This window comes from Schistocerca nitens, chromosome 5 (genome assembly GCF_023898315.1).
Source record: "Schistocerca nitens isolate TAMUIC-IGC-003100 chromosome 5, iqSchNite1.1, whole genome shotgun sequence".
Classification (NCBI taxonomy): domain Eukaryota; kingdom Metazoa; phylum Arthropoda; class Insecta; order Orthoptera; family Acrididae; genus Schistocerca; species Schistocerca nitens.
In genome coordinates, this window is record NC_064618.1 from 500,557,319 (window position 1) to 500,701,497 (window position 144,179).

General features: G+C 44.0%; 1 protein-coding gene across 1 annotated transcript; it reads left to right on the forward strand.

Annotated features, from left to right (window-relative positions):
* Positions 1 to 14,505: 14,505 nt before the first annotated feature.
* Positions 14,506 to 90,290, forward strand: LOC126259973 (facilitated trehalose transporter Tret1-like). The gene is made up of 5 exons (XM_049957099.1): positions 14,506 to 14,626; positions 36,762 to 37,141; positions 54,246 to 54,464; positions 65,216 to 65,653; positions 89,749 to 90,290. Exons 1-5 carry the CDS (start codon positions 14,581 to 14,583, stop codon positions 90,085 to 90,087), a joined length of 1,422 nt encoding a protein of 473 aa, XP_049813056.1. The 5' UTR covers positions 14,506 to 14,580; the 3' UTR covers positions 90,088 to 90,290.
* The last annotated feature ends 53,889 nt before the right edge of the window (positions 90,291 to 144,179 follow it).

The window sequence follows — 144,179 nt, forward strand, 5'->3', positions numbered from 1 at the left end:
GAAGCAAGGCTAAAGAAAAATCAAGACACGTTCATAGGATTTATCGACCTGGAAAAAGCGTTCGACAATATAAAATGGTGCAAGCTGTTCGAGATTCTGCAAAAAGTAGGGGTAAGCTATCGGGAGAGACGGGTCATATACAACATGTACAACAACCAAGAGGGAATAATAAGAGTGGACGATCAAGAACGAAGTACTCGTATTAAGAAGGGTGTAAGACAAGGCTGTAGCCTTTCGCCCCTACTCTTCAATCTGTACATCGAGGAAGCAATGATGGAAATAAAAGAAAGGTTCAGGAGTGGAATTAAAGTACAAGGTGAAAGGATATCAATGATACGATTCGCTGATGATATTGATATCCTGAGTGAAAGTGAAGAAGAATTAAATGATCTGCTGAACGGAATGAACAGTCTAATGAGTACACAGTATGGTTTGAGAGTAAATCGGAGAAAGACGAAGGTAATGAGAAGTAGTAGAAATGAGAACAGCGAGAAACTTAACATCAGGATTGATGGTCACGAAGTCAATGAAGTTAATTCTGCTACCTAGGCAGTAAAATAACCAATGACGGACGGAGCAAGGAGGACATCAAAAGCAGACTCGCTATGGCAAAAAAGGTATTTCTGGCCAAGAGAAGTCTACTAATATCAAATACCGGTCTTAATTTGAGGAAGAAATTTCTGAGGATGTACGTCTGGAGTACAGCATTGTATGGTAGTGAAACATGGACTGTGGGAAAACCGGAACAGAAGAGAATCGAAGCATTTGAGATGTGGTGCTATAGACGAATGTTGAAAATTAGGTGGACTGCTAAGGTAAGGAATGAGGAGGTTCTACGCAGAATCGGAGAGGAAAGGAATATGTGGAAAACACTGATAAGGAGAAGGGACAGGATGATAGGACATCTGCTAAGACATGAGGGAATGACTTCCATGGTACTAGAGGGAGCTGTAGAGGGCAAAATCTGTAGAGGAAGACAGATATTGGAATACGTCAAGCAAATAATTGAGGACGTAGGTTGCAGGTGCTACTCTGAGATGAAGAGGTTAGCACAGGAAAGGAATTCGTGGCGGGCCGCATCAAACCAGTCAGTAGACTGATGACCAAAAAAAAAAAAAAAAAATAGGGAGCGACAGCCAGAGTATCCTGCTGCTGCCCGAGTGGTTTCCAGCCACGTCTTCCCTTTTCATCGGGGGTCAGTTCGAACCGAGACTCATCACTGAAAGTTCTACTCCAGTAAGTGAGATTCCAGGCCGAAGACATGTCTGGAGACTCGCCAGACAACGGTGGGATACCAACTAGACTGTCGCCTGCCATACGGTAGATATGATCTCCTAGGGATATCGTGCCATTTCTACCGCCAAAATGCCGAGGTGGTTGGAGGGCCATATCCTTAATGCTCAAAACGTTCCCAATTGTGAGAGATCCGGTGACCCTGCTGGTCAATGTTGGAAAGCACGAAGACAAGCAGCGTAGAAACTCGCTGTGTGCGAGTGGGCAGTATCTTGCTAAACTGTAAGCCCAGGATGGTTTGTTATGAAGGGCAAAAAAGGGGTTCTAGAATTTCGTTAGCATACGGCTATGCTGTGAATGGTGCAGCGGATGACAACCAAGAGGGTCCTGCTATGATAAGCAATGCCACCCTAGACCATTACTCCTGGTTGTCAGGCCGTTTGGCGGGCGACAATCTGATTGATATCTCACGGTTGTCTGGAGAGCCTCCAGACATGTTTTTTATGGCCATCGGGTTCACTTCGAAGCTGGACTCATCACTAAAGACTGTTCTACTCCAGTAAATGGGACGCCAGGACAAGACGTGTCTGGAGGTGCGCCTCTTTGGCAGTGGGATTCCAACCTGACTGTCGCCACCATATGGCCTGACAAACACGAGTCGTGGTAGGAGGTGTATTTTCTTTTCGTAGCAGGACCCCTTTGGTTGCCATCCGCGGCATCCTTGCAGCAGAGCGGTCGTCGACCACATTCTACTCCCCGTGGGGCTGCCAAAGACATTGCTAGCTAGGTCATAACCACCTATGGGGAGCTAACATACACTTACAAGCGATAACACTGGCAAGCCCTTGCAATCAACAATACTGACTGGGTATGACAGCTGCTGTCACAGCCGACCAACAGGCTGCGGCAGGCAAGCAGACAAACCCGTACACTAACGCACAAACAAACAGCTAACACTACCCTACACTGTGAATCCGATATACGAGCTATCGCTCACTAACTGCTGAAGCCAACTGTTACAGGTATGCAGTGCTGTTCAAGAAGCCATGCCGGTATCCAGCTGTAGCCGGTGAGTAACAATAGTTCACAACGTCAAAGATATCGGCCTGCGTGATACCCACTACTAACAAAAGCTGCCCTTCCATGACATGTTGCAGGCAGCAAGAAATCCGCTACTGCTCTTACAACCCGACCGAACTATTGCAGAGGCTTTTCCCCCTTGGCTCTTGCATTTTCACTTTTTTCCTTCTGCCCCTCAAACAATGTATCTGGCAGTGTATATAGTGCAAACAGTAAAATTCGGAGGCTGTGGTGTTATGGTCCGATCGTGTTTTTCACGGAGGGGGCTTTCACCCCTTGCTGTTTTGCGTGGCACTATCACAGCATAGGCCTACATTGATGTTTTAAGCACCTTTTTGCTTCCCACTGTTGAAGAGCAACTCGGGGATGGCGATTACATCTTTCAACACGATCGAGCACCTGTTCATAATGCACTGCCTGTGGCGGACTGGTTATACGACAATAACTCCCCTGTAACGGATTGGCCTGCACAGAGTCCCCACCTGAAACCTATAGAACACCTATGGGATGTTTTGGAGCGCCGACTTCGTGCCAGGCCTCATCGACCGACTTCGATACCTCTCCTCAGTGCAGTACTTCGTGAAGAATGGGCTGCCATTCCCCAAGGAGCCTGATTGAGACTGGAAGCTGTCATTAAGGCTAAGGGTGGACCGACACCATGCTGAATTCCAGCATTACCGATGGAGGGCGCCACGAACTTGTAAGTTTCAGCCAGGTTTCCGGGTGCTTCTGATCACATAGCGTATATTGACAATGCGGTAACAAATCCAGAAAAATTTTACTGAATGTGACAATGGCCGCGGAAGCCTATGTTTATACTTTTATTTGTTACGTTTTAAACCAACATGTCCATCGGTTCTTCCACCACATTCTCCGTATATAGACCAAGGAAGCTTCAACAGACGCCCCCCAACAACCACAGGTGGAAACACAAGCGGCCAAAGACACTGCTTGCTAGGGCATAACCACCTATGGTAAACTAACATACGCAAACAGCGACAAACGTCGGTAAGCCCCTGCATATCAGCAACACTGACTGGCAACTACCAGCTGCTATTAGAGCCGACCAACAGGCAACAGCAGGGACACCGACGAGCTCGCCCACAGACGCACGAACAATCTGCCAACACTCCCTCACACTGTGCCTCCGGTATATGACCATCGGACACAAGACCGATAACAAAACTAACTGTTGCAGGTTGCAGGACGCTGAACGAGGACTCTGTACCAGCACCCAGCGCCAGCCGCCGAGCAGCACAAACGCACGACATCAAGGTATCGACATGCATGATACCCACTACTAACAAAGCCTATCCTTGTACAACCTATCGCAGGCAGCAAGACAACCGCTACTGCTCTTGCCGCCCGACCTAACTTTCGCAGAGGTTTTTTTCCCTTGGCTCTTGCCTTGGCACTTTTTTTCCTCTGCCCTTCAAACCGCTACCCTTCGTCAGATTTCGACCAATCTATCTCCAGATGAGCGCGTATTAATGGTTAATCCTAACCAGACGTACGCAAACATCGCAGTACCCACATCCTGCGACACCTCACTTTAGTGAATACTAACCCTTATGCAGAGATGGCAGTAGACCTTTTGTGTTGGCCATCATGCCGGTGTGGGCGTGGAGGGGCTCCACCTCTATTTAAAAAAAAAAAAAAAAAAAAAAAAACCAGACGCCCTCTTCCTGATCCAGAAACGTGTGATGGTATCAAGTCATCGTATCTACTACAATCCTCGCCCCCAAATCAATTCTTGGCTCAAGACTCGAATACCTCTCTCAGCTCCCTAACACTTTCTCATTCCCTCCTCTTCCAGTCTGCACTTATCCATCACATGTACTCCCTTCCCCACCATCTCTCTCCGACGTAGAGATTCAATTCATGTCTTTTGTCCTACTGCCCTTCAACGCTCTATGCTCCATCCCGTCATAATATCACCGCAGCACTAATTGGGGCCTGCGAGAAGCAGCATCGACTGCTTCGTCAAAGCACCTGCCTCACCACTGCCAGCTCTGTTTTTATAGTAAATCATCGCATTTAATTTTTCATTGCATTTTAATGATTTTATTTTAACCCCTGTAAGTCTAAAAACTTTGCTTTTGTATTAACGTAACTTCGTCGGAGAACAGCAATGTGGATGCAGCCCCCCCCTGCCCCCCCCTCCCCCCGTGCTAGTGTACGTTTTCTTTTGCCAGTAACAGAACAGTCGCACCTAGTATTCTACATTGCGCGGTTTCTGACGTGCCGTGCTAATGTATACAAAATTTTTTAACGTCGAACTAAGAGCTGATTTCTATTTTGTGATTTTGATGCATTTCAAAATCGTAGGTCGTGTAAAACTAGGTAATCTTCTGAATGTGTTTGTGCGTCGTATTATTGCCCACACCCTCACTTATTTAGCTGCTGTTTCAAAGTCGTGTCGCTGAACACCATGCTATCAAATGGATGGTTGCGATTACGAAATGTTACTCATTACAGTTGATGATATCAGGAAGGTAGCACTAAGCACGGCTTCATGTCTGTTTGTTGTGCGTAGCTAGCACTTCCTTAAATGCCGTCAACATATCAGGCGGCAAGACCAAATACAGTTACAAGTAACTGAAACAATCAAGATAGTTTTCAGTGCACTCGGGTATTCAATTAACATGAACAGAACCCACCACGGAACAACTGGACGACTCTAGTTCATTCACTTTGAGTAACATGTAACAGACGCGAAGGAAATCTGTTCTTCAAATCTCAAGGAAATCCCAGTCACCGTCGGCAGCGGATCTGCATTCCAACGGCTAAACACGCCGCAGCAGCTGCCCACGCTCCTCCGCCGTACCGACTCGGCCACTCGCCACGCTGCATACATCCACAGCGCCACACGTAAATGTCGCTCACACAGCTGATACCCCCCACCAGAGCTCCCGCGCCGCAGTTAAGCAGCCATCCGCCAAAGATGCGAAGAAGACAAGCAGGCATCGAAAATCGACTCACAACCATCTGGATGACAATCGATGGAGACTGGCGCCAGCACCGCACCAGCTCAACATCGAACCGCATTCGGGTAATTTCTTGGTTGTGCGCCTTCTTTTTATCTTATAGTGTATATCTCATGAAACTACCATGACGGAAAAGTTGGCGAAATTCGAGCGAATACGAAACAGTAAAACCATCTTTTTTGTCGTGCGTCATCCGAGAATGAAACAGAAAAAAGGGATGAAGGCGGAATGACTCAGGTACACCTTATACGCTCCGCCTAAAGGTGTTGGTGTAGCGCAGGACACTGACTCACTAGATACACAGTTGAGCCACACGCGAAAGCAATCAGGGTGCCTTATCGAAGGCTGTCAGAACTAGAAGTCGCCACATCTCCTCTCCGTAAAGACCCAGTTCCGGCAACGAAGAAAAATTTTTATAAAAATGTTCTCTTTCAAAAACACTCACATACAATTTCAACAAGAGATATCCAGTTTTTTTTAAAACTATGCGTGATTGTGTGTACCAGGCGTGAGTCGTGCTTCGGTAGCTCAGATGGTAGAGCACTTGCCCGCGAAAGGCAAAGGTCCCGAGTTCGAGGCTCGGTCGGGCACACAGTTTTAATCTGCCAGGAAGTTTCAAAAAAAAAGTTGTTAGAAAGTATTTGAACAATCCATGACGTCTCCAATAAGATCTTAATATCGTTGTTCAAAAACAGAATGATATCTTCGTGGACCAGATTCGTATCAGCCATCGCCAGGGATAGAGTTGCCTTACTAGTTTAGCAGACAGGATCACAAAAGAAAGCGAATGACAGTATTATCAGGTTTATCAGTTTTAATACTTCTAAAGGCTTGTTTATCGGAAGCACAAAGTAGGGTACAAAGAGCTGCTGCAAAATATGCTATATACGGGGGTTGGAACTTAATTAGTGGCAACTATTTATTCACAACCAATACAAAAGAGTTACATGTTTGCACCTGTTACTGTCCTTCAGAGTATTCACCAGCGTTGTCTAGAACCCGTTTCCAGCGATGTGGAAGGCGTAGTATACCGTCAGCAGAGCAGGTTCTGTTGATGGTGCGAATGGAGTGGTCTACTGCCTGTCGAATCTCTGGAACAGTTCTGAAGCGAATGCCACGATGTGGTTCCTTCGTCTTCTGAATCAAATCGAAGTCACAAGGACTTAAGTCCGGGGGTATGGTGGATGGTACAGCACTTCCCAGTCCCATCGACCGAACAGAGCAGCCACAGCTTGCGTTGTATGCGCCCGTGCATTGTCGTGCAAAATGATGGGGGGGGGGGGGGGGGGGTTGCGCAGAAAGTGTCGCCGCTTCTTTCGAAAAGCTGGTCGCAGGTGATGCTCCAAACACGAACAGTAATACTGTGCATTGACTGTCTGCCGTGGAGGAACGTAATGCGTTAGGATAAAACCGTCACAGTCGTACACGAGAATCACCGTAACTTTCACCATACTGGGGCACTTTCAACTTTCGCGGTGACCCGTAATGACAGTAACTGGTGCAAACACTAACTCTTTTGTATCGGTTATAATAAATAGATGCCACTATTTAAGTTCCAACCCTCGTACATGTGAACAGTTTATAAGGATCCTGCCGGGTTTGAAAAACGTATTACCTATAAAGATAAGTCCGAATATGCTCTGAATTAAGAAAAATGCCCACTCTTATACCATGACACAAACTAGTAAATGGATCTGGTTGTATAAATGTTACAGGATAGTACCTAGACAGAGAAAGCTTACTTCGCGCTACAATTTTCAGTGGTCATAGCTAAAGGAAATTGAATTGACATGAATGTGAGTAATCGAAGCAAATATCTCACCAAGCAGGAAAGTGTGTAATGTAATTTGGCTTATTGTATCGTGAACATGTGGACCCTATCTGCTACAATAGATCACAAATACAAAGCGTCAAATAAACACACTTTCTGCCGACTAAACAGCTTCGGATCTGCCTGCTGCGTCAACACCGACACTTACTTTTCACGGTGAAAAATTATGCACAGATCGTCAAGTATACTATTCACAATAGCTGTCGCAAGTTTTCTTGTTAGTGGCAGTAAGACGTCGACTGTATTCGTGGTAATACTGCAAAATACATAAAGACGAATAAAAGTGTCTGAAGCTGTAATTGTTTCCACTTTCTGAATCCCGGATGTTTTTCTTGCGTAAGATAATTACTAATCTGTAAGGTCTAGTTTACATTATTTTATGAGTTTGGAAAGTATTTCATTCTCCCACTATTGTGTTTGTAGACATCACTATTGGAAAATAACTGAAATGAAGCTGAAGAACAGTGGCTCCAATGTCGTGGAAGAAGAAAATACCATAGATCATGCTTTAGCGAATTAAATCTTTTATGAACTCCCATCTCTTTTAAGCACTAGTTGCTCACAAAGTAGAAAAATATTCGTCCAACGGAGACGTCATTGTAGCGTCACAAGCCTCTTTTTCTAATTTATTTAGAGCATTTACCTCGAAATTTACTGAATTGCAATATAACTGCGTCTTCGCTTTTTCGGAAACAGTGAGAGTGTTTACCTGGAATTGTAATTTCACTTACACCTGCAATCAAAGCTAAAACCGTGTGTTGTCTTTTATGCCCCCACGTTACATGTTTCTTCAGACTGCAGTGATCTCATAAAGCGGAAGACCGGAAGGAAATGATGACTGTATGAAGGAATCTTCTTGAGAGCAGGACATTGATAACACACGTGGATATTGACGACATGTATCTAAAAAACTAAAGTCATTCAGAATCTTGGTAATATAGCGACCCAACTAGCTCATATATCGCGTATATTATTTTTTTGCAACTTTCTAATAGAACTAAACTACCGAAAAATAATAGTACACCGTTTTTGAGGTTTCCATATCACCCAAGAATTTGTTGTTGCAACAGTGCATATGGAGAACATGAAAGATTACATTTACTGATCAGTAGCACAATGTTGTTGTTGTTGTTGTTGTTGTTGTGGTCTCCAGTCCTGAGACTGGTTTGATACAGCTCTCCATGCTACTATATCCTGTGCAAGCTTCTTCATCTCCCTGTACTTACTGCAACCTACGTCCTTCTGAATCTGATTAGTGTATTCATCTCTTGGTCTCCCTCTACGATTTTTACCCTCCACACTGTCCTCCAATGCTAAATTTGTGATCCCTTGATGCCTCAGAACATGTCCTACCAACCGGTCCCTTCTTCTTGTCAAGTTGTGCCACAAACTCCTCTTCTCCCCAATTCTATTCAATACCTCCTGATTAGTTATGTGATCTACCCATCTAATCTTCAGCATTCTTCTGTAGCACCACATTTCGAAAGCTTCTATTCTCTTCTTGTCCAAACTATTTATCGTCCATATTTCACTTCCACACATGGCTACACTACATACAAATACTTTCAGAAACGACTTCCCGACACTTAAATCTACACTCGATGTTAACAAATTTCTCTTCTTCAGAAACGCTTTTCTTGCCATTGCCAGTCTACATTTTATATCCTCTCTACTTCGACCATCATCAGTTATTTTGCTCCCCAAATAGCAAAATTCCTTTACTACTTTAAGTGTCTCATTTCCTAATCTAATTCCCTCAGCATCACCCGACTCGATTCGACTACATTCCATTATCCTCGTTTTGCTTTTGTTGATGTTCGTCTTATATCCTTTCAAGACACTGTCCATTTACAATGCGATTTATAGTGTAAATGATGAAAGTATGTGAATGCAGCTTGCCGCTAACTTGGTATAATGTCGCTCACACACGAACCTGTACAGCAAAGTAAGGGCCTCCTGTTTCTATCTTTAGGCTGATCCGTGATAAGACAGGCAAACACTTATACTAATGGAGGATTCTGCGTATTTTCTCTAATTTCATTCGCTCTCTCTCTCTCTCTCTCTGTCCTTTATCTATATACAGTTTAAATATACTATTTAATTACGTGAACTCAGCCCAATAGAATCTCTGGTGGAGCCCTTCGTCTTAATATTCAGCGGCTGGCTTGCTGTAAAAGATCTTTATATCTATTATTATTGTTAAGCGCTGCATTCAGTTGGGAAAATCGATCGTTTGAACAATTCGTTCATTTTACGACAGATTTAGAATTTCAGATGTGTCCGAAGCCTTTTTGGACGATTTTATAAAATAACGGTGATTGCAGGCTCTCTTCGTCACAACTGAAACTTCCCCACTAATTACAGGGCCAAGACAATCATCAATGATTCAAACAGAGAACTCATTCGTCATTCACTCTAGAATAAAAGGGTCACAAACCTTATTTCTGAGGAAAAATTGTATATTCAATCCATCTCCAGTACATGTTCCGTTTTCTGTTGATTCCAAGTCTTACTTAATTTGCGTTTACAGTTTTTCTCTCTCTCCAAATAACCCGCTAGTGGCACAAACGTTAATAGCTCGCTTTAGCGAGAAGAAGAGCAAATATGTCTCTTTTAGCAGCCCGACAATCTTCCAACCGATACTTCCGAAGCTGTCCTCGTTATTCCTCCCTAACAACCATGGAGAATACATATATGTATCTCTATTCTTCCAAAGAATAAACGTACTAGAAAAATACCTTGGCGTCGACGTGCTGTCGGCGCATATACTACTAGAAAATCCGATCAGATACTTTCCAAAAGTGAATAAATGTTGATGATTTGATTGATAATTATTAATCATTGCTTGGTAGAGGGTAATTTTCCGTGGGGAGATTACACATTCCATTCAACTGCTCTTCCAAGTCCTTTGCTGTCTCTGACAGAATTACAATGTCATCGGCGAACCTCAAAGTTTTTATTTCTTCTCCATGGATTTTAATACCTACTCCGAATTTTTCTTTTGTTTCGTTTACTGCTTGCTCAATATACAGATTGAATAACATCGGGGAGAGGCTACAACCCTGTCTCACTCCCTTCCCAACCACTGCTTCCCTTTCATGTCCCTCGACTCTTATAACTGCCAACTGGTTTCTGTACGAATTGTAAATAGCCTTTCGCTCCCTGTATTTTACCCCTGCCACCTTTAGAATTTGAAAGAGAGTATTCCAGTCAACATTGTCAAAAGCTTTCTCTAAGTCTACAAATGCTAGAAACGTAGGTTTGCCTTTCCTTAATCTTTCTTCTAAGATAAGTCGTAAGGTCATTATTGCCTCACGTGTTCCAATATTTCTCAGTAGCACACGCGGTTCTGATTTACACAAGCGGTTCTGATTTAGAAGGTATCGATTCATGCTGAAACCCTCACCAGTAATATGCGGTGTAGCCTCCACGGGCGGCAATGGAGGCGCTGATTCTGATACCTAGTCGATCGTACAGGTAGCGAATACTATCCTGGGATACGTAATGCAACGCTTACTCGACCCTTTCTCATAGCTCTGAAAGAGTAGTTGGTTGACGAGTCGCGCGAGTCGTTCTCGTCCTACCACATGCCACACGTGCTCGACTGGAGACAAGTCCAGTGTTTGTGCTGGCCAGAGAGTTGCTGCACGTCTTGCAGAGCATGTTGAGTTTCACGACAGTGTGTGGGCGAGCATTATCCTGTTGGAAAAACACACCACCTTTCTGTTGCAAGAACGGCAAAAGAGCCGGCCGTTGTGGCCGAGCGGTTCTAAGCGCTTCAGTCTGGAACTGCACGATCGCTACGGTCGCAGGTTCGAATCCTGCCTCGGGCATGGATGTGTGTGATGTCCTTAGGTTAGTTAGGTTTAAGTAGTTCTAAGTTCTAGGGGACTGATGACCTCAGATGTTAAGTCCCATAGTGCTCAGAGCCATTTAAACTGCAAAAGAACGGATCTAACAACATTATGCACCTACTGAGCTCTGGTTAGCGTTCCTTCCAGAAACACCAAAGGTGAACGAGAGTCGTAGCTTATCGCACCCCAGACCAGAAGTCCTGGGGTGAAGCCAGTCTGTCTTGGACGAATGCACTCTATAAGACAGCAGCCACCAGGTCTACGTCGTACGCACAAATGACCATCATTTGCAAGCAGACAGAATGTGCTTTCATCGCTGAACATCACGGCCCACCGTTCCATCTTCCAAGTGATCCTCTAACAACACCAGTCGAGCCGTGCACGTCGATGCTGTGACGAGTGGAAGACGGGGTAGAAGTGTGCGTGTCCGTAGTCCCACTGCTAATATCCGGTTGACAACAGAACGTGTTGATATATCGCGGATCACAAGGTCTCTTATCGGTGCAGTTGCAACCGTACAGTCTCTCTCACTGCTGCCCTTACAATACGACGCTCCTGGCACGCGTCTGTGCTGCGTGTACCTAGTCTACAGGTGAGAGAACGTTCACGTGACCAGCGTCGTTCCACAACTGAGGCAGCACGTCCAACCTGTGTGGCAATTGTTGTGAGGTAACGCGCGAGTCGTGGCGCCTTGAAAATATCCTAAGTTCAGAGTTGGCGGCCACCGCTCGGGCCGCTCGGCAGGGAGCGGCTCGTTAGCAAGCGCGTGATGCCGCACAGCGGCCAGCGCGTGGCCAGTCGAGCACGTGGCTGGCAATTCCTTCGTGACGCTGTGCGCCGGGAGGGCCAAAGATGACGGACTTTGTGAAACCTTAATGGCAGACATTTCACAGTTCGTATAGAAATTAATAGTAGCCAGATGAATCATGATACCTCAAAAATAAACGTTATTTTCACGACGATTCTGATGGTGTAAGCAGATTTTCAATATCTTTATTAGTTTACAGTATCTGACGGTAAATTACACAAGTAACACCCAGCAACAAATTTCCAAAATATAAACGCTTCATTCGATTTTGTCGATCGACGTGTCTTTAGAAAGATATTAGTGTAAACCTAATTGGCATGAATTACAGGCATGTAACTTGAATAGTACATGAGTTATTGCAGGTAAAAGTGGAAGATTACTATCGATCGCGTCAGGCCATAAGTACTCCACAATTACACGAAAAAACGGTAGCAGCATGCTTATAAATATATTTATTCATCTATGTCTTTGTTTATATCCGATATACAGGGTGTTACAAAAAGGTACGGCCAAACATTCAGGAAACATTCCTCACACACAAAGAAAGAAAATATGTTATGTGGACATGTGTCCGGAAACGCTTACTTTCCATGTTAGAGCTCATTTTATTACTTCTCTTGAAATTACATTAATCTTGGAATGGAAACACACAGCAACAGAACGTACTAGCGTGACTTCAAACACTTTGTTACAGGAAATGTTCAAAATGTCCTCCGTTAGCGAGGATACATGCATCCACCCTCCGTCGCATGGAATCCCTGATGCGCTGATGCAGCCCTGGAGAATGGCGTATTGTATCACAGCCGTCCACAATACGAGCACGAAGAGTCTCTACATTTGCTACCGGGGTTGCGTAGACAAGAGCTTTCAAATGGCCCCCACAAATGAAAGTCAAGAGGGTTGAGGTCAGGAGAGCGTGGAGGCCATGGAATTGGTCCTCCTCTACCAATCCATCGGTCACCGAATCTGTTGTTGAGAAGCGTACGAACACTTCGACTGAAATGTGCAGGAGCTCCATCGTGCATGAGCCACATGTTATGTCGTACTTGTAAAGGCACATGTTCTAGCAGCACAGGTAGAGTATCCCGCATGAAATCATGGCGGTGAATCGAGGAAGTACAGTACATACTGACGAAACTAAAATGAACTCTAACATGGAAACTAAGCGTTTCCGGAAACATGTCCACATAACATCTTTTCTTTATTTGTGTGTGAGGAACGTTTTCCTGAAAGTTTGGCCGTACCTTTTTGTAACACCCTGTATACTGTTCTTGAAGAATTTGGTTATTTAAAGTCATTAAGATAGTACCTGCAGATTTTGTTTAATTGAAATTTTTCGTTTATAAATTTATGTTACTTTCATAATTCGCAATTTCCGAGTGATAGAAACCTTCCAGCATCCGATTCATGTGCGTATTCTTACCGTATACTGTAGACTCAGCAGTATTTGGCCTGTAATGCATTTTCTATCTGAAAGCCCGCATTCTCCTAAAGTACCATTCTGCCACTCGGGAGGCCACAATTTGACAAATGCCTCAAATGGCTCTGAGCACTATGGGACTCAACATCTGAGGTCATAAGTCCCCTAGAACTTAGAACTACTTAAAACTAACTAACATAAGGACATCACACACATCCATGCCCGAGGCAGGATTCGAACCTGCGACTGTAGCGGTCTCGCGGTTCCAGACTGAAGCGCCTAGAACCGCTCGCCCACCCCGGCCGCCCACAATTTGACGCCTTTTAAACTCGCTCAGATGGCTACAGGAAGCACGAGCGCCTCTCCATGGCATGGTTGCCTGATAGCTTCACGAGTTTACACCACACTGAGGCTTTTGGCTGTGAGCATTCCCTATTAAAGGATAAAAACAGATGGCACTCTGTAAGCTATGCGACTACGCCATCTCTTGTCGAACCACGTTGAAACCATTATCAATACATCTACTATCCCCAGGTGGCATATGCCGTCATCGGATCGAAAGCGACATTGTTTTTCCAGGTTCACTATTCTTTTCCGCTAGTCCGCAGCTCGTGGTCGTGCGGTAGCGTTCCCGCTTCTCACGCCCGGGCTCCCGGGTTCGATTCCCGGCGGGGTCAGGGATTTTCTCTGCCTCGTGATGACTGGGTGTTGTGTGCTGTCCTTAGGTTAGTTAGGTTTAAGTAGTTCTAAGTTCTAGGGGACTGATGACCATAGATGTTAAGTCCCATAGTGCTCAGAGCCATTTGAATCATTTTTTTTCCGCTAGTGTGTTTTTCTTCATACTGGATTTTGTGGAGTTTTCATATATTTTATTTTCAGAGTGGAAATTATTGTGGCTGAGGACAGTAGATAATAACTACTAGCAATGGTATAAAATGAATGTAAGTTTGTGCTTCAGTATCTGAGCCGCAATCAGTGTGTCGTCTGAAGGTTGTTACTGAACGTCAAGTTGCGAACGCTACGCCAAATTCTTCTTGATAACGGTAACAGAGGCATCCATTCTGCTCGCAGTACTTTCCGCACTTTGTAGGAATTATACTAATTTGGATTTGTAGTTACCATCGCAACAATAAAAGCGTCGAGGTCGCATACCTGAATCTGATAATCACGGGCAGGTGATCCAGCTGCCATTGGAAACGATAGCAGTAGCAATCACCTTGTCTCGCAATCAGTACATTCAGAGGCCAATACAGATTACTGCTGATCGGCCGATTAGCGTCAGTGCCACAAGTGGGAATCGCGGGAGCACACCTCAGTTGTTAGCGTAGCGTTCCGCAGTCTTCGTCAAGTGAGGCTACACCGCAGCCATGGAGAAGGGCAGCAGGCGGATGCAGTACTTGGCCACCTTGTCGGGTAAGTAGCCTGCCGGCTACTTTTGCACTTGGCTTCAGACTGATAAAAGTTCAAACTTGTCTCCTCTAATTTGGAGAGTGTTATGGAGACCGTGTTGATATTCGTGGAAATCCGCTCCCATTTCACTTACAGCACTCACGTAATGTTCGTGCACCAGAAGAAATTCACATTTTGTATCCACTTCTGCCTTTCTGGGAGAGAAACAGGATGTCAAAAATGCTTTGCTATCATTCTCCATTGACTCAGCTATGAGAGTTATCGTTTAACCGTGGGTTCCATAAATCACTTTAGGCGATGGTTCATACGTGATGTCTCATGCCAGAAGTTTCAGCTCCGCACTGATTGCTGTGGAGCCAGTATTTACAGTACATTGTTGACATCTGGTAAATTTTCTAAATTAAAACTAGGTAGTTTATTCGTCAACGAATCAGTCATGAAAGAATGATTGACATGCCTTTTTAATGCAAAGAGATAAACAATTAAAAATTTTATTAATTGACACACATAATCGTATTACCAGACATGAAACTCCTTGGCAGATTAAAACTGTATGCCGGACCGAGACTCGCGGCAAGTGCTTTACCAATTTTTTTTTCTTGAACAGATCTCTTACAGTCTTTGATGATTAGGAACTCCTCTATGTTGTACAACCCACAGTACAACCATAGAGAAGAAATATCTCTGGAGTGAGGTTCAAATGGTTCAAATGGCTCTGAGCACTATGGGACTCAACTGCTGAGGTCATTAGTCCCCTAGAACTTAGAACTAGTTAAACCTAACTAACCTAAGGACATCACAAACATCCATGCCCGAGGCAGGATTCGAACCTGCGACCGTAGCGGTCTTGCGGTTCCAGACTGCAGCGCCTTTAACCGCACGGCCACTTCGGCCGGCTTCTGGAGTGAGGGACGAATGTAAAATGGAATCTTTTGAAAGAATGTGGAACCTACAAAAGCCTAGAACTGCACAATTTGTAGCGAATTAAGTTTCAAAATATTACCTAAATAAAAAAATGACAGTTGACTCCAGCTAGATTCGAACGCCTGTTCTTTATCTTCGTAAACCGTCAGCGTATCCACATTTTAACCACTTTTTTGCACACAGGAATCACACCGAAATATACACTCAAATGGCAGTGTATTCCTTCAAAAAACGAAAATATTCACTATTTTTTTCCAAAGCACTTATTGAAGGCAATCAATTAAAATAAAACAAGAGAAGTCGTTTAGACAAAACAAAAGGGTAAAATCAGAATAAAGTATATGAAGGAATGGGGCGTTAATTTTAACGTGCCCACACATTCTTTCCTCCGTCACTTCTACATCGTGGAACACCTAAATCCATAGAAGTGCCCACAAAAATAAAAAGGGGGGAATGGCAATTCATCCAACACCTTGTCGATGAAAAACAAGATACAACATATTAGAAAAAAATTCACGATAACGCGGCATCCTCAGCCACGTCCAATGGGCGGTGGCCATATAGTGGGAAAAGGCACACGGATTTGCGTCATATCTACTCACCATCACGTAGTGGACATAATGTCCAACAAGCCACATGACGATATTGTTCTTAGATCGTGAGAACAAGGTTGAATCGAGAAGCACGCGAATCGGCCCCGAGATAGCCGCTTCCGACGTCCTGAGGAGAAAAGCCAGTTGTCGGCAAAGCCACCTCGAATGGTCATGACTGCAGGAAATAAACCGATGAGATAATGTATCAGTTTCATGGCAATGATTGCAGCGATCCGTTACACTGAGGCCACACGAAAAAGTCGCACGTTGGTAGGTACAATATCATGAACAACTTGGTACCACGAGGACGCCACTTCCATCGGGAAAATAGGGAGGCTGATGTTAGACCAAACAATCTTCCAATTCGTTTCTGGCGACAGGGCTTCCAAAGAGGAAATACTGTGTGGAATTGTCCAGCGGCTTAACAGCACTTTTAGGGAGAGATTCGCTTGGGAAAGGATATTTACTCCTAAATAACTGACCTCAAGAAAAAAATTCCTTAACGTGCCGTAGTTTATAACAAATCCTACCAATATCTATTGGAGGTGTTAAACTCGCCGGTCGGATACAGTTACAAAAGCGAGCTGTAAGTGACTCGGGAGCGCGTTGACATGTTAAAACGGTGCGACGGATGAATAAGGCAGAAGCTTTAACCCGAATGTCATGGAGTCCCAAACCTCCCAGCAGATGAGGATGCGCCATGACCCCACAACGCAAGCGAAATACAGAGTGGCGCCAGGTAAACCTGCCACTTAAACTTTGCAACTTGCGTATCATCATCGCAGGAAGTGGTAAGATATGTGCAATAAAATATGCCTTACTTAACACATACGTTTCCATGGCCCGAACCTTATGAAGAAGTGAGAGGGTGCTACGCTCGTGTTCAATGATTGCACCCTGAATCTTGTCCGTGACAGACTTCCAGTTTATCGTAGCCATCTTTAGCGGACAACTGTTAATTATAACACTCAACGATCGATATCGGGTGACCTTCAAAGCCCATGGAATTTCAACAGCGTCAAATCCACGCAAAATGAGTAAACGACATTTCTGGTCATTGACCCGCGCTCCCGTAAGACGACAAAAGGCATCCAAAACTTCCTTCAGCAGTGGTATATCATCATGGGTACGGAGAAGAACCACAACGTCATCAGCATATGCACGAACGGTAAACCTTTCTCCCAGCAGCGACCAGCCACCCAAACGAGCAGCCATAGTTCGCAATAAGGGTTCCAGAAACAGCACGTAGAACGACATGGATAATGGACTCCCTTGAAGTACGCCCTGGAACACCGCGATGGGGGAAGTAAGACGGCCATTTACGTCAATGGACGCCAGAGTAGCAGTGAGTAGAGAGCTTAACAGCCGTCGTGCAGCATCGTTAAAACCAAGTCGTCAGTACTCGCATAAGGAATCCATGATTAACGCGGTCAAACGCTTGGTGAAAATCAATGAAAAGTAAAGCGCTTGGCAAGGAAATGGTGAAAGCAATCGAAATTAAGTCACGACATTCAGCAACGGGAATCAGGAGACAACATCCCGGAAGACAACTTTGATGGCTCGTGATGATGGTAGTCAACAATACCTATAGTCGGCTATTGACTGCTGGCGGCACTATTTTATAACCATAGTTGAAGAAGGTTATCGGGCGGACCTGATCCACACGCAAACGTCCCTCCTTTTTGGGGACCAGGACAATTTTAGTAACCTTTAAGCTGGGCGGGAGAAGGTCTCCATGGAACACTTCATTCACCATGGAACTTATCGTATCTCCTAGTAGGGGCCAAAATCGAATATAAAATTCTTTGGGAAGGCCATCGGGGACAGGCGATTTGTGGGAGGGAGAACGTGCACAATATCAAGTATATCATCGCGATGGAATACAGAGAAAAACTCTTCCTGGAGAGCTGGCGTAACAACACTATCAAGGAGGGAGGTGAAAGCAGAAGGTGGACCGTCTGAACCCACTTCAGTATAAAGCTCTGAATAGTATCAGATTGGGAGAACCACTCACACCCATCTAGAGAACGAATGGTAGAAAGACACGTCCTTTGAGATCGCTTATGAAGCCGGAGAAGATGATAGAGGTCAACTCATCCTGTACGATTGAACGAGGCTGGGAACGCAGTCGGACCCCATCCATTTGCCTACGTTTGAGTTGGAGAAGTTTTGCCTTCACACGGTGGACGCCGACTACCCTCAAGGGGGCATCACGAGCATTATCGTAAAGATCGCGAAGGACTGCATAATAAAATTCCCTAGTGCGCCTTATTTCAGTCGCTTTTTCGGTTCTAAAATTCTTGAGTTTATTTCGAATCCGTGGTTTAGCAAAGGTAACCCACCATTCTAGAAGTGAGGAATAACGCTCCTGGGATTGGGCTGTCCGTCGCCATACGTCTGCGATGATACCTTCCAGAGTGTTTAGCTTCCATAAAGGGCGCGAAAGATGGACCCGCTGCGGGACGTGATTAAAAGTCATTGAAACAGCACAGTAATCAGTGAAACTGATAGGAATTACATCAATCGATAAAAGCTGACTACATATGCGGGCAAATAAATAAAAGCGATCCAATCGGCTACTTGAAGTGGCTGTAAAAAACGTAAACCGCACCAATGTAGGATATCTGCAAACCCAAGCATCCTGGAGATGCAAGGACGTCACCATACCATTAAGTTCACGACAAAATGTATAATTGGGGGTCTGATCTATACGGCGTAAGACGCAGTTAAAATCGCCCACTAACAAAACCTTGCGCGGGTTCCGTCGGAGTAAACAAAAAACTTCTTTCTTATAAAACCGCGCGCGATCGAATGAACAACCGGATCCAGACGGAGCGTAAAGAAAAATTAAGTGAGGTCATAAAAACTGCAGCCTATTCCGCGACCGTAATCTAGTCCGTCAGCGGGATTCCATCTCGATGAAGCAAAGCCATACCGGTAGAATTTTCAGACGTGACACTGAAAAACGTCTAATATCCAGGAAGACAAAAAACATCAAATAATACGTCTTGTGAACACACGATATCAGCATCGAAATCATAAATAAACTGGCGTAACGCAGCAAGCCGTAATTGGAAACGTATCCTATTAACATTGAAGGTTAGAAATGTGTACGCCTGCATCCGTTAACACATGTAAGGTCAATAAAACAACTCTAAGGAAAAAGCACTATCACGTCCGTCTCAACGTCCGGAGGCGGGGCAAAGAAGGTATAATTCTAGTCCTCCCCACCGGACGCCGAAGAATCCTCGTTTTTCTTTTTACGACGCGCCGCGGCACGTGCAGGTTGAAAACGCTGTATCGCACCACTCCGTGAAAACATACACTCTTGATGTGGAGGGGTTGGGGGCACGTCAAGTTCCGATTCGATAGAGGAGCCATCGCCACTGCACTCATCGGAAATCTGGGAGCACAGCTCAGAACGACCAACAGCAACATCAGGTACAGAAGAGACAGGTAATGCAGTGCTCGTGTCGGGTGGCATCTCCTGAACATCAGGAAGAGAACCCGTAGAATCCTGTTGCTCTACCGACTCAGCGCGGAGGAGGGGTGGTATTGCACTAGAACACTGTAAAGACTCGTCAGCAGGCGAGGTCTCTGCGGGAACAACGGAACTCACAGGAAACGCCACGTCGACGGGTGAAGATTCAACGCACATTTCATCATCAACAGAAGCAGCTACATCCTCTCTGGTAATACTGGAATCACAATTAACATCAGTAGACAACTCATTACGGCCAGAAGGTGCACCCTCTGTCAACGCCGTGTCAGGAGAACGAGACTGGAGTGGGGCGTCCTCGAAATCTGTACCGTCCTCAGTCCGCCGGCGTTTGACTTGCGCTGCAGGAGCCGTCGTCTCCTCATGGACAGAGGCCGCACTGGTACGCGCCGGTAACGGTGGAAATTCGAGAGGAGTAGGGTGTAATGTTGCCCCTACATCGTTTAAGGTTGGAGACTGACTGACAGCTGACTGCGAAGATAATATGTTTGCTAACGTTAAAGGAAGACGTTTATGATAAGACGTCAGAACAGTAGTACGGCGCGGACAAATAGATCTGAGATGACCCCTTTCGTTACAGAGAAAACATGTTCCTTCTTACCCCACATACGTAACATGGATTCGGTGCCGGCCAGAGTGGTCGAGCGGTTCTAGGCGCTACAGTCTGGAACCGCGCGGCCGCTACGGTCGCAGGTTCGAGTCCTGCCTCGGCATGGATGTGTGTGATGTCCTTAGGTTATTTAGGTTTCAGTAGTTCTAAGTTCTAGGGGAATGATGACCTCAGAAGTTAAGTCCCATAGTGCTCAGAGCCATTTGAACCATGGATTCGGTACAACAAACAGTTAAGTGGGAAGGAATATTCTTTTTAACGCACATGTCCACAGTCCGGATACCATTATAACACTGTAAGCGATGTTGTGCTGACCAGCGTTCCCATCGGATATGCCGTATTACTCCTAACGGAAGCAACGCTGTTTTAAGAAATGAATCGTCTACTTCAGGAGGAAAGTTATAAATTCTAATCGGAGTATACACGATTGCCGCATTTTCAAGGAGGACTTGACTAACGGAACCATCGCGATGTATAAACAACACTTGAGAACCAACCCGGGACAGAAGTCGTCCTACTTGAACGGCATCATAAAACTTCGCAAAGAATGTATACAAATCAGAATCAAAGTAAACAGTATCTACCTGATCAGGTGCAACACGGATAACATCAGCCAACCAATGGTGAATTTCTAAGGTGCCAGGTTGAACACGACGCGTACTCTTGTCAAAACTGAAACGAACAGTAGCTCGACGAGGAACAGATTTAGGAGACTCGACAGACACCATGGCGCGGGAAGAAAGCACCGCCGCCAAGAGGAAAACGACAACAAACTCCGTTACGCAACTACGATGTGACTCCGTCCGATACACCAACAAGACTGACAAGGGAACCTCCCCATCGCACCCCCTTCAGATTTAGTTATAAGTTGGCACAGGGATAGGCCTTGAAAATCTGAACACAGATCAATCGAGAAAACAGGAAGAAGTTGTGTGGAACCATGAAAAAAATAAGCAAAATATACAAACTGAGTAGTCCATGGGCAAGGTAGTGTCAGCTTACGAGCGCCGTGGTTAGCGTGAGCAGCTGCGGAACGAGGGGTCCTTGGTTCAAATCTTCTCTCGAGTGAAAAGTTTAATTTTTTATTTTCAGATACTTATCAAAGTTCAGTCACTCACACATAATCAACTTCGCTCTCCAAAATTCCAGGACATGTTCATATTTGCTTGGACATATACAGGATTTGACGGTCTACGCACGGAAACATTTGAAAACGTAAAAAACATATGTTTTGACAGAGCACAGGGAAAACTGTGCGACTGTGAAACTGTTGCATTCATTTGTTGCAGTTTATGTGACAAAATCTTATGTTTTCAACACTTTTTTGGGAGTGATTATCACATCCACAAGAAAACCTAAATCGGGCAAGGTAGAAGAATCTTTTTACCCATTCGCCAAGTGTGCAAGTTAGGTGGGTCGACAACGTATTCCTGTCAGGTGACGCACATGCCGTCACCAGTGTCGTAAAGAATATATCAGACGTGTTTTCCTGTGGAGGAATCGGTTGACCTATGACCTTGTGATCAAATGTTTTCGGTTCCTATTGGAGAGGCACGTCCTTTCGTCTACTAATCTCACGGTTTTGCGGCGCGGTCGCAAAACACAGACACTAAACTTATTACAGTGAATAGAGACGTCAATGAATGAACAGACAGATCGTAACTTTGCGAAAATAAAGAAAGTAAAATTTTCACTCGAGGGAGGACTCGAACCAAGGACCTATCGTTTCGCAGTTGCTCACTCTAACCACGAGACCACGGCGCTCATTAGCCAACATTGTCCTTGATGTTGCCTATCTTGCACGTGGACTACTCAGTTTGTATAATTTGCTTATTTTTTCATAGTTCCACACAACTTCTTCCTGTTTTCTCGATTGATCTGTGTTCAGTTTTTCAAGGCCTATCCATTGTGTCAATTTGTAACTAAATTTGAGGGGGGTGCGATAGGGAGGTTCCCTTGTGAGTAGCTTCGACAGAAGCGGCGCTGCGGCACAGGCGGAAGTTAACGACAACCTGCTCACTCGACGCGCAAGGCGACGCTACCTCTGAGCTACCCAGGCACGACTCACGACCCGTTAAAGACACTGTCCATTCCGTTCAACTGCTCTTCCAGGTCTTTTGCTGTCTCTGGCAGAATCACAATGTGGTCGACAAACCTCAAAGTTTTTATTTCTTCTCCGTGGATTTTAATTCCTACTCCAAATTTTTCTCTTATTTTCTTTACTTCTTGCTCAGTCTCCAGATTAATAACATCGGGGATTGGCTACAACCCTGACTCATTCCTTTCTCAATCACTGCTTCCCTTTCGTGCCCCTCGACTCTTATAACTGCCATCTGGTTTTTGTAAAAGTTGTAAATAGCCTTTCGCTCTCTGTATTTGACCCCTGCCACCTTCAGAATTTGAAAAAAGAGTATTCCAGTCAACATTTTCAAAAGCTTCATTCCCCTCCTATAAGTCATAAACCTTGCGGGTCCACTCATGAATATGTATAGCAAGTAATATCAGGGTTGCTGTTCCCTGCGATCTACTGCGTTGTATAGTAATGAAACGTACAACTTTACTTCAGAGTCCCCCGGAAGGTTTACATTCCTCTCTTATAGATTATAAACCTTGCGGGCGACTCAAATAACGTAAGATTCACTATTATTCAATGTAGTAGATCGCAGGGAGCAGCAACCGCGAATTACTTACTATACGTACTCATGCGCCGAGTTAAATGTACCGAATCAAATAATTTGTGTTTACGCTCCCAATGCTAAAATTCCACTCCATGCTTCATCCATGTCTGATCTAGGGTGCAAGCTACAGCATTCCTTTCTCACATCATTTATATTAATGCAATAGTTTATCATTCATAATTAATTGTAAAGATACCCCTTATATAGTTTGCCCTTCGTATTCAAGACTGCGTACAAGGACACCTTTCAGTACATCGCGAATAGCTTTGTACTGATAACAGTTGATAACAGTTGTTATTGTTACGTAGCAAGTGACAGGTTTTTCTGAAATGACGGCAGTTTGTACGAATATTCCCTTTACTGAAGTGACTGTTCAGGAAAAAAAAGTCGTATGATATTGTTGGCTGAGAGACTACACTGAATAGATTGAGCCGCGTAACTGGAAAAGTTTTCTAACTCCTCCCAGAAAAATGAAAAAAATTAAGAATTTACATCAATGCGTCAAAGTATGAAAAATGTACGTCATTTAACAAGTAAAAAAAATAGGTGATGAGTTTATGACGAGATGATGGAGACGTGATTTAATTATCTTTATTATAAGCATGATATCATGGGGACAAATGGTAACTGAGGATAAGGACTGGGATGTGGGAATTATTGGAAGGTATACTATGGAAAAGGCTTTGGGGTGTGTTTATGGGAAGGAACGGATAGGTGGGATCCAGATGCGTAGGATGCCTGCATGGTAAGTAAAAGTTGCTTTCTAGCCTTGATTTGGGATGGGATGGGTAGGAAAGTAAGGGTAATTTTCAATGGATGAATTCATAAGTTCATAGTCTGAGAGAGGATAAGCGTTTCAAGTTGCGCTCCGGGGATTGGCTACAACCCTGACTCATTCCTTTCTCAATCACTGCTTCCCTTTCGTGCCCCTCGACTCTTATAACTGCCATCTGCTTTTTGTACAAGTTGTAAATAGCCTTTCGCTCTCTGTATTTGACCTCTGCCACCTTCAGAATTTGAAAAAGAGTATTCCAGAGTATTCTCAGGCTGATACTGATCTTCGGCCTGACATGGCTGCTTGTCCTGTTCCAGAGGTTGCCCCTCAGTCTGCAAGATCCGGGCGGTCGCAGAGGGTGGGCTTACTGGTAGTTGGGAGCTCCAACGTCAGGCGCGTAATGGGGCCCCTTAGGGAAATGGCAGCAAGAGAGGGGAAGAAAACCAATGTGCACTCCGTGTGCATACCGGGGGGAGTCATTCCAGATGTGGAATGGGTCCTTCCGGATGCCATGAAGGGTACAGGGTGCACCCATCTGCAGGTGGTCGCTCATGTCGGCACCAATGATGTGTGTCGCTATGGATAGGAGGAAATCCTCTCTGGCTTCCGGCGGCTATCTGATTTGGTGAAGACTGCCAGTCTCGCTAGCGGGATGAAAGCAGAGCTCACCATCTGCAGCATCGTCGACAGGACTGACTGCGGACCTTTGGTAAAGAGCCGAGTGGAGGGTCTGAATCAGAGGCTGAGACGGTTCTGTGACCATGTGGGCTGCAGATTCCTCGACTTGCGCCATAGGGTGGTGGGGTTTCGGGTTCCGCTGGATAGGTCAGGAGTCCACTACACGCAACAAGCGGCTACACGGGTAGCAGGGGTTGTGTGGCGTGGGCTGGGCGGTTTTTTAGGTTAGATGGCCTTGGGCAAGTACAAAAAGGGCAACAGCCTCAACGGGTGCGGGGCAAAGTCAGGACATGCGGGGACCAAGCAGCAATCGGTATTGTAATTGTCAACTGTCGAAGCTGCGTTGGTAAAGTACCGGAACTTCAAGCGCTGATAGAAAGCACCGAAGCTGAAATCGCTATAGGTACAGAAAGCTGGCTGAAGCCAGAGATAAATTCTGTCGAAATTTTTACAAAGGTACAGACGGTGTTTAGAAAGGATAGATTGCATGCAACCGGTGGTGGAGTGTTCGTCGCTGTTAGTAGTAGTTTATCCTGTAGTGAAGTAGAAGTGGATAGTTCCTGTGAATTATTATGGGTGGAGGTTACACTCAACAACCGAGCTAGGTTAATAATTGGCTCCTTTTACCGACCTCCCGACTCAGCAGCATTAGTGGCAGAACAACTGAGAGAAAATTTGGAATACATTTCACATAAATTTTCTCAGCATGTTATAGTCTTAGGTGGAGATTTCAATTTACCAGATATAGACTGGGACACTCAGATGTTTAGGACGGGTGGTAGGGACAGAGCATCGAGTGACATTATACTGAGTGCACTATCCGAAAATTACCTCGAGCAATTAAACAGAGAACCGACTCGTGGAGATAACATGTTGGACCTACTGATAACAAACAGACCCGAACTTTTCGACTCTGTATGTGCAGAACAGGGAATCAGTGATCATAAGGCCGTTGCAGCATCCCTGAATATGGAAGTTAATAGGAATATAAAAAAGGGGAGGAAGGTTTATCTGTTTAGCAAGAGTAATAGAAGGCGGATTTCAGACTACCTAACAGATCGAAACGAAAATTTCTGTTCCGCCACTGACAATGTTGAGTGTTTATGGAAAAAGTTCAAGGCAATCGTAAAATGCGTTTTAGACAGGTACGTGCCGAGTAAAACTGTGAGGGACGGGAAAAACCCACCGTGGTACAACAACAAAGTTAGGAAACTACTGCGAAAGCAAAGAGAGCTTCACTCCAAGTTTAAACGCGGCCAAAACCTCTCAGACAAACAGAAGCTAAACGATGTCAAAGTTAGCGTAAGGAGGGCTATGCGTGAAGCGTTCAGTGAATTCGAAAGTAAAATTCTATGTACCGACTTCACAGAAAATCCTAGGAAGTTCTGGTCTTCGTTATCAGTAAGTGGCTCGAAACAGCATATCCAGACACTCCGGGATGATGATGGCATTGAAACAGAGGATGACACGCGTAAAGCTGAAATACTAAACACCTTTTTCCAAAGCTGTTTCACAGAGGAAGACCGCACTGCAGTTTCTTCTCTAAATCCTCGCACAAACGAAAAAATGGCTGACATCGAAATAAGTGTCCAAGGAATAGAAAAGCAACTGGAATCACTCAACAGAGGAAAGTCCACTGGACCTGACGGGATACCAATTCGATTCTACACAGAGTACGCGAAAGAACTTGCCCCCCTTCTAACAGCCATGTACCGCAAGTCTCTAGAGGAACGGAGGGTTCCAAATGACTGGAAAAGAGCACAGGTAGTCCCAGTCTTCAAGAAGGGTCGTCGAGCAGATGCGCAAAACTATAGACCTATATATTTGACGTCGATCTGTTGTAGAATTTTAGAACATGTGTTTTGCTCGAGTATCATGTCGTTTTTGGGAAACCAGAATCTACTATGTAGGAATCAACATGGATTCCGGAAACAGCGATCGTGTGAGACCCAACTCGCTTTATTTGTTCATGAGACCCAGAAGATATTAGATACAGGCTCCCAGGTAGATGCTATTTTTCTTGACTTCCGGAAGGCGTTCGATACAGTTCCGCACTGTCGTCTGATAAACAAAGTAAGAGCCTACGGAATATCAGACCAGCTGTGTGGCTGGATTGAAGAGTTTTTAGCAAACAGAACACAGCATGTTGTTATCAATGGAGAGACGTCTACAGACGTTAAAGTAACCTCTGGCGTGCCACAGGGGAGTGTTATGGGACCATTGCTTTTCACAATATATATAAATGACCTAGTAGATAGTGTCGGAAGTTCCATGCGGCTTTTCGCGGATGATGCTGTAGTATACAGAGAAGTTGCAGCATTAGAAAATTGTAGCGAAATGCAGGAAGATCTGCAGCGGATAGGCACTTGATGCAGGGAGTGGCAACTGTCCCTTAACATAGACAAATGTAATGTATTGCGAATACATAGAAAGAAGGATCCTTTATTGTATGATTATATGATAGCGGAACAAACACTGGTAGCAGTTACTTCTGTAAAATATCTGGTAGTATGCGTGCGGAACGATTTGAAGTGGAATGATCATATAAAATTAATTGTTGGTAAGGCGGGTACCAGGTTGAGATTCATTGGGAGAGTGCTTAGAAAATGTAGTCCATCAACAAAGGAGGTGGCTTACAAAACACTCGTTCGACCTATACTTGAGTATTGCTCATCAGTGTGGGATCCGTACCAGATCGGGTTGACGGAGGAGATAGAGAAGATCCAAAGAAGAGCGGCGCGTTTCGTCACAGGGTTATTTGGTAACCGTGATAGTGTTACGGAGATGCTTAATAAACTCAAGTGGCAGAATCTGCAAGAGAGGCGCTCTGCATCGCGGTGTAGCTTGCTCGCCAGGTTTCGAGAGGGTGCGTTTCTGGATGGGGTATCGAATATATTGCTTCCCACTACTTATACCTCCCGAGGAGATCACGAATGTAAAATTAGAGAGATTAGAGCGCGCACGGAGGCTTTCCGGCAGTCGTTCTTCCCGCGAACCATACGCGACTGGAACAGGAAAGGGAGGTAATGACAGTGGCACGTAAAGTGCCCTCCGCCACACGCCGTTGCGTGGCTTGCGGAGTATAAATGTAGATGTAGGACATGAGACGCTTAGAGATGGAGGGAAGGTTGATAGAGCTACGGCAGAAGGCCAAACTGTATTGCTGTCACGCAATTTGAAAATGCTTAAGTATGACACGGAAGAGGGTAGCTTAAACTAATGTTGATATACGGTCCAAGACAAAGCGGGCTTTGTTGTGGGGAAGGTAGTAGTTTCATTGAGGTGAGATATAGTCTGGAGTGCTAGAGAGATTTGGTGTAGGATGTGGGGACGATAGAAAAGATGAATGCATAGGAAAACATATTTTACTATATCTTCAGCTTCAGGTGAAGGACGGAGGCAGTGGGTGGGACAAACGGGTACAAGTGGTTTGATTTTCCAGTTACCGGAGAATGGTGGCTTTGCTTAGTTCAGCTGTTATAGGACGGGAGATTGTACAGGTTAGGATATTCTTTGCAGACATTATGGGGTTTTTCGGTGGGGGCAGGTGGGTGGGTTTTGGCATTTGTTTGTGGGGAGATCACTGTACTGGAGACACACAAGGCAATGGAAGGATTTGGGTTGGGCTTTGGATGGTTCGACTTCATAGCATTGCGAGTAAATGATGGTAAAGTTTTTAATTTGGTGATCAGTAATGGCACAGGAACCTGTGTAAAGAAAGGCCGTATGGTGGAAGAATGGTTATTCTGATTTATAATTCGGCTTTGGAATTAATTTCCTGTGTGATTTCCTTGACCGTAATCTCTGGATTGACACCACTGAGCACAGCGCTGAGAGTTGGCGGCTGGGATGAAGGATGTGTTTGTCTGAAGAGAGTACAAAAAGTAGTCTGAAAGTGGATTGTGTAGCCTGTAAGGCGGAGTCTGGGAACAAGGGGTTTGTAGTGACATGATGCCTATGTTTTCGGCAGACTTTCTTTTTATTTGAGGATTTTTTAAATGCACGAGAGTGGTAGTTCATTTGTACTATTTTGAGTTCATGGACTTCTTACTACGTGGGATTTTCGTGAGACTGTTAGATAGTACGTGGCTGCAGGTAGGTGTATACATAACCAGGAGCTTGTGATAGTGGCAATGTCTGTGCGATGGTGACGTATGTGGCTGGATATCATGGACTTCCTGGCACTGATTCTGGAAATAGTGTCTGGTTGTGATGCTGGCAAAGGTGGTGGTGATGATCCTGGTAGTGCTGGCCATGATGGAGCTGGAAATGGCCCCGGCGCTAGAGCTGGCGACAGTGGCAGCGGCGGCGCTGGAGACGCTTGTGATGCACTGCAACGGTGCATAAAGTTTTACTGCAGTTCCTCAGATATTTCCGTTGTCTGTTGTACGCCCCGTGAGACGGACAGCTACGACCATATCAGAAAGATTGTGTTCTCTTGCTGCTGGGGTTTTGTGCACAATGGACACGAAAAATCTCAAAGTGACATTCGGCTATCAAGCTGGCTATGGGACAGTGCCTTCTATTCCAGTCAAACGATGAGTGAATATAGTACTCACGGACGTTAATACCCAACTGACACAAGGCACAGTCATATTTCAATCGCGTGCTTTTACTGACAACATGACACACAGTCTCCAAAAACTGTGGCAGGCCGCCTCGAATGAATATCACAAGTTGATTGATAATTGATGTGAGCTGAGCCGTGAGGGGTAGCCACGGGGTCTGAGGCGCCTTGCACGGTTCACGCGGCTCACCCCGTCGGAGGTCCGAGTCCTCCCTCGTTAGCGTGAGTTAGCTTAAGTTAGATTAAGTAGTAGGGACTGATGACCTCAGCAATTTGGTCCCATAGGCACCTACCGCATGTGACCTTTTCTAATTACTTCAAACTTGGCGATTATGCCAGTTGATAAAATTACCACTGTGAAACACACCAACTACAGGGACTCCAGCGCGGTAGTACAGCGCTGGTTAGTCCAATAACAGAACTGAATTATTGCTGCTCAGCCACTACAATCCACGCAGTATTCTTCGAAGATGACGGGTACTTAAGGAAGACACTTCTCCCACATCTCGTCAAATCCTACACTGTCAACATCCTTTATCAAGAACGTTGGTCCGTTTTTCTTTGGCTTAAACGAACCTAGTCTCTCGTAAGCCCCCGTTCATAGTGAAAAATTTTTTCCAGTTAAGATGACATATGAAGTGAAAATTTTCTCTGTGCATTTGCTTAGCTTTCCTGGCAGCAGACCCTTAGCAGTACATATGACATGCACGTCTGTAAATTCATGTAACAAAAAAGGTTTCGTCTTCGAGCATGTCTTGAAGTGTAAACAGTGGAAAGTTTCCCCATAAGACACATCACAGATGATCGTTAATCAGGACAGCCCTAGCATAGTCGATGCGGCAGTTTTTTTTTTTTTTCCTTCAAGTATAGGCTGGGACGAGTACCTGCTTCACGCGGATTGCCTATTTGAGGTCGCCCCGTTTTCAGTAGTTATATATAACTTCCGTTCTTTGTGTAAAACTACTCAGCTAAGGATTTTCTACGCTCTGTATAATTTTGACACTTGGAAAACCCTCATATTTCGTGTTATTGCCATCTTTAATGACTGTGTTATAACTTCACTTCATCGCTAATCGTTGCGGCTACTGTGGCTTCTGTAGGTTGACAACAGCCGACGAAGTTCCGTTTATAGTTCTGCGCGAACAGTGGCGCTATTCCAAACAAATGACATCAAGTACACCTACACATAAATATTGCAGTTGCTGAAAAAACTACAAATTATTGCGTCTAAACAATCAGTAACATATATACTCAACTTACATGTGATCGTTGTACAAATAGTCGTAGCCTTAGCAAGCGTCACATTCAGTGATAACGTCCAAATCGGTGAAAACAACGGTCTCCTCTCTGCCCCCCCCTTCCCCCCTCTCCTGCGTGGCGAGGTCTTTCGTTGTCGCTGGGCTGCTGACTTCCAGCCGTCGTCCGCGTGAGTGGGCTTCGGCGTGAGCACTATGCGACTTAACTTCGGAGGTCATCAGTCGCCTAGAACTTACAACTAATTAAACCTAACTAACCTAAGGACATCACACACAATCATGCCCGAGGCAGGATTCGAACCTGCGACCGTAGCAGTCGCTCGGCTCCAGACTGTAGCGCCTAGAACCGCACGGCCACTCCGGCCGGCAGAGGGCTTCCTTCGGTTAACAGATAGATAGTGGTCGATAGGTGACCTGCGATGCAACTGAGGAGCTCGATAAGAAATCGAACTGCCCGTTAAGCCGCGGAACGGCACTTATAGCCTTTTTTGCGCAGTGATTTGAAGCTTCACACTGCTTGTTCCACATAAATGCCGAGATGCAACAGACAGGGCTTGGAAAAAAATGTGGGAAGCATGTACATTTGGTTTTAGTATTTGCCCACGAGCGGCACCTGTGCAGTGCAATCATTACGTTGCAAGTGTCGTGGTCAGGATGGCGTTTCTTTTCTGTAGTTGTGAGTGTATTGGTCGGGGCTAAGTAAACTAGAATGTGGGTAGGCTGTTGCTGCTCGTATGCTGGGTGCTTCCGTAACGAAGGTAGCTGCAGTGTATGATGATGTATCAAGAGGAAACGTACTGAAGACTTAGAGGCAAAGTCGGTAAACATCTCCACTGAGTCACAACGCAGATGAAACAGTATGTGTTCAGTGATCGTGACAGAAAGTCACTGAAATAAGAAATAGGAAGATCGCAGCTGGAAAAGTAATTGGAGAAATGAATATCGAACTCGAGAACCTCGTCAGCAACGAAAAGACATGAGGGGGTTCGTCATAAGCAGGGAATTGCAGGTCCAGTGGGATTTCCAAAAACACTCATCAGTGATGCAGACAGAAAAACGCTGTAACAGGAAAACGTGGTGCCCGAGGTATATAAGCTAGACTATAGAGCAGTGGAAGAATGTAATTTTATCGAATGAGTTTTGTTTCACACGGTTTCCAACTTCTGATCGACTGAACGCCTCAAGGGGTTCGGCGATGATTCGAGTAGCCATATCATGGTACTCCATAGCCCCCATGGTTACTACGCAAAGTGGGATTACTGCCTAGCATTTTCTGACCATTTTAGCTGATCACACCTATCCCGTGGTACTATTCTTCTTCCCCAATGGTAAGACAGGGCCCTGTTCACACAGTTCGTATCGTTCAGTACTGGCCTAGTGAAAATGACGATGAATTTTCGTATCTCTCCTATCCACAATAGTCACCAGATCTCAATGTAATTGAGCTTTCGTGGTCTACTTTGGAAAGAAGAGTTAGTGATCGCTATCTAGCTCCACCGTCGTTATCTGAACTTGTCACTATTTTGCAGAAAGAGTGGATTAACTTTCCCTTGAAAACCATACAGGACCTATATTTATCCATTCCGAGATGCCGAAAAGACATGAGCCACGGTAATTTTGTTGTGTATGATGTTTCCATATTTTTGTCCACCCCTATAGTTTATATTATTCTAGAGACCTCGGCTGTAACCTGCTCGAATTGCTAGCAGTCTCGTTCCGCCTGGTTAGTAGGCCACCCTTGCAACCTGTCCTGCTAGAGGGAAGGCTAGCTGGCAGTGGAGCTTCCATTCAACACTCGCGGTCACCTCATTCCTTCGCCCCCTCCCTACATTCCCTTCCGCCAAGAGGATGTAATGGAGCATCGTCTGCTTCTGCTCCTATTGCTGTGGGCAAATGAGATTCACCTCCATGCTAACCTAAGAATGATCTGAAGTGAATTCTAGTCCGAGTCTCTGACGCCTTAGGCCCTGGCTGAGGCTGTTTAATATTTCCTGCATAGTAATTTTTCAACATGGTTTTATGGCCTTCTCTAAACATTCCCACTACATGTGTTGTCATATCATTGTCTTGGTTTTGGAAATTCCCAAACAAAATTTGTGCAAGAGCTTTAATACATATGGTGTTAGTGCTTCCAGAATGACTACGTGGGCTTTCGCTTTTACTGAATGTAGACTCCTTTAAATATTGATAACGCTTTAGATTCCAGAAGCGCAACAATTAGTGTTTCTTTCCGTTTACTATATAAACTCCACTCTCATCAGTGTTCTGCACATATACGTTTGAAGGCAATGAGACCTACCTCAATTGTGCTGTTTACTATATAGACAAGGATTGAAATCATTTAATAACAACTGTAGTCTCTCATATCTAGTGTCTAAACTGCAGCTCAATTATTCAAAAACAGTCTTAATCGCATTTATTATTATTATTATTATAATACCGCCAACCGGTTTCAACCCGACGTAGGGGTCATCTTATGTGCGTTTACACCATTGGTCGACTGCTGGTGGTGTCACTCCTGTCTACATAACGGTCGTTATGTAGGAACGGATGGAGGTTATCTGCAATAATGTTCACATACTACACATGGTGCCTTCAGTTACCACCACAGATCCCAAGGAAGGCTAAATAAATGTCCCCAACCTGCCTGCGTCCGCGGTGCTGTGCATGTTTCGGGCAGACGTTCGCCTGGATTTGACATGGAATGTGCTTCATCTTAGTGGGCCATAAGACTCTGCCCTTTGTCAGACACACTCCCGACAGCGAAACTCCCCCTTGTGGTCCGTATTGACGCTGAAATGATTTCTTATTCGTCATTTTTCTGCTTATATACTTTCCTTACCGAGTCACATATTCGCAACGAATTTAATCTCGCGGTGGGCAGTGGTAATAATATTTTGGCTCATCGCCGTATTGGTCTGCACTGCTTGACAACTGCTAAGAAACAGATACGCTGTTGGATAGGAATGGAGACATGAACATGGTGAATAGGTAATACAAGTGGAGTAGCGTATTTATAATGAAAACTGGTAGAGATTTCACCACATGAGAAAGTAGGATAACACACATACGAGGAGCGTTCAAGAAATAATGCAACACATTTTTACTGAAAGGAACTGGTATTATCCAGGATTGCACTGCAAAGTATTATTCCCCACTTTTGGCTACAAAACCGTATTTGTCAACATAATCTCCGTTCAGTGCGACGGCCTTACGCCGCCTTACTCGGGGGGCCGATATGACTGCGTAGTACCACTCTAACGGCCAAGGTCAGGGCCACCGTCGTGCTGCATCAGTACCCTCCCCATAATTGGTTCCCGCGGAGTGGATCCTTCATTGAGCCAAACATATGGAAGTCGGAAGGTGCGAGATTCTTAATGTAGGGTGAATAAGGAAGAACAGTCCAGTGACGTTTTGTGAGCTCCTATCGGGTGCATAGACTTGTATGAGGCCTTGTGTTGTCATGGAGAAGGAGAAGTTTGTTTGCATTTTTGTAGCGATGAACACACCGAGCGTGGTGGCTCAGTGGTTTGCACACTGGACTCGCATTCGGGAGGACGACGGTTCAGTCCCGCGTCCGGCCATCCTGATTTAGATTTTCCGTGATTTCCCTAAATCTCTCCAGGCAAATGCCAGAATGGTTCCTTTGAAATGGCACGGCCGACTTCTTTCCCCGTCCTTCCCTAATCCGATCAGACCGATGACCTCACTGTCTGGACTCCTCCCTCCCCCCACCCCCCCTCCCCACAACAACCTAACTGGTGGTTAGGTACTGAGGGTACCACAATACACTTGATAGTTGATCGTTGCATCGAATAGAACAACTCCTTCAGAGTCCCACAAGACGGTCGCCATGGCTTTACCGACTGAGGGTGCGGCTTCGATCTTTTTCTTCGAGGAAAGGCGTTGTGGCACCACTCCATGGATTGCCGTTTTGCTTCCGCTTCGAAATAATGAACCCAAGTTTCATCGCCTGTGACATTGTTCGACAGAAATTATCAGCCTCCTAACATTCAAGAAATTCCACACAGATGGTACTTCGTTGATCTTCATGGTCTTCTGATAGGCGGCGAGGAACCCTGCGGGTACACAGCTTTGAGTACCCCAACAGATGGACGAGGCTGTCAACAGTAATAACGTCCAGTTGAGCAGCGACGTGTCCGACTGCGATCTGTCGATCACTTCTAATGAGAGTGTCCGTACGTTCCAACATTGCACGAGCCACAGCTGCGTGCGAACGGCCGTCGTTCAGGAGATCGGACAGGTTTGCGCGCGACCTTGTTGCGATGATGACCGCCTCAGCCAATGGCTTACCGTGCTTTCGTTCACTGCCAGGTCTCCATAGACATTCTGCAAGCGTCCATGAATAGCCATAATTCTCTGGTTTCCCGCCAAAAGAAACTCAATAACAGCTCTCTGCTTGGAACGCACTTCCCTAACAGACCCCATTTTGAAGGCTACATATAGCGCCACCACCTCTCGGAACTTCATGAAACTATATGGGCCGGCCGCGGTAGTCTCGCGGTTCTAGCCGCGCAGTCCGGAACCGCGCGACTGCTACGGTCGCAGGTTCGAATCCTGCCTCGGGCATGGATGTGTGTGATGTCCTTAGGTTAGTTAGGTTTAAGTAGTTCTAGGTTTAAGTAGTTCTAAGTTCTAGGGGACTGATGACCACAGCTGTTAAGTTCCATAGTGCTCAGAGCCATTTTTGAAACTATATGGGCTGAAACGGGAATATTCCACTGTTCTACAAAAAATTCTGAATTTTTTCAACCGAAACTGACTGAGGAAAAAAAAATGTGCAGCATTATTTATTGGAAACCCCTAGTACACAACGTCCATGTTTGACACCGGTCAGACTCCGAATATAAAGGTCGATATCGGACTCTTAGTAAGAAATATGCCCTTCGCTGGGACGAGTGCATATTTAGCACCCGTTATTTATGCTGGCTACCAAACTGTTGAGGAACCTTTCGGGGATATTGACCCAATCCATTTTCAAGGCCGTTTTCAGTTCTTGCGCAGTTAGGAGAGGTGGTGTTCGTTGTGAAACACGTCTGCCATAAGCATAGCAGGTATGCTCTGTAGGCTTCAGGTCCGAGGACTAGACAGGTCATTCGATGCGTTCAGTTTCTTTACTTTCCAGAGGGCCCGTCACCTCAGTGCTCCTGTGTGGACGGGCGTTGCTGTCCATAAGCGGAAAGTCAGGAAACACCGCATCGCTAATGAGATGGTCATGATCCAGAATAATCTCCCTGCAATACCGCTGTGCTGTAACGGTACTCGGCGGAATCGTATTCAGCTGTGTTTGGCTATTGCGTATACCGCCTATCTACATCATAGCGCCTAGGCCATACCGATGATGCTCGCGAAAATCCTGTGGTATGTAAAGTGTTCCCTTCTCTCTTCACACTAACTGGTGGCCAGAATCACTTGGCGCAGTCAAGCGGAATTCGTCGGAGAACATTTCTGGGCCACTGTTGCTGAACCCGACCAACATTGTTCCTAAACGAACGAACTCTTTCTCGACGATGGCATGGTTGAAGCGCAGTGCATATAACAAGCGTCCAGCATGCAAACTAGTGAGATTTAATCGCCGCGAAATGGCGTGTATCGTTGGCGGTTTCAGTGACTGCAGCGATCTGTCCGCTGGTGAGATCAATATTCGTTTTCGCCACTAGAGCTACGTATCGATCCTCTTGAAGTGTGGTGGTCCGTCCACGATCATCGTTTTGCTTTCGTATAGCTTTCTCATCTTCAGTGGCCTATTTTAGTCGAGAGATGACACTTTTGGACACACCCATTCCTGTTGCCACAGTAGGGACACTTAGATCGGCTTAGTCATCCAACTGTTCATCCACGATCGTAAGCATTCAAATGATGTCTTGCACACATGTTGTCGAAACACAGAATGTCACACTATTCGGCTCCACGCCAATCTTCGTCGAACACTGTACTACATGAATTGTCGAATGCATACAGAGCGTTCGTGTGCAACAATTTCGGAACAAATTTTGCTGTTACATGTTTCATTCCCTAAACATCCCGAAAAATTGCTTGGCATGAGCCAAAGGATATGCCGACATCATCAGCAACCGCTCTGATGGTGATTTGGCGCTTTTCCACAACCATTTTTTGTACTTCCTCGACATGTCGTCAATAATGTGCTAGCGCGTCCAGGGTGGTCACAGTCTTCAACGTCTTCTCCATCCTCTTTGAAACTTTTATACCCCTCGTAAACCTGTACTCATAGTAGATTCGCAAAAAGCGAAGGTCAACATTTCAAATGCGGAATGCGATGCTGCACCTTATTCCATTGTTGCAGCAAAATTTTGGGTAAATAATTTTAGTTTTCCGAAAGCAGAAATTCGCCGAGCACTAGAAAACATTCATAACCTTCCCGAGTGTCAGCAGTAAGCTAAATATTCAAAACGACTGAAAATGCAAGCGTAAATCAGGGAAACGTTTACCAACAAGATAAAAATGGATGTATAAAACCGGCGAAATTTTAAAAAATCCAGATACTACTTGATCGTACTTCATATGGTCTGCCCGCAGAGACGCTGGTGTACGCCAGCGCGGGCACCGTGATGGGCTGGGCGTCGCCGATGACGCAGCGCCTGGACAGTGACGGCTACGTGAACGCGGACGAGGTGTCGTGGCTGGCGTCCGTGAACAATCTGGCGATCATCGCCGGCAGTCTGGCCGTGTCGTTGATGGTGGACTCTTCGCTGGGCCGCAAGTGGTCCCTGATGGCGGCCGGCGTCCCGCTGGCCGTGCAGTGGCTCATGCTGGGCCTGAGTTCCAACCCCGGCGTCCTCATCGCGGCGCGCTTCGTCGGCGGCCTCGGCGTGGGCGTCGCCACCTCCGTGGGCCCCATGTACCTCGCGGAGGTCGCAGAACCGGCCGTGCGCGGACTCATCACCACGCTCCTGCAGGTAAAATAGTCCCATCTCAGCAGCAACAATTCACACAAGTTAGTCTACATACAAACCTACTTCACACTGAGGTGACAGAGGTCGTGCCGCCCGGTGTGGCCGAGCGGTTCTAGGCGCTACAGTCTGGAACCGCGCGACCGCTACGGTCGCAGGTTCGAATCCTGCCTCGGGTATGGATGTGTGTGATGTCCTTAGGTTAGTGAGGTTTAAGTAGTTCTAAGTTCTAGGGGACTGATGACCTCAGAAGTTAAGTCCTATAGTGCTCAGAGCCATTTGAACCATTTTTGACAGAGGTCGTGGCACGCCTGATAATGACAGATCAGACCTCCTTTCGCCCGTAGTAGTACAGCAAGTCGACGTGGCAAGGTCTCAACACGTCGTTGGAAGTCCCCTGCAGAAATATTGAGCCACGCTGCCTGTATATCAGTCCATAATGGTAAAAGTGTTTCCTGTACTGCATCGTGTGCACGAACTGACATCTCGATTATGTCCCATAAGTGTTCGGTGCGATTCATATCGGGCGATCTGGATCTCTTCAAACCAATCGCCAACAATGGTCCAGCGACATGGCGTATTGTTGTATGTGACCATGAATGGTTGCGAAAGGTCTCCAATTAGCCCAACACAACCGCATCAATGGAACCTTACAATTAGCTCTTTTTTTTTCATCAGTCTACTGACTGGTTTGATGCGTCCCGCCTCGAATTCCTTTCCTGTGCTAACCTCTTCATCTCAGAGTAGCACTTGCAACCTACGTCCTCAATTATTTGCTTGACGTATTCCAATCTCTGTCTTCCTCTACAGTTTTTGCCCTCTACAGCTCCCTCTAGTACCATGGAAGTCATTCCCTCATGTCTTAGCAGATGTCCTATCATCCTGTCCCTTCTCGTTATCAGTGTTTTCCACATATTCCTTTCCTCTCCGATTCCGCATAGAACCTCCTCCTTCCTTACCTTATCAGTCCACCTCATTTTCAACATTCGTCTATAGCACCACATCTCAAATGCTTCGATTTTCTTCTGTTCCGGTTTTCCCACAGTCCATGTACTCCAGACGTACATCCTCAGAAATTTCTTCCTCAAATTAATGCCGGTATTTCATATTAGTAGACTTCTCTTGGCCAGAAATGCCTTTTTTGCCATAGCGAGTCTGCTTTTGATGTCCTCCTTGCTACGTCCGTCATTGGTTATTTTACTGCCTAGGTAGCAGGATTCCTTAACTTCATTGACTTCGTGACCATCAATCCTGATGTTAAGTTTCTCGCTGTTCTCATTTCTACTACTTCTCATTACCTTCGTCTTTCTCCGATTTACTCTCAAACCATACTGTGTACTCATTACACTGTTCATTCCGTTCAGCAGATCATTTAATCCTTCTTCACTTTCACTCAGGATATCAATGTCATCAGCGAATTGTATCATTGATATCCTTTCACCCTGTATTTTAATTCCACTCCTGAACCTTTCTTTTATTTCCATCATTGCTTCCTCGATGTACAGATTGAAGACTAGGGGAGAAAGGCAACAGCCTTGTCTTACACCCTTCTTAATACGAGCACTTCGTTCTTGATCGTCCACTCTTATTATTCCCTCTTGGTTGTCGTACATATTGTATATGACCCGTCTCTCCCTATAGCTTACCCCTACTTTTTTCAGAATCTCGAACAGCTTGCACCATTTTATATTGTCGAACGCTTTTTCCAGGTCGACAAATCCTATGAAAGTGTTTTGATTTTTCTTTAGCCGTGCTTCCATTATTAGCCGTAACGTCAGAACTGCCTCTCTCGTCCCTTTACTTTTCCTAAAGCCAAACTGATCGTCACCTAGCGCATTCTCAATTTTCTTTTCCATTCTTCTGTATATTATTCTTGTAAGCAGCTTCGATGCATGAGCTGTTAAGCTGATTGTGCAATAATTCTCGCACTTGTCAGCTCTTGCCGTCTTCGGAATTGTGTGGATGATGCTTTTCCGAAAGTCAGATGATACGTTGCCAGACTCATATATTCTACACACCAACAATAGTCGGTTTGTTGCCACTTCCCCCAATGATTTTAGAAATTCTGATGGAATGTTATCTATCCCTTCTGCCTTATTTGACCGTAAGTCCTCCAAAGCTCTTTTAAATTCCGATTCTAATACTGGATCCCCTATCTCTTCTAAATCGACTCCTGTTTCTTCTTCTATCACATCAGACAAATCTTCACCCTCATAGAGGCTTTCAATGTATTCTTTCCACCTATCTGCTCTCTCCTCTGCATTTAACAGTGGAATTCCCGTTGCACTCTTAATGATACCACCGTTGCTTTTAATGTCACCAAAGGTTGCTGTGACTTTCCTGTATGCTGAGTCTGTCCTTCCGACAATCATATCTTTTTCGATGTCTTTACATTTTTCCTGCAGCCATTTCGTCTTAGCTTCCCTGCACTTCCTATTTATTTCATTCCTCAGCGACTTGTATTTCTGTATTCCTGATTTTCCCGGAACATGTTTGTACTTCCTCCTTCCATCAATCAACTGAAGTATTTCTTCTGTTACCCATGGTTTCTTCGCACCTACCTTCTTTGTACCTATGTTTTCCTTCCCAACTTCTGTGATGGCCCTTTTGAGAGATGTCCATTCCTCTTCAACTGTACTGCCTACTGCGCTATTCCTTATTGCTGTGTAGCGTTAGAGAACTTCAAACGTATCTCGACATTCCTTAGTACTTCCGTATCCCACTTCTTTGCGTATTGATTCTTCCTGACTAATGTCTTGAACTTCAGCCTACTCTTCACCACTACTATATTGTGATCTGAGTCTATATCTGCTCCTGGGTACGCCTTACAATCTAGTATCTGATTTCGGAATCTCTGTCTGACCATGATGTAATCTAATTGAAATCTTCCCGTATTTCCCGGCCTTTTCCAAGTATACCTCCTCCTCTTGTGATTCTTGAACAGGGTATTCGCTATTACTAGCTGAAACTTGTTACAGAACTCCATTAGTCTTTGTCCTCTTTCATTCCTTGTCCCAAGCCCATATTCTCCTGTAACCTGTTCTTCTACTCCTTCCCCTACAACTGCATTCCAGTCGCCCATTACTATTTACATACTGCATTACCCTTTCAATATCCCCATACACTTTCTCTATCTGTTCATCTTCAGCTTGCGACGTCGGCATGTATACCTGAACTATCGTTGTCGGTGTTGGTCTGCTGTCGATTCTGATTAGAACAACCCAGTCACTGAACTGTTCACAGTAACACACCCTCTGCCCTACCTTCCTATTCATAACGAATCCTACACCTGTTATACCATTTTCTGCTGCTGTTGATATTACCCGATACTCATCTGTCCAGAAATCCTTGTCTTCTTTCCACTTTACTTCACTGACCCCTACTATATCTAGATTGAGCCTTTGCATTTCCCTTTTCAGATTTTCTAGTTTCCCTACCACGTTCAAGCTTCTGACATTCCACGCCCCAACTCGTAGAACGTTATCCTTTCGTTGATTATTCAATCTTTTTCTCATGGTAACCTCCCCCTTGGCAGTCCCCTCCCAGAGATCCGAATGGGGGACTATTCCGGAATCTTTTGCCAATGGAGAGATCATCATGACACTTCTTCAATTACAGGCCACATGTCCTGTGGATACACGTTACGTGTCTTTAATGCAGTTGTTTCCATTGCCTTCTGCATCCTCATGTCGTTGATCATTGCTGATTCTTCCGCCTTTAGGGACAATTTCCCACCACTGGGACAAGGGAGTGCCCTGGACCTCTATCCGCTCCTCCGCCTTCTTTGACAAGGCCGTTGGCAGAATGAGGCTGACTTCTTATGCCGGAAGTCTTCGGCCGCCAATGCTGATTATTTATCAAAATTTAGGCAGTGGCGGGGATCGAACCCGGGACCGAAGACGTTTAGATTATGAATCAAAGACTCTACCCCTAGACCACAGGTCACACAATTAGCTCATACGATCTGAAACTGAGACTCATCTGACCAGCTAACGGTTTTTCAGTCGTCTAGGGTCCAATCGATATGGTCATGACCCATGAGAGGCGCTGTAGGCGATGTCGTGCTGTTGGCAACAGCACTCGCGTCTGTTATCTGTTGCCACAGTCAATTAACGCCATATTTCGCGACACTGCCCTAACGGATACTTTCGTCGGACGCTCCCTTGATTTCAGCGGTTATTTCACTCGGTGTTGCGTGTCTGTTAGCACTTACAACTCTACGCAAACGCCGCTGTTCTCGTTAGGTGAATGTCGTCGGTCGCTGCGTTGTCCGTGGTGAGAGGCAATGCCTCACCCTTGACTCTGTGGATCTCGGAATATTGAATACCCTAAAGATTTCGGAAGTGGAATGTCCCGTGTGTCTGCCTCCAACCACCATTCCACATTCAAAGTCTGTTGCTTTCCATCTTGCGGCCATTTCAAGAATTCAAGTACCTGCGACCAAAAAAAATGACAATCACGAACAACAAACAGTTGTGCTCAGAAGTGTTCCAAGGGTCGGCCTGGGGAGGAAAGTCTAACCACAGTGTAGGTGATACAGATAGCCAAACGTAACACTAAACAATCGAGCTGCAGCGCAATGTACGGACAGCTGACGAACCAACCAACCGCCTAATCAATTCCCTTCCACCCTACCAACAGCAAAACAACCAAAGATATCAGTGAAGACGAGGATCGCAGCAGGATTATGTCTTAATAATTGGCGTATAAACACAGGCAAGGCACTTAGCACTTATCAGTTCTCGCAACTAGTGCTGCACAACTCCGTCCGCGCGTGCACGCCGCCATCGGCCTCGGCCTGATTACACGCCACAGAGACTTCCTCGCTGCTTCGTCGCAACAGACCAACTGCCCGCACGCACCATGACACGGAAATATACACTCCTGGAAATTGAAATAAGAACACCGTGAATTCATTGTCCCAGGAAGGGGAAACTTTATTGACACATTCCTGGGGTCAGATACATCACATGATCACACTGACAGAACCACAGGCACATAGACACAGGCAACAGAGCATGCACAATGTCGGCACTAGTACAGTGTATATCCACCTTTCGCAGCAATGCAGGCTGCTATTCTCCCATGGAGACGATCGTAGAGATGCTGGATGTAGTCCTGTGGAACGGCTTGCCATGCCATTTCCACCTGGCGCCTCAGTTGGACAAGCGTTCGTGCTGGACGTGCAGACCGCGTGAGACGACGCTTCATCCAGTCCCAAACATGCTCAATGGGAGACAGATCCGGAGATATTGCTGGCCAGGGTAGTTGACTTACACCTTCTAGAGCACGTTGAGTGGCACGGGATACATGCGGACGTGCATTGTCCTGTTGGAACAGCAAGTTCCCTTGCCGGTCTAGGAATGGTAGAACGATGGGTTCGATGACGGTTCGGATGTACCGTGCACTATTCAGTGTCCCCTCGACGATCACCAGTGGTGTACGGCCAGTGTAGGAGATCGCTCCCCACACCATGATGCCGGGTGTTGGCCCTGTGTGCCTCGGTCGTATGCAGTCCTGATTGTGGCGCTCACCTGCACGGCGCCAAACACGCATACGACCATCATTGGCACCAAGGCAGAAGCGACTCTCATCGCTGAAGACGACACGTCTCCATTCGTCCCTCCATTCACGCCTGTCGCGACACCACTGGAGGCGGGCTGCACGATGTTGGGGCGTGAGCGGAAGACGGCCTAACGGTGTGCGGGACCGTAGCCCAGCTTCATGGAGACGGTTGCGAATGGTCCTCGCCGATACCCCAGGAGCAACAGTGTCCCTAATTTGCTGGGAAGTGGCGGTGCGGTCCCCTACGGCACTGCGTAGGATCCTACGGTCTTGGCTTGCATCCGTGCGTCGCTGCGGTCCGGTCCCAGGTCGACGGGCACGTGCACCTTCCGCCGACCACTGGCGACAACATCGATGTACTGTGGAGACCTCACGCCCCACGTGTTGAGCAATTCGGCGGTACGTCCACCCGGCCTCCCGCATGCCCACTATACGCCCTCGCTCAAAGTCCGTCAACTGCACATACGGTTCACGTCCACGCTGTCGCGGCATGCTACCAGTGTTAAAGACTGCGATGGAGCTCCGTATGCCACGGCAAACTGGCTGACACTGACGGCGGCGGTGCACAAATGCTGCGCAGCTAGCGCCATTCGACGGCCAACACCGCGGTTCCTGGTGTGTCCGCTGTGCCGTGCGTGTGATCATTGCTTGTACAGCCCTCTCGCAGTGTCCGGAGCAAGTATGGTGGGTCTGACACACCGGTGTCAATGTGTTCTTTTTTCCATTTCCAGGAGTGTAACTGCCACACCAAAGAAGTTACAGCAGTACTGATATCGATAAACACTGCTGCTGCCACTGGCGGAAGAAAGTGAGCAACTCGTTCAGATAGTAACTGAGGGAGGAATAAGACGCCACTCGATGGTGACAAAATGCCCAAAAGGAAAAACGGCATTAACGCAAGCCGACCATGGCTCAGCTTCGTCTGTGAGATTGCACAGAAAACATTAAAGTCCAGTGTACTTTGCTTAAGAGCCCCTATTACATCAGGATTTTCAGTGTCCACACTCTCATATTGTCACAATTAATCTTTCCAGGTAAATGGAAGAATGATTCGTCACTGAATATTTGCTTGGAGGCGAAATGTTCATCTTAAAGTGTTTCTTGTATAGTGGTGCAACATTGCAGGTGCTGTCTGGCCAGCCAGTTTTAATTGCTACACCTGCTGCAGACGGTACGGTATGAAAAGTAACTACCGACGGAATACGTTCATTGCACTTTGCTGCGATATTCCAAATTCGTGGCTTGCACAGCAAATTGACTTTCTTGAACTGCGTATGAAACTTTCCCTCACACTCTGCACGGTTGTATCTGGCACACTTGGCCCACCGGTACTTCTCTGTTTATAGAGACAACCAGTGTCGCTAAATTGTGATTTGTGGATACGAACGTACAGTGTTTTGCAACCAACGAATCAGGAACACAGCAGCATTATCACAACGAGATATTGGGGAGGTACTGCATGCTGTGCGGTCACCGCTAATGTTGGTTACAGAAGACCGTGTAAGCGCTCTGTCAGATTACTGATAACCCTATTACCTGCAAATGTATAGTCTAAATATGTCCTGAACTGAAATGGCCTCACATATACAAAGTTCATCCAATTAACTTTTATAATAATGCGATCTGTCTACATTACTAAGAAAGAAAGTTTTTGTGTACCTAACTTGTCATAATAAACATATGAATTTACATGAGAAACGTGTAAACAATTGTGTTTATAGCTCAAATGTATCCATTGGGCATGCTGAACCCTTTTTCTTAGCATAGCTCCCAAATGGAAGACGTGAAGTAATCACACTTTATACAAAATGACGAACTTCAGTTCCATTAGCACTGACTTCAACTGACTTATCTTCTGTTCTGAGAAAGCATTCATAGAAAGACGGAGAGTATTGCTCATCGCGTTTACTGAGTAATGTACTGTTGATCGTAAAAAGCAATTCAGGATAATGGCTATCTTTTCTGTTAGCAAATTGCACTTTACGTGAAAAATTGTTTAGTACAGATTGCAAAGAACAACTCGGCCTAAAGCCATCATAAATGGAAAGAAATTATTGCAAAGAAATTCGAATGACTTTTAAAATATTTTATTAGGAAAGAGATGCAATTGCTCCAAAAATTTGGTTAAGTCGTCATGCCACGTACAACATTTGTGTACACAAGGCTACAACACGTGAAATACTGGAAAGAAAGAAAATCTGTATAGCTCGAAAAATATTCAAAGAAGCACATTGAATGGGGATGTGATGGGTTTTAAATGTCCTACGATTCGAATGGATTAATGGAAAACTTATTTTCTACGGTGCATCGAAGATCACGGACTTCAAAAAGCCAAAAGTGTAAAATTTCTGCACCAAAAAGACTCGCTGCAAAGTTCTGAAAACACCGCAAAAGTCGCCACTTCGAAGCCCTGCAACAGGAACTAGAAAATAGCCACGTATTAACGGTACAATGTCTGCGAGTGATCAGCAGACTTTGATTTCATTTGTACTCATATTTCATCCAATCATATAACATCACACCGTGTCCTCTCCTCCCCCCTCCCCCCATCACAGCCCCACGCGACATCACCGACCGATTGTACAAAACTGACCATATAGTCTTGTGGAATCACGCCGTCCTCCGTTCGAAACGAGGCGCTCGAATACATTAGCTTGTGTTACCGGGAACTCAGAGAGTGTCTTCCGACCGCCTTACTGACCGTGTCACAGTCAGTTACGCATATAGAAACCAACAGCTCGATAGACGATATATTTGCAGTGTATCTGCAAGTGTTTAACACGTGAAATCATTGAACAGAGAAAATTGTGAAGATGACAGACAACTTTCAACGGCCGGCCGCGGTGGTCTCGCGGTTCTAGGCGCGCAGTCCGGAGCCGTGCGACTGCTACGGTCGCAGGTTCGAATCCTGCCTCGGGCATGGATGTGTGTGATGTCCTTAGGTTAGTTAGGTTTAAGTAGTTCTAAGTTCTAGGGGACTAATGACCACAGCAGTTGAGTCCCATAGTGCTCAGAGCCATTTGAACCATTTTTGAACAACTTTCAACTTGTGTCGTCTGCGTATCACTTATGTGATCTGACTTTTGGACCATGCCTACCGTTAAGGCAAGAAAAAAACATGGCCTGACTATATTTTAATGCCGACAGGAGAACTTTCATTGGCTCCTGGGACAACTAGCAAAGACATAAAAAAACATGGCGTGACTATATTTTAATGTGCCGACAGGAGAACTTTCATTGACTCCTGGGACAACTAGTAAAGACATAATGTTGGGTATTTAGACTGGTGCATAAGTCCGCAGCGTTTTTCCATAAGTATAGCAAACACAGTCATTAATAATATACTCTCCTTCAGTACAACAGCCTGCCAACGCTGGGGTAACTTTTCGATTACGCGACTGTAGAAACCGTGTGGTTTTGCTTGAAGGTTGTTCGATACTGAGCGTAATAGGTGAAAATCTGAGGGCGCAAGAGCAGATGAATAAGGTGGGTGCGGAATGCCTTCCCAACCCAACTCCTATGTAATGTTTTTAATCAGTGTAGCAGAATGCCGCCGGGCTTGAAGAAACATAACTTTCCGCAGTCTTTCAGGTTGTTGTTCTTGGATTCCGTCTACAAGACTTCTCAGTTTTAGGCAATAAATGTCAACAGTGATGGTTACACCTTCGGGAAGCAATTCGTATTACATCACACCATTGCTGTTCCACCAGATGTACACTCCTGGAAATTGAAATAAGAACACCGTGAATTCATTGTCCAGGAAGGGGAAACTTTATTGACACATTCCTGGGGTCAGATACATCACATGATCACACTGACAGAACCACAGGCACATAGACACAGGCAACAGAGCATGCAAAATGTCGGCACTAGTACAGTGTATATCCACCTTTCGCAGCAATGCAGGCTGCTATTCTCCCATGGAGACGATCGTAGAGATGCTGGATGTAGCCCTGTGGAACGGCTTGCCATGCCATTTCCACCTGGCGCCTCAGTTGGACCAGCATTCGTGCTGGACGTGCAGACCGCGTGAGACGACGCTTCATCCAGTCCCAAACATGCTCAATGGGGGACAGATCCGGAGATCTTGCTGGCCAGGGTAGTTGACGTACACCTTCTAGAGCACGTTGGGTGGCACGGGATACATGCGGACGTGCATTGTCCTGTTGGAACAGCACGTTCCCTTGCCGGTCTAGGAATGGTAGAACGATGGGTTCGATGACGGTTTGGATGTACCGTGCACTATTCAGTGTCCCTCGACGATCACCAGTGGTGTACGGCCAGTGTAGGAGATCGCTCCCCACACCATGATGCCGGGTGTTGGCCCTGTGTGCCTCGGTCGTATGCAGTCCTGATTGTGGCGCTCACCTGCACGGCGCCAAACACGCATACGACCATCATTGGCACCAAGGCAGAAGCGACTCTCATCGCTGAAGACGACACGTCTCCATTCGTCCCTCCATTCACGCCTGTCGCGACACCACTGGAGGCGGGCTGCACGATGTTGGGGCGTGAGCGGAAGACGGCCTAACGGTGTGCGGGACCGTAGCCCAGCTTCATGGAGACGGTTGCGAATGGTCCTCGCCGATACCCCAGGAGCAACAGTGTCCCTAATTTGCTGGGAAGTGGCGGTGCGGTCCCCTACGGCACTGCGTAGGATCCTACGGTCTTGGCGTGCATCCGTGCGTCGCTGCGGTCCGGTCCCAGGTCGACGGGCACGTGCACCTTCCGCCGACCACTGGCGACAACATCGATGTACTGTGGAGACCTCACGCCCCACGTGTTGAGCAATTCGGCGGTACGTCCACCCGGCCTCCCGCATGCCCACTATACGCCCTCGCTCAAAGTCCGTCAACTGCACATACGGTTCACGTCCACGCTGTCGCGGCATGCTACCAGTGTTAAAGACTGCGATGGAGCTCCGTATGCCACGGCAAACTGGCTGACACTGACGGCGGCGGTGCACAAATGCTGCGCAGCTAGCGCCATTCGACGGCCAACACCGCGGTTCCTGGTGTGTCCGCTGTGCCGTGCGTGTGATCATTGCTTGTACAGCCCTCTCGCAGTGTCCGGAGCAAGTATGGTGGGTCTGACACACCGGTGTCAATGTGTTCTTTTTTCCATTTCCAGGAGTGTATAATACACTGAAGAGCCGAAGAATCTGGTACACTTGCCTAATGTCGGAGATTTGATGTTTTACTCGATGCCTGGTATTTAAGGCCTGATATTCGTGAAATGGTCGTACTGGAAAATCCCCACTTCATTGCTACCTCGGAGATACTGTGTTCCATCGCTTATGCGCCAACTATAACACCACGCTGAAACTCACTTAAATCTTGATAGCCTGCCACTTCAGCAGCATTAACCGATCTGTCTTATAGAGGCGTTGCCGACCGCAGCGCCGTATTCTGCCTGCTTACATGTCTCGTTATTTAAATACTCATGCCTATACGAGCTTCTTTGGCGCTTCAGTGTATTATCTTTTGTGGATGTGCGCGGGTCTCGCTACGGAGAGTTGTTGCTTTGTTTGGGCTCATATGGTAAAATAAGTAGACCATTTCTCGTCACCAGTAACGAAACACAATAGGAATGATCGGTAGTGTTCATGAGCCAAGTGATAAATAGCAAGCAGAGACGCACATACGGCCAACCATTGATTGTGATTTTGGCCTAGAGCATGCGGTACTCATATACCCGAGTTTTCAACCTTCTCCATTGCATGCAAATGTTCACGATGGTGGAATGATAATAGTTCATCACATTTGCCAGTTTTCGAATACACTGACGAGGATTAATGCATTTCAACGATATTCATCAGATCACGAAGGTCTTGCTGAACGTAGAAAGTCACTAATGTGCTTAAAACGAGAAAACCATTTTCTTACCGTGCTCTGTCGAATGGCATTATTATCCTACACGGCGCAAAAAGTTTCTGGCTGCCTCCAATGTTGTCACCCTTCCACTGAACTCAAACATAAGAAAATGTCGGACATGTTCCAACTTCTCCACTTAGTACTCCATTTTCTAGCATCCATAGCTCAACATACAATCTCCAAACGAGAAAATAACAGTATGTAAATTCAAATATGAACAGTGAGTTACAAAAAAAATTGTCAATCGAGTAATAAACCAATAGCAGCCAGAATACTAACATAAAACTAACATAAAACAAAAACGCTACGATCTTATGCACCAACCTAACATTTTAGTGGAGGACGAATACTTAAGGGGAGTACGACAGGTCGTGTGGGTATAAAACGTCGATGTTTTATTTTTTATGGAAAATTGTTGTTTCGAGTTTTCTATTTAATTTTTTGTGCGTATCGTTGATTTTGTATGGCTATAAGTATTTTTATTTTATTTTAAAATAATTTACTGCACATTTGCTACAGGTTCCCTGAGCAATTATTTAGTTGCGACCAGATATTTCGGCAACTGTTTCACCTATAAGGCAGTAATTTATGTTGATTTTTAGTAAACATCGTGCTGCGTAGATTGGGTGCATTGGTTCCGGTGATATCACTATCTGTTTGTGGAATAACGCATGGTATCATCCAAGTTTTGTATGTCATATTACACCCATCGTTGTATATATTCGTGCCTGTTGCTTATGGTTTCTCTCTTTAATATGATTCCATCAAAGGCAATATTAAAGACGAGAAGAAATAAGGGAAGTAGTTTCTACAGACCACGTCCTGTTTGAAGTTTATATCCAGAGAAAGAGGTCAGGGCATGTAACACTGAAGAAAATTTTTCACCTCCAAGTGAACAGTAATGAAGTGTACATTGGAACCAGAGCTACTGTACTAAAATAATGTTTAATCAAACGACCTGCCGTAATTTATGTTGTGGAAAAGGTCTTCAAAATAAACGGTTTAGTTCTTAGTTTGGAACTCTCTTGTTCGAGTTGTGGGAGTATGAAATAATTTTGGTTATCTGAAAAATGTAAAAACAATAATCATTTTGAGACGAATTTCGGATATTTCTATGGGTTGAGATGCATCGGTAAAGGACCTAGGGCTGGAAAAACATTGTAAGTGCTTATGAATCTTTTATCCCTCCCTACTAATATTTCATGATAAACGGATGCTTTAGGGAAAACAGTGAAAGTAATTGCAAAGAATCAGTAAAGTGTGAAACAGCGGAAACAACGCCGAACCCCACAATGCCTGGGCGTGGTTGGGTTGTTTTGGGGGGAAGAGACCAAACAGCGAGGTCATCGGTCTCATCGGATTAGGGAAGGATGGGGAAGGAAGTCGGCCGTGCCCTTTGAAAGGAACCATCCCAGCATTTGCCTGGAGCGATTTAGGGAAATCACGGAAAACCTAAATCAGGATGGCCGGACGCGGGATTCAACCGTCGTCCTCCCGAATGCGAGTCCAGTGTGCTACCACTGAGCCACCTCGCTCGGTGGGCGTGGTTTCACTTTGGTTTCGCCATGTGTTGAAGACATTCACCACAGCACTCCTCGAACAATTCGTACAGTTTCCGAAATGTAACGGGGCCATCACAATCTGTCCTCAGTCAAACTCAGATATATAGCGCGCCTTTCCCGTTCTACACACAGGTAGCAAGCTCACTGAAACTACATGCACTTCTCGTGGGACTGAATAGCAGTCATTCGCGCCAGGTGACGCTGCTTCGCCTGTACGGGTTTATATCGATAGTAGGCCAGCGGTCATAATATTCTGTTTGACAAGCGTATCTGTTTCGACTGTAATTTCAATGAAAAGGCTAGACCCCAACCCCAATAGAACTTCCGTCTATATATGAATTCATTCCAAGCAACTTACATACTTTTCCGTCCTGAGACATTTCAAAGATGATATACACTTTACTGCCGAAATTTCAAGACAGAATGTGGCATATGAGGAAGTCCACAGTGACTGTAAAGTCATAAAATAACTCAAGTCATAAAAAAATTAGTTATTAATGCGACTACAATGTCATCGAAGTTGTCAATAAAAATTAAGGTTTCAATAGTTGTTCACTGGCTAACATACACCATGGGATTACAATATGATTCGAATGGTAATGTTACATGCCACATCGCAACTGAGCTGATAGGATACATCATACTGAGAGACATTTGAAAAGAGAGGAAAGCATGCCTTTCAGTGTCTAGGATGAAATATTCTCGAAGACGAAGAGCAAAAGGATCTGCTCAACATCATTGTGAGGCAGTTAACATTGAAAGTAAGATCATTCCTGCAATGAGCGTTCTACATTATCAAAGCATGCTAGAAAATCATGTGAAACGAAGCAACTTAATTTTTAAGGCTGCAATATGTGTGAGCTTTCACAAGCGCAATTGTTGTGCGTGAGATAAGAAAAATGAAAGAGTCGAGCTACACATTCGTCTACATCCACTCTTTCTAGCGTTTACAGTTGCCATCTTAGGCTACGTTTACTGTATATGTTACTTCTCAGGCTTTGGATTTAGTTTTTTCCTGATACCAATTCACCGTTGACAAGGATGATGGTTAACCCCAGACAGTGTTGAACAATTTCAGAGAAGAGCTTGTAACACATTTACCAGATATTTTGATCCACTAAGCTGGCATCAGCCGTAATGTATTAAATGAATGTATTGTTCTTATTTTGGACACTAAATGTAATGCACTATCTCTTAATATTTTGAGATAGTTTTGAGCACCAAACATGGGAAAACAGAACTATTAGTTTTCAATCTTCAACTTGTGGCCTGAACAGAATACCTTATCTCAGACCATATCAAACGCACTAGCATATTTACTACCTCAACGCGATTAAACTAAAGATGAATCGTGCGACGAGATGTTATCCCTTAAAAGAGACTTCTGCCACAGTGTCGATAGGTCAGGGTGCTACTAGCTAAGGTGGCTTTATGTGTTGTGAAACGTTCTGATTTGCTTATTGTGACATGCTGCAATCTTATCACGTTGACGGTCCGTCCGAAACATCAGACACCACATATAATTAAGGCGAGGACGGCCAATGATATCTTCAGTGAGGATGCTAACCAGGGTCGACCTCCTACGGAAATCGGTGAAATGTCGCGATTAATGAGGATAATGGTCAATGGGCACTGCATTTGTAGTAGTCGAGAATTTGGGTCTCACGGGAGGCGTGCGAGGGCAGTTCGTGTAGTTGCGATGATCACTGTGTCCGAATGGCTTAAGGCATAGCTGCCCTTCGCAATAAAAAAACTGAGTAAATGAAGCAACGATGAACTTGAGCAAGCGTCGTGGGAACTCTGCCCCGAGCAAATACAACGACCAGTAACGAACAAAATGAGATTAACCAAAAAAGAGAAAGTGGCCACAGCATCTGCCTATAAGCAAGACATCCGGATTCCAGTCCCGGTCCAGCAAAAATTTTTTACTTTCCCTTTTGATACAAATCAGTGTCCACTCGCAGCTAATGTCTTTAATTCCTTTGTGTCTTAATTCATAGTGCCTGCTGGTTTAAAATGGCGTCAAGTCTTTCAGACATGTCCGAAAGAACAGGCACCACCGTATATAGATATTGGAATGGTGTATAACATATTTATGGATCATATTGACTGCTTAATAATTATCTCCGTATAATAAATGTGACAATAATGACTAATTCAGCAGATACAGCACAATTTTCTGTGTGTGTAATAAATTTGGTTGGTACGTAGTCAATATATGCGTAAGTGTAGCAAATGTTTTAGAGCTGTGTGTGCATTTATTTTCATTCCGAAACTGGTACCCCTCAAAATTAATTTTTACCTCAAAAAATAAATTTCTTACGGTTAAAAATTATGACTATCTGTAGCTAAACAATGTCAACATAACTAACACCAGAAACATTTGTAATAGGTATAGTTTTCTCATGAACAGACTGGGTGTGCAATGTTTTGAAAGTTTTGACTGTATCAATGTTGCGGCACCTTACCCTACTTTCCTTTTTACTTTTATTTATATTCCATATTCATTAATAAATAGAAATATTGGTTAACGAATATTGAGTCATAATTTTTAATAAATATAAAATATTTTTATTTTGAATTACTGTTTGCATGAATATCTGAGCATTCAGAATAAAACAGAATTTTGGTACAAAGATACGATACATCACATAGTAAACAAAATATTTTTTTATTTATGGAGATTGAACAGTATTAATGATGTGCATAATTTTTTCGTTTAAGAAATTGCATTTCGCAGGTCTGTGTCAAGTTTCAATTTATTTTCATACCACTAGCAATTACAAACAAAAGATATTTTTATTAAAAAATATGGTTCAGTATTTGTGTGGACACATTTACAGGACCTACTTTAACCAGTGAGCAATTTTTGCTATTGTTTGAATATTTTCGCCAGTTCAATGTAAAACTTCTTTTTTTGTATTACTATCATGGTTTCGACCTTAAGCCATTATCAAGTACAATATCGAAAAAAAAATTTGTACAAATGCAAAGACATTGAGGATGACCAAAATTTAAGATCAGTATGTCATTCCAACGTCAGATTTAAAATTATCAAATAATACTACTTACATGATGAGTACAATTAGAGTTTGGTAAGTGAAGTCATTGTCAATTTCTAATGCACTGTGTGTCCCAACGTTTAGATAAATACAAAATCAGCGAAATATATGGCAGACAAGCAACAAACGTGTTTTCCACTCATAAAATAATTGAGTCGCAGAATGAACATAAATACAGTAGTTGCATGTGCAGTGAACATGGTCTGAAAATACATTGTGGAAGTTACTGGCTCACTGGTGGTCAAAGAAACAGTGTAGGTTGTAAGCCTATGTTGCGTAATCTACGATTACAGAAAGATTAAAGGAACATTAAACCATACATGATTGGAAGAAATGTGTTACCTGTTAATAAATTTGTAAATACATGTTTGGAAGAACAGTATTATCTGTAAGTACAAGGTGTAAACAATATGCTTATAGCATGAAGGTAGGAGTCCCCTAAATCATATACTGCTTTAAATGAGGAACACCCATACATCAGTGAAGTGTAGAACAATTATCACCGTGACAGAACACAACCATCTGTCAAATATTATTATCAAGCGGGTCTATGTGTCATAAAAAAGGTCCAGGAAATTATAAAAGTTTGCCGTTAGTATTATTTCGATAATTTTTAATCTGACATTGGAATGGTATACTGATGTTAAATACTGGTCCTCCTCACGTTCTAGGAATTTGTACTCAAATTTTTGTCAGTGTTGTACTTGACAATGGCTTTAAAGGCCGAAATCATGATAGGAATAAAGAAGTTGTTCAGTCAAACGGCGGAAGTATCATTAAAACGTTATTACACGAATGTGGCCCAAAAATATCAAATGTTTCTCAATTTCCAATAGGTTGCCACATTTTAAGCTATGCTGAAATTATATTGCATAACTCATATCTAGTGTTTACTGTGAGTGATTTCTAGAAGCTGCTATCCAAATCTTACGATCTTACAGAAGTTTAAATGATTCATACTGCCAGCTCTATGAGACAGTGGGCAGAGGGAAATGGTGTGTGAAGACCATCAAGGATGTCAATGTAACTGCTTCACGGCTGGTTGCAGGTGGTGCAAAACATGGGTATCCTGTACATGTACGCCTTGGGGCCTTACGTCTCTTACGGGGGAATATCTGGTGCCTGCGTGGTGTTGCCGCTGCTGTTCATGATCACCTTCTGTTGGATGCCCGAAACCCCGTATCACCTTCTCTCCAGAGGTCGCCGCGAGGACGCCATTAAGTCCCTTCTGAGGATCAGGGGCAAGACCGACCCTGATGGGATTCAGGTACGTCTCACTCAAATGTGACATAATCTTTTCTGATTCTGAAAGGGATTACTGCAGCCAGTCATTGTTTATGTGATTAAAATACTTTTCACTGCCCCTCACAAGTTTCAGGGTTTTGGCACACCCAATTACACAAAACCCATACTTAGATTATTACACACAAGAAATACACTGAAGTGACAAAGGTCATGACATAGCGTTATGCACATATACAGATGGCGGTAGTGTCACGTACGCAAGGTATAAATGGACAGTGCATTGGTGGAACTGTCATTTGTACTCACGTGATTCGTGTGACAAGGTGTCTGACGGGAAATGACAGACTTTGAATGTGAAATGGTTGTTGTAGCTACATGCATGGGACATTACATTTCGGAAATCGTTAGGAAATTCAGTATTCCGAGATTCGCAGTGTTAAGAGTGTGCCCAGAGTACGAAATTTACGGCGTAACTTCTCACCGCGGGCAACGCAGAGGCAGACAGCCTCCACTTAACGACCGAGAGCAGCGGCGTTTGGGTAGAGTTGTCAGTGCTAACAGACAAGCAACACTGCTTGAAATAACCGCAGAAATACGAGGAACGTATCCCTTTGACAGTACGGCTAAATCTGCGTCAATGGGCTATGGCAACAGACGACCGATGGGAGTACCTTTGCTAAATGCATAATATCGCCTGCAGCGCCTCTCCTGGACTAGTGACCATATCGGTTGAGATCTAGGCGACTGGAAAATCTTGGCCTGGTCAAATATGTACCGATTTCTGTTGGTAAGAGATGATGGTAGGATTCGAGTGTGTCGCAGACCCTGCGCAGTTATGGATCGAAGTTCTCAACAAGGCACTGTGCAAACTAGTAATGGTTTACGTGGAATGGGCTGGGTCCTCTGGTCAAATTGAAGCGATCATTGAGTGAAAATGGCCATATTCGGTTACCTGGAGACCATTTGCAGCCGTTCATGGACTTCATGTTTCCAAACAACGATGGAATTTTTATAGATGATAAGACGCCATGTCAGCTGGCGACAACAGTTCGCGATTGGTTTGAGCGATATTCTGGAAAATTCGAGCGAATGATTTGGCCGCCATGAATCCCATCGTAAATTTATGGGACGTAATTGAGAAGTCAGTCGTGCACAAAATGCGGCACCGGCAACTTTCGCAGTTATGGGCGGCTATAGAGGCATGGCTCAATATTTCTGCAAGGAACTCCCGACTTATTGAGTTCACGGCACGTCGTGTTGCTGTAAAAAAGAAGGTCCAACACAATATAGGAGGTACTGGAAATTTGTGATAAGGCCTTATGGGACCAAACTGCTGAGGTAATCGGTCCCTAAGCTTACACACTACTTAACCTAACTTAAACTAACTTGCACTAAGGACGACACACACACCCATGCCCGAGGGAGGACTTTAACCTCCTACGAGGAAAGCCGCGCGGACCGTGGTAAGACGCCTCAGACCGCTCGGCTACCCCGATATAGGAGGTATCCCATGACTTTTGTCACCTCGGTGTAGCAGATCAAATATTTGTTTTTAACATTTGCTTTATCTTTATCCTTTCATCAGGGTGACCACCGAAATATTAAAATAGTGCATAGTAAACACAGTTCGCAAATCTTTTATCCTTGAGGTTACAAACCAGTAGCGTGTATCTGATAGGAAACGGAAGGCATAATACATTTTCATTTACATTATCGACGTACGCAAATTTTATCGACAGACTGCTTTAGGTTTTAGTCATTATTATGTCTATAGTACTCAATAATTTTACAAATTTACCTTAGACCACCTTAGTGTCCGTTGCTTCGCTCACGTAGACAGCATGGTCTGGGCAGATTCTGAACTTCTAAACGTTTCACTCTAGTTAAGGTCATAGAAGTATGCTCTTTTACGAATGTACTTCTGACCAAAAAGTCATTCTGGAGTCTAGTGTCGGAGGTCTTTGTTGATTCAGCCTTTTGAGTTCTTGTGGTGTTATTTCAGTAGAAACTTTCATCTTTAGAAGTCAAATTACCAAATACCAGTTTTCACAGATTTAAATTTACAAATGTTTTAATATAACTAAATATTTTCATAAAAACTTTCATCGTCTATTTCGCCCTCTTAAGGGTTGATTTTCCAAATAACAAGCCCTGAAACAGGTTTTTTTTTTTTTATTGCTAACCGAGAAAAGCAGCACGCGGTCTTCAGGCCACAAGTGGCCGATCGGGACCATCTGACCGCCGTGTCATCCTCAGCTGAGGATGCGGATAGGAGGGGCGTGTGGTCAGCACACCGCTCCCCCCCCCCCTCGTTATGATGGTTTTCTTTGACCGGAGCCGCTACTATTCTATCGAGTAGGTCCTCCGGCATCACGAGGCTGAGTGCACCCAGAAGCTAACCGAGAAGCCAAATAAAAATTTTCGGATTTTTTTTCAAAAGGGCTTTCGTAATAAAATATTTTCAGACAAATTTTCATCGCGTATGTTACCCGCTTAGGCGATGAATTTACAAAAATACTGAATCGCATATTTTTTTAATTTCCAACCGAAAAGTCAAATATTAGTTTTCGTAGATGTAGCTTTAAAAACTCTTAGTAGTACTTTAACAATGATTTACTTTAAAAAAAGTCTTCCACACACTATTTTTGCCGTCTTAGTAGGTAAATTTCCAAAAATGCTGAAGCATATTTTTTTAGAATTTCTCGTATACGACTGCCCACCGGTGTTAGATAATTTAAAAAAACGCATATTTGTGCCATTAGCTGTACAGATGTATGTTTATTCTCTACGAGATTCGACTGTTACGATTATCTTCACAACAAACCACCCGCTTCGCTGAATGATAACGTTTTGCCTACCATACAGCGGGCGCGGGTTCGATTCCCGTCAGGGTTGGGAATTTTCTTCGCTCGTGGAGTTGGTGTTGTGTTGCCCTCATCATCCTTTCATCATCATCACCGACGAGCAAGTCGTCTCATGGGACGTCGAATGAAACAAGACTTGCACCCGACGCCCGAACCTCCCCGGTTGGGGCATCCCGGCCAACAATGCCCCACGATCATTTCATTTCATCTTCACAGAAGGAAAACAGTGTACATCAACGGATTAAACATACATTTTCGTTATATTTGACCCGACAAAAATTTAGAACATCATAATGTTCATAAAAGTTTGTCTTAACACAGTCCATATAAAAGCCCTGCGCCTTGGCACAATTACAGGAGTGCACACTTGGTGATAACACCACACGTGACTGTTGAACATTAAGTACCCCGTTCTGCCACGGGTTACCCTATTTATGAAAAAGCCTGTAGGGAACAGCGGGACAAGTTTGCACACTTTCTTTTCTTGATTTTTTGCAGGTTGTATTTTAAATGTTTCCATTGAACTTTTTTCAATGGAAACGTTGGTATTTTCTTTCAGAGTCCTTACAGCTAAGTTATCAAGGTTTCTCACTGTTTGTTTATTCATAAAACCAACCCCATCCCTGTGGCAATTTGGTCCAGCATTTGGGGTAAGTTGGCTCATATGAGTTTATCATTTAAATTACATTCCTGGAAATTGAAACACCGTGAATTCATTGTCCCAGGAAGGGGAAACTTTATTGACACATTCCTGGGGTCAGATACATCACATGATCACACTGACAGAACCACAGGCACATAGACACAGGCAACAGAGCATGCACAATGTCGGCACTAGTACAGTGTATATCCACCTTTCGCAGCAATGCAGGCTGCTATTCTCCCATGGAGACGATCGTAGAGATGCTGGATGTAGTCCTGTGGAACGGCTTGCCATGCCATTTCCACCTGGCGCCTCAGTTGGACCAGCGTTCGTGCTGGACGTGCAGACCGCGTGAGACGACGCTTCATCCAGTCCCAAACATGCTCAATGGGGGACAGATCCGGAGATCTTGCTGGCCAGGGTAGTTGACTTACACCTTCTAGAGCACGTTGGGTGGCACGGGATACATGCGGACGTGCATTGTCCTGTTGGAACAGCAAGTTCCCTTGCCGGTCTAGGAATGGTAGAACGATGGGTTCGATGACGGTTCGGATGTACCGTGCACTATTCAGTGTCCCCTCGACGATCACCAGTGGTGTACGGCCAGTGTAGGAGATCGCTCCCCACACCATGATGCCGGGTGTTGGCCCTGTGTGCCTCGGTCGTATGCAGTCCTGATTGTGGCGCTCACCTGCGCGGCGCCAAACACGCATACGACCATCATTGGCACCAAGGCAGAAGCGACTCTCATCGCTGAAGACGACACGTCTCCATTCGTCACTCCATTCACGCCTGTCGCGACACCACTGGAGGCGGGCTGCACGATGTTGGGGCGTGAGCGGAAGACGGCCTAACGGTGTGCGGGACCGTAGCCCAGCTTCATGGAGACGGTTGCGAATGGTCCTCGCCGATACCCCAGGAACAACAGTGTCCCTAATTTGCTGGGAAGTGGCGGTGCGGTCCCCTACGGCACTGCGTAGGATCCTACGGTCTTGGCGTGCATCCGTGCGTCGCTGCGGTCCGGTCCCAGGTCGACGGGCACGTGCACCTTCCGCCGACCACTGGCGACAACATCGATGTACTGTGGAGACCTCACGCCCCACGTGTTGAGCAATTCGGCGGTACGTCCACCCGGCCTCCCGCATGCCCACTATACGCCCTCGCTCAAAGTCCGTCAACTGCACATACGGTTCACGTCCACGCTGTCGCAGCATGCTACCAGTGTTAAAGACTGCGATGGAGCTCCGTATGCCACGGCAAACTGGCTGACACTGACGGCGGCGGTGCACAAATGCTGCGCAGCTAGCGCCATTCGACGGCCAACACCGCGGTTCCTGGTGTGTCCGCTGTGCCGTGCGTGTGATCATTGCTTGTACAGCCCTCTCGCAGTGTCCGGAGCAAGTATGGTGGGTATTATGACACTGGTTATTTCATTGAAAATATATCGACTCCAAGTCTCACAATTTATGTTAATACAAATTCCTCCAGCTTTTGACAAAAATTAGTCATACACTGTAATTTCATCGTTATAATAACAGGTTGACAGAAAAGTATGTCCAAAAAATTTTTATCATCAATCTTCGAATGTTTGGCTGATAGGATCATCACGGTTAAAACATTAAAAAAAAAAGATTCCTTTCATATAACTTAACACATGTGTCCACCACTTACAAGTTGTGCATTGAATCCATTCATCACCTGGGTTGCTGTGAGAAATCGGTTTAAGTCACGTAAACACAGGGCACCCTTATCTTTTTACCTCGAAGAACCGTCTGTTTTTTCTGCGCTTTCAAATCAAATGGCTCTGAGCACTATGGGACTTAACATCTGAGGTCATCAGTCCCCTATAACTTAGAACTACTTAAACCTAACTAACCTAAGGAGATCACACACATCCATGCCCGAGGCAGGATGCGAACCTGCGACCGTAGCAGTTGCGCGGTTCCAGACTGAAGCGCCTAGAACCGCTCGGCCACCCCGGCCGGCTGCACACCATTCATTGTACAAGTTGAATATGGAGCTCCCCAGCAGACCAGTCCTAAGTGTTCACATGTTGACTCGACGGCATTATCAATGCAGTAGGCACGAGACTGTCGTCGATGGGCTTTTCGGGTGAATCACATTTTTGCTACTCTAGGTCGATGGTGGTCTCCACGAACTCCGTCATCGAAGTGAACGGCGGATCGAAAAGCGCAGAGCGTCACGGACGAAAGCGGGAGCGAGCAGTATTATGCTATTGGAGACATTTTCCTGCGCTTGCGTGGGACCTGTGGTTGTAATCGAAGACACGCTCACAGCTGCGAACCACCTGCATCCCTTCATGCTTGTTGTCTCGGACGGCGGTGTCATCTTGCAGCGGTATGACTGTCCGTGCCTCGGAGACAGCACCGTGCTACGGTGACTTGAGGAGCATAACAGTGAACTCATGTTGCTGTCTCGGCGACCAAATTCTAACAGCAGACGACTTTCACCCTTAAGGCTAAATTTAAAAAATGGTTCAAATGGCTCTCAGCACTATGGGACTTAACATCTGAGGTAATCAGTTCCCTAGAACTTGGAACTACCTAAACCTAATTAACCTAAGGACATCACACACATCCATGCCCGAGGCAGGATTCGAACCTGCGACCGTAGCAGCAGCGCGGTTCCGGACTGAAGCGCCTAGAACAGCTCGGCCACCGCGGCCGGCTTTCTGCGCTTTATTTGAGGAGTTTTATAATGTGATTTAGCTCGAACACAGCAACTTTTTTTTTAAGAAAATAGGATTTTTATGCTGAAAATCTACATGTCTCTTCAAAGTCTTTGCCTTTCTCTCTATGTAGGTTTGTTGTTTGCTTTGCAACGCGGCTTTCACTTGATTGTCCGTCAATATTGCTGAACTTATGTTCCATTTGTTTGCTGGTGTTTTTTATGCTATTTTTCTTCAGGCGTAAGGAATCAATGATAGTCAAGTGACGCAACGTTTAACTTAACAGGTGTTGTTACTGATAGCATAAGCCTACCACTGCTTACTTGAGCACTTGAACGGCGAGGTTGAGCATTTATTCCACAATCTTCAGGTCTGGATGTTAAGTATGAACTCAGGAAGTCACTAGCGGTGAAAATGTTACTGCTTAACGGTGACATGCTTGTCGCTTTGGATCCAGCCAATATATCTCTGGGCGTAATTGTGTTTGATACAGCAGTTTTGTCAATGCCTTGGAGGATGAGATCCATACTTTGATTACACTGGACCTGCATAAAATTAATAAGTGTGCTTATTTATAAAAATACAGGGGGTAGGTTGGCCCGGTGGGCCGACGTGTCTCTCTTTACGATATTTCACTCCTTGTGTTATTCTGAATTACAACGCAAGGTTCCTTTGGACATGCACGCGTGCAGGCACTGTGGCGACCCCAGCCGTTATGACATACATTAAATGTATTCGCAGTTGCGAATACGGACAACCATCAGCTGTAGAAGGGAATGCCGACAGTGAAAATTTGTGCCGGATCGGTGCTCGAACGGTCAAACTGAAATTTGCATATGTCGTCAACCATGCGTCCACGACCTGTACTCGTACATCCACTATACAGTATACATTCCCGTAGAGGTGAGACGTTTTAGTAGAAAGTTGCTTGCACGGTGTCGGCGGATAAATGCGCTATTGTAGTGCCTGTGTTACTCCGCATTACAGCGCAATGTTCCTCCAGAAATGCATGCATGTACATACATGAGCACAAGTTGACGACATATGAAACTTTGGGTCGGCCCTGTGTCGTTCACGGACAGCCATATGTTAAGGCGATCGCTCGCTATAAACGGGATATGTGGGTTAGAGTCCTGGTCCGGAACAAATTTTCATTGTTGTCATTCCATTCTACAGCTGATGGTTGTCCATATTCGCAATTGCGAATACAATTAATATATTTTATAAGGTCTGAAGTCACCACAGTACCTGTTCCTTTGGACATACATGCATGTCCAAAGTAACTTTGTTTCGAAATTCAGAATGACACAGGCACTGCAATTTCGTACTTATCGGCCGACATCGGGCAAGCGACTTTCAAGTACAATGTCTCACCTGTACGGGAGTATACATAATGAATGTAGAAGTACGGGTTGTAGACGCATTGTTGACGACATATGGAAGATTTTTTTGCTGAATTTTCTTATTTTGAGAAGACAGTAGGAGCGGTCTGTTTTCCTTGCTAAGGAAGTTGTAAAGTCAAACCGCATAAACATTTCTCTATTTAAAATAACTGGTTTCTACAGACTTTGCTATCATCTTTCTGTTCCTAACGTGTTCATTTTAAGTTTTACCTCACGTCATGTGAGCGGTGTATATATGGACATGGCCATTTCAATACGGTGCTTTACATTTTTAAATATTAGTTATGACAAACCATTTACAATACGCTGATTTTAGCCACATGACAACTTGGCGCGAAGTCCAACTTAAAATGGACACGTTTCACTTTAAAAAAAATTAAGACCTGAAGATGACAGGAAAGTCAGTCGAAACCTGTAGCTTTAAATAAAGAAATGTTTATTTTATCTTGGGTTTAGACGGTTTTAGTATTCATAAATATTACACTCAGTTTCTTTTCAAGGGGGTGTTTCACTGCATTAACGGCTGTATGGGAACGTAAAAATAATCACCTATTTTGCGCACACTACAACATATTCAAGGCTTCGTTTGCATCCCTTGGATAGGTTTACTTATAAGATGGATGATATCCCATACTCCGAGGAGCATACGGGACGATGCGACAGACACGCACCGCCGTACTAGGCAAGGTCCTGGTGGAGCTGGTTTGCCATTGCCTTCTTCCGACCGTAATAGGGATGAATGATGATGACGACACAAGGCAGGGAAAATCCCTGACTTCGCCGGGAATCGAACCCGGGACCCCGTGCGCGGGAAGCGAGAACGCTACCGCAAGGCCACGATCTGCGGACTTATACTTGTAAGAAGAAAGCATAAAATGCGTGCACTTCCTCGCTCGAGAAAACTAACTTCATTTACGCGTTTGTGGAAAAACGAAGATGTTGTTGTCACCACTTCTTGTGTCGGTGACGTTTCCGAAAGGAAGTTCAGCGGAATGAAACCGACTGACCACTGTGCTACTATGGACGATGTGTCACGGTCTCCCCTACATCTATCGATGACTCTCCATCCAAGATAACAGGCTGTTTTCTCCCTACTAAGATAGTTATGACACAAGTTTAAGAGAATATATTGGAAATAAACTGATAAGCCAGAACAATTTCACCACCAGCTTAATCGCGTGTTTGCCCGACTTTGAAATGAGATAATATATCACTGATTCTGCGTATCAGGAATCCGACAGTTTGTTGGTAGGTTTGTGGACGTATGTGGCTTAGATGTCTACACACATGTCATTTAATTCGCGTGAATAACGGGTCGCTGATTTGCTTACGCGGTGATGGCGCCTGGTAGCGACCCAGGTGGGTGCCATAGGATTACATCAGGAGAATTTGGTCGCCGTGACACCAATGTGAGTTCACTGTTATGCTCCTCAAATCACCGTAACACGGTACTGTCTCCGAGGCACGGACAATTATACTGCTGCAAGATGACACCGCCGTCCGAGACAACAAGCATGAAGGGATGCAGGTGGTTCGCAGCTGTGAGCGTGTCTTCGATTACAACCACAGGTCCCACGCAAGCGCAGGAAAATGTCTCCAATAGCATAATACTGCTCGCTCCCGCTTTCGTCCGTGACGCTCTGCGCTTTTCGATCCGCCGTTCACTTCGATGACGGAGTTCGTGGAGACCACCATCGACCTAGAGTAGCAAAAATGTGATTCACCCGAAAAGCCCATCGACGACAGTCTCGTGCCTACTGCATTGATAATGCCGTCGAGTCAACATGTGAACACTTAGGACTGGTCTGCTGGGGAGCTCCATGTTCAGTTTGTACAATGAATGGTGTGCTCACAAGCACTTGTGCGTGCACCAGCATTGTGCTTTTTTGGCAGAGATGCTACAGATCATCGTCCATCCTACTTTACAGAGCAGACAAGCCTCCAAATCCCACGTTCTGTGAAAAGTAGTGGACATCCAACCATTTAGCGCATCGGTGTCTTTCTACCTCTTTCCGTAGATGCTCACGAGAGTAGCATGTGAGCATTCGACCAGCTTCTCCGTTTTCGAGATACGGTTCCTTATCTATATAAACGATTTGGGAAACAATCTGAGCAGCCGCCTTCGGTTGTTCGCAGATGACGCTGTCGTTTATCGACTAATAAAGTCATCAGAAGATCAAAACAAACTGCAAAACGATTTAGAAAAAATATCTGATAGGTGCGAAAAGTGACAGTTGACCCTAAATAACGAAAAGTGTGAGCTCATCCACATGAGTGCGAAAAGGAACTCGTTCAACTTCGGTTACACGATAAATCAGTCAAATCTGAAAGCCGTAAATTCAATTAAATACCTAGGTATTACACTTACAAACAATTTAAATTGGAAAGTACACATAGAAAATGTTGTGGGGAAGGCTAACCATAGGCTGCGTTTTATTGGCAGGACACTTAGAAAATGTAACAGACCTACTAAGGAGACTGCCTTCACTACGCTTGTCCGTCCTCTTTTAGAATACTGCTGCGCGGTGTGGGATCCTTACGAGGTAGGACTGACGGAGTACATCGAAAAACTTCAAAGAAAGGTACCACATTTTGTATTATCGCGAAATATGGGAGATAGTGTCACAGAAATTATACAGGATTTGGGCTGGAAATCATTAAAAGACAGGCGTTTTTCGTTGCGACGGAATCTTCTCACGAAATTCCAATCACCAACTTTCTCCTCCGAATGCGAAAGTATTTTGTTGACACCGACCTACATAGGGAGGAACGATCACCACGATAAGGGAAATAAGAGCTCGTAGGAAAAGATATAGGTGTTCGTTCTTTCCGCGCGCTATACGAGATTGGAATAATAGAGAATTGTGAAGGTGGTCCGATGAACCCTCTGCCAGGCACTCAAATGTGATTTGCAGAGTATCCATGCAGATGTAGATTCACTGAGTAATATTAATCTGCCCTTTGTCGAAGTCGCTTATCCCAGTGGTGTTCCCCCTTCTGTGTCTGCTCCGCTTACATACTTTTGTTGCTGAGTCACAAGCCCGCAGCGCAACCAGGCGGCATCCAACGTCGCTGTGGGCAGTGGTCGTAATGATTTGGCTTGTCAGTGTATGATTTGCAGCGACGCGGGATAGAGTGGGGGAGAGGGCAGTAACCGTTGTCTGCGCGGTGCAGGAGGAGCTGGAGTCAATGGAGCGCGCCGTATCGGAGCAGCTGCGTCAGCGCCGGAACCCCCTGGCGGAGCTGCGCGAACTACTGAGGCGCGCGCGCCACCTGCGCGGGCTGCTCGTCGCCGGCGGGCTGTTCTTCTTCCAGATCGCCAGCGGCATGGTCAGCGTCTCGTCGTACGCCACGTCCATCTTCGACAGCGTCGACGCCGGGCTCGACCCCAACGTGTCGGTGATGCTGCTGGCCGTCGTGCAGATCGTCGTCAACCTGGCCGCCTCGCTCGTCGTCGACCGCCTGGGACGCCGGCCGCTGCTCGTCGCCTCCTTCGCCGGCTGCGCCGCCTCCATGGCCGTCGTGGGCGCCTACTTCTACCTCCAGAACGCCACCGACACGGACGTGTCCACTCTCGGCTGGTTGCCGCTCACCGCCCTCATAGTCTATTACGTGAGTCTTTCTTTTTGAACCACGCTAGCTTTGTCGTCTTTGTTTTCCTCTTCATCATCATTATCGTCATCGTCATCCTAACGGTATAATAACATGAGTGATGTCTCTTCTTTCGGACTCACATCTATAATTTTATGATTACGACGGCTGTTTGACGAAAAAGTTTCAGTGCGGATGCTCAACCAATGTCCTAACTCCTACAGGAATCAGAAATCTGCGACTAGAGGGTGCGAGCGGGAAGTTGGGAATTTCGATTTGACGGATGGCGTATCCGGATGGCCGAGGCGGTCGAGGCAACTATTCTGGAGAAGCAGAGCCGTCGGGTTCGAGTACCGGTCCGGCACACAAACTCTCGCCGCTGCATTTCCGCAGTGCCTTATGCCACTGTAAGATATTATTTGAAATTACAATGAAATGAATACCCTTAGCTGCATACAGGCGTTGATATAAGTCAACGGGGACAGGTGAAAATGTGTGCCTCGATCTTGACTCGAACCCGGGAACTCCTGCTTACATGGCAGACGCTCTATCCATATTTCTTTTTCTTGTGTTTGGTCGTTGCGGACGTCACAGGACATCCGTTTCTTGATCCTTACACTCGGTTTTTGTATTACAGATGCTAAGAAGCTCTCTGACCGAACACGCTGAGCTACCATGCCGGCTTTTCGTGTGACGTGAGAGAGATGATCGTATGGGTCCATCTGAGCCACTGAGGATAGCGCGACTGCAGGGACTTATCTGTGGCACGCCTCCCGTGAGACCCACATTCGCAACTTATTGTCCCGCACTATATTCATAGTGCCCCTGCCCATCATACTGATTACTCGTGACTTAACCTCCGATTCCCGTAAGAGTTCGGGCACTGTTTGTGCATCCGCACAGAAGAAGATGGTCAAATGGCCGGTGAGCCTTATATATATATATATATATATATATATATATATAAGATGGTACCATCTTCTTATATATAGTCATTATTTCCTTCCTCTCTCTCTCCCATGGAGCTTCCTTTCCATTTCTTTGGCCCCAAAATATTCATGATCATAATCATCGTTACGATCATCATCTATGGAAACTCATCGTGGATTTTTGCAAGGAACGATTCTGTAAATCAGATAAATTGGTTTTAAGAAAACAACTGCAATCATAAATTAGGCTGGATGATGACTATCAGAATCCAGCTCATACAATCTCAAAACCACCGAGTCAGTTCGGTAATCTTCAAAACTTCAAAAGAAAACTCTACTTATCTCGTAATAAACGGTAGATAATATCTCTTACTTTAGTGTAAAACTTATATTTTAACTTGCAATTAACCAGGATGGAAGACGTGGCAGACGCCGACCAGAAGTAAGATCGGTTTGGGTTCCGAAGGTATGTATAAGGGGCAATCAAATGAAAACCGAAACCCACCACAACGGGACCATGGAATGGTTCCGTTCAAAAGTAAACACCACACATGTTAAGACTTGAATCCCACTGGCAGACGAGACGACCAATTTATGTTTCGCACAAAGCGGTCGGCCGCTGATGGTTCAAAATGGTTCAAATGGCTCTGAGCACTATGGGACTTAACATCTGAGGTCATCAGTCCCCTAGAACTTAGAACTACTTAAACCTAACTAACCTAAGGACATCACACACATCCATGCCCGAGGCAGGATTCGAACCTGCGACCGTAGCGGTCGCGCAGTTCCAGACTGAAGCGCCTAGAAGCGCTCGGCCACACCGACCGGCCGGCCGCTGATTGATCCATAACCGCGCACACTCTTGCGCTTCCTCTTCTGACTGAGACCGACATCTACGCGTGTCTTTCTTCAGGTCACCAAAGACGTGAAGATCACACTATAAAAGGTCCGGACTGTACGGAGGACGTTGCGGTGTTTCCCAACCAAATCGCTGAAGCACAGCCTTCGTCCGATTGGCAGTGTGGGGGGCAGGCGTTATCGTGCAACGCGATGACTCCGGCCGACAGCATTCTTGGGTGTTTTAACTTATAGCGCGTCGCAGTTTCTGTGAAGTGTCTTCGTAGCGTTGCGCACTGATTGTTGTTCAATGCCAGAGGAACTTGATAAGCAGAGCGCCATCGCAGTCGGAGGAGGTCACAATGACCTTGCCAGAACCTGTATGAACCGCTTTACTTTTCTTTGTCGGGAGAGATGCGGGTTGTTTCCACTGTTGGCTTCACCTTTTGCGCTCGGACTGTCGGAATGCTGTCGAACGGATTCATCCTGTTACACGATAATGCCCGCACTCCTACTGCGAATAAGACGAAGGCTACGCTTCAGCGAATTGGTTGAGAAGCACTGCAACGTCCCCCATACAGCCCAGGGCTTTCACCGTGTGATGTTCACACATTTGGCGACCTGAAGAAAGACATGCGTGGACATCGCTTTCAGTCGGACGAAGAAGTAAAAGCATGTGCCTGGTTCTGGATTCGTCAGCGGCCGACTGCATTCAACAAAACTGGAACTGACTCCCAATGGGAGTGATTATTCTTAAACGGAACCATTCCATGGTTTCGTTGTGGCATTGTTCAGTTTTCATTTGACTGCCCGTCATAGTTGCTAAGCAGTAGTATCTTAAAAGATAGGTTATAGCAGGCATGAGCAGTCTTTGGTGACCCACGGCTCTACTTCACATCCTAGCTTGACGTCGCGGCCCGCCTCATCACGTGACGCAACAGCAGCACTCCTAGCGCATGCAGTCAAAAGTATAGATCAGGTGACACTAAAGTTTACGGGGTAACGCGCTGATATGAAAGGCACTCATTTCCGAACACGAGACGCCAACAAATTATGCCTCAAAACACCCGTTTTTGAGAATACATTAACTGTAGTTAACACCATCTTCGGATGTTTACATTTAGTTACGTGTCGTGAACATTGAACCTTTATTTACAATGTTTTGCAACAGCCGTCTTAAAAAATTCCGTCACAAAATTCTCCAACGCCGTGACCACAGGAACAAGGTCTATGTCGCCTAAATAAATGCCAGCATCTTAAGATAGGATGCCAGGCATCTTGAAACATCACTGAATAATAAACGCCTATAAAAGCAACTGCTTGCACTAATTCATTATAACTTACTTTCAGTTTCAGCAGTTGCCGTGTTCTAATACGTCCGTAATGGACAAGAATTATTTATTAATGTAAATATGGAAATATCCGAAAATGTTCCAGGTGGAAGACAATGGTCTCTCTCTGCCTCTCTCCTATGAACGTTTACCGCAAGCCGGTTTGAAACCAATCGTAGGTCTGATCCGGCCCGCTGGCCGCCGTTTGCCCACCCGTGGGCCAAAGGAAGGGAAACCTGTATTTATAGCATTTGTAAAGTTACGACAAACCTGTAGTCAGTGTTCACTGCGATACACTGTTTGAACTTCTTAAGTTATCAGAAATAAAATGCAGTGAGTGAAACGCTGTCTATAATTTGTGGAGAACGCACACTGCAGTTATGGGACAAAGGCCGTGAGGAGTTGAAACTGGACAAAAGATCTTTGTGGCAGAATTTGACTAAATAAGGGATGTATTGATAGGACACATCCTGAGGCATCATGGAACAGTTAATCTGATAATGAAAGGAACTCCATTGGGATACAAACTGGTGACGGAGAGAAAGATCCAAATTTATGTATGATGCGCAGGAAAAGCTTGTGTGGAAAGCTGCATCAAAACCATCTTTGGACTGAAGACCGATACAGTACAACATTTCAATTTTCCTCCTGGTTTTCGTCACCAACGTGTCATTGGAGCGGTTCACATTCGGTGTACTTCAGAAATGGAATTCCTTCCCAGGGTCACCAGTCGCCGGCGTGACGAATTTTGTAGGCACCAGTTTGTCAATCTCTGCATGTCGCACAATGTTGCTGACTTGAAGTTACAAATGAATAAAAGTGTGTGTAAAATCTTGCGGGACTTAACTGCTAAGGTCATCTGTCCCTAAGCTTACACACTACTTAACCTTAATTTATACTGAGGACAAACACTGTTTTGGTTGGCAGGAGAGCCAACACCGTGTTACTAGAGGAGGCCGAAAGGCACGCGTTTTAGCTCACGCAGGCTGGCGTGAGGTCTGGAACAGGACAAGGAAATTAGAATTTAGAAAAACGGAAGTAGCTGGTGGAATACTTAACTTTAATCCGTTAATGAAGAACGTCGGTCTTGACGGTACATGAATCAATATCAATAGTAACTGATAATGGCGCCTTGCTAGGTCGTAGCAAATGACGTAGCTGAAGGCTATGCTAAACTATCGTCTCGGCAAATGAGAGCGTATTTGTCACTGAACCATCGCTAACAAAGTCGGTTGTACAACTGGGGCGAGTGCTAGGAAGTCTCTAGACCTGCCGTGTGGCGGCGCTCGGTCTGCAATCACTGACGTATACTACCGGACCGCGGCCGATTTAAAGGCTACCACCTAGCAAGTGTGGTGTCTGGCGGTGACACCACATTCCTCCCCCGCAAATCGGCGTACGGTGGTGGCATAAGGCTTTCGCCCGCCGTGGGGAGAACCCCATGTTGACGTATGCGACGAGCTGGGGAGCCTAACAACAGGCGAGGCTGTGCCACCCGCACCCTGCCATTCGGACCGCGGGGAGCTAGGAAACGCCTGAAAACCTGCTCCAGGGTGCACGCCAACATGCGGTGTATGCGCCCGTAGAGAGACAGTAGGGGCCGAAGGGTCGACCTCCGTCGGGCCGGGGCACCCGACGGGCGAAGACGTATTATGGTCCGGAGGGGGCAAGAGTTCCATGTCGGAGGACAACTGGTCCCGGGAAGCGATCGACCGCGCGTGACCCAGGGAGGCGCCCGGCAGTTGCAGCGACGCGTCCATTGCGGGCGTCGCCGGCGGGAGAACAGGCCGCGGCGGCGGTGGCGCGTCGCCATGGGGCAAAATGGAAGGCAGCGTCGGTAACACCTGGGGCTGAGGCGAGCCAGTAGATGGGTCCCCAGGGCGCTGACCGGACGGCACCATCGCTGAAAGCAGACGGCGAGCGGCAGATCCCATGCGACGACAGAGGCGCAGCTGGTTGAGATGCCGGCGCACCTCACCAGAGGCCCCCAAAACCAGATACATAGCGCGTCCGAGGCAGCGAAGAATGCGCCCTTCGAGCCAACGCCGTGAACCTCGATAGTGGCGATAGTAGACCACGTCGCCTGGAGCAAAAGCAGGTGTCTGCCGCTGCACAGAAACCTGATGCGGCGGATGTAGCAAAGACATCAAGGTTCGATGAGGACGACCGTGGAGCAACTCAGCCGGCGAGCGACCATCTCGGGGCTAAGAGCGATACGAGGACAAAAAGAGCAATAACGCGTCCTCCAGAGAATGCGACTCTTTTACCTTCAACATCTGTGACTTGAAAGTCCTGACCAATCGTTCAGCGGCACTGTTTGACTGTGGCGAAAACGGCGCGGACGTCGGATGTTGAATACATTGGCCTTGCAGGATGACTAAAATTCTGCGGACATAAATTGTGGGCCATTGTCGCTAAACAATAATCTGTGGAAAACCTTCAATGCAAAAGATAGCAGATAACGCTTGGATGGTGGCAGATGACGTCATGGAAGACATCCTGACAACAAAAGGAAAATTACTGAATGAATCTGCCACAACGAACCATCGAGCATTCCAGAATGGACCAGCAGAATCGATGTGTAAGCGTTGCCAAGGGGAAGTGGCTTTTGGCCATGCAAAGAATTTCCGCGGTGGGGCTGATTGTTGTTCGGCACACACCATGCAAGAAGAGCACATATTCGTAATCGCGGCATCGATTCCGAACCAAGTACAGTGCTGACGAGCAAGTTGTTTCGTTCTCACTATACCTTGGTGGAGAAGCTGTAAGACAGAGGACTGTAACGAACGTGGGACCACGACCCTGGACTGATCATTATCAGCAAAACAGCAAAACACTACGTCGAACAAAAAGTCTCTCCTTGTGAGCAAAAAATCGGCGAACCAACGGATCCCCGATCAGTGACTTTGACAAGGGCCATTGCGTAGCAACAAAACGCAGAACGGTAGCAAGGACAGGGTCAGCAGCTGTGGCTGTAGCTACACGACGAAAGTCACTCGGTAACGATTCGACCACGTCATCGGTTTCCGCATCAATGAACATGCAAGCAAGTTCGGAGGAATCGAATGCTCTATCCTCAGCAACAGGCAAACGGGACAATGCATCGGCGTTTCCGTGCTGAGCAGTGGACCGATACAAGATATCGTAGCGGTACTGCGAGAGGAAAATAGTCCAGCAAATGAATTTCTGCGCTGTACGTGGAGGTACAGGCTTGTTCGGATGAAAAAGCGATGCAAAGGTTTGTGGTCTGTGATGATGGTAAAGTGACGACCATACAAGAAATCATGAAACTTTGTAACACCAAATACGAGAGCCAATGCTTCTTTCTCGATCTGTGAATAATTTCTTCGCACAGACGAGAGCAATTTGGACGCAAAGGCAATAGGGCGATCGTGCGATCCATCTTTGTGCGCAAGCACAGCACCGATCCCGAAATCCGATGCATCCACCTCAACAAAAGGGGCTTCTGTGGATCGAATGGCGTAAGGCAAGTATGGGAAAGCAACGCCGATTTCAACTGGCGAAAGGCGCGTTCGCATTCCGTCTTCCAGACGAACGGGACACCTTTAAGGCGTAAGCGATGAAGCGGAGCTGAAATGGAAGAGGCATGCGGCACATATTTATGATAATAGTTGATTTTTCCCAGCACACTCTGTAGCTGCTTCAAATTCTGCGGCGAAGGCAAGTCTTGTATGGCACGGAGGTGCTCGGGACTGGGATGTATGCCTCTGGCATTGAGTACATGTCCCAGGTAGGGCAAGTCACGAGCAAAAAACACACATTTGTCCTTCCGCAAGCGAAGACTATTTTGTCGCAAGACCTGAAATAATGTTCTGAGATTGGCTAAATGTTCTTCTTCCGTCTTTCCGGAGATCACAATATCGTCCAGATAGTTTGCTGCCAGCCGAAGTGGCCATGCGGTTAAAGGTGCTGCAGTCTGGAACCGCAAGACCGCTACGGTCGCAGGTTCGAATCCTGCCTCGGGCATGGATGTTTGTGATGTCCTTAGGTTAGTTAGGTTTAACTAGTTCTAAGTTCTAGGAGACTAATGACCTCAGCAGTTGAGTCCCATAGTGCTCAGAGCCATTTGAACCATTTTTTGATAGTTTGCTGGAGTAGGGACCGACGCACAAACAGTTTGTAGATATTGCTGAAACAATGCAGGGGCGGATGCACACCCGAATGGCAGTCGTTTGAATCGATACAAATCAAGATGGGTGTTAACCACCAAAACGCTCTGGGATTCTTCGTCCACCGGTATTTGCAAGTACGCATCTACTAGGTCCAACTTCGAAAAATATTTACCCGGGCACAGTTTGTCAAAAAGATCTTCCGGGCGGGGTAAAGGAAAAGTTGCAATCACGAGTTGTGGATTCACTGTTGCCTTGAAGTCCACACAAAGTCTCAATTTTCCGGAAGGTTTTGGCAAAATTACTAAGGGTGATGCCCAGTGAGAAGCCTGCACACGTTCAATTACACCTTGTGATTCCAAATCGTGTAATGTTTTTGCGACCTCATCACGCAATGCGTGGGGAACATTGCGCGCTCTGAAAAATTTCCGTTGCGCGTTTGCTTTCAGTTCCAAATGTGCTTTATAGTTCTTAGCGCAACCAAGGCCCGGTGCAAAAATGTCTGCAAATTCTTCACATAGATGAGAAACACTGTCTGAAGGCACAGTCTGGTTCACTGATAGGACCTGATTTACTATAGACAACTTAAACAACTGAAATAAATCGAAAACAAACAAGTTCACTGCAGAAGAAGAACGAAGGAGTAAAATGACACAAGTTTTGTTTGTTCTTTGTATATTGCAAGAAGGCTGCACTGTCCTAACACAGGGATCTTTTGACCTGAATAACTAGTTAACATTTGCGGCAAGCAACAGAGGTGTGCCCAGCTGTTTGTACATGTCTTGATTGATCAGTGAAACTGCAGCTCCAGTATCGAGCTGGAATGGTATCACTTGCTGTTAATGTCCAAGTCTACAAAAAGTTTATCGTCCTGCTGACGACAAGAGCGACTGTCTCGTGCAACGTGAACTGACACTGGTACATAATCACTTGTGACTTGACGGGATTTCCGGCGATGTCGATGCACACTATTTGTGGGACAAACACAGTCACTTTTAGAGAGAGTGGCACTGGGCGGAGTGGAATGAACTACATGAATTTCCATGGGCGAAGTTTCACGAGCCTAAGTGTCCTTGGCTCGAATTCGGCGCGAAGCAAAGGGCCGGGAATGGTTGTGAGTGTCCGATCTGAGCTTTTTCTGGCAAACACTCTTAGCATGTCCTTTTTTATTACATAAAAAGCAAATAGCCTGGCGTGACGGGCAATTCTCATGGGAATGTCTAGTAGCACACCGCGGGCATGATTTTAACACTGCATTTGCTTGCCTGCGCGGCACACGTGGCTGAGAGCCTGGCGGCAGCGGCGTGGCCTGGCGCATGAGCTGTTTACTGCTCCGTGCAGCTCGCCCGGCAGGCCGGTTAACCTGACACACGGCTGGTGAAGTTTCAAATGATTCCTGAGCAAAGTCAAGTGTGTCCTGCCGATCCAATATGTCCATCACTTGTTGAAGGGAGGGATTGACTAGTTTCAAAATCTGTTCCTTTATACGAACATCAGAAGCGTTCTGTGCAATTGCATCACTGACCATAGTATCTGAATAAGGGAGTCCACATTGACACTCAAAAGCACAATCCCTAGTAAGGCCTTGCAAGGTTGCAACCCACTCCCGATTAGTCTGACCTGCCATACGTTTTGTACGAAAGAAGGTATACCGTTTGGCAACTACATTGACTGATTCTTTGAAATATGCATCTAATGCAGACAAAATTTCGTCGTAGGACAGAGTTGCTACGTCGCGTTGGGGAAATAACATGACTATCACACGGTACGTTTTCACCCCTACTGAGGACAACAAAAAAGGCTGCCGCTCGTTACCTAGAATTCTGTAGGCGGCGAGATGGAATCCAAATTGGCGTGACCACTCTGTCCAGCTTTCCAGTGCAGCATAAAAAGCTCGAAAAGTTGGTGCAACAGCTTGTTGTGGCTGCATTAGCGGTGGAGCGGCGGCTGCCGCATCGTTTTGCATTGCTCGTTGACCCTGGACGAGCTGTCCAAGGGCATCCATAAGGCCTGCGTCTGCTGATTCTGTAAGCGATAAAATTCGGACAGTACATCTGGAGATTGTGGAGATTTACACAAGTAAATCAGGGCAATATCGATTAGAACGCGGATTGGCCTCGTCGCCAATGTTTTGGTTGGCAGGAGAGCCAACACCGTGTTATTGGAGGAGGCCGAAAGGCACGCGTTTTAGCTCACGCAGGCTGGCGTGAGGTCTGGAACAGGACAAGGAAATTAGAATTTAGAAAAACGGACGTAGCTGGTGGAATACTTAACTTTAGTCCGTTAATGAAGAACGTCGGTCTTGACGGTACATGAATCAATATCAATAGTAACTGATAATGGCGCCTTGCTAGCTGAAGGCTATGCTAAACTATCGTCTCGGCAAATGAGAGCGTATTTGTCACTGAACCATCGCTAGCAAAGTCGGTTGTACAACTGGGGCGAGTGCTAGGAAGTCTCTAGACCTGCCGTGTGGCGGCGCTCGGTCTGCAATCACTGACGTATACTACCGGACCGCGGCCGATTTAAAGGCTACCACCTAGCAAGTGTGGTGTCTGGCGGTGACACCACAAACACACACACCCATGCCCGAGGGAGGAATCGAACCTCCGCCGGAACCAGCCGCACAGTCCGTGACTTCAGCGCCCCAGACCACTCGGCTAATCCCGCGTGGCTACAAGTGAATACATTAAAGCGTGATCGAGTGGAACTCAACATCCTTAAATGTTTTAATACGTCACTCTGTGCGTGTGAGTCAGCCGTAACATATTTTGTCTGGTCAGTTTCTTGGAATTCCGCTTGGCGGTGCTTGCTTACATCTGTGGAAGACCGATTTCCTGCTCATACAGTTTATTTTTGTTATAAGGCTTCTGATTGGTTTGGTGCGGCCCACCACGAATTCCTTTCCTGTGCCTGTGTAGCACTTACACCCTCCTTCCTCAATAATTTGTTGGATGTATTCCTATCTCTGTCTTCCTCTACAGTTTGTTCCGTCTGCAGCTCCCTCTGTTACCATTGAAGTTATTCCCTGATGTCCTGTCATCCTGTTCCTTCTTCTTGTCAGTGTTTTCCTCATGCTCCTTTTTTCCCCGTTTCTTTGGATAACCTCCTCATTCTTTATCTTTCCAGTCCACCTAATTTTCAATATCCTTCTGCTGAACTATACCTCAAACGCTTCTATTCACTTCTTTTCCAGTCCAGAATTTGGAAATTTGTGGTAAGTTCCTATGGGACCAAACTGCATAGGTCATCGGTCCCTAGACTTACACACTAATCTAACTTACAGTAACTTACGCTAAGGAGACACGCCCATGCCCGGGGAAGAACTTCCGATGGGGGGAGCCGCGCGACCGTAGCAAGGCGCCCCTAGACCGCGCGGCTACCCCGCGCTGCTCCAGAATTCTCTACCACACGATGCTGTGATCCAAATGTGCATCATCCGAAATTTCTTCCTCGTAGGAGGGCCTGTGTTTAACACTAGTACACGTCTCTTGGCCAGAAAAGCCTCCTTTACCTGTATCAGTCTACTTCCTACGCCATTCCTGCTTTGCCCGTCATGTACAGTTTTGCTTTCAAGGTTGCAGAATTCCTTTACTCCGTCTACTTTACGATCCTCACTACTGATGTGGAGCATATCACTAATATCATTTCTGCTACTCCTCGTTACTTTCGTCTTCCTTCGTCTTCCTCTCAGTCTATAAGGGGTGTCCAAAAAGAAACGAGCCGAAGGAGTAATTACAGAAACCATTACGTTACAAGTATTGACCCTGGCTGTTGAGACACTTGCCCCACTGTGACACAAGGCGGTAAATGGCTGTCTCATAAAGTTCCCGGGGCTGCGATGTTAACCAGCTCCGCACTTTCAGCTGGACGTCATCGTCCGAGGTGAATCGTTTGCCCCCCAGAGCCTTTTTAAAGGGGACTTTGTCTTTCACTGTCACTTGGCTATCTTGGATAATGAGTGCATCCACCAGCTGAACGATGTCATCGGTAACGCAGTGTGGTGCTCCAGACCGTGCATCACCGGCGCTTCCCTGAAGCGCTTGTGCCGCGCCTTGACCCTTGCAAGGGTCATGGAGGGTTCGCCGTACACTTGTGACTTTCGTCGATGAATGTCAGTTCCTCCTACTCCTTCCGCTGTCAGAAAACGAGCAACACCTCCTTGTTCTCCTTTTGACGCCTCCATGTCACTTTTGCAATGCGACTGGCAGCGGTGGACGATTGATACACGCTGCTGCTAGCTCTGTATAGTTACGTAATTGCACGCGTGCCCTCTAACGACGGGCTGTGAACTTCCACACTCTGGTCGGAACCACACCTCGTTACACACGCCACAATATTACCCTCTTGTCACCGGTTTGCGAATTCCAGACTTTGGCTGATTTCTTTCTGAACACCCCTTATAATTCTGTAGTCATTTAATTGTTCATTCCAAGACCCTGAGGGTGACAGAGCTACTGCGAATCCTGTCGCCGATACGTCATCGATACTCTTTCACCACGACTTTGGTCCTGCTCTTGAGCCTTTCTTTTATTTCAGTCATTGCACCTTCGATCTATAGATTGAACAGTAGGGACGAAGGACTGCATCCTTACTCCACACCATTCATAATCCAAGCACTGTGTTCTTATTCTTCCATTTTTATTATTTCCAGTTGTTTCTTGTACATATTGTACATCACTCGTCATTCCATACAGTTTACTCAGGTTTTTCTGAAAATTTCGAGCCTCTTATACCATTTCACGTGGTCGAACTCTTTTTCTAGATCGGAAAATCATATAAGGCTTCTTGATTTTTGTTAATTCCCGCCCCTGTTTTCAAGCACAATGTCAGAACTGCCTGTCTGGTGCTTTAACCTTTCCGCAATCTTCATACAATTTCTCTACATCTTCATGTTGTGTTTCTGACAGCACGTATCCTTAAACTACTGTTGTTACCGTTGGTTTTCTGTCGATTTTGATGAGAATCTTATCACAGAATCGTTCACGGTTAGTCACTCTTTGCCATAACTTACTATTTATAATGAATTCTACTCCCGTTACACCGTATTCACATGCTGATGATATTACTCTATATTCGCCTGACTCGATATCTTTATCTTCCATTTCACTCTCTGACTGCCAATATATGAGCCTTTGCATTTTTCTCTTCAGATTTTCCAGCTTGCCCACCACATCAGATTTCCGGACTGCACGTCACGAGTCGTAGTATGTTAGCCTTTCATTGGTCACCTCCTTCTTAGCAGCCCCGTTTCTGACATCCGAATGGGGGACTTATCCGTAGTCGCTGGCTAGTGGAAAGACCATCTGACACCTAGTCAATTACAGGATATATACCCTCTGGGTACACAATGAGTGAATTAATTCAGTGGGTTCCATTGCCTTCTGCAACCCCTTGTCGTTAATTATTGCTGATTCTTCGGACTGTTTTTAGCATCTTCCCATCCTAAGAGTAGCAGGATCTCCTGAAGCTCTGTCCATTCCTCCGTCCTCTTTGACAATTTCACTGGCAGAACGAGGGTGACTTCTTATAATAGAATCTTCGATAGCAACTGCAGATGAATTTTATCCATGGGATCGAACCTGTGACTGAGAACTCTTTGATTGCGAGCCAATGACGACACGCTCAGCTCTATCCATATACCAGGGTGAGTCAAATGAAAACCTTAAATTTGTAATAACAAATGGAAATTTCGCGCCGTTATCCTGTAAGTTGGCAAGCGTGCTGCAAACAGCGTGCAGATGGCCTGTAGGTGGCAGCATAGTGCAGATGCACACATACCGTCGCAGTATCAGTATAAAGATGGCCGCCCCAATTGCGACTTGCACCAGGGAAGAACAGCGTTCTGTTATTCGGTTTTTTGCGTAGTGAAGGTGTGAAACCTATTGAAATTCATCGACGAATGAAGGTTCAATACGGTGATGCATGTTTATCACAGAAGCAAGTCTACGAATGGAGTAGGAATTTCGCAAATGGTGTGACTTCTGTGGAAGATGCTCCTCGTCCAGGTCAGGCACAACGAGTGGTGACTGCACAGAACATTGCAGCAGTTGAGGCCATAATGACGGAAAACCACCGAGTGACACTGAATGACATTGCAGCATGTTTTCAGATTAGTCGTGGGTCAGCACACCAGATTGCTCCAGTTTCACAAAGTGTCTGCAAGATGGGTCCCATAGCAGCTGACTTCTGAAATGAGAGAACGACGTGTTGATGCTTGTGAAAAACTTATTCGGCGCTCTGAACGAGAAGGTGATGGCTTCCTTGCAAGAATCGTTACTGGGGACGAAACCTGGGTTCACTTCCACCAACCGGAAAGGAAGAGAACGAGCAAGGAATGGCGCCATTCCTCATCACCAAAACCGAAGATGTTTCGAGCAGAACCATCAGCTGGGAAGGTTATGCTGACTCTCTTTTGGGACGAAAAAGGCGTCATTTTGGAGCATTACATGCCTAGAGGGACCACTGTCACCAGTGCATCATACACAGATCTCCTAAAAAATCATCTGCGGCCTGCAATCAAATCAAAGCGACTTGGATTGCTATCAGGTGTCCTTTTGCAACATGACAATGCAAGGCCCCACACTGCGCATACAACAGTTGCAACAATCACAGACCTGCATTTTGAGTGTCTTCCTCATCCACCATACTCACCAGACCTTGCCGCAAGTGATTTCCATATGTTTGGACCACTCAAAGACGCAATAGGAGGAAAGAAGTTCCGTTATGATGAAGAGGTACGCGACGTGGTGCATGAGTGGTTGCGTGGACGGCCAAAATTTTTTTTCTAAAGGAATTTATGCACTTTGTAAGCGGTGGAGGACTTACATTGAGCCTGGGGGAGATTATGTTGAAAAGTGATACAGCTTTGTATCACTTCTGCAAAATAAATAATATTTAAGGTTTTCATTTGACTCACCCTCGCATTACAAGTGTGTATACATAGGGTGTAATAGGTATAAGTGCAGATATTTTCAGATATTGTCGTATGTGATACCTCAACGTGTACTCACATTAGTGTGTTGGTTGTTTCTCAGCTGTGTCTCACTGTCTTAGCACAAAGATGTAATGTAATTTACTGCCTGATGTTTTCTGCATGGTCTTAACTGCACCACTAAGTGGATTACGCCTGTCAGTACAGACTAACCGACTTGCTTCCACGTATCCATACTTTCACACCTGACCTGCTGCCCAGGGTAAAATACGCATTAATGGCTTGCTCCTGCCGTGTGTACTTGGATATACTAACCGACCTAGAAACATGCTACTCCTAATAGCTATAATGAATTAAATACTGATGTAATATTGTTCAGTACACTTTTCTCAGTCACCAACGAAAATATCTGGATTTACACCTGTATAATTTGCTGCTACACGGGTAGCGGAGGCTGTGTGGCGTGGACTGGGCGATTTTTTAGGTTAGAAGGCCTCGGGAAAGTATGGGGTGGGCTGCAATCTCAAAGGGTGCATGGCAAACACAGGACGTGCTTGGATCAAGGAACAGTCGGAATTGTAGTTGTAAATTGTTGTAGTTGTGCTGGGAACGTCCCTGAGCTTCAAGCGCTAATAGAAAGCACAGAAGCCGAAATCGTTATAGGTACAGAAAGCTGGCTAAAGCTTGAAATAAGTTCTGCAGAAATTTTTACGAAGTTTCAGACGGTGTTCAGGAAAGATAGATTAGGCAGAATTGGTGTGGAGTGTTTGTGTCTGTCAGTAGTGGTTTATCTTGTAGTGAAGTCGAAGTAGATACTCTGTGCGAATTGGTTTGGGTGGAGGTTATACTTAACAGCCGAACTAAGTTAATAATTGGCTCCTTCTAACGACCCCCAGACTCCGATGATATAGTTGCTGAACAGTTCAGAGAAAATTTGAGTCTCGTAACAAATGAATACCCGACTCATACGATTATAGTTGGTGGGGACTTCGACCTTCCCTCGATATGTTGGCAAAAATACTTGTTCAAAACCGGTGGTAGGCGGAAAACATCTTCCGAGATTGTCCTAAATGCTTTCTCCGAAAATTATTTCGAGCAGTTAGTCCACGAACCCACGCGAATTGTAAATGGTTGCGAAAACACACTTGACCTCTTAGCCACAAACAATCCAGAGCTAATAGAGAGCATCATGACTGATACAGGGATTAGTGATCACAAGGTCGTTGTAGCTAGGCTCAATACCGTTTCTTCCAAATCCACCAGAAACAAACGCAAAATAATTTTATTTAAAAAAGCGGATAAAGTGTCACTAGAAGCCTTCCTAAGAGACAATCTCCATTCCTTCCGAACTGATTATGCAAATGTAGACGAGATGTGTCTCAAATTCCAAGATATAGTAGCAACAGCAATTGAGAGATTCATACCTCATAAATTGGTAAGAGATGGAACTGATCCCCCATGGTACACAAAACAGGTCCGAACGCTGTTGCAGAGGCAACGGAAAAAGCATGCGAAGTTCAGAAGAACGCGAAATCCCGAAGATTGGCTAAAATTTACAAACGCGCGAAATGTGACACGGACTTCAATGCGAGATGCCTTTAATAGGTTCCACAACGGAACATTGTCTCGAAATTTGGTAGAAAATCCGAAGAAATTCTGGTCGTATGTAAAGTACACAAGTGGCAAGACGCAGTCAATACCTTCGCTGCGCTGTGCCGATGGTACTGTTACCGACGACTGTACCGCTAAAGCGGAGTTATTGAACGCTGTTTTCCGAAATTCCTTCACCAGGGAAGAAGAATGGAATATTCCAGAATTTGAAACACGAATAGCTGCTGGCATGTGTTTCTTAGAAGTAGATACCTTAGGGGTTGCGAAGCAACTCAAATCGCTTGATACGGGCAAGTCTTCAGGTCCAGATTGTATACCGATTAGGTTCCTTTCAGATTACGCTGATACAATAGCTCCCTACTTAGCAATCATATACAACCGCTCGCTCACCGATAGATCTGTACCTGCAAACTGGAAAATTGCGCAGGTCGCACCAGTGTTTAAGGAGGGTAGTAGGAGTAATCCATCGAACTACAGACCTATATCATTGACGTCGGTTTGCAGTAGGGTTTTGGAGCATACATTGTATTCAAACATTATGAATCACCTCGAAGGGAACGATCTATTGATACGTAATCAGCATGGTTTCAGAAAACATCGTTCTTGTGCAACGCAGCTAGCTCTTTATTCGCGCGAAGTAATGGCCGCTATCGACAGGGGATGTCAAGTTGATTCCGTATTTCTAGATTTCCGGAAAGCTTTTGACACCGTTCCTCACAAGCGACTTCTAATCAAGCTGCGGGCCTATGGGGTATCGTCTCAGTTGCGCGACTGGATTCGTGATTTCCTGTCAGGAAGATCGCAGTTCTTAGTAATAGACGGCAAATCATCGAGTAAAATTGAAGTGATATCAGGTGTTCACCAAGGAAGCGTCCTGGGACCTCTGATGTTCCTGATCTATATAAATTACCTGGGTGACAATCTGAGCTGTTCTCATAGGTTGTTCGCAGATGATGCTGTAATTTACCGTCTAGTAAGGTCATCCGAAGACCAGTATCAGTTGCAAAGCGATTTAGAAAAGATTGCTGTATGGTGTGGCAGGTGGCAGTTGACGCTAAATAACGAAAAGTGTGAAGTGATCCACATGAGTTCCAAAAGAAATCCGTTGGAATTCTATTACTCGATAAATAGTACAATTCTCAAGGCTGTCAATTCAACTAAGTACCTGGATGTTAAAATTACGTACAACTTCAGTTGGAAAGACCACACAGATAATATTGTGGGGAAGGCGAGCCAAAGATTGTGTTCCATTGGCAGGACACTTAGAAGATGCAACAAGTCCGCTAAAGAGACAGCTTACACTACACTCGTTCGTCCTCTGTTAGAATATTGCTGCGCGGTGTGGGATCCTTACCAGGTGGGATTGACGGAGGACATCGAAAGTGTGCAAAAAAGGGCAGCTCGTTTTGTATTATCACGTAATAGGGGAGAGAGTGTGGCAGATATGATACGCGAGTTGGGATGGAAGTCATTAAAACAAAGACGTTTTTCGTCGCGGCGAGATCTATTTACGAAATTTCAGTCACCAACTTTCTCTTCCGATTGCGAAAATATTTTGTTGAGCCCAACCTACATAGGTAGGAATGATCATCAAAATAAAATAAGAGAAATCAGAGCTCGAACAGAAAGGTTTAGGTGTTCGTTTTTCCCGCGCGCTGTTCGCGAGTGGAATGGTAGAGAGATAGTATGATTGTGGTTCGATGAACCCTCTGCCAAGCACTTAAATGTGAATTGCAGAGTAATCATGTAGATGTAGATGTAGATGTAGATGTATATACAGAGTGACTCTCCTATGAGTCGTTACGTGCATTTTCTCTGGTGTTTCACCAGATATTTGAAATTTGATTTGTGCATTGTGTTGCTGGTCTCAGCCCAAACGAATAGTGGTCATCGTGTCTTTCATTCGACGCCCAGGGTCAACGAAAAGCGTCGATTTGTTTCCAGATAGAAACAAAATGATTTTTAAAACGGACTTTTACGTACCCATTCGATAGAGCGTTCCCAAATCAGTCTAGTGCGATATTCGTTCTTTCAATATGTATTAACAGGTACATTAAAGGGCGAAGAATAACCAGTGTTCCGCAGCTCGTGGTCGTGCGGTAGCGTTCTCGCTTCCCACGCCCGGGTTCCCGGGTTCGATTCCCGGCGGGTTCAGGGATTTTCTCTGCCTCTTGATGACTGGGTGTTGTGTGATGTCCTTAGGTTAGTTAGGTTTAAGTAGTTCTAAGTTCTAGGGGACTGATGACCATAGATGTTAAGTCCCATAGTGCTCAGAGACATTTGAACCATTTGAATAACCAGTGATCCAGCAGTGACGGCACTGCTCTGCACACGCTGTCTGGTACCGCCATGCATGCAGTGCTACTGAGTCACTAGTGTATTGCTGTTTGTTCGTCATGTTTTACTTTTACTGTTAATAAATATTGGTAAAACGAATATCGCTCTAGAGTAACCTGGGAGCGCTCTATCGAATGGACACGTAAGATTCCTCTTCAAAAATCATTTTGTTTGCTATGGGAAACAAACCAATGGATTGCGTCGACACTGGGAGTCGCGTGAAAGGCGCGAAAAGCATTATTTTTTGGGTTGAGTCCAAGAACACAATGCAAAAACGAAATTGCAGATATCTGCTGAAACACCAGTGAGAAGGCGCCTGACGGCTTTATGAAAGATACGCTGCATACAAGGTGAAACAGAACTCCGCCGACAAACTTTCTGAGGTGATAGAAGAACGAAAAAAAAAAATCTAGTAAATATGCGTTCTAAAATGCATACGTTAAGAATTGCGAGCACTCGTTTTGCATACGTTAAGAATTGCGAGCACTCGTTCATCTTTGATATTATGATACACATCTCTTCTACTAAAAGCTTTTTGCTTTCCATATTTTGGGTGCAAGTGCTATGGACCAAAAAAAGACAGGAATGTCCAATAAACATGGGCTTCAAAATGTATATCTTAAGAGCTATGGACACTTGTTCAGAAGAAAAGATTTCTTTCAGAGTAGCGAAGACGAACAAGTGCTCATATCTCTTAATACTTTAGAACCCAAGTCTTCTAAACAATTTTTTCTTGTTTTGGTCCATACTACCGCTTCTCCAAACATGGAAAGCAAAGGAATTTCAGGAGAAGAGACGTGTCTCACAGAATCGAAGATTAACAAGTGTCCATAACTCTTAACCCTTTTGACCCACTGTCTACAACTGTGTACATTAATTTTTAAAGTGTATTAGCTGAAACAGTAACATTGTTCTCAATGAATGTCTCGTGTACACATCTATGAATGTTTAATCTTTATATCATGCACAAATACTCTCATTGTTGGGCACCACTGAAAAAATATCAACAAGTGAATGTAGCAGTGCACAGCAGCTTGGGACCGCCAGAAGTCACTGAAGTTGTTGGTTAGTTATACTCCACCGTGTAATTTAATATTATTATTGATATTTTGCAAGGTGAATATTGAATTATAAGAGTATGTATCACAACAATGAATATTTCAAAATTAATTATTTCAGTCCATAAAAAGAATTCAAGTGTACTCAGTATATATTGAAAACCGGTACATATATTTATAGAAATTTTGCTTCTTAAATAATTGCAAAAATTCATCTAATAGCGTTAGAGCATAAAGAAAAATTCAGATCCGAAAGGGTTAAGGGGAGTTGGAACGCCCTATCTCGACAATGTTAACTTTTGTGACTTGGCTTTCCTGTATTTTAGGAACCCCTGTAGCCATTGACATGAAACTTTTACAGGACATTAAACTGTATGTTTTGCGTCTACTGAACTACAATAATTGCATTTCAGCCACTGCTATCGGAAATACAATTTTATTAATTACATGGTTAAAATTTTGCATGCTTTTTTTGTACGTTATCCTAAATAATTTTCATTATACATAACATTATGTTCTTCTTTTAGTTTAGTAGACTCAAGATATATATGTTACTACTCCCTGAAAATTATTTCTGAGATTTAGGGAAAAATGCAACAGAAAATTTAAATTTTCAGGAACGGTTTCTAAAGTTTCAAAAGACTGTAACTCACTTAATATACGCTTAATTTTTTATTTTTAGTCACTCAGAAGCACCCTCCACCATACTATATATCATCCTGTTGATATTTTCCAAGTTTTTTCTTCTTTTCTTCTTTCTGGACTCCTTAGTGGCCAACTGTGCAGCATACTGTGCTTTATCAGTGCGGACCTTGTCCATCCGTTCAAGTTCTCTAATGCAGTTTGCTCCAGGATTAATTCCCATATGCTTTGCACTTTCACACTACCAATGTTGCGATCATTAAAAGTAATAACAGCATCACTGAACCCCCACTTTAGTGTCTTCATTCCAACAAAAATACTTTTTGGTAAGCGAGTCCATATAAGATTATTGAACGACTCATTGGGATTTTGAGTCTGAACATGTAGACACTTCTTCAGTAATTCAGGATTTGCCAGGTCTCTGTAAATAGGTTTTGCGGTATTCATGACTGCTGCTGGGAATGGAATGTTTATGACTGTATAAACTGTTTGAGTACTGGGCATTGCAGTTATTGCACCATGAATCAGGTCCAGGAGGGCAAAGGTGGTGTACTGGTTTTCCATCAGATGACAGTCTGTGGAAGAAGGTAGCCCATACTGCCTGCTTCATTTCCAACAAATCCTCCGTATTATTTCTAATGGCCATCCCATAACACTGCTGTAGTTCATCAATCATTTTGTCTGTCAGCCTGCCCCTTATGGTTTTACCACCAGAAAGTTTCTTGTCTCTCAAACTTTGTTTCAACTCCCTCAACATGGTGCCCATCCTCTTCTGGACATGACCAATATAAACACGTAATTTAATCTTTATAACACAGCAATCCACAGCCTTCTATATAAAAAATTATCGACTTTATTAGATCTTGAAGTAACGCACGTAAAAATTTTAACATTTTCATATGGTGTATATATTTCAAAAATAAAATAAAATACTTCCCATGTGAGTTTATAAGATATACAGGGTGAGTCACCTAACATTACCGCTGGATATATTTCGTAAACCACATCAAATACTGACGAATCGACTCCATAGACCGAACGTGAGGAGAGGGGCTGATGTAATTGGTTAATACAAACCATAAAAAATGCACGGAAGAATGTTTTTTAACACAAACCTACGTTTTCTTTAAATGGAACCCCATTAGTTTTGTTAGCACATCTGAACATATAAACGAATACGTAATCAGTGCCGTTTGTTGCATTGTAAAATGTTAATTACATCCGGAGATATTGTATCCTTAAGTTGACGCTTGAGTACCACTCCTCCGCTGTTCGAACGTGTGTATCGGAGAGCACCGATTTACGTAGGGATCCAAAGGGAACGGTGATGGACCTTAGGTACAGAAGAGACTGGAACAGCACATTACGTCCATATGCTAACACCCTTTTATTGGTCTTTTTCACTGACGTACATATACATTACCATGAGGGGTGAGGTACACGTACACACGTGGTTTCCGTTTTCAGTTACGGAGTGGAATACAGTGTGTCCCGACATGTCAGGCCAATAGATGTTCAATGTGGTGGCCATCATTTGCTGCACACAATTGCAATCTCTGGCGTAATGAATGTCGTACACGCCGCAGTACATCTGGTGTAATGTCGCCGCAGGCTGTCACAATACGTTGTTTCATATCCTCTGTGGTTGTAGGCACATCACGGTACACATTCTCCTTTAACGTACCCCACAGAAAGAAGTCCAGAGGTGTAAGATCAGGAGAACGGGCTGGCCAATTTATGCGTCCTCCACGTCCTTTGAAACGCCCGTCGAACATCCTGTCAAGGGTCAGCCTGGTGTTAATTGCGGAATGTGCAGTTGCACCATCATGCTGATACCACATACGTCTACGCGTATCCGGTGGGACATTTTCGAGCAACGTTGGCAGATCATTCTGTAGAAACGTGATGTATGTTGCAGCTATTTTCGCCCCTGCAATGAAATGAGGACCAATGAGGTAGTCGCCAATGATTCCGCACCATACATTTACAGTCCACGGTCGCTGTCGCTCTGCCTGTCTGAGCCAGCGAGGATTGTCCACGGACCAGTAATGCATGTTCCGTAGATTCACTGCCCCGTGGTTTGTGAAACCCGCTTCATCGGTAAACAGGTAGAACTGCAACGCATTCTCTGTTAATGCCCATTGACAGAATTGCACTCGTTGATTAAAGTCATCACCATGTAATTGCTTATGTAGCGACACATGAAACGGGTAAAAGCGGTGACGATGCAGTATGCGCATGACACTACTTTGACTCAGTCCACCGGCTCTCGCAATGTCCCGTGTACTCAAGTGTGAGTTCATGGCAACAGCAGCTAACACACCAACTGCACCCGCTTCTCCTGTGACGGGTCTGTTACGGACCCGTTTGCGTGCTACGACCATACCTGTTGCATACAGTTGGCGGTAGATGTTTTGCAATGTGCGGCACGTTGGATGCTCTCTGTCCGGGTAGCGTTCTGCATACACCCTGCACGCTTCAGCTGCATTTCGTCGACACTCGCCATAGATGAGTATCATCTCCGCCTTTTCAGAGTTCGAATACACCATGGTCACAGTTCCTACAACACTACACTATCACAGACGTCTGGTAACACGGTGTACTACAGTTGGTCTGCGTGCGGAGGCGAATGCAGAATAACAATAGCAGCAAGTGCTACATGCGGACACTGCGACAGCTAGACCAAACCACAACAGTGCACTACAGCCACACTCGTAAACACGGTCGTCATCGTAAACATGTCCCTGCAGATGCTGCTCACCGACCGTGGCCCGTGTTTGTTACAACACGCAACTGAACGTAGGAGGTTTCAAGCATCAACTTTAGATTACAATATCTCTGGATGTATTTAACATTTTACAATGCAACAAACGGCACTGATTACGTATTTGTTTATATGTTCAGATGTGCCTACAAAACTAACGTGGTTCCATTTAAAAAAACGTAGGTTTGTGTTAAAAAACATACTTCCATGCACTTTTGTATGGTTTGCCTCAAACAATTACACTAGCCCCTCTCCTCACGTTCGGTCTGTGGAATCGGTTCGTCAGTATTTGATGTGGTTTACGAAATATATCCATCGGTAACGTTAGGTGACTCACCCTGTATATTATTTATTATTTTCGATTATTCCCTTTTGAGAGAGCGATTGAACTTGAGTAGTCATGATTTCTTATTCTTTCTTCGTTCTAACCAAATTCTTTCCTACGTTCACTGTGTTCTCTCTTGCGTTCTTCCGACCATCTTTTTCCCGTTCTGTTCTCCGTATGTTCCTGTTTAAGTGTGTGTTTCTGTGTGATGTTTCTAAACTGTTGTCTTGTGCAATCCCCAGTTCTTTAATGTCTTCTGCTTCATTGATCCACTTTGTCTTGTTTTTGCTCTGGTTTACTATCTCAAATATTTGTCTTGTGATCCTGCTTTTATTCATCCTGCTAATATGTCCATAAAATTTCATCCTTCTCTTTCTAATGGTGTCTGTTATTGTAAATCTCTCTAGTTGGCCTCTTCATCCAAATTCGTTCCCGAAACACTGGTCCATATATTTTCCTCATAATTTTTCTTTCCTGCTTTTCAGCCTCTCTGATTTTAGTATGACCGTGAATCACTGTAGTTCCTGCAGTATAAAGTGCTTCTGGCAGGACTACTGTGTTGTAATGCCTTAGTTTCGCACTGACAGACATAGATTTCTTATTATAGTGATTCCAAGTGAGTTTATATGCTTTTTGTAATCTGGAGATTCTATCTTTATTGGCTATTGAGTTCAGTCTTGATGGTTGGATTATCTCTCCCAGATATCTGAAGTGGGCAACTTGTGCCACTTTCCCGTATTGAGTAGTAATGGGGAGATTATCTATGGGTTTGTTTTCCGTGTACTATGTTTTCCCGTAGGAGATTTATATATCTGTAAGACATTTTTATTTGGAAAACTGCAAATTTTATAATGAGATAAAAATCCGAAAATGTGAAAAAAAATTTTTTTCCTTTGTAACTCCCCTTAAGGGATGCATTTTGGAGCTCATGTTTACTAGACTTTTTTTCTTCTTTTTGTCCACACTATCACCTCTGAAAGTATGTCGGTGTAGTTCTGGTCCTCCCTGTATTTGGGTGATACGGTATTTTTGTCATCCGGGATTCAGCACAACAAAACTCAGAAGAATAATCCATCTGCATTGTTGTATTATCATACGTACATGTCTACTATGTGATTATTTTTTAAATTCCGCCTAATTATGGCGAGGAGCTTTGACTCGTGTAGTAGATGTTGATGTGACTGGAGCCTGAAGTCAGGATGCGTGTGTTCGGTGCAGGTGTTCTACTCGTTCGGGGCGGGCCCGCTGCCGTGGATGGCGCTGGGCGAGGTGTTCGCGCCCGAGGTGAAGGGCGTCGCCATCTCGCTGGTGGGCGTCTTCGTGGGGCTCATGGTGTTCCTCTTCGTGAAGGTGTTCCCCCTGGCGGCAGCCGCGCTGGGCGACCACGTCGTCTTCTGGGCGGAGGCCGCGTTCGCCGCCTTGGGGGCCGTCTTTGTCTTGGTCGTCGTGCCCGAGACCAAGGGCAAGTCGCTCCTCCAGATCACGCAGGAGATGGGCCACAGCTCCTCCCAGCATCCGATCGCGGCGAGCGACAGTCCGAGCACAGATCTGAAATGAAGTTACCTGCACGTACATGTACTCTCAGCACGCCACTGTCCAGCGCCTGCTGGAGGGTACTTCACAGCAGTATTAACGTTTTCCGGTCTTCTTCATTTCGTGTTTTGTGAGATGGGAAAACGATTGTTTGTATACCTCTATAGGCGCTCTACTCTTCCGTATATGAGGTGCGCCCAGAAACTAAGTTTAGTTTTTGTAATAAAAACTTGTGTAGATACAGAAAAACTACTTATTGAAAAAACTATCTTCCTACATAGTTCCCACCATTTTGTAGGCCCGTGTCGTACTGTGGCACTTTTTGTAGGCCTTCCTCATAGGCCATTGTCGCCTGTGTTGTCTTTTTTTTTTTTTGTCATCTGTCTACTGACTGGTTTGATGCGGCCCGCCACGAATTCCTTTCCTGTGCTAACCTCTTCATCTCAGAGTAGCACTTGCAACCTACGTCCTCAATTATTTGCTTGACATATTCCAATCCCAGTCTTCCTCTACAGTTTTTGCCCTCTACAGCTCTCTCTAGTACCATGGAAGTCATTCCCTCATGTCTTAGCAGATGTCCTATCATCCTGTCCCTTCTCCTTATCAGTTTTTTCCACATATTCCTTTCCTCTCCAATTCTGCGTAGAACCTCCTCATGCCTTACCTTATCAGTCCACCTAATTTTCAACATTCGTCTATAGCACCACATCTCAAATGCTTCGATTCTCTTCTGTTCCGGTTTTCCCACAGTCCATGTTTCACTACCATACAATGCTGTACTCCAGACGTACATCCTCAGAAATTTCTTCCTCAAATTAAGGCCGGTATTTGATATTAGTAGACTTCTCTTGGCCAGAAATGACTTTTTTACCATAGCGAGTCTGCTTTTGATGTCCTCCTTGCAGCGTCCGTCATTGGTTATTTTACTGCCTAGGTAGCAGAATTCCTTAACTTCATTGACTTCGTGACCATCAATCCTGATGTTAAGTTTCTCGCTGTTCTCATTTCTACTACTTCTCATTACCTTCGTCTTTCTACGATTTACTCTCAAACCATACTGTGTACTCATTAGACTGTTCATTCCGTTCAGCAGATCATTTAATTCTTCTTCACTTTCACTCAGGATAGCAATGTCATCAGCGAATCGTATCATTGATATCCTTTCACCCTGTATTTTACTTCCACTTCTGAACCTTTCTTTTATTTCCATCATTGCTTCCTCGATGTACAGATTGAAGAGTAGGGGCGAAAGGCAACAGCCTTGTCTTACACCCTTCTTAATACGAGCACTTCGTTCTTGATCGTCCACTCTTATTATTCCCTCTTGGTTGTTGTACATATTGTATATGACCCGTCTCTCCCTATAGCTTACCCCTACTTTTTTCAGAATCTCGAACAGCTTGCACCATTTTATATTGTCGAACGCTTTTTCCTGGTCGACAAATCCTATGAAAGTGTCTTGATTTTTCTTTAGCCTTGCTTCCATTATTAGCCGTAACGTCAGAATTGCCTCTCTCGTCCCTTTACTTTTCCTAAAGCCAAACTGATCGTCACCTAGCGCATTCCCAATTTTCTTTTCCATTCTTCTGTATATTATTCATGTAAGCAGCTTCGATGCATGAGCTGTTAAGCTGATTGTGCGATAATTCTCGCACTTGTCAGCTCTTGCTGTCTTCGGAATTGTGTGGATGATGCTTTTCCGAAAGTCAGATGGTATGTCGCCCGACTCATATATTCTACACACCAACGTGAATAGTCGTTTTGTTGCCACTTCCCCCAATGATTTTACAAATTCTGATGGAATGTTATCTATCCCTTCTGCCTTATTTGACCGTAAGTCCTCCAACGCTCTTTTAAATTCCGATTCTAATACTGGATCCCCTATCTCCTCTAAATCGACTCCTGTTTCTTCTTCTATCACATCAGACAAATCTTCACCCTCATAGAGGCTTTCAATGTATTCTTTCCACCTATCTGCTCTCTCCTCTGCATTTAACAGTGGAATTCCCGTTGCACTCTTAATGTTACCACCGTTTCTTTTAATGTCGCCAAAGGTCGTTTTGACTTTCCTGTATGCTGAGTCTGTCCTTCCGACAATCATATCTTTTTCGATGTCTTCACATTTTTCCTGCAGCCATTTCGTCTTAGCTTCCCTGCACTTCCTATTTATTTCATTCCTCAGCGATTTGTATTTCTGTGTTCCTGATTTTCCCGGAACATGTTTGTACTTCCTCCTTCCATCAATCAACTGAAGTATTTCTTCTGTTACCCATGGTTTCTTCGCAGCTACCTTCTTTGTACCTATGTTTTCCTTCCCAACTTCTGTGATGGCCCTTTTGAGAGATGTCCATTCCTCTTCAACTGTACTGCCTACTGCGCTATTCCTTATTGCTGTATCTATGGCGTTAGAGAACTTCAAACGTATCTCGTCATTCCTTAGTACTTCCGTATCCCACTTGTTTGCGTATTGATTCTTCCTGACTAATGTCTTGAACTTCAGCCTACTCTTCATCACTACTATATTGTGATCTGAGTCTATATCTGCTCCTGGGTACGCCTTACAATCCAGTATCTGATTTCGGAATCTCTGTCTGACCATGATGTAATCTAATTGAAATCTTCCCGTATCTCCTGGCCTTTTCCAAGTATACCTCCTCCTCTTGTGATTCTTGAACAGGGTATTCGCTATTACTAGCTGAAACTTGTTACAGAACTAAATTAGTCCTTCTCCTATTTCATTCCTTGCCCCAAGCCCATATTCTCCTGTAACCTTTTCTTCTACTCCTTCCCCTACCACTGCATTCCAGTCGCCCATGACTATTAGATTTTCGTCCCCCTTTACATATTGCATTACCCTTTCAATATCCTCATACACTTTCTCTATCTGTTCATCTTCAGCTTGCGACGTCGGCATGTATACCTGAACTACCGTTGTCGGTGTTGGTCTGCTGTCGATTCTAATTAGAACAACCCGGTCACTGAACTGTTCACAGTATCACACCCTCTGCCCTACCTTCCTATTCATAACGAATCCGTGCGGTAGCGATCTCGCTTCCCACACCCGGGTTCCCGGGTTCGATTCCCGGCGGGAATGTCGTGATGACTGGGCGTTGTGTGCTGTCCTTAGGTTAGTTAGGTTTAAGTAGTTCTAAGTTCTAGGGGACTGATGACCATAGATGTTAAGTCCCATAGTGCTCAGAGCCATTTGAACCATAACGAATCCTACACCTGTTATACCATTTTCTGCTGCTGTTGTTATTACCCGATACTCATCTGACCAGAAATCCTTATCTTCCTTCCACTTCACTTCACTGACCCCTACTATATCTAGATTGAGCCTTTGCATTTCCCTTTTCAGATTTTCTAGTTTCCCTACCACGATCAAGCTTCTGACATTCCACGCCCCGACTCGTAGAACGTTATCCTTTCGTTGATTATTCAATCTTTTTCTCATGGTAACCTCCCCCTTGGCAGTCCCCTCCCGGAGATCCGAATGGGGGACTACTCCCGAATCATTTGCCAATGGGGAGATCATCATGATACTTCTACAATTACAGGCCACATGTCCTGTGGATACACGTTACGTGTCTTTAATGCAGTGGTTTCCATTTCCTTCTGCATCCTCATGTCATTGATCATTGCTGATTCTTCCGCCTTTAGGGGCAATTTCCCACCCCTAGGACAAGAGAGCGCCCTGGACCTCTATCCGCTCCTCCGCCCTCTTTGACAAGGCCGTTGGCAGAATGAGGCTGACTTCTTATGCCGGAAGTCTTCGGCCGCCAATGCTGATTATTTATCAAAATTTAGGCAGTGGCGGGGATCGAACCCGGGACTGAAGACGTTTTGATTACGAATCAAAGACGCTACCCTTAGATCACGGGTACACCCAGACCAGTTGTTAACATGGTCTCTTTTATCTCGCCGCTGTTATGAAAATGCTGAAACTTGTTAGGATAAAAAAATCTATTAAATCTGAGCAAGGAAGGGAAATAAGTCAGTCAAAAACTGAGAATTTCAGGAGATTTCTCAAACACATGAACTGGTTAGGTGATTACAACACATCTGACTCAAATGGAAAACACAAAGAATTAATTAATAATGTTACTTCCATATTTGAAATTTCATTTTCCCTAAAGGTAACTCCATGAACCATGCACCTTGGCGTTGGTGGGGAGGATTGCGTGCCTCAGCGATACAGATGGCCGTACCGTAGGTGCAACCACAACAGAGGTGTATCTGTTGAGAGGCCAGACAAACGTGTGGTTCCTGAAGAGGGGCAGCAGCCTTTTCAGTAGTTGCAGGGGCAACAGTCTGGATGGTTGACTGATCTGGCCTTGTAACACTAACCATAACGGTCTTGCTCTGCTGGTACTGCGAACGGCTGAAAGCAAGGGGAAACTACAGCCGTAATTTTTCCCGAGGGCATGCAGCTTTACGGTATGATTAAATGATGATGGCGTCCTCTTGGTAAAATATTCCGGAGGTAAAATAGTCCCCCATTCCGATCTCCGGGCGGGGACTACTCAAGAGGAAGTCGTTATCAGGAGAAAGAAAACTGGCGTTCTGCGGATCGGAGCGTGGAATGTCAGATCCCTTAATCGGGCAGGTACGTTAGAAAACTTAAAAAGGGAAATGGATAGGTTAAAGTTAGATATAGTGGGAATTAGTGAAGTTCGGTGGCGTGAGGAACAAGACTTTTGGTCAGGTAAATACAGGGTTATAAATACAAAATCAAATAGGGGTAATGCAGGAGTAGGTTTAATAATGAATAAAAAGATAGGACTGCGGGTAAGCTACTACAAACAGCATAGTGAACGCATTATTGTGGCCAAGACAGACACGAAGCCCACACCTAATACAGTAGTACAAGTTTATATGCCAACTAGCTCTGCAGATGATGAAGAAATTGATGAAATGAATGATGAGATAAAATAAATTATTCAGGTAGTGAAGGGAGGCGAAAATTTAATAGTCATGGGTGACTGGAATTCGACAGTAGGAAAAGGGAGAGAAGGAAACATAGCAGATGAATATGGATTGGGGGAAAGAAATGAAAGACGAAGCCGTCTGTTAGAATTTTGCACAGAGCATAACTTAATCATAGCTAACACTTGGTTCAAGAACCATAAAAGAAGATTGTACACATAGAAGAATCCTGGAAATACTAGAAGGTATCAGATAGATTATATAATGGTAAGACAGAGATTTAGGAACCAGGTATTAAATTGTAAGACATTTCCAGGGGCAGATGTGGACTCTGAACACAATCTATTGGTTACGAACTGTAGATTAAAACTGAAGAAACTGCAAAAAGGTGGGGATTTTAGGAGATGGGATCTGGATAAACTGAAAGAACCAGAGGTTGTAAAGAGTTTCAGGGAGAGGATAAGGGAACAATTGACAAGAATGGGGGAAAGAAATACAGTAGAAGAAGAATTGGTAGCTTTGAGGAATGAAATAGTGAAGGCAGCAGAGGATCAAGTAGGTAAACAGACGAGGGCTAGTAGAAATCCTTGGTAACAGAAGAGATACTGAATTTGATGAAAGGAGATAATACAAAAATGCAGTAAGTGAAGCAGGAAAAAAGGAATACAAACGTCTCAAAAATGAGATCGACAGGAAGTGCAAAATGGCTAAACAGGTATGGCTAGAGGACAAATGTAAGGATGTAGAGGCTTATCTCACTAGGGGTAAGATAGATACTGCCTTCAGGAAAATTAAAGAGACCTTTGGAGAAAAGAGAACCACTTGTATGAATATCCAGAGCTCAGATGGAAACCCCGTTGTAAGCAAAGAAGGGAAAGCAGAAAGGTGGAAGGAGTATATAGATGGTCTATACAAGGGTGATGTTATTGAGGACAATATAATGGAAATGGAAGACGAGGTAGATGAAGATGAAGATGAAATGGGAGATATGATACTGCGTGAAGAGTTTGACAGAGCACTGAAAGACCTGAGTCGAAACAAGACCCTGGGAGTAGGCAACTACTGACGGCCTTGGGAGAGCCAGTCCTGACATCTGGTGAGGAAGATGTATGAGACAGGCGAAATACCCTCAGACTTCAAGAAGAATATAATAATTCCAATCCCAAAGAAAGTAGGTGCTAACAGATGTGAAAATTACCGAACAATCAGTTTAGTAAGTCACGGATTCAAAATACTAACGGGAATTCTTTACAGACGAATGGAAAAACTGATAGAAGCCGACCTCGGGGAAGATCAGTTTGGATTCCGTAGAAATACTGGAACATGTGAGGCAATACTGACCCTACGACTTATCTTAGAAGCTAGATTAAGGAAAGGCAAACCTACGTTTCTAGTATTTGTAGACTTAGAGAAAGCTTTTGACAATGTTGACTGGAATACTCTCTTTCAAATTCTAAAGGTGGCAGGGATAAAATACAGGGAAAGTACAGAAACTAGATGGCAGTTATACGAGTCGAGGGACATGAAAGGGAAGCAGCGGTTGGGAAGGGAGTGAGACAGGGTTGTAGCATTTCCCCGATGTTATTCAATCTGTATATTGAGCAAGCAGTAAAGGAAACAAAAGAAAAATTCGGAGTAGGTATTAAAATCCATGGAGAAGAAATAAAAACTTTGAGGTTCGCCAACGACATTGTAATTCCGTCAGAGACAGCAAAGGACTTGGAAGAGCAGTTGAACCGAATGGACAGTGTCTTGAAAGGAGGATATAAGATGAACATCAACAAAAGCAAAACGAGGATAATGTAATGTAGTCAAATTAAATCGGGTGATGCTGAGGGAATTAGATTAGGAAATGAGACACTTAAAGTAGTAAAGGAATTTTGCTATTTGGGGAGCAAATAACTGATTATGGTCGAAGTAGAGAGGATATAAAATGTACACTGGTCATGGCAAGAAAAGCGTTTGTGAAGAAGAGAAATTTGTTAACATCGAGTGTAGATTTAAGTATCGGGAAGTCGTTTCTAAAAGTACTTGTATGGAGTGTAGCCATGTGTGGAAGTGAAACATGGACGATAAATAGTTTAGACAAGAAGAGAATAGAAGCTTTCGAAATGTGGTGCAACAGAAGAATGCTGAAGTTTAGATGGGTAGATCACATAACTAATGAGGAGGTATTGAATAGAATTGGGGCACAATTTGAGAAGAAGAAGGGACCGGTTGGTAGGGCATGTTCTGAGGCATCGGGGGATCACAAATTTAGCATTGGAGGGCAGCGTGGAGGGTAAAAATCGTAGAGGGAGACCAAGAGATGAATCCACTAAGCAGATTTAGAAGGATTTAGGTTGCAGTAAGTACTGGGAGATGAAGAAGCTTGCATCAAACCAGTCTCAGGACTGAAGACCACAACAACAACAAAGGTAACTCAAATCAAAGTCTAAAAATAAACCATGGGCTACACAATGAATAAAGATATCATGTGGGGCAAAAAGGAAACTGTATTTACTACCTAGGAACATCTCTGATGTTAGCATTGTAATGCATTGCAAGGGATATTGCAAAATATTGAAGCAAGTAATTCAGAAATCTAAGCAATTTTATTATGAAAGAAGGTAATTACAGTAGGCAACAAAATAAAAACTATATGGGATGTAATGAAGACAGATGGGATCAGAAAGGAAGAGGAACAGATGGTTCTAAAAATAAATGAGACATTGGTAACAAGTGCATGTAGTATTTCAAACCTGTTAAACAAGTGTTTTGTTTCTGTTACTGATAGTGTGGGGTTATTTGGTTCAGTAATCAGTGGAATTGAATATCTGAGACCAGTCTTTACAAATAACTGCAATAAAATGGAAATGACACTAGCATCTTCCAAGCAAGTAGCAGCCATCGTAAAATCCTTAAAATCAAAATATTCTATTGGTTATGATAACATATCAATGAAGTTAATCAAGCGTGCTCATGTGAGTTGAGTTTTATCTTGTCAATCTCTAGTCAGGGAAACATATCCAGACTAGCTAAAATATACTTAAATCCCAGCACTTCACATGAAGCGGAATAAAGAGTTACTGTCAAACTATCAACAAATTTCTCTTTTTCTGGCTTTTCCAAAAATATTTGAAAAGATTTTGTTTAAGTGTTTTCTTAAGCATCTGACAGCAACTAATACAACATCCAAGTCATAGTTTTAGTTCCTTAAGGCTATTTGCACATACAGTGATAACGTGCTTAATTCATTAGATAACAAATTAGATGCTACTGGCATTTTCTGTGACCTATCAAAAGCCTTTGACTGGGCGAATCACAGCATTCTCTTAAGTAAATTAGAATATTATGGTGTCACTAGCAGTGCAACAAAATGGCTTGAGTCTTATGAAATTAATGGGAAATAAAGGGTGTCATAGTGAAATACCTGTAGAGTAAGCAATCAGTGTTTATCTGACTGGGAGTTACCTACACATGGTGTTCCTCAAGGTTCCATCTTGGGTCTGTAACTTTTTCTTGTGTACATTAATGACCTCTCGTCTGTCTCATTGCCAGATGCTAAGTTTGTTTTGTTTGCAGATGATACAAACATTGCAATAAATAGTCAAGTATAGATTCAGAAATGGCTGCTAATAAAATTTTCATTGCCATCAACAAATGGTTTAAGCCAAATTTATTGTCATCAGACTTTGAAATAACCCATTATAGATAGTTCAGAACCTATAAGAGATTTTCTTCCAGCATGAGTATAACATATGAAGACATGCAGATCGAAGAGGTTGACAGTGTTCAGTTTCTGGTATTACAAGTCGATAATAAATTCAGTTGGGAAGGTCATGACACAGAACTGCTGAAGTGCTTAAAGAAGTCTGTATTTGCAATGCGAATGATGTCAGATGTAGAATAGATAAATATATTAAAAAACTTGCATAGTTTGCTTCCTTTTAGTCCGTTATGTCTTATGGGATTATATTCCAGGGTAACTTCTCAAGCTGAGCAAAAGCTTTTAGACTGCAAAAGCTTGCAATAAGACTCATTTGCGGCATGAATTTAAGAACATCATATACAATACTCTAACGACTGCCTCGTAGTATACTAAAGAAATTTGGCACAAATAATATAACTGTGTTTCTAACCAATAGTTCAACATTTATATCAATACTAGGAATAAGAACAATCTACATAAAGACCTAAAATCACTTACTTTGGTCCAAAAAGGGGTCCAGTATTCAGGAGCACACTTTTTCAATAAATTTCCAGCAACCATTAAAAACTTGGTTTCAGATAAAGTACATTTTAAACTGAGTTTGAAAGACTTTTTGAATGACAACTCCTTTTACTCTATAGGTGAATATTGTAACAAGGACTGTTACGCCAACTTAAGTAAAAACGTCTGTTGGATTTCAGTTTTGACACTACTTTGCCACGACTGTCAAGATTAGGTATTTTGTGTATGATAAATTTATTAATAGTGCATAACTATATTTCATTCTGACAGTGTATTAATTTTGTAATTACTAGCAGTGCCAGTTTTCTGTAGTATATTCACATATTTTGACAATGTCGTGACAGATGAACAGAGAAGTGAGTATTACATTCAAATGTTTTTATGTTATACTTTTGACGTTTTCCACACCACGAGAATCATCTCATTTTCTGGGCTACCGAACGGAAAGTGAATCTAATCTAATCTACTCTAAAATCAGAGACTTTAATGATTGGCGAATCTTTTAGCTAAGTTGCAATCATTCTACAAACACCAAAATTGCACGACGTACAGTCTGACTAAAGGAAATCTCCTAAACAGACAATAATCCAAAAAATACGTGATTATTATGTCCAATGAGGTAGGACATTGCAGCAGCATTGCTAAAAAGCGCTACATGAATTGACAAAACCGCCTTTAACTGTTATAAAGTCTTTGATAAAGTCTCTACGTTTGCAGCCCGCGAGGATGCCAGCAAGACCGTCGTTCGTGGAGACAGAAGGTAGAGTGTGTCTAAACAGAAAATCTAACCTCTCTCTCTAGTTTTGGAAAAGTTCCAAGTCATCCACCAATGATGGCAATGATTCTGAGCACCATCCAATCTTTTGCCAAGATTTGTCGAGATTTCACCCACCTTCTCCATGAAATTTCAAGATTTTGACAGAGCGCCACCAAAAGTGACACTTTTTGTTTATTTTAAGGATGGGAGTGCAGGCAGAAGCTAACCATCTTTCTAGCCACATTTCAGAGCAGCCGTTGAGACGCTGTGTTTTGCAGATCCCATGGAAAAATTCAACCCCCGATCTCTTTTAAGTAAAGGAGACATTCTTGCATATAGGCGTAGTACCATTGCAAGAGTGCTTTCTAGCTACCCAGTGCATCACCTCCTATGGCGTTTACATGGCCAGCACCGATTTAGGGGAAGCACGAGGCTGGAGGCTGCATCGGCCCTGAGGGCTACTTAAAGCTATACTTTAATGGCTGTGGCGAACGTCAAATGCTTGCCCCCTTCCGCCATCTCTCTCTGGTAAGTTTCTGTGCCAAATAAACGCAAAAAAAAAACAGTTTCTCACAAGCAAAAGTTTACAGCTAATTCAGTTCCTAGCTTGACCGAGCGCAACATGTGGAATTAAATATGCATTTTGCAACTAGTAATACAAATTAAGAAAATGACCTCTAAGTTATCCATTCATCATCTTAATAGACATGGGGAGTGCCATAAGAGTATAAAAATATGAATAAAATATGTAGGACGCCGCTACTTGAATAATTAAACCCTCTTACAATACACACCCCTTGTTTATAAATGTCCGCAGGTGAAGTTGTGCCAGGGTTAAACAATGACACAAGTTCAGCAACGACGCTTTCTCTTACTATTTTGCTGGGATGTGGGAAATTTGATTTTATTTTTAGTGGAAATTTTTAAAGCTGAAAACTGATACCAAACTACATCGTAATTATCGTCACTCATGCTCAAAGTCAAGCCTCATCCATTCATTCAACTATGCTGCTAATTTATTTGCCAACATAATTAGAAAAGCAAAGTAATAGCGAGAAATTAACCTCATATAATCATTTTAGTAAACCATCTTTTAAACTCATTCATGCCAATATAATTTACATAAAAATAGTCTGCTTGGAAGCAAAACTTCGTCATTATTCACACTTGGAAGTATTGCTATCGTGGTCCCATTGACACAAGTGAAAACTTTACGGTAAACTGAACCCATTCATACCATTTGTTTTACAGAGATAATTCATTCATATACTTCACCGACTATTCTAAATACATGAAATATTACATTGTGGTATGACCACATAAAACACAAGCATAAAATGAGAACCATCATATAATTAAAACATAAATATTTTAGCATGAAACAAACTTTCCATGAGCACAAAAAACGAAAATAAAAATAAGGCAACCCATTATTTGAGTCAAATCGATATTCTTGGATGATGACATATGACACGAAATAACAATACGAATCCTACAGAGTAGTGTCAACACATTAAATTCACAGGATGAAACAAACCATGTTACAAAGGTTCTTATGTACTATGTTACAATCACGTTCATAACTTCAGATCAACTATACATAACTACAAAACATGTCACTGGTAAACAAAAGAAGGAATATCACAATAATGTGTCGTTTGCCAACACTTATCTACCTGTGAGGTAGCAAATTGAAAATCATTGACTCTTTTACAAGCAATAACATTTATTCTGTATTGACAACTACTATTACACAAAGATTAATGTCCCTGTAAAATGCAGACAGAGAAAACAAAACAATTATACGTAGAATAACACTAGTTTTGGGGTAATATACTGTTCAAGACACGCTAATACTTATTGGCACAGGCACACTGAGAACTTTCAATTGAGTTTTGCACACGATATAGCACTTGGTAAGACGGAAAACGCGCAGAAATCACGATCTCTGTTTTAGAGTTCAGGCAACGTTAATCAGTGGGCAGGCGTGACAGTTTCTGTGGCAATTTGAGGACCTTTACTCCTTCGATTATATGACCATGCATAGTTGATAAACCCAAACATGTCTGTGACTCATGGACACATTTCATGACGTGCCGTTTTGGTGGAGTCACAGTACAAGCATTAGGTGAGTTGTTATTTATTGGAATGTTCATTACTCACAGATACATGTTGCTAGGTTGTTACTAAAAAACAGTTTAAGTTTCATCATATAGCAAATTGTGAACTGGAGAAGTTCATTGCACTTGCTGTTTGCACCAAGTTTTACAGTTCAGTGCACATTGTCATTTAGACACACACACACACACACACGCACGCACACTGACCAGCCAGAATGTTATGACCACCGACCTAATATCGATATAAAGACGTCCAAGCGATAGCAGCTTCACCTGGCGAGGAACGACCGAGACGCAGACACACGCACAGTGCACATAGTATCTGTGACCGTGCTGTCCATGTATAGAATGGGGATGGCGCGAGATCTATCTGAGTTTGACCAAGAGCAGATTGTGATGGCCCGCAAGCTTGGCACAAGCATTTCTGAAACTGCACGACTTGTCGGGCGTTTGAGGAGTGCTGTGTTGTGTGCCGTGGCGAAAGCAAGGTGAAACCTCTTCCAGACGTCGTGGGGTTTTGCGGCCACCCCTCATTACAGATGTCAGACGTCGTAGGCTGGGTAGGCTGGTAAAACAAGGCAGGCACCGAACTGTCGGACTTTAATGCTGTACAGAGTGCAAGTGTGTCTGAAAACACACTGAACCGAACACTCCCAACGGTGGGCCTATTCCAAACAAAAATATGATATTTTAACTGGCTCTTTTCTTCCTGTTTGTATGACACTCAGTACGACCACGCTGCCCGAAGTCAAAAAAGTTGAAAAATAATCAAACTTTATACTGAAAGTGAAAAGTGGTCCAGCTGTCCCGGACCCACCCTCCGTCATTACGCGTGAGACACAAAATCGTCCATCCTGTACTAGCTAAACTGCACATTGTTAAGTTCGTCGTTGGTACTGCATTGTATTATATTGTGTGAAAGTATGTTACTAATCATGCTACAAAAATAATGTACTGCTGCAGAGTTAAAATAAAAAATCATACGATCGTAGGCTAGCACTAACTGCTCTAAGCAGCAAAGCCCAATAATGAATTATCTCTTACCACGTATGCCTTCATTCTGATTTCGTGTTGTTTTTGGTAGTTTCTTTTCATATATTTCTCTTGTTTCCTCTTTATCTCTTTATAGATGTTTCAATTTCCGGTTTCAGTTTATTTTATGTGCAATCAGTAGTACTTTGAGCGATCGATCGACGTAAAAAAAAAAAAAGAAAAAAGAAACAATTAGTAGAATGCAAACAATGACAATTACATACATTTTCATACAATACTGAGTTACTTAATAATTGTGCGAGAGGGGTCGCTTGTTGCTTCCACATCTGCCAACACAAATATTATAGAGTTTTGTTACCGGAATGAAGATTGGATCCCACATTGGTGTTGGGAACGACGCAATAGAGGATTGGCCCGATTGAATTTTAGGAAGTGTAATTTGCACGTCACGATCTGGTAGTCGCTCTTTGCTGTATGACTGATTTGAAAAGAAAACTCTGACTTCTTTTCTGAATGACTGCAGGTTCCTCACAAACATTAAGTGAGAGCGGATATTGCAAATTAGTAGTGAAACCACTCCAATGGTGAATCGATGCCACATCGAATTGTTACGTCTTCCCTGTCAGGGTTAAAGGGTTTCTGAGCACTATGGGACTTAACTACTGTGGTCATCAGTCCCCTAGAACTTAGAACTACTTAAACCTAACTAACCTAAGGACATCACACACATCCATGCCCGAGGCAGGATTCGAACCTGCGACCGTAGCCGTCGCGCGGTTCCAGACTGTAGCGCCTAGAACCGCTCGGCCACTCCGGCCGGCTTCCCTGTCAGAAGTGCTGAAAAATAAAATTCATAATACAATGTATAATTAAATGAACATGTGTACTGACCGAGCGGGGTGGCGCAGTGGTTAGACACTGGACTCGCATTCGGGAGGACGACGGTTCAATCCCGCGTCCGGCCATCCTGATTTAGGTTTTCCGTGATTTCCCTAAATCACTCCAGGCAAATGCCGGGATGGTTCCTCTGAAAGGGCACGGCCGACTTCCTTCCCCATCCTTCCCTAAACCGATGAGACCGATGACCACGCTGTCTGGTCTCCTTCCCCAAACCAACCAACCAACCAACCAACATGTGTACTGGTTAACTGATACTAAAACAGCAATTAAGTAAATCAGAATGACTTAGTATATTTTGAATTTACTTCAGCAACAGCTCACGACTTTTACATTTCAAAAGCTGAAGGCAGAAAGACAAGTGCGAGAGGCAGGCTTGTCCTAGTTGCTCTCAAAAAATTTGAAGGCTGTCCCATCTTTTGTCACACAGATAATACAAATATGAACATCGACTCTGTGGTTGAAATCTTTATACAAATGTTTTACACAAATCATAGTTGTTTTAGAAAAGTGGTATTACCCTATCCCGTCTTCGAGTCGCGTTGTCCCATTACGGTCTCTACTTTACAACTAGATCTCTTAATTAGTTACTCGATCTACCCACATAATTTTTAGCATTCTCCTGGAACACTACATTTCAGAAATTTGTACTACTTATCGTCCCCATTTCATTTGCGTATTAAGCTATACCGTCATCAAGAAGTACATTTTCTAATCGAAATATAACATTTGACGTTCGCATTGCAATTTGTTAGAACTCGATAAGTATATCTGAAGGAGAATTTAACATAACATTTTACAATACGAAATCAGTCATGTTTCCCATAAATTATAAACACAACGTGCCTGTTCTCTTCCCTACTGCCACAACGTCGACCTTACATGCTGGATTTCATCCACTTATGATAGGAAAATCACAGGGCTGTGTATCGGCCGAAAAAGCACGTCAACATAGAGCTATAGCCGTGATACACAGATTCGGTAGACAGCGTTAAAGGTCATTTATCATTCCATTAGGCAGCTTAAGTTTCTAGTTAAACACAGTTTCTGTACAATTATGAAGTCTGCAAATTAATGTCTCACATAAATAACGTAAAAGCCGTTACTTCTGGAAATTGTTACTTTCTCTGTTACATTTTACGATTAGCTACATACTACAACATCTTGTGAATAATATTCTGTTAGGCGTCTCTGAAGATCCTTCATTACTCGATGGCAACTGGGACTTAGGTACATTGTTATCTGCGTCTATGAAAGGAATATGAAAGTACAAATATTCAAATTACGTATAGAGAAGGTAAGAAATAATATACGACTTTCTCTGCCAGTTGAAATTGTAGGGATTCTCAATACCGTTTCAGGCGTCTGAGAGCTAACACATGTCTGCAGGTTAATCTGTGCATAATAGTAGAGATATCCGCTTTTTAACAGCACTGTACAATGTTATAACGTCTCATCTTTGCTCCGCAAACACTATAGGTGTATGAGGGTCACCTGTAATGAATGAAAGTATTCTAAATACGATACTTGTCCCTGTGGACCAAGAGAACTCGATAAACATCTTTATGCAAACTGACTTTCTTCATAAATTTTTGCCTGTGTTTATTGACTTTTAGTTTTGCTGTCCTTATGGATACCAAGTAAATTTACCCACGAACTTTTGACAAACAAATATACAAAACATCCACATGCTAGTTTTGGAGGTGCACAACATTTTATCCGTCATATGTATCTCTGTCCTTCACTCCTCTGCCAGGCCACAATGTGCGTTATTGCGTAAGCTTTTTGCCTGCCTAGTAACACCAGCTGCTCGTGTTCCCTCGCACGCTGTTAACTAAACTGACGTCTTCGCACCTCACTGCAAGGTGCCTTAGCACATTTAACTCCACTGCTCGTCGCACACAGATAAACCCAGCCTTTCGCGGCAAATTAGTGACGTCACGCAAATAAATTTCCGGAGCTGTGTGGGCAGTAGCAGCTCAATTTCATTTGACTTTCATATTATGTCTGCGATTGATACATTTTGCAAATAACATAATACAATGGTGTGCAAAATTAAAGCAACAAAAGGACATTTTGCAAGGTTGAGTTTAGTTTGCCACTAAACAGTAAGGTGATAGTAAAGTAGGAACAATGTAAACAATACAGAACGTAAGCAATTGCTAATTTGTTCTTCGATTTTTTTTCCAACTTGACAGATTTGCACACAGATTCCCACAACTGATTAATGTGCTGAGCATCGGATGTGACCGGTTCGCCCGGTTAGCCGAGCAGTCTAACGCACGGCTTTCCGGAGCGGGAAGGAGCGCCTGGTCCCCGGCACGAATCCGCTCGGCGGCTTTGTGTCGAGGTACGGTGAACCGGCCAGTCTGTGGATGGTTTTTAGGCGGTTTTCCATCTGCCTCGGCGAATACGGGCTGGTTCCCCTTATTCCGCCTCAGTTACACTGTGTCGGCGATTGCTGCGCAAACAAGTTCTCCACGTACGCGTACACCACCATTACTCTTTCACGCAAACACAGGGGTTACACTCGTCTGGTGTGAGACGTTCCCTGGGGGATCCACCGGGGGCCGAACCGCACAATAACCCTGGGTTCCGTGTGGGGCGGCGGAGGGGTGAAGTGGACTGCGGTAGACGTATTGCGGTTGTGGACCACTGCAGCCTCTCCGTCGTTTCTAGGAACCCAGTTAACATACAACATACAACGTGGGGTGTGACCACCTCCTGTAGCAATAAAGGCCTGACAACGACGAGTCACGCTGTGTACAATGTAATTAATCTCATGTTGTGGCAATAACGCCGATTCTTCCTGCAGAATTCCTCGCAGTCTGGGAGACGGAATGGTGGATGCTGACGTGATGCAAGCCGTCTCCATAGTGCATCACACACATTCTCTAGGGGATTCAAACTGGGAGAGCGAGCAGCCCATGCTCTATGAAGTCGACCATTATTGTCCATTAGTACGAAATCTGGGCGCACAGCAACTCGCAGCTACCGCACGTGAGGTCTCGAGATCTCGTCCCGATACCTGGCAGCAGTTAAACCTTGCCGATTCACCCGTACGATTTCATAAAGAACTATTCAAGTGGTCAGCATAAGGGATCCTTCTCGATATCGATCTCTTTCGACCATGTTTTGGTCCCAAAATGGTGTTCCACGTTTCCTCCAGATGCGAATTCGTCGAGACTCACTCTACAGACCAGTTCTGGACTCATCTGTGAAATGAACATTCGCCCACTCTTTGTCCGCCCAGGTGCCATGTTGGCGACTCCACTCTAGACGTTCCCTGCTGTGAAGACGCGGCAGAGGCGCACATACAGCAAGTATCGACAACAAAGGCCACTCTGCCGAAGCCTTCTGTACACAGTTTCCCCGGTACAACTCGTCCAGTCAATGCTGCGAGGTCAGATTCCAGTCGCTGTACACCGAGCGAGGTGGCGCAGTGGTTAGCACACTGGACTCGCATTCGGGAGGACGACGGTTCAATCCCGTCTCCGGCCATCCTGATTTAGGTTTTCCGTGATTTCCCTAAATCGTTTCAGGCAAATGCCGGGATGGTTCCATTGAAAGGGCACGGCCGATTTCCTTCCCAATCCTTCCCTAACCCGAGCTTGCGCTCCGTCTCTAATAACCTCGTTGTCAACGGGACGTTAAACACTAACCACCACCAGTCGCTGTACAGTACTAAGGCGGTACTGTTGTTCCATTACAGGCGAATAACGGTCTTCTCTTTCTGATGTCGCACACGGTCGGCCCTGTCCTGGTCTTTGGGTTGCAGTTTCGGTCTCTACTAACCGTCACCATATCCGAGAAACAACAGAACGTTTCACTTTCAGCCATCGGGCGACATCGGTTTTGCGACTGTCCTGCTTCCATTTCTCCTGCTCCTTCCGTCTGTAGAGTGTGTGGCCGGCGTCTTCTCTGTGCATTACTGCACCTTCTGTGACTGTGCCAACAGCAATTGGGGATGTGGGACTACCCGACAAATGACGTCATCGCCGGCGTGGTTTTCCGCTGACCGGAATGCCATCTTCCGTGCAGAACACGATCGTACGGACATCTACTGACAGCTGGTTTGATTATATCGTGACTTAGACATAGGACGGGGAAATAGTGGTTTGTTGCTTCAATTTTTCACACCAGTGTATTTCACCAAAAACTGAAGAAACACACCATACACACCATATTCAATAATATTTATTGTTTGCATTATCTCTTGTAAACCGGTATTTAATCGTAGTAATTTCGCTGCAAAATTTTGAGGTTTCCCTGTGATATCTGAGAAGCACTGCGGATGCAATTCCCGGATGCAAGTACTTGGCTGACTTAGCGGCCTGTAACTTTGTGTTTGTTAGACATGCGTACTGTTCCTCAACAGCAATCGTCAATGTTTGTCCATATACCAAAGTAAAATGTAAAATATAAAATGAAGCTCCGATTTTTGTAAAAGAATAACATTCAGAAGTCCATCTTCCTGATTACACAATGTTCCACCAATAAACTGTACACTTACACAATTCTTCGCTGCCCCCTCCCACACCTTCTGAAATGATACTTAATTGATGCCACACGTCATTTGAAGCCCATTCAAAGCATTGGATGCATAGTAGAAGAGTTCCGTAGTTATCCGAGCGGCGCTAATGTCGCTGCTCAGTGATTTGATGATTCCACCCCGGTAACACTAGGAGAATGTGTCATGTAGTACCATGACCGATATTAAGTGAACCAGTTGTGAAAAGAAATAAAGACCGCATTGGTGCTAATAAGTTGCCGATGAGTACCACAACTGGCAGAACGTCACGTGATGTATAGAATCAAGTACTGATAGCGGCAAACTTACGATCTTTTATGAATCTAGCGAATACAGAAGTGATCTTACCGACATACACCTGTCATTCGAAGCTTACTCTACATCTGATAATTTCACTTTCACGAATTATCAGGGCCGAAACCTTCTACAAAGTACTCAATAAACTTCTGATACCCTCACTGTTACAACAAATACCATCTATCTTTCTTTTCGGGTGATAATGCTTCTATTGACAAAGGGAAATCCACGACGGACACATTTGACGATACGGAAACGAAATAAAGCGGCTAGCCTCATGCCCTGATCTCAACCCAACTTAATATTTCTGATATAGACTCACCAACAAGAAACTACCCATCTCTAAGAAAAACACTACAAGCATCATTTAATACCGTGTAATTCCGACTCTGGGCTTGATAAACACCCAGATTCGGTTAGAAACGGAGTCCACAAGGGTGTGCAGGTACGTCGTGTCCAGGTTAAGCCACTCGCTGAGGATTTGGTGCCGCAGTTCAACGAAACTGGCGGGATACTGGTGTTGGCGTTGACGTCTTACCTGCTGTTCCAACATGTCCCACGAATTTTCTATGGGGTTCGAGTCCTGTGTTTTTACAAGCCAGTCGAGATGTAATTGGGTAGGGGAATGTTTGCGAAAACTAGTCACATATTCTTCCATCCCTACTAACTTTGCTGTTGTCGTCTTCATTTGCCTGTGTAAGCAATAGCCTTTTTCGAGAAGACCAAATGTTCTTCGCGTCCAGATCCCGTCACAACTTTCTTTCACTAACAGGTTGGAACGGACTTTCATTCACAGCCTGCAGCAATTCCTCTCAGGTTTCGAACCGCTTCTGATTCACAAGGTGTGAAACTCGTCAGCAGTGCTTCTCAGTCAGGATCTATACCCGTCCACAATTCCGATGTCGCGCTTCTTGGCCATTTGTGTTAAACCTCTGCTTATATACAAGCTGAACGTTCCACCGTGAAACATCAACAAATCCAGCAACTTCACACACCGTATGTTTAGCAAAAGTGACACAAAGCAGATTTCAGAGTAATTGACGGCTCAACACAACAGTTTTGTCTCAAATACAGACAGTGTTGAGGATCAGTGGACAAAGTTCAAAACCATCGTACAATATGCTTTAGATGAGTATGTGCCAAGCAAGATCGTAAGTGATGGAAAAGAACCACCGTGGTACAACAACCGAGTTAGAAAACTGCCGCGGAAGAAAAGAGAACTTCACAGCAAACATAAACATAGCCAAAGCCTTGCAGACAAACAAAAATTACGCGAAGCGAAATGTAGTGTGAGGAGGGCTATGCGAGAGGTGTTCAATGAATTCGAAAGTAAATCTCTATGTACTGACGTGGCAGAAAATCCTAAGAAATTTTGGTCTTATGTCAAAGCGGTAGGTGGATCGAAACAAATTGTCCAGACACTCTGTGACTAAAATGGCACTGAAACAGAGGATGACAGACTAAAGGCCGAAATACTAAATGTCTTTTTCCAAAGCTGTTTAACAGAGGAAGACTGCACTGTAGCTCCTTCTCTAGATTGTCGCACAGATGACAAAATGGTAGATATCGAAATAGACGACAGAGGGATAGAGAAACAATTAAAATCGCTCAAAAGAGGAAAGGCCGCTGTACCTGATGGGATACCACTTCGATTTTACACAGAGTATGCGAAGGAACTTGCCCCCCCCCCCCCTTCTTGCAGCGGTGTACCGTAGGTCTCTAGAAGAGCGTAGAGTTCCAAAGGATTGGAAAAGGACACAGGTCATCCCCGTTTTCAAGAAGGGACGTCGAAAAGATGTCCAGAACTATAGACCTATATCTCTAATGTCGATCAGTTGTAGAATTGCGGAACATGAATTATGTTCGAGTATAATGATTTTTCTGGAGCCTAGAAATCTACTCTGTAGGAATCAGCATGGGTTTCGAAAAAGACGATCGTGTGAAATCCAGCTCGCGCTATTCGTCCGCGAGACTCAGAGGGCCATAGACACGGGTTTCCAGGTAGATGCCGTGTTTCTTGACTTCCGCAAGGCGTTCGATACAGTTCCCACAGCCGTTTAATGAACAAAATAAGAGCATATGGACTATCAGACCAATTGTGTGATTGGATTGAAGAGTTCCTAGATAACAGAACGCAGCATGTCATTCTCAATGGAGAGAAGTCTTCCGAAGTAAGAGTGATTTCAGGTGTGCCGCAGGGGAGTGTCGTAGGACCGTTGCTATTCACAATATACACTCCTGGAAATTGAACAGAACCACAGGCACATAGACACAGGCAACAGAGCATGCACAATGTCGGCACTAGTACAGTGTATATCCACCTTTCGCAGCAATGCAGGCTGCTATTCTCCCATGGAGACGATCGTAGAGATGCTGGATGTAGTCCTGTGGAACGGCTTGCCATGCCATTTCCACCTGGCGCCTCAGTTGGACCAGCGTTCGTGCTGGACGTGCAGACCGCGTGAGACGACGCTTCATCCAGTCCCAAACATGCTCAATGGGGGACAGATCCGGAGATCTTGCTGGCCAGGGTAGTTGACTTACACCTTCTAGAGCACGTTGGGTGGCACGGGATACATGCGGACGTGCATTGTCCTGTTGGAACAGCAAGTTCCCTTGCCGGTCTAGGAATGGTAGAACGATGGGTTCGATGACGGTTTGGATGTACCGTGCACTATTCAGTGTCCCCTCGACGATCACCAGTGGTGTACGGCCAGTGTAGGAGATCGCTCCCCACACCATGATGCCGGGTGTTGGCCCTGTGTGCCTCGGTCGTATGCGGTCCTGATTGTGGCGCTCACCTGCACGGCGCCAAACACGCATACGACCATCATTGGCACCAAGGCAGAAGCGACTCTCATCGCTGAAGACGACACGTCTCCATTTGTCCCTCCAGTCACGCCTGTCGCGACACCACTGAAGGCGGGCTGCACGATGTTGGGGCGTGAGCGGAAGACGGCCTAACGGTGTGCGGGACCGTAGCCCAGCTTCATGGAGACGGTTGCGAATGGTCCTCGCCGATACCCCAGGAGCAACAGTGTCCCTAATTTGCTGGGAAGTGGCGGTGCGGTCCCCTACGGCACTGCGTAGGATCCTACGGTCTTGGCGTGCATCCGTGCGTCGCTGCGGTCCGGTCCCAGGTCGACGGGCACGTGCACCTTCCGCCGACCACTGGCGACAACATCGATGTACTGTGGAGACCTCACGCCCCACGTGTTGAGCAATTCGGCGGTACGTCCACCCGGCTTCCCGCATGCCCACTATACGCCCTCGCTCAAAGTCCGTCAACTGCACATACGGTTCACGTCCACGCTGTCGCGGCATGCTACCGGTGTTAAAGACTGCGATGGAGCTCCGTATGCCACGGCAAACTGGCTGACACTGACGGCGGCGGTGCACAAATGCTGCGCAGCTAGCGCCATTCGACGGCCAACACCGCGGTTCCTGGTGTGTCCGCTGTCCCGTGCGTGTGATCATTGCTTGTACAGCCCTCTCGCAGTGTCCGGAGCAAGTATGGTGGGTCTGACACACCGGTGTCAATGTGTTCTTTTTTCCATTTCCAGGAGTGTACGTAAATGACCTTGTGGATAACATCAAAAGTTCACCGAGGCTTTTTGCAAATGATGCTGTAGTATATCGCGAGATTGTAACAATGCAAAATTGTACTGAAATTCAGGAGGATCTGCAACGAATTGACGCATGGTGCAGGGAATGGCAATTGAATCTCAATGTAGACAAGTGTAATGTGCTGCGAATACACAGAAAGAAAGACCCTTAATGATTTAGCTACAATATAGCAGGTCAGCAACTGGAAGCAGTTAACTCCATAAATTATCTGGGAGTAGTCATTAGGAGTGATTTAAAATGAAATGATCATATAAAGTTGATCGTCGGTAAAGCAGATGCCTGAGATTCATTGGAAGGATGTTAAGGAAAAGCAATCCGAAAACAAAGGAAGTAGGTTACAGTACGCTTGTTCGTCCACTGCTTGAATTTTGCTCACCAGTGTGGGATCCGTAGTACCAGGTAGGATTGATAGAAGAGATGGAGAAGATCCAACGGAGAGCAGCGCGCTTCGTTACAGGATCGTTTAGTAATCGCGAAAGCGTTACGGAGATGATAAACTCCAGTGAAAGAGTCTGCAGGAGAGACGCTCAGTATAGCTCGGTACGGGCTTTTGTTGAAGTCTCGAGAACATACCTTTACCGAGGAGTCAGGCAGTATATTGTTCCCTCCTACGTATATCTCGCGGAGATACCACGAGGATAAAATCAGAGAGATTAGAGCCCACACAGAGGCATACCGACAATCTTTCTTTCCACGAACAATACGAGACTGGAATAGAAGAGAGAGCCGATAGAGGTACTCAAAGTATCAAATGGTTCAAATGGCTCTGAGCACTATGGGACTCAACTGCTGAGGTCATTAGTCCCCTAGAACTTAGAACTAGTTAAATCTAACTAACCTAAGGACATCACAAACATCCATGCCCGAGGCAGGATTCGAACCTGCGACCGTAGCGGTCTTGCGGCTCCAGACTGCAGCGCCTTTAACCGCACGGCCACTTCGGCCGGCGGTACTCAAAGTATCCTTCGCCACATACCGTCAGATGGCTTGCGGAGTATGGATGTAGATGTAGATGGAGATGGAGATAATGCTGTGTCCCAGACATAGAGTTTCAGAAATTTTTTGGTGAGTTGTTTGACTTTACACTAGTAAGCTATGAATAGTCGTTCACTTTGCTATCGATGGTTCGCCGGTAGAGACGTTTTGTTCGTTTTCGCTCACAGAGAGATGGTTAATATACATCAATTGTTGGGAGAAGTCGCTGTGGAAATGGCACGTTCGTAGGAGCGTGGTAAAGTGCGTGGTGGTAAAAGATTTATTTGGCAGTATTAAGTGATTAATTGTTGGTGCATGTAGCAGAAGAACGGAACAAAGGGATATGCTTCCGTATTTATTTTGAAAAAAAAAGGAAGAAAAAAAGCTCGTGGGAAGTGATTTATAATTCTAAATACCTTCCGTGCATTGAACTGTCAGTTAAAATACACGGATTAGTCGTGAAAGGATTCTGTCGTGTGATGTGCGCTGATCACTACCTTATAATTGTTATAGATGAAGTTGAATTCTGTGGTTATCGTGACGGGCAAAATATTATTATGCTCACGATAAATCAGTTGCGAGACCCGTATGCCGTGTCTGTGACATAGATTCTGATGTAGGTCAATACGAGTGTAAGTGAACAGCGCAGCCAAGTGAGGAAGCATTTCAAAATAGAACTCAAGTTCTACGAAAACTATGTTACTGTGAGTAGCCTTGTTGCCTTGTATTTGAATATTACAGCATTTATAGCATCGGTAGAGCCAGACGCAGCTCGCCATGAAACGGTAGGTCATGTTCGTTAAGCATTTTCTTCGCCTATCTCTACAGTGTAGAGTGATAACATTATTAACTGCCGTTTATCTTGGCGAGGTCACTTAGAAGCTCTTCTGTGGAAGAGACTTTATTCCGTCTGAATCCATTTATGTCTGATATCTTCCCTGACTCTCTTTGATATCGTATGGCTCACTTGTATGTATAGTTAACTCGTAAATGTTGTAAGTGGTAACAGCAGTAATATTTCACCAGCGAAGGGAAATTTCATCATTGGAAAGAAAAACCTGTCAACCATCTGACAAGTTGTAAGAGACTTCAGCAGATTCGGCCTTAGTACCAGGCACTTATGCTGTCTGTATAATCGAGAGAGCTTATCATATTTTGCCAGATAAGCTTCAAATGGCCGTATCAGCCTATCTCCGGTAATCGAGTGGGTCACTTACGTAAACAGATTTCGGTAGACCGATAACGTGAGCAGCTGAAATACGTGCGAACGCTCGTAATCAGGTTGGCGAAAGCCTATACAAGCACTGAGGAATCGTTGTAGCAGATTATGAACTGAGGGGGGTGTGGGTTACTTCTGACTAGTGTCCAAATGTATAAGCAGTCTTCCCTTTCTTAGATGTTGAATAACAGATTAAATTTTAATTTACTCTTTCGTAGATATGCACCGATACATTTCCCTGTCCGAGGACATTAGCTTTCATTGCTTGCAGTGGCTACCGACATGTGTCAGTTCGCGGACTCACTGTGTGATTCTGACGCATTCCTACGCCACACATTAGTAGGGAGTCGGATAGTCTGACGAGGAGCAAATATGTATCCACCAAGATGTTAAGAGATAACGACGTTGTACTTTTATCTTTGGAGTACTCTGAAGAACTGTGAATATATCGGACAGTGATTGAGGCTAGATGATACTAGAAACAAGTATTTCACGTTGATCTCCTGAGAGGTTTGCAGAGCCAATTTATGTTGAAGACGACCAAGTGAAGACTTGTAATCATAACGGTTCTGACGTTAGCGAAACTTGTCATGCCTCGTGACAGTCTTCTAGTTAACGATGTGACAACCATCTTAACTTTAGTTTAGGGGATCTCAATTATGGTTACGTTGTCAGACATGTGACTGAAATTAAGAATATTTATCAGGATTTTCTGCTACCGCTTTTGCATACAGAGAGGTGGTAAGGCTATGAAACCGATGTACAAGCCTTTAAACATTACAGAAACTCGATGCATGTTGTGTAGGCTGGTAGTTGACACGTAATAAAGAACTTGTAACATTTCACCTATAAAGTCATGAAAAGTTCTGAAATTGTTTTGGTTATAGAACTGGTAATGAATTATTAGACTAGGTCATGATCCTCAAACATCTACAGACAGACACTGGAACTGAAAGAAGATACCCCTATCTAGAAGCTAGTTTTCTGAACTATAAGTGAGAAGGTACTTTTATTCAACTATATACATGAGGCATCAACACGAGAGAAGACGGAACTAAACAATATTTTGAGCTGATTTTTAAATGAAATTTCAGAAGCCTCTGGGGATTGATAGAAATGATGCTAAAGGTACAGGAAAAAGAGAGAAGAGAGATTTGAGTTTAACGTCCCAATGAGGGAGCGACATCAGAGTAAGAACAAAAACTCTGACTGAGAAAGGACGAGGAAAGAGATCGATCGGCCAAGACAGGTTCAAAGACGTTTGCATTAAGATACAAGGAAAACCTAGACCTCTGTGGTCAGACCAGGAATATGCACAGACGACGAAGACAGTCTAGCCATTCCGTAGATTACAATGGGTCAAATGTTCTATCCTTGACAGTCAGTGGCAGATTCTGTAGGTTTTCAATAAAAAAAGCAAAGAAATTAATCAGTTCATGATGAAGCAGATTTGAGATAGAGAATCTGAAAAAAGTTAGAATAAAAGACGAGCGATATTCAGAATAAATTACTATTTTTGTGTTATGTACTTGCTAAACAGCAGCGTTAAAATTAAGCAAACACGAAGAGAACAGTGCAAGTTTGTTGTGGTTGTCGTTGCTGTTGATGGTCTTCAGTCCGAAGACTGGTTCCATGCAGTTCCCCATAGTAGCCTATTCGGTGTAGGTGACTTCATAATATTGCAGTCTTCATATGTTTAAGCCTGATTACTGTATTCAAGCATTTATCTCCCTCTGCAACTTTTACCCTCCACACTTCGTTCCATAACCAAACGATCGACTTCCTGATGCCACAGGCAGAACCCATCCCTTCTTTTTAGTCGAGTTGTACCACAAATTTCTTTCTTCCCCAATTCGATTCAGTTTCTCCCCATAAGTTACTCGATCTATCCATTTAATCAAATGGTTCGAATGGCTCTAAGCACTATGGCACTTAACTGCTGAGGTCATCAGTCCCCTAGAACTTAGAACTACTTAAACCTAACTAACCTAGGGACACCACACACATCCATGCCCGAGGCAGGATTCGAACCTGCGACCGTAGCGGTCGCGCGGTTCCAGACTGTAGCGCCTAGAACCGCTCGGCCACTCCGGCCGGCTCCATTTAATCTTCTGCTTTCTTCAGCAGAAGCACAATTCAAAATCTTGTATTCTCTTCATATCTGAACGGCTTATTGTCCACGTGTCATTTCCGTACAAGGCTACAATCCATGCAAACGTCTTCAAAAAATATTCCCTAACAATCAATATTATATTAGATGTTCACAATTTTCTCTTTCTCAGAAACGTTTTTCTTGCTGTTACCAGTCTGCATTCAACATCATTTCTACTTTGGCAATCGTCAGTTAATTTGCCGCCTAAATATCAAAATCCAACGAATGCTTTTGTGTCGCACTCCGTAATCTAGTTCTACCAGCAGCGCTTGATTTAATTCGAGAACAGTACAATATCATCAGCAAAAGGTGGTGGTAAGGATTTGCTTCTACGAGGGCGTGCTGAAAAATGATTTTACCGACTTTTTTTATTCCGTTCTCAATATCGGTAGATGTACTACATGTAAAGCACATAACTCGGACGGCTTTCGCGCTTCGATGGCGCAAGTTGCAACTCTCTGCCGCTAGAGGGCTCCGAATTGTAGCGCGTAACACGGCGGTGTGGAAAGTGACTGTCGGTGTACGAGAAGCAGCGTTCTGTAATAGTGTGTCACAGTCGTCTAATTGAAAGCATAGTATTTCTCCCGAAGTCTGACGATATGTCTCCACAGTCGTAGATTTTAGACACTGAATTGAATAGTCGCTTGATTGCTACACTACTGGCCATTAAAATTGCTACACTGCGAAGATGACGTGCTACAGACGCAAAATTTAACCGACAGGAAGAAGATGCTGTGATATGCAAATGATTAGCTTTTCAGATCATTCACACAATGTTGGCACCGGTGGCGACACCTACAACGTGCTGACATGACGAAAGTTTCCAACCGATTTCTCATACACAAACAGCAGTTGACCGGTGTTGCCTGTTGAAACGTAGTTGTGATGCCTCGTGTAAGGAGGAGAAATGCGTACCATCACGTTTCCGACTTTGATAAAGGTCGGATTGTAGTCTATCGCGATTGCATTTATCGTATCGCGACATTGCTGCTCGCATTCGTCGAGATCCAATGACTGTTAGCAGAATATGAAATCGGTGGTTTCAGGAGGGTAAAACGGAACGCCGTGCTGAATCCCAACGGCCTTGTATCACTAGCAGTCGAGATGACAGGCATCTTATTCGCATGGCTGTAACGGATCGTGCAGCCACGTCTCCATCTCTGAGTCAACAGATGGGGACGTTTGCAAGACAACAACCATCTGCACGAACAGTTCAACGACGTTTGCAGCAGCATGGACTATCAGCTCGGAGACCATGGCTGCGGTTACCCTTGACACTGCGTCACAGACAGGAGTGCCTGCGATGGTGTACTGGGTGCACGAATGGCAAAACGTCATTTTTTCTGATGAATCCAGGTTCTGTTTACAGCATCATGATGGTAGCATCCGTGTTTGGCGCTATCGCGGTGAACGCACATTGGAAGCGTGTATTCGTCATCACCATACTGGGGTATCACCCGGCGTGATGGTATGGGGTGCCATTGGTTACACGCCTCGGACACGTCTCGTTCACATTGACGGAACTTTGAACAGTGGACGTTACATTTCAGATGCGCTACGATCCGTGGCTCTACCCATTATTCGATCCCTGCGAAACCCTACATTTCAGCGGGATAATGCACGGCCGCACGTTGTAGGTCCTGTACGGGCCTTTCTGGATACAGAAAATGTTCGACTGCTGCCCTGGCCAGCACATTCTCCAGATCTCTCACCAATTGAAAACGTCTGGTCAATGGTGGCCGAGCAACTGACTCGTCACAATACGCCAGTCACTACTCTTGATCAACTGTGGTATCGTGTTGAAGCTGCATGGGCAGCTGTACCTGTACACGCTATCCAAGCTCTGTTTGACTCAATGGCCAGGCGTATCAAGGCCGTTATTACGGCCAGAGGTGGTTGCTCTGGGTACTGATTCCTCAGGATCTATGCACCCAATTTGCGTGAAAATGTAATCACATGTCAGTTCTAGTATAATATATTTGTCCAATGAATATACGTTTATCAGCTGCATTTCTTCTTGGTGTAGCAATTTTAATGGCCAGTAGTGTATTTCTCCCAATGATTTCAGAAATTCTGGAGGAGGGATAAGTATCCCTTCTTTCTCGTTTGATTGCAGGTCTTCCTAAGCTCTATTGACTTCTATAATATTGAATCTGCTATGTTTCCCGTATCGACTCCCATTTCTTCATGAATTAAGAAAGAACGTATGCTTTCCAAGGACGCTATCTCACTGGACACCTTGCTTGGCGAGCGCTGCCCAGACTGGAAGACACTGACCAGGGGACAATTAAAACTGATAATCAAAGATTTTAATGAGTCTTAAGTATTTTGCTGAAGGACCTGTCTTTAGTATCTGTCTCGTGGTAAAAGGGGCGTTGATATTTGTTCACTATTACCTTCCATTATAACTTGGATACAGGGATGGCAGTCGCGCTTATTATGTTTCTCAGACAGTGCTCAATGTTATCTGCGACACTGCGCGTCTGCAATAAAATCTGTACGTCGGCTGCCCCCCACGGATGTTGTTCGCAGAGTCAGTCAGTCCGAATCGTGTAAGCGTGAAGTGGGCCACTGCCGATACAATGCCATGGCAAGAATGATAAAATTTATCTAGAATGAGGAAATTAATTTAATAATATTGTATTTGTTACCTTCATTGCGAAAGAGAGAGATTTTTTTATTAATCTGATGACACCTCCATAATAAGGTAATAATTAATTTTCTTTGCTTTATTTGCGTGCGCCTCCATAGCTGAGTGGTGTTGCTGGCACGGTAGCTCAGCGTGTTCGGTCACAGGGTTTGCTGTCCTCTGTAATAAAAAAAAAAAAAAAAAAAAAAACTTAGTGACTAGGTCAACGATGAACTTTAACGCCTGTCATATGGCCGTCCGCCCCGAAGAAATGCAACGAACACTAACGAACAAAACAACAAAAAAAGTCAAAAAGTAGTCAGCGCGGTAGCATTACATGCCAGGGGCCCGGGTTGGATTCTCGGCTCGGTCCGAGATTTCCTCCTCTCGGGGACTGGGTGCTGTGTTGTTTTCATCATAATTTTATCCCCATCGATGCACAAGTCACCGATGTGGCGTCAACTAAAAAGGCTTGATCAGGAGACCGGTCTAACGACGGAAGGCCCTCGACACACGACATTTCAGTATCCAACATAGAACTTTCCCCTTCTTCTTAATTAGGTAAGATCAGCGACAATTCAGGAATGACTGATTGAGTTAATGCATCTTTTATAATCTGCGATGAACATGTACATTTTTAGCAATTCTTTGGACATTACACTGTTGAACAGGCAAATTTAAAGTATTTTTAGAATTTGTCATCTTTGCAATTCTTGATTATAATGAAGAACACTTTTAAAAAGTTACTTTTTAAAATTTACCAATACTCCTTTTTAAAGGAATCAGCATTAATGTAATTTACCACATCATCGTCCACTTCCCAATCTTTGTCATTGATTAGATAGAGTTTCACAACTGGAATTTAAAATGCAGACACATTACGTGGACTCATTGCGCACTGAGCTCAGCTGTGATGAGTTTGCCGCTGAGTAAACCACACGTGCCCTTTTAGTAGCTTTCAGTATCGACAGCAGCAGCAGTTTCCGGAGGACAGCTGACCGCGCGTTATTGTCACAGGTAAGCCAGAAGAGAAGAAGAAAAAAATTACATTTCAGGTGCAACGTAACCTTCCAGTACTGGTGGTGGTGTAAGTCCACCTAAGTAGGTAGATTACCGTCGCTTTGACATGTCCTACCGCTCCTGCAAGCTACCGTCTGTAGTAAATGGTTTCTTAAATTCGTGTGGTCCACGAAATTACTGGCCCCAGCGAGTTATTGCTGGCTATTAATGATTTCTAGCGGAAGGTTTTAACGAACCGGTAGAAATTTGAACGCAACGGATAACGCATTTTTTTGAACCACTGCAGAAGGCACCTACACAGAGCTTAATAGGCATTATATAGCTTTTATTTGCTTTCATGACCCAGAATTCGACTGTGGTACTGACTGCCACCTATTCTTTATGATGGAAGGAGTAAATAATCAGTCGAGGGTAGAGATTAATTGATATTTATTCAGTACCGATGGTATTTCAACAACTAGTTGTGTTTCTCTTGCAATGTACATCATCATAACCGGTCTCTAGTTAACATGGTTCAGTTTCGCCACGTAATTATTGAATGGGACAGAGGAGCGCAGACCTGGCTTCAATGTAATTCTATACAACCGCACAATTATACCTAAACCCTCGGTTATTACATTCAGTTACTATAGATTACGCAGAACAAGTTCCGCAAAGACAATACAAGCAAAACTAGGTCAGGGTGGAAGAGTATTTCGCAAATCCTTATCAAATCAGTGGGCATTAAAATCCGATACTTTTGCTAGTGGCACAAGTATATTACTTAACGCACAACATCGCCAACAAATCAACTCCTTATGGGTGTGCACAAGAAACATCACTTCAATGCTGTTCAACCCACATGGCCAACTTTCAGTAGCCAACAGAAACCCAGAAAAATATGGACACACACGATTATTCCTTCCCTATTTTACACTCGCTCAATATCGTATGATTATTCATCGTGTAAAATATATTTTCAGACCGAAACTACAATTTATCAATGCGGCGGTTGCTCCAACCGACCTCGTGGCGCGAAATCAAGTTCACACAGGTTTCAAGGGAATTCCTTTCATACGATCAAAAACTAGTTAATGTTTTGTCTAATTTGATGCCACAGAAGTAAAGCAGTATAAAACAAAGTGTTATGATTTTTGAAGGGAACTTAAGTAGTACCTGGTTTTCCTTATTGGATGACTCAGTACACTTTCTTGGAAATCACGAGTCAGATTATCTTCTGTATCGATTCATTGCTTGTAATAGACGCTACTTCTCAAGCAATCTTTTCAGACATTCAAAGCAAAGCAATTGTCAATGCAAAATCAATAAATAAAAGCTATCAATAAAACTAATATACTTTTTTATAGAAAATTTCAGTGGCATTTCATACGACGGTCCCTAGTTTCCAATAAATCGATATTAAATTTTTGTTCGTACTTCCACACACGTAACGTTAACCACGATTCCATCAAACGAGCGTGGCGCAATAGCTAAGGTTCACGGCTGCTACGCTAGCGTTACTGCTTCATATTCTTCTCCGTGTACTTCTTTTTTCAATTTAATAGTACAAAATATCATTAAATAGTATATGACACGCAAAATTATTCGAAAGTAGTCATTTTCGTCGTAGTAATTTCACTAACAAATCAGTCAGTACAGGACACTTCTTAGTGTACTCCGTATGTGGTTCATACTTAAAATTCCAAATATTTGGACAATGTTGGCTTCCTGCGTTTCGTAGAGGTGACTTCTCCTCCACTTGCTCCCTCTCCTTCACGAACGCTCTCAGTGAGGTGATACGGTATGCAATACGACACGTTGCAGTAAAGGTCACACGACTAGATGGTTATCAGTTCGACGCTCGTCTTCTCACAGCAGCGACAAGAAAAACGACAAGCTACAAGACACCAGATGGTAATAGCACGGAATGTGGTGCAGCGCTGCCAGCCACATCGTGGACAACTTCGAAGTATGCCACATATTTACTGGACGCTGGAAAGAGGTATGGCTCTCCTTCCAGCGACAAAAACGATTTCACTATATTAGTTTCATTTAGTATGCAGCATAGTATGACTTAACATGCATCAGAAGTAAACAGGCCAATGACTACATTTTCTATCGACGTTCAAAATTAGTCCTGTTTTACTTAATTTAGAAGTATCACAATAACTATGGACAGCAGTGAAAAAATCAATTATCAAGCTTTGATATCTGATCATATGACCCAAAACAATTTTTTACCGAATAGTTCCCTCAAGATTAAATAAGAAGTGCTACGTAGCAGAGAACATGTGCAAATCGCAAAACAGTCCTTTTTTAACTTTTTTGCATCTCAATGTAGAAAAGTGTAATGTGCTGCGAATACATAGAAAGATAGATCCCTTATCATTTAGCTACAAAATAGCAGGTCGGCAACTGGAAGCAGTTAATTCCATAGATTATCTGGGAGTACGCATTAGGAGTGATTTAAAATGGAATGATCATATAAAGTTGATCGTCGGTAGAGCACATGCCAGACTGAGATTCATTGGAAGAATCCTAAGGAAATGCAATCCGAAAACAAAGGAGGTAGGTTACAGTACACTTGTTCGTCCACTGCTTGGATACTGCTCACCAGTGTGGGATCCGTACCAGATAGGATTGATAGAAGAGATGGAGAAGATCCAACGGAGAGCATCGCGCTTCGTTACAGGATCGTTTAGTAATCGCGAAAGCGTTACGGAGATGATAAACTCCAGTGAAAGAGTCTGCAGGAGAGACGCTCAGTAGCTCGGTACCGGCTTCTGTTGAAGTTTCGAGAACATACCTTCACCGAGGAGTCAAGCAGTATATTGCTCCCTCCTATGTATATCTCGCAAAGAGACCATGAGCATAAAATCAGAGAGATTAGAACCCACACAGAGGCCTACCGACAATCTTTCTTTCCACGAGCAATACGAGACTGGAATAGATGGGAGAACGGATAGAGGTACTCAAAGTACCCTCCACCACACGCCGTCAGGTGGCTTGCGGAGTATGGATGTAGATGCCATGGGCACGGTCAAACACGATTACCCTTGTTTGCAATTTACCCATCTTTACGTATCAATGTCCGCTTGAAATATAAATGTCTCACTGACCGCCATTATCTTATGCTGACGTAGAGGCACTGCGCTCGTGTTTGAGCACATGACTCGATCGCTGCGCCATCTGTAAAGGCTTAACGAATCATCTGTGTTCTGTCGTAGCCACAAGCGGCGGAACGAAGACGAAGAACGGAAGATCAGAGAAGGTAGTGCGGCGACATCAACCAATAGCCCACTGACAAGGACCATGCCGCGCCAAGAGCGACCTCTGCAAGAAGTTAATATAAGCGCCGCTCCTGCCAGCATTGGAGCACCGGCACTCACAGAACTGTTAGGCATGATCTGTATCAAGTGCTTACTTGGACTTTGTCTATAGCGAAGACTATTACTCTTCGCATGTCACGTGCGACACCTTTGTAAATACAATTTAAATATTGTCAATCTGCTTTATAAAAATAAAACTACTAATGTTATTTGGTTGAATGGTTGTATAGCATTCCGAGAACGCAGCACCCCTTTAGGCACCCTATAAGCGACGAGTAGGCAAGATCCAACAATCTGTGTGGGCTTACTGGGCTGTCTAATTTTCTGTCCAGTGAGCTTAACTCGACACTGGCTGGAAGTGGCTACAGAACTTACCTAGCTGTAGAAGAGATGGAACTAAACATCCTCCGAAGCCTTCCTGAAAGGCAAAAAAGGAAAAACGATATAAAGGGGAAAGATTAAAAAAGACAAATGAGATCGAATTCGGTGAGACCTCGTTTACTGTGTCAGTATTGATTCCTGCTACGCTTGATCAAGGTTTCATAGTCAAAAAGTTTTCAAGTCAGTCTCCGTTATGTGTATTGTGTATGACGGTGTTAAAAAGCGCAAGTTTGAAAGTCGTACGTTTTATAGTACAAAGCCAAACACAAAAATAGATAAAAAATGAATCGACGCACCACAGAGTTATGCAAATTGCTCACAAATTGATATGCACGCAGGTATCGAAGGAATGTGGAAAATTGTAAATTTCGGCAGCCAATGGATGAATCTGTGACGCTAGAACGCAATTTCATCTGATAGATGGCAAGCAGGAGACTTGTCTATACCAGAGCATAAAGTCTGTGCGAATTTCATTTCGTTTACGCAGTTAGACAGTAACTATGCCTCGCAGACAGGCGAGTGAACAATGCACGGAGATGTTAACATTTGTGAGAGGACGTATAGTTGCGCTCAAATAAGCCGGTTAGAGTGACTGGTGAATCGCTCGAGATTTCAGTAGGAGCGATGCGAGTACTCGACGAGGTTGGCAGGAATGGCTGAACCACAGCCGAACACAGTGTCAAGTAGGAAACGGCAACCCTAGAGCAGTGGTACCCAACCTTTCTTAAACCATTACCCCTGAGCGCAATTAGACGTCACCTAGTAGCCCCCCCCCCCGTCCCACCCGAACATTCAGCACTTTTATTTTCAAAATGATGGAATGTGAATGACATTTAGTTTTTTTTTTGTTTGAGTGTGTGTATATGTGTATGTGGATGTGTGTGTGCGTGTGTGTGTGTGTGTGTGTGTGTGTGTGTGTGTGTGTGTGTGTGTTAGAATGAATGTCGAAGGAATTAGCGGTGCATTGCAAGTGCTGCCCATAGCTCGTTCTCAGAGAAGGAAACTAACTATCCACAGTGAGGGGAGACACTTGTTACAAAATATTCTTCCCCTGCATTACTTACCTCCATTGCCACACTTGCTCGATCTGCACACTGCAGCTTGTGACGTATAAAAATTTTCGGTGCCTACAGTGTCACGTCTTTCAGTGTCACACAAATTTTTATTTTTAAAGAGGATCACTTAAGACTATTTCCATGTGTTCGCCCCTCAAATTTCTCCCTCATATCACAAAACTGTCGTCTGATGTAGTACAAACTGAAAAAATAAATTCCTTTTAAAGGACAGTTTCGTATATAATTTATATTCAAAACCGTACACCTGTGTCACAGAACAAATCCTACATCGAGGATACTTTACACAAGTTCAAGGGAAGAAATGCTTCCGATAATTATTACAGTATTTAAAGAACATCAAAATATGAACAGGCTGAAATGAACAAACAGTACATGAGACTATGTTAATCAATTTAACTGTAAAAATCTAAGGAGCATATTATTAACAAAATGAGAAATATGCAAAAGTGAAATGCCAAAATGAGCACTTCTCAATTGGGAGTAAACCAAAACAATCAGAATGGCTGAAAGAGAGCACAGTAACATGAGCCATACACGAATAAAAGCTAAGCAACTACGCAAATAAGAGAATAGGCAAAAATGAGATGCCAACAAAATGAGAGCTGGCCGAACTCCGTCGGCACTTAGATACTGTTGCGCTCGTGGCGGCACCTCGCGGCCCGTACGCACACGCGCACCAGCTATCGCAATGCACTCGTAGGGCTCGCGGCGGCGTCTAGCGGCCCGTGCGCAAGTTGTGCTACTGCTGTCGCAGGTCTACACTTAATCTATGATGTTACAAGCTCCACTTAAAATCAACTAAATTAAAATGTGTGCACTGTACCTACTGTTCGGAAATCACTTTATTGTTGCACTCCTTCCTTCTGAACTGGCAGAAATCGGAAGACTTCAGGCTGTTAATGCTTTCTGTGTGACCAGAGCTACGAGTAACAATAATAAGAACAATAGTAATAATACTATACTTTAGTAGCCCTTGAGTAGTTACTGCTGTGTCGTGTTGTCAATTAATTCATTTATCTACACTCAATTAATTATAAGTGCAGAATGTGGTGCCACACAACGTGGCACTACACAAAACTGGCGCTAATAGCATAGGCACAGAGGGAACACGCACGACACAGATATTTAAATCCACGGTACTGGTGATAAGTTGAGAAAACTTTCCCGAAACACATGTGCTACAAAACGCCACTGTTTCCAGTGCATGTACCCCAACATCAATATGGGATATGATCACCATGCACACGTACACAGCCCGCACAACGGGTTGGCATACTCTGGATCAGGTGGTCGGGTATAGCCTCCCATTCTTGCACCAGTGCCTGTCGGAGCTCCTGAAGCGTCGTAGGGGTTTGAAGACGTGCAGCGATACATCGACAGAGAGCATTACAGACGTGCTCAATGGGGTTTAGGTCTGGAGAACAGGCAGGCCACTCCATTCGCCTGATATCTTCTGTTTCAAGGTACTCCTCCACGATGTTAGCTCGGTGAGGCCGTGCGTTGTCATACATCAGGAGGAAGGTGGGACCCACTGAACCCCTGAAAATGCGGACATACTGGTGCAAATTGACGACCCGATACACCTGACATGTTACAGTTCCTCTTTCAAAGACTTGCAGGAGTGTACGTGCACCAATCATATTCCCACCTACCGAGCGAGGTGGCGCAGTGGTTAGACACTGGACTCGCATTCGGGAGGACGACGGTTCAATCCCGCGTCCGGCCATCCTGATTTAGGTTTTCCGTGATTTCCCTAAATCGCTCCAGGCAAATGCCGGGATGGTTCCTTTCAAAAGGGCACGGCCGACTTCCTTCCCCCTCTTTCCCTAATTCGATGAGACCGATGACCTCGCTGTCTGGTCTTCTTCCCCACAACAACCCAACCAACCATATTCCCACCCCACGCCATCAAACCACGATCTCAATACAGGTCCCTTTCAAGGACATTAAGGGGTTGGTATCTGGTTCCTGCTTCACGCCAGATGAAAACCCGGAGAGATCCACTGTTCAGACTATACCGGGACTCGTCCGTGAACATAACCTGGAACCAGTGTTCCAATGACCGTATACAGTGTTCTTGACACCAGGCTTTACGGGCTCTCCTGTGACAAGGGGTCAGTGGAATGCACCTTGCAGGTCTCCGGACGAATAAACCGTGTCTGTTCAGTCGTCTGTAGACTGTGTGTCTGGAGACAACTGTTCCAGTGGCTGCGGTAAGGTCCCGAGCAAGGCTACCTGCAGTACTCCGTGGCCGTCTGCGGGCACTGATGGTGAGATATCGGTCTTCCTGTGGTGTTGTACAATGTGGACGTCCCGTACTGTAGCGCCTGGACACGTTTCCTGTCTGCTGGAATCGTTGCCATAATCATGAGATCACACTTTGTGGCACACAGAGGGCCCATGCTACGACCTGCTGTGTTTGACCAGCCTCCAGTCTCCCTAGTATTCTACCCCTCTTAACGTCGTCAATATGTGTTCTTTGAGCCATTTTCAACACACAGTCACCATTAGCACGTCTGAAAACGTCTGCACACTTACTCGCTGCACCGTACTCCGACATGCACCAACACACCTCTGCGTTTGTGGACTGCCGCCAGCGCCACCGTGCGACGACCGCAGGTCAAATGCACAGCATGGTCATACCCCGAGGTGATTTAAACCCGCAAACCGCCCACCAGAGCGTTGTTTCACTATGTATCAGCATTATCCTTAATTTATAAGCGTGAGTGTATTTCGAGGCGCACAATGAAGCAATTTCTGGACTGCTGCAAGTACTATCTACAGCTTGGAGTAGACATATCCTTTAGATATTTAGCATTTGTTACGTATATGTCTCACTTTTATTATCATCATGTATGGAATAAAGCACAACATTCGCTTGTAGTGAGTGGAATATGTGATGAACCTGTAACCTCCGCCGCGTTAATGCTACTAATTGACAAAAAGTAATTATTAATAACGTTTAAAATCAGTATTAGAGTCTTACAAAACTGTGATAATAGTAACGATCTTTTGGAAATAATTTAGTTTCGTGACTGAAACATGATCGAATCGTTTAGTTTTTACTCCTCATAATTTTTCGTATTACCCCACAGGGGATAATACCCCAATTTTGGGAACCACTGACCTAAAGAAACGACAGACCCAGAGGACCCAGAAATCGTCAGAGAGGCAGTCAGAATCCCGGACCTAGCGTTATCATCGATCCGATATGCATCCGATGCTTCAGGACCATTACCAAGCGACCAACAGAAAGGAGACTGAGCTCACAGTACCCGTTGCACCGGTTGTCATTGACCTCTGCTCGTTTACAGTGGTGTCGGGCGCATTCGCTGAAATCCCATTCGCTGGAGTAGAATTGTGTTCAGTGACGGGTCCCGCTTCGAACTGAGCCCAGATGATCTGCGAAGACACGTCTGGAGACGCCCCGCACAGCGATGGAATAACAATCTGAGTGTCGCCCGTCGTACGCCAGGAATTACAGTGTGAGATGCCATTTCTTTTAGTACAAAAGCACCATTACAGCATTGCGGTGCATCAATAATAACACACGCTTCGTTTCGTTGCCCTTCATTGCAAACCATCCTGTCCTTACATTTCAGGAAGCTAAAGCCCACACGCAAACGGTGAAAGTTTCTACTGCTTGCCGTTGTGCTTGCCAAACCATACCTTGGCCAGCATGTTCGCCGGATCTCTCCACAATTGAGAACGTTTGAGCATTAAGTGCAGTATTCTCCAATCGGCTCGGGATTTTGACTATCAGACGCGCCAGTTGGAGGGAATTTGGCACGATATACCTCAGGAGGACGTCCAATAATTTCATCAATTGATGTCAGGCCGAATAACTGCTTGCCCAAGTGCCACAAGTGGACCACTGCGTTATTGATTGGCTCTATTTGTGAAACTCTTTCTCTGGAATAAATAATTAAATTTTTCTGAAATTGTAATTATTTGTTTGTCTGTGCAGTCTTTTCTTCCCTTAGAGCGTAGCCGGTCGCTGTGGTCGAGCGGTTGTAGGCGCTTCAGTCCGAACCACGCGGCTGCTACGGTCGCAAGTTCGAATCCTGCCTCGGGCATGGATGTGTGTGATGTCCTTAGGTTAGTTAGGTTTAAGTAGTTCTAAGTCTAGGGGACTGATGACCTCAGATGTTAACTCCCATAGTGCTTAGAGCCATTTGTACCTTAGAGCGTTTGTTACAATGCCCATCCCGGTTACAAGGCAAGATCGGCTCCGAACGTCGCCTACACGTTGGCCTTTGCGTCGCTTTCTGGTAAATGCTGTATGTAGTTGGAGAAAATCCTTGTGCCCTTTAGCACTTTAGACTGATGTGTCAGTAGCATCCCTTCACAAATATGTCCACAAATGCAAACTAAAAACTTGAAAGTAACGTTAGTTGTAATATCTAATGCATAATTTACTATTTTTCTTGAATATTAATGTATTTTATTCGGCAATTTATCTTCACTGGACAGAAACTTTTAATAATACTTCGCAGATCGAATGTTGTGTTTCATTTGTCTATCAGAACGTCCGAGTTTTTAGCTCTTTGACTTTACTTTCGCTGGTATCAGCATTAGTGCGAGAAGAAGTCCTGATTGCTCTCATCAAGTAGCCACTATATGACCAGCCCAGGGCGATTCGGTGATGTTACAAACTTTCGGGAATGATGAAGACGGGTAAATGTATCAATTCGAGATAAGGAATCCTAGTCTCGAAACAGAAGAGTCGATAGTTGTAGGTGAAAATCGTTGTGATACCTCTGACGGTGGAATACCTGTACCCGTACGTTTGCTGCTAAGGCAGTGGGGTAGGCAGCTTTCAGAGGTGTTACTATGGACCGAAAAAAGTGGAAAATGCATACCTTAAGAGCTATGAGCACTTGTTCATCTTCGCTACTGCGAAACACCACTGAAGAGGCCATAGCTATTAAAATATGCATTTTAGAGTCCGTATTAACTGGACACTGTCTTCATGATTTTTGGTCGATACCATCACCCGTCAAAATATGGAAACGATAGGTCTTGCACAGTATCTAAGATGAAGAAGTGCTCATAGCTCTTAAGGTATGCATAGTAGAGCCCACGTTTACTCGACTTTTCTCTTGTTTCGGACTATACTACGGCCTCTGATAGTTACCTGAACTACAATTTCAGCAACAACGGTATCACTACAGGTGTTCGACTGTCTGAAACATCAGAACAGTTTTCGCTTACTCTCGATTCGGTCGTTTCATACTGATACATTTACCTTCTCCATCATTACGGAATCAGGCTGTATAATGGAATGACGTACAACACTCAAGGACGTATCGATACTATGTGGACGGATTTCGGCATGATTCAGATTGAGGTAAATTAACGTATACGCATTTACTCAGTTTTATCTAGTAACCCGAATGTACTTATTCATTGTTGTCTTTTTGTGTTGAAGACTGTTGTTAATGTCGTGGAGTTTCTCGAGGTTCCGATGTAAGCAACTCCTAGAGACAGTAACGACAGGTTAACGGATGCTACATACTAATCCCGTAGATTGCTTTGTTTGTTTAAAAAAGAACAGGAAATATTATTGTTGTTATTATTATTATTTTTTATTATTCGGGCGCTTTGTAATGCATCGACTGACCAGTTCATTTAATGTTCACGTGCATGCATGAGGGAACAGCAGAACTCTCACGCACTTCTAGTTGTGAGTGGATAACCGTTAATTAAATGAATTAAATGAATAAAGAAATAGGAGTGCGGCTAAGCTACTGCAAACAGCATAATGAACGCATTATTGTGGCCAAGATAGACACGAAGCCCACGCCTACTACAGTAGTACAAGTTTATATGAAAACTAGCTCTGCAGATGATGAAGAAATTGATGAAATGTATGATGAGATAAAAGAAATTATTCAGGTAGTGGAGGGAGACGAAAATTTAATAGTCATGGGTGACTGCAATGCGACAATAGGAAGAGAAGGAAACGTAGTAGGTGAATATGGATTGGGGATAAGAAATGAAAGAGAAAGCCGCCTGGTAGAATTTTGCACAGAGCATAACTTAATCATAGCCAACACTTGGTTCAAGAATCATGAAAGAATGTTGTATACATGGAAGAACCCTGGAGATACTAGAAGGTATCAAATAGGTTACATAATGGTAAGACAGAGATTTAGGAACCAGGTTTTAAATTGTAAGACATTTCCAGGGGCAGATGTGGACTCTGACCACAATCTATTGGTTTCGAACTGTAGATTAAAACGGAAGAAACTGCAAAAAGGTGGGAATCTAAGGAGATGGGACCTGGATAAACTGAAAGAACCAGAGGTTGTACAGAGTTTCAGGCAGAGCATAAGGGAACAATTGACAGGAATGGGGGAAATAAATACAGTAGAAGAAGAATGAGTAGCTCTGAGGGATGAAGTAGTCAAGGCAGCAGAGGATCAAGTAGGTAAAAAGATGAGGGCTAGTAGAAATACTTGGATAACAGAAGGAATATTGAATTTCATTGATGACACGAGAAAATTAAAAAAATTGTAAATGAAGCAGACAATAATGAATACAAACGTCTCAAAAATGAGATCGACAGGAAGTGCAAAACTGCTAAGCAGGGATGGGTAGAGGACAAATGTAAGGATATAGAGGCTTATCTCACGAGGGGTAAGATAGATACTGCCTACAGGAAAATTAAAGAGACCTTTGGAGAAAGCAGAACCACTTGCATGAAAATCAAGAGTTCAGATGGAAACCCAGTTCTAAGCAAAGAGGGGAAAGCAGAAAGGTGGAAGGAGTATATAGAGTGTCTTGAGGACAATATTATGGAAACGGAAGAGGATGTAGATGAAGATGAAATGGGAGATATGATACTGCATGAAGAGTTTGACAGTTGCACTGAAATACCTGAGTACCCCGGGAGTAGACAACATTCCATTAGAATTACTGACGGCCTTGGGGGAGCCAGCCCTGACAAAACTCTACCATCTGGTGAGCAAGATGTATGAGACAAGCGAAATACCCTCGGACTTCAAGAAGAATATAATAATTCCAATCCCAAAGAAAGCAGGTTTTGACAGATGTGAAAATTATCGAACTATCAGTTTAATAAGTCACAGCTGCAAAATATTAACGCGAATTCTTTACAGACGAATGGAAAAACTGGTAGAAGCTGACCTCGGGGAAGATCAGTTTGGATTCCGTAGAGATGTTGGAACACGTGAGGCAATACTGACCCTACGACTTCTCTTAGAAGAAAGATTAAGGAAAGGCAACCTACGTTTCTAGCATTTGTAGACTTAGAGAAAGCTTTTAACAATGTTGACTGGAATACTCTCTTTCAAATTCTGAAGTTGGCAGGGGTAAAATACAGGGAGCGAAAGGCTATTTACAATTTGTACAGAAACCAGATGGCAGTTATAAGGGTCGAGGGACATGAAAGGAAAGCAGTGGTTGGGAAGGTAGTGAGACAGGGTTGTAGCCTCTCCCCGATGTTATTCAATCTGTATATTGAGCAAGCAGTAAAGGAAACAAAAGAAAAGGTCGGAGTAGGTGTTAAAATCCATGGAGAAGAAATAAAAACTTTGATGTTCGCCGATGACATTGTAATTCTGTCAGAGACAGCAAAGGACTTGGAAGAGCAGTTGAACCGAATAAATAGTGTCTTGAAAGGAGGATATAAGATGAACATCAACAAAAGCAAAACGAGGATAATGGAATTAGTCGAATTTAGTCGGGTGATGCTGAGGGAATTAGATTAGGAAATGAGACACTTAAAGTAGTAAAGGACTTTTGCTATTTGGGGAGCAAAATAACTGATGATGGTCGAAGTAGAGAATATATAAAATGTAGACTGGCAATGGCAAGGAAAGCGTTTCAGAAGAAGAAAAATTTGTTAACATCGAGTATAGATTTAAGTGTCAGGAAGTCGTTTCTGAAAGTATTTGTATGGAGTGTAGCCATGTGTGGAAGTGATACATGGACGATAAATAGTTTAGACAAGAAAAGAATAGAAGCTTTCGAAATGTGGTGCTACAGAAGAATGCTGAAGATTGGATGGGTAGAACACATAACTAATGAGGAGATATTACAGAGAATTGGGGAGAAGAGGAGTTTGTGGCACAACTTGACTATGGATTGGTTGGTAGGACATGTTCTGAGGCATCGAGGGATCACCAATTTAGTACTGGAGGGCAGCGTGGAGGGCAAAAATGTAGAGGGAGACCAAGAGATGAATACACTAAGCAGATTCAGAAGGATGTAGGCTGCAGTAGGTACTGTGAGATGAAGAAGCTTGCACAGGATAGAGTAGCATGGAGAGCTGCATCAAACCAGTCTCAGGACTGAAGACCACAACACAACCATTAATTTTCTGGAATGTTCAAATGGTTCAAATGGCTCTGAGCACTATGGAACGTAACAGCTATGGTCATCAGTCCCCTAGAACTTAGAACTACTTAAACCTAACTAACCTAAGGACGTCACACAATACCCAGTCATCACGAGGCAGAGAAAATCCCTGACCCCGCCGAGAATCTAACCCGGGAAACCCGGGCGTTGGAAGCGAGAACGCTACCGCACGACCACGAGCTGCGGACTTTCTGGAATGTAACAGTTATAGTGCCAATGACATGTCTCGACACTGACCACCTCATTTGTATCAATTATTACAATTTTAGCAGAAAGAAGATTTGAGCGGAGCGTCCCGATAGGTCAAGGAAGAGGAAGGAAACCTGTCGCTACCTTTTCACACAAAACATATTTGCTTTCACCTTAAAATACGAAAAGCAAACAAAACATAAATCACGATGGCCGGACTGGCCGTGAATCCGAGTTCTCCCGAGTGCAAGTCAAGTTCTTTTTTAGCCACTGTACCACCTCGCTCGGCAGAAGAGACTGAATTGCAGAATATGTCTTGCAACGACTTCATTTGGTAGCTACCCAAAGGAAAGCATCTGTGCCTTTGCTCCCAGCGAGGAAACAACCCTCGTGGTGACCCTGCAGAGGACTTACAGGAATTGCGAGGGAGCTTTGTAAAGGACTTCGGAAATAGTTCTGGACTTTTTCCCATTTTGACTTATCTTTTGGTCACTCCGACAACTCATTTTCCGTTCCGCCGATTTCCGGTAATGATAGGGTCGTCAGTCATCTAGTGCAACATACTTACATACACTCAGAGTTTCAATCGGTCCATCGGGATCAGGGCTGTAGAGTTCCCTCCTACGCCTTGGCTTCATCTTATTTGTCCTTTAATATAGACTGGTCATCAGTAAAGGCCAGTCATTTCAGAGTGACTCTTATTCCTTTCTCTGTTCCAGTTTGGAGTCATTTGACGTGCTTTTCGCATTCTCTGATTATTTTTTTCCTGTACGTTGTTGAAGTGTGGCGAGTGGTGGTAAGCTGTCTCCTTGTCGGACTCCAGTACGAATTTCGAATAAGTTTGAGATTTTCCCCAAGAATTTCACCTTACTGAGGTGTTTTCAGATAAAGTTTCTTATAATGGCTATGGTTTGTATATTGGCTCCTAATTCTTCTAGGATATTTATAAGAGTTAAGAAATTAAATAAGAATGGAAAACCAAGAACGGAGTTTCGAGTTTGCCGATTATAATTGATATAAGACAGGAATGTAGTCTTTCGCCCTTGCTATTGATCTATACATCGTAGAAGTAATGACGGAAATGAAAGGTTCGAAAGTGGGATTAAAATTCAAAGCTAAAACTTATATATGATAAGATTCACTGACAACATTCCTATCCTCGGTGAAAGTAATGAAAAACTGCAGGACCTATTGAATGGACCGAACACACTAATGAGCACACACTATGGATTGAGAGAACACCAAGAATGACGAAAGTAATTGAAACGTCCCCTTTGAAAAATTGTACAGGACTGTGCTTAACCTGACACACAATATTTTTAGCGCAACGCAGTCTGACTATCAAAGATCCCTGCAAAAGAATGTCCCTGAGTAACATTAAACTATACCTTTCACAAATCACTTACCTCACAAAAATCTTCATTACTCGAACTACTGCAATACAGCGAGCGCCACTACTGCCAGCTAAATAAAAGATTCAAACTACGGAAGGCACTAACTACTGATAGGGATAGTTAGCAAATGAAAGATATTAATAGAGAACAAACAATGTATTTACCTTAATAGTCATAATATATATATAGCAGTTCATGACAAATTACAAAACTCCGCCATCTCTCTCCCCACATCCACCACTGCTGGCGGCTCACCTCCAACTGCGCAACGCTACGCGCTGTTCACATCCAGCTGCCGCTGCCCAACACTACAATGGCAGACAACAATGCAAACCAGCCACAGACTGCACACAGCACAGCCAGTGATTCTCACACAGAGCGCTACGTGGCGTTACCAATAAAAAAACCTAAACAGCCTACTTACATAGCCCCCATGCCCCCCACAAAAAATTTTACAAATTGTTTTGGACAGTGGCCAGTAATGATTTGATAAAATTTTTTTATAACTACAATAACAAAGATATCAAATGCACACACTTATTGATACAATGTTGGTCAAAAGCTAAAATTTTCTCACAGTCCATAAAGACAGTCCTAATCGTTCATCACAGTAAAATAGCAGTGTTTTTCTCAAAGTCTGAGCAGTAAAAGAAAATGCACACGGAAGTAGTGGATTTCCATGCAGTCTTGAAGAAGTAGTGTTGTCCTTCCAACGGAAAGACAGTGCTGACTCTCGACATGCAGACAAGTAATGGGTCACAACAGACCAAACCCACAGCAGAGTCATTCGAAGTTTTGAAGAATATTGGTAGGTAGGTCATCACAGAGTAGACCCACTGTAGTCCTAGTAGAGATTACGGTATTGGTGGGCCATCAAAGATGCAGACCCTCTGTAGTCCTTGTAGAGACGGCCAGCAGCCATCTGTTGCGACTGTGCAGGTGCACAATCACCATCGAAGAGTCTTGCGGAGAATATAGCAAGTCCATAAACCACCACTTGTCCACTCACAAAAAATTTGTTTGACATGTCCTTAGAACCAGCAATGCTGTTATCCAGTCCCTTGCTGAATTATTAACACACGTGCAAACACTATCAGTCCCTACTTCTCACATGTTGTTGTTGTTGTGGTCTTCAGTCCTGAGACTGGTTTGATGCAGCTCTCCATGCTACTCTATCCTGTGCAAGCTTCTTCATCTCCCAGTACCTACTGCAACCTACATCCTTCTGAATCTGCTTAGTGTATTGATCTCTTGGTCTCCCTCTACGATTTTTACCCTCCACGCTGCCCTCCAATGCTAAATTTGTGATCCCTTGATGCCTCAAAACATGTCCTACCAACCGATCCCTTCTTCTAGTCAAGTTGTGCCACAAACTTCTCTTCTCCCCAATCCTATTCAATACCTCCTCATTAGTTACGTGATCTACCCACCTTATCTTGAGCATTCTTCTGTAACACCACATTTCGAAAGCTTCTATTCTCTTCTTGTCCAAACTGGTTATCGTCCATGTTTCACTTCCATACATGGCTACACTCCATACAAATACTTTCACTTCTCACATATTGTCCATATACTATGACCAACAGAAACGTGTGCAGTAAAATGTAACTTACAAGTTACTTAATTTGACGAACTGGTGTCAATTACAATTTTATAACATAAGAATAAAATAACAAAGGTTCAAAATACATCATTAAAAACATAACAATACAGATAACATTTGTAGTAATACAGACTTTACAAAAGAATAGAAATATACATATACATCAGTGTTACAGGAATTATGACATAAGTACATACATAAAAGGTCTGAATAACTTTCGAAACATCAACTTCACACATGAGCATTAAAACAAAACAGAATAAATAATGTCTAAACTTCTTTACAAAGAAAATAACATATTACAAATGCAAATTATATTTGAGGATAACAGTATTCCTCATCATAGTGAATGTAGCTTAGTACTAGAACATAAAAAAAATTCTGTGAAACAGTACACAGAGACAGGAAGAAAAGAAATACACAAGGGTACACAAACACATAGCATAATAATACAAAAGGAAAGGACAGGGTTTGTTTTTACTGCAGTATTTTGCAAACAAAACTTTCTTTACTTCTCGGAGATCTCCCTTCATTCCTCATTATCTCCAAAAGTCCTATCTATACCTGCTTTCTGTACTTTTCTCATATAGCCTCTCAGTGCATTTCTTCAAATTCATCGCAACTCATTCTCTTATAGGCTACCCCCTCTTAAGCTAACTTAAATCTACTGAGCTCAGATGCTAAACTAAGGGACAAGGCAATGCAGCAGCACAAAACAAGTAACACAAACAGCAAGGACAAAAAAATTCAAATTTGCAAAGCAAGCTACAGTAAATCTAAATTACCGAGAAATTCAATATTACAACTAATATGAGGCAATGCGCAGCAAACAAGAAAAATAAATCAGTAGTAAACTGGCTTAGCAGAGTAACACAAATTCAAATTCAGTAACACTATGCCTGGCAAACAGCAGCAGAAAATGAAATACCTAAACATGACATAGCTCAAGCAGAAAAAATAGTACACTAAAGATAACAATGCAGATAAGGGAAATGTATAATCACACCTTAATGTCTAAGTAATTAAAGTGGTGCACCACAAGAAGTTATTCTACCAAAAAAGTTACCAAATACTTGAAAAGAAAATGATATATGCAGTTACTGTTATTAGTCCCTTCTTATTGTTCTTTCCATTCCAAGAGCTCCTTTTTCGAAGAATGTGGGTCATAAAATAATTGTTTAATAGATCTGTTGACAGAAAGTGTTCACATTAGCAAATGCATTTAATTTTATTTTATGAAACCAATGCTGCAAGACAGCTGGAAACCAGATATCAAATGAAGTAAGCAACTATGTACAAAGTAAAGCATAAAATAATCATTCAGTGGAGTCATGAGGCATTTCATAAGTTAGTAGAAATTCTCTCAATTCTCGTAGATAGACACTTGTCCTAATCAGGTGTGCAGATGTAAGAATGTTTCCAAGTAATGAGCGTGTCGTATTTGCGGTGCTTTCTACAAAGGAATGTCAATAGCAAGGATAATGGCCTCCCTTTTTTTTCCACCTGTACCTCTGAAAGGCACACGCTAATGGCTTTTTTTTTTTTTCAGGCGACTGTCGCCCAGCTGGGTGCCCACGACGCATTACGTGCAGGTGGTCACTTAATTTTGTTACCGAAATATTTACGACACCAGTTTCCACTACAGTGACAGTCTCATATAAAAATATTTCACAGGTCAAGAATTTGTGTTACAAATCTGTAGAAACAAAATCCTGTAAATATAACAGCGTCCAAAAAATTTTCACCAGCATTATGATACATTCACGCATGTACACACATTTCATAATTCTTAAAGTACAATTCTTGGTTACCAACAACCTTTTTCACAAATCAGAGTCCCTAACCACTACTCATTATTCCTTACCTTATTTGTCGACCCTTAGCCGAGGATACCTCACTGGAATCTTCTGATTTTTTTCTTGTAGTTTGTGTAATTAGTGTAGCTATTGTTTATTGCTAGTGCGTAATTGTAGAAAGAATCTCCTTTGTAGTTGCAGTCTTTCATTGTTGTACAGTAAAACAGTTGTGGCATGCATGTAGATTTGCACCAAGTATTTCGCAGCTGCAATTAACTAGATATTATTTTCAGTGTTATGTTAATGTGTTCTCTTATTTTTGCTCTTCAAATTGTGTTTTTCTGTGTTATCGTGTGAAATATTGTGACAATAATGGCGTGTGAAAAACGTAATACTAGGCTCCAAAGTAAACTGAGAAATGACAGTGAAGACGAAAGCAGTGTGTTAGCGCCACCGAGTAATGAATTAACTAATGTTCAAAGTAGTAATTTGGTAATTGTACATAGGGAAATGGAGCGGGCTGCAAACAATGGTGTAGACAGTGAAACAATTAGTGAACAGGGAAGCATTATCGATCGATCGGTCGGAAACAGCTTACCTCAGGAATCCGAAATGACAGGACACAATCTTGCAAATACTGTAGATTCAGGTTTTGCGTCCTCACCCTTTTCTCAAATAAGTCAAGACACATTTTCTGCTTTTCAAACTGCGAATATTGCCGGTTCAAATGCATTGCCGAATAGCACTGAGGAACATGTTTCAGACACCAGTGCATTGTTATTACAATTAATGCAACAAATGGACAAAACCTTCAAAAGTTAGACACAATGGAACAAAATCAGAGACAAACACAGCAAAAGCTTCAAAAGTTAGACACAATGGAACAAAATCTTCAAAAGTTAGACACAATGGAACAAAATCAGAGACAAACACAGCAACAGTTAGACACAATGGAACAAAATCAGAGACAAACACAGCAAAAGCTTCAAAAGTTAGACACAATGGAACAAAATCTTCAAAAGGTAGACACCACGCTTGAACAAACACGTGAAGATTTAACTACTGAGTTACATAACATCGAATCGAAATGTCAAAAAGTCTGTAATGACGTAAAAACACAAATTTGTGAGCATTTCCAACCTATTTTTTCGCGGCATGAAAATGCATTACAGAATCACGAAGCAGCCATAAAAGAACTGCAAACTATTGTTCATCAAAATCATGAGACCCTGCAAGCTAAAATTGACTCAGTTGCATCTACCGATTCGGTTACGCAACTTGCAAAAACTCAAGAAAACTTAAAGGACACAGTAGATACTCTGAAAATTGGTTCAGAAAGACACATGGAGGAAATTAGTTCATTATCAGAGTAAGTAGTTGAACTTTTGGATCAGCTAAATAATTTATCTACGAAGGTAGATGATAATCTGAATGACACAAAACCGGTAGTCTTTAATGAGACAGAAGAGTGCGAACAAATTAGGAAACTGAAACAAAATCTGAATCAAATTAATACGCAACACCAAAGAGAAATCCGGGAAGTACAAGATCAGCTGACACAGGTAATACAAGAATTACGTATTTCAGAGGACACTCGCGCCCCAATACGGGATGAGGGACACAGAAATATGGAACAGCCACAAAATAATAACACAGCGCATTTCGGAAATTATGACAGAAATTGGCAAGGTGCACCGAATTTTGAAATGGAACCGCCGAAACGACGTAACAATGACCGCTATGCGACTCGCCGACATGATGATTTTGACTATAAGCTGTTCATTACTACACGTAAATTTAAAACATTTAAGAATTCTGGCAACGACATTCATCCACAAGCATGGCTCCATCAATTCTCTCATTGTTTTCCTCCCAACTGGTCATTAGAACACAGATTAGAATTTATGTGTGGCTACTTAGAGAATGAACCAGCTGTAAGAATGCGATCGGTCATTCACGATTGCCACAGTGAAGGAGAATTTTACCATGCCTTCCTCTCAGCATACTGGTCTCAAGCCACACAAGACCGAGCAAAACGTGGCATCATAATGATGAAACATTTCGAACAATCTGAATTTTCCAGTCTTGTGAAATATTTTGAAGACATGTTGCATAAGAAACAGTATCTTTCAAACCCATACAGCCCCTCAGAACTCATCCGCATTTGCTTAATCAAATTACCTGAACATTTACGGCATATTATTTTGGCAGGACGTTGCAAAGACGACATTGAAGCTTTTCAGGGGCTCTTACAAGAACTGGTAATTGACACTGACATTCGCGGAACGCGAAAACAGGAGCACAACAATTACAGGTCACATCCGTCACAATTCTGCGATGACAGAAATAATAACTGGACACGACAAGGCTATTCTCACAACACATATCGTGACCAAAACAGACACTACCCGTATGACAACCGTTGGCAGAGTAGTAATAATTACAGGGAAAGATCACCTCTCCGCGGTAGTGACTATCACAGAGACAATCAGAGAAACATACAATTTGGGAACCAAAATAATTATTATCAAGGGAGACAGAATAACTTTAGATGCAATGGTCCAGCGCGCCATTATGAAACGTCCCCTTTGAAAAATTGTACAGGACTGTGCTTAACCTGACACACAATATTTTTAGCGCAACGAAATCTGACTATCAAAGATCCCTGCAAAAGAATGGCCCTGAGTAACATTAAACTATACCTTTCACAAATCACTTACCTCACAAAAATCTTCATTACTCGAACTACTGCAATACAGCGAGCGCCACTACTGCCTGCTAAATAAAAGATTCAAACTACGGAAGGCACTAACTACTGATAGGGATAGTTAGCAAATGAAAGATATTAATAGAGAACAAACAATGTATTTACCTTAATAGTCATAATATATATATAGCAGTTCATGACAAATTACAAAACTCCGCCATCTCTCTCCCCACATCCACCACTGCTGGCGGCTCACCTCCAACTGCGCAACGCTACGCGCTGTTCACATCCAGCTGCCGCTGCCCAACACTACAATGGCAGACAACAATGCAAACCAGCCACAGACTGCACACAGCACAGCCAGTGATTCTCACACAGAGCGCTACGTGGCGTTACCAATAAAAAAACCTAAACAGCCTACTTACATAATGACCAGTAGCGAAAGTGTAACTAACGATAAATTTAACAAAAAGAAAATGAAGACCACGAAGTGAAGAGATACTGGTAAGTTCAGAAGAAAATAAAGCATGATAGACGAAGCTAGAAGAATATAAAAACCAGAAAAGCACGTGCAAAGAAAGTATTCCTGGCCAGAAGACCTCTAATAGAGTGAAACATCGGTCTTAATTTGAGGAGGAATGTACGCCTAGAGCGTAGTATTAAATGGAAGTGAAACTTGCACTGCGGGAAAGTCGGATAAGTAGAGGATCGGAACGTTTGAGATGTAGTACTATAAAAGGATGTTCAAAATTAGGTGAACCGATAGCAGAGTTGGTGAGTAGCGGAACACTTGCAAACGATTGACAAGAAGAAGGGATAAGATGATAAAACATGTGCTCAAGCATCGAAATAACTCCCAAGGTACCCAAAGACAGAGTCTGGAAAATGTACAACACGTAATTGAAGGCGCTGGGTGTAAGCGCCACTCTGAGAAGATGGTACAGACGAGGAATTCGTGGGACACATCAGACTAGTGAGAAGACTGATGATCCAAAAAATGAAAACAAAAGCAAGATAATACTATTGTGACAAACTCTAAGCAAGTTGAGACTTCCATTTTCCCTATCTGAGCTGACTTTTAACCTTCACAGAGTATCTGTCTCTTGTCGCTGAGTAATTTGATAACGCCACATGTTTGTGCGATATCTCAGATGGTAGCCACAAAGATTACACACAACAGATTTGACTGCCACGTTCACTCGATAGGAATGTGACAGCTTTCGAATCAGTAATCTTTGCAAAAACTACATATGATCTTTTTTTGAGAAAATTCGCTTTCAGTGACTTTACAACAAATTTCACAGTCCATCTAAACTGCATACATTTCAAATTTTCAGTCTGATTTCGTTTCCATGGAAACATGTTCTCACCTGATTATGTCTGCAACAAGAGTAATAACTCAGTCCCTATTCGGAATATGCATGCCATGTCATAGAAAAATACCATATTGTTCAACAACATGGCCTGCATATTGTTCATATAAATTGAGTGAATACTCTTGTAGCTGAGATACTCAGGTCTAAAGATGATACCAGGGCACCAAAATCGGCCATAAAATTTGGTATATATTCACTCTAGACGTACAATAAAATCTGGTGCAAATAATAGACTTTCTCCTTTATTACAAAATTGTATTTATTACAAAGTTGTGTGTATAGCATTTACCCCATTTTTGGCCCAGTCAACTGGCGCCACTAACCAATACACCACATCTGGGCAACATTTGTTGTTTTGGTGCGTACGTGTATCAGAAACAATGGCACTTGTGGCCATCATTCAGGCTTTCACAATCGTTGTGCTACTCCGACTAGGTGTACGTCTGAAAGGAAGAAGACGTGTTCGCGATGCAAAGGAACTAGTAGTAGAAATCAGTAGCTTCTAGATCAGTTTTTTTAAAGAAAACTTTCCTGGAAGCTGATTGCTACTACTATCGTACATTTTATTCACTTCTGACTCACTGTTTTCAATAAAAATTATAAGAAACTTGATTCTTTTTGAAAAGGTGAACGTAAGGGAAAAATATTTTCTGGAAAAATGTGTATGGAAGAAAAAAATCGTATATAAGAAAATAAGGAATACGAATCCTTTTATTATATTTAAAACATATATACCGAAAAATTTTCTAATGTTTTCTTCTTGGGCGGTCATGAGATTTTTAAAAACAGGAAAACATTTCCTAGTGAAACGCCTTCCCCTCGTTTCCAAGTTTCAGGCCTCTGGCCCTGTTGTCACGACACTACAGGAAGACTAATATCTGCGTTAACTGAAGTGCATCATTTTTTTCAGGTCTTTTTATTAAGTACATTGGCGAAGAAAGAAAGCACGTTGTCAAATGACTAGCCCTCCCCACATTTGACATACCTAAGATTTCGTCAGATCTAGGGCCACAGTCCTTCAGTCGACGTACTTGTGCAGAGTTCGACAGAAAATGCAGGTCGGCAGTTTGTGTACGTGGTTGGTACTCAAGAAACAAAGCTGATTCTAATTTACTCATTTTCATCTGTTTATTTCACACGTGAAATAAATGATTACATTTATGTGAAGAGACGAATTGCAAACAACATGTAAATGTCAGTGACAATACTGAAATTAGTATTAAAAAAGAATAATTTACATTTGAAGCGAAGTATGTCCTCGTATTAAAGTCAATGGATGTTACGTCAGAGCCATCTGTTATTCAGTAAAGAAATGACACATGAGTGAGACGTACATTCGTGTTCATGTGAGAGACACAAAGTAAACAGGTAGCTGTGGTTTGATAACAAGCAGACTGCTCCAGCTGCAACCGTTGAGTTTTATCTCAAGTCAGTCAGCCACGAGGTTTCATACAGACAGGAGTTACACATGAGCACTCACCTGCAGTCAGTTTAACTCATCGAGATTTGTTTTTCTTTTTTTTTCAATAAATTTTAAAAGCTTAA

Excerpts from the sequence above, each read along its gene's own strand:
- LOC126259973 (XM_049957099.1), top strand. The coding sequence starts at position 14,581 with ATGGAGAAGGGCAGCAGGCGGATGCAGTACTTGGCCACCTTGTCGG. Across the intron at positions 14,627-36,761 it reads GTACTTGGCCACCTTGTCGG|AGACGCTGGTGTACGCCAGC; the intron begins GTAAGTAGCCTG and ends GTCTGCCCGCAG. Across the intron at positions 37,142-54,245 it reads TCATCACCACGCTCCTGCAG|GTGGTGCAAAACATGGGTAT; the intron begins GTAAAATAGTCC and ends GGCTGGTTGCAG.